General features: G+C 39.9%; 1 pseudogene; it reads left to right on the top strand.

The window, feature by feature from the left end:
- The first annotated feature begins 32,851 nt into the window (after positions 1–32,851).
- LOC122749736 lies at positions 32,852–80,724 on the top strand (annotated as a pseudogene).
- Positions 80,725–144,179: the final 63,455 nt, after the last annotated feature.

Below are 144,179 nucleotides of genomic sequence, written 5' to 3'. Positions count from 1 at the left end.
TATCATATTTATATAGATAATTCCCAGGTCCATATATCTGTTTAGCTCTAATCTCTCCTCTGAGGCTGCACTTCCATATCACCAGCTGCCTATTGGATATCTCCAACGGGAGACCTAGTAAACATCTCAAATTCAACGTGTCCAAAAAAGAACTCATCATTTATCCCCACACCCACCAAATGCCCAAATGTACTACAGGATATAAATTTCCTTTGGGGAACTGACCATTTTGCATTATGCTTTTATATTCTCAATAATTAGTAGCCATTTCATAAATGCTTACAGATTAGATTGGATTGGATTGGCTTGGCTTGGATTGGATTGAATTGGACTGGCAGATGATCCAGAGGCAACCTCCACATCTCACACCAGTGTCCCAATGTCTTGCTGTCTCCCCCAAATGCCCCCAGAAAAGGGCATCTTTCCTGAATCTTGCCACAGATACAAAAAATCCTAGTAATGGCTGTGACTCTAGAGACAACAGATTTCTTCAAAAGCTGTGTTCTAGTTTCCCTTTTTCCAGAACTCCATTCTAGAATTTTTAGTAATAATGGTTTGACCCTCACTTCCAAAACAAAGCGCAGAAAGTATAAGTAATTCTAATTCAAACCCAAGAGCAGATGAAGCCAGACTGATAAAAAATGATAATCTAATAATGACTCAACAATACTATAATAGGCCTGGATCCATGCATAAGCGTCATTAGGATTTAAGACTTCATGCATTCATTTTGGAAGAGAGACTGTAATGAGGAGACTTGTGAGATTCTAAAACCCTGTCTATGTTTTTGTTTAAGTCGGGCCAGCCCCAAGCATGTTTGAACACCACTGTTGTTCTTTAGGTGCCTGTAGGGTTTCACAAACAAGTGTGGGCAGAGATTTTTTGTTTTTAACCTAGAATGATGGTTGCCAAACTATGAAATCAACTACTAAATCTGTCTGCTCAGAAAAATCAAATGAAAAATAGAACTCTCCCCTGGAGAACCTGTACAAAAGTCTTACTTAAACTCAAGGCCTTACTGAGGACTACCAGGTGGGAAGGCTTCCAACCAATGAGTTCAGGGTTACACTTACAGCAGCTTTCAGTTGTTCTTCAGTTGTTTCAGTCATATCCAACTCTTCCTGACCCCATTTGGAGTTTTCTTGGCAAAGATACTGGAGTGGTTTTGCTACTTCCTGCTCCAGTTCATTTTACGGAAGAGGAAACTGAGGCAAACAGGGTTAAGTGACTTGCCCAGGGTCATACAGCTAGGAAACGTCCAAGGCTAGATTTTTTTGTTTGCTTTTGGTTTGGGGGCAAGGCTAGATTTTTAACTCAGAAGATGAATCGTTTTGACTCTAACCCCAAGATTTTATCTGCTGTACCACCTAGCTGCCCAACCTATAGCAGCAACATGAAGTAATTTCCTTCTTTTCATCTTCTTCTATTCGGGTATGCTCTAGGCAAATCAAAAATAGAGATTCCATATAGGAAAGTAGTTAAATGAATCTGTGAGTTTGGCAAGAAAAGATAGTAAATAAAGGTGAAATGTCTCCGAACATCTTTATGCTACATAAGAGGATTTCATCAAACAGGCTGTTTTTGTTGGGCAGAAGGGAGTTAAACAAAAAGTTAAGATCAAGGGTATCTATGTGATAATTGTTTCTATGACTGGCACTCTATCCTCTGATGCCTAAAGGTAAAAATCAGAGCTTCTAATCCATTTGCACTTTGTACATGGTTCTACACAGAGAAGTATGTGTATGTTTTTTTTAAATGTTTTTTAAAAGTTTAAAAAAACACACACAACTAATCCCAACCTACCCTCCTTACTGTTCTGTTAAAATAGAAGTCTTAAGAGACCATCAAGTGTTGAGATGCCCATCAGATCTCAGAAGAAAACTTAGAGGAGAAAGAATTATAATTTGGTTAAAAAATATGGGATTTTGAGCAACAGTCTTTTTTCCAAACCCAGAGACACATGGCCATAGAGTTAGTGCTTATAACACTAGAGGGGATGGATAGATGGGGCCTGTGCTGTACATGGTTCACTTGAAGGGATAATGAGGAGATTGGAACCAGATGGTGAGAGAGCTAGATCCGGAGTTAGGACTTTATTCAGTGGACAATAGGGAACCACTGAAAGGTTTTGAATAAAGGAGTGGCATGATCAAAACTCTGGAAGAAAGATAAGTCTGGCAATGATATGAAGCACAGATTGTAGAGAAAGAGATATTGAGTCAAGAACACCAATTAAGAGATAACTACAATAATCCAGATGAGAAATAATAAGGACCTGTTCTAGTATGATGGCTGTGGGAATAGAAAGGAAGCAAATGGTATTGTGGAAGTAGAAAAAATAGGACTTGCCAAATACTTATGTGAGGATTGTGAAGGAAAAGGAGCAAAGTCAACTACAAGACTCTAAACATAGATAATATATAAACAAATGGTAGAGTTCAAAAATACTTAGAGATCATCTGCTCTAGTCAATTCTTTTTTATTTTTTCTTGTGAGGCAATTGGGGTTAAGTGACCAGGGTCACACAGCTGGTAAGTGCCAAGTGTCTGAGGCCAGATTTGAACTCAGGGTCCCTCCTGACTCCTGGGCTGATGCTCTATCCACTGCACCACCTAGCTGCTCCAATTCATTTTTAAAATTAAGGAAATAGACAACAAGGGAAATTGCTGTGCCATTAATAGGAATAAAGAAGTCAGAAAAAGAACAGGCATGTAGAAAGATGAGTGCAATCATGGACATAGTGAGTTTAAGATGCTTGTGGGTACCCCTAGTTGGAGATAGTCAGTAGGCCACTGGAAACATGGGCCTATAGCTTTGGAGAGACTTTGAGCTGAATATCAACATAGCTATAAGAGCATATGAGATTGATTGCCAAGGTGGAAAACCTAGAGAAAAACAAAACCATGAAGATGAAGGATAGTGGATTGGAAAAGACTTCTAAAGAGAGGAGAATGAGGAGGAAAAGGAACTCATGAAGCAGAGAAAGAAGTGATCATCAATATAGATATATAAAGGATCATAGAGGTCATCTAAGACAACTTCCTAATTTTACAGCTGAGGAAACTGAGGCCTGTAGAGATTGAGTGGTTTGCTCAAGGTCACCAAGATGTTAAGTGGCAGGGATATCATGTTTTGTGATTCTTAATTGAGTATTCTTTGCACTACATCACCTTGCTCCCCAAAGAGAGCCACAACTCTGAGTTTTCACCTTATACCCACTGCATCGGTAACGATGCTAAGACAGAACATCCAAACATAGAGAGACTATGGGAATTCAGGCAGAGGGGTTGGACTTTTTCAGGGATGGGGTGGGCAGTAACTTCAGGAGTTAATGAGAAGCCAAGGAGGATGAAGAAAAGGCCATTGGTGATATTGGAACAGTTTGGGTAGAGAAGTAGGGAGGGAAGCCAGATGACAAGCACTGGGTTGAGTAATGAGTGAGTGATGACAAGTTTGCTAATAAAAAGGAGAAGAGTAGAATGGTAGTTTGAAATAGTAGAAGGGCAGTAGAGAAAATAGATTTCATTTTCAGGAGAGAAAGGAGGGAGCAGGATTTTAGAGGAAGGATGTCAATAATAACAACTCACAATTTAAACATTTTCTCCTCAAAACACTTCTGCATGAGTTTTATTATCCCTATTCTAGGAGTGAAGAAACTGAGGCACAGGAAGAGAAAGTAACTTGCCAAATGGAAACCAAGATGGTTAAATGTTATAGCTATGATTGGAACCCAGAATTTCTGATTCCAAGTCCTAGATTCTTTCCACCATATTATATATAGAATAGTTCACTTAATAAGGATAAGGGAAGCTCTTTTTAAAATGTTTTATTCATGTCAGTTATTTTTATACCACTGTCAATTCAGAATAATCCTCCCTTCATGGAATCCACTTTTATGACAAATAAAAATGTTCAAAATTAATCAGTGCAGGGGGGCAGCTAGGTGGCATAGTGGATAAAGCACTGGTCCTGGATTCAGAAGGACCTAAGTTCAAATCCAGTCTCAGACACTTGACACTTACTAGCTGTGTGACCTTGGGCAAGTCACTTAAACCATGTGAAATATTTTTGATGACTAGCCTAATTTTGGGGGTTGAAGCCGACTGGAGGACTAATCTGGGGACTTTTGACTATTTGGCTATCTGACTTCGTTAATTTAATGTGGGCCGTTTATAAAGTTCCACCACACTGCTCCCAAACTGATAGACTAAAGATTAAGAAGCCTCTTAACCAAATAATCAAAGCAGAGTTTATGAGATACTATTTAAAATTAGGAATACAGGGAAATAAAGTGTACAACCTGACTGCTTTCCTGTCTCTTTCGTCTCTCTTTCGCACCTGCTGAGCTTCAAACTCCTTGAATACAATAAGGGCCTTAGCCGCCTCCGGCCTCAGGGCACGTTACACTTTCCCTGGTTTGTATTAAGGCCTGTAACCTTGTCAGCCCTGGCTCTCCTTTTCTGAACCGAACTCTCCTCTGTCCTTGTCCCGGCTCCCCTCTAGTTAGCTTCTCTCCTAGTCCGTCTCCGTCCTTTTTTTAGTCCATCTCCTTCCAGTCTCCTCCCTACCCTAGTCAGCCGAACTCTCCTTGATCTTGTCTATCTAGTCCGTCCTCGCTCCTTCTTTTTCTAGTCCATCTCCCTCTAGTCTGCCCCTAGTCTGTCTCCAAGTCTCCCCCCCCCCATTTTCTATCTAACTCCCAGGTCTATATATACCTTTTCTTCTCTCCACTCAAATCTCGGGGCTTCCTTCACTCCCACAGACCAAGCTAATCCGCTAGCCAGGGCTGCGGCTGTTGGGGGGGGCGGGGTGCGCTCCAAGTTTCACGTGCCTCAGCACAGGCTATCCAGATCCTTCAGATAGCTCCGCTCAGGTCGGAGCTGGGGGCTTTTTTTCCCCCTAGCTGTCTGACCTGGCGTCTTGTATAGCCCACGGGGCTTTTTCCGCTCAGCTAAAGCTGAGGAGGAGGGGGAGAGACCCTGAGGGCCTAAGGCTTTCTAATCTCAGCCTAAAGGTAGGGTCCCCAAATCAAAATAAATTTCCACACCCATATTGCCCCAGAAAAAATATTAATCAGTACAAAGACATAGATGGAAGAGAGAGCACCATGATGTATAGCAAGGTAGCCAATGAAGCTGGATAATGGAATGTGTGGAAGAGAATATGTAAATTGGAAAGAGTGGAGTAAAATGGAAGATTTTGCATTTGATCCTGAAGGCAAGAAGGAACCATCAGAGGTAATTGAGCAAAGGGTGACATGAGTAGACCTAGGCACTAGGAAAAACACTGGCAGCTAAGTCCAGGATAGATTAAAGTCAGAAGAGATGTGAGGAAGGGAGGCCAATCAAAAGATTATTCCAATATTACCCTTTCAGGAGGTGATGAGTGGTTAAACTAGGGTGGTGGCTGTGTCTGTGGAGATAAGGAGATATATAAAAGAGATGATAAGATTTAACAACAATTTGGTATGTGGAGTAAGTGAGAGTGATCAAATAAAGATGATACCAATGTTGTGATACAGGAGGATCAAAGGATAACAGTGCCTTAATACAATAAGAGAAAAGTTCAAAAAAGGGTAGATTTGAGAGAAAAGAATAAATTCTGTTTGGGATCTGTTAAGTTTGAGGTCTTGACATCCAATTTGAAATGTGCATTAGGTGGAACTGGGATCTCAAGAATGGATGTGGGAATAATAATGTGGGAATGGATCTCAAGAAAGATAAAATTGGAACATATAGATCTGGGACTCCTGTGCACGGAGAAAATCACCAAATCCAAGGGAGCTGATAAGGTCACCAGATGTTAGAATGTTGAGAGAAAAGAGAAAATTAATTTCCAGAAGAGATGATCAATTCTCAGTCCCACAAGTAATATTCAAGTGCCTGACTTCCCATAGGCACCCCTCCAACTTTGGACATTGCTGTCTTATCTTTACGAATGTGATTGGCATATAGTGAAACCTCAGAGATATTTTAATTCACATTTTTCTTGTTTTTAGGAATTTTTGCCATTATTTTATATGGTTACTGGCAGCTTGCATTTTTTCTTTTAAAAACTGTTCATGTCTTTTGCTCACTTATTTATTGGGGAATGGCTTTTTATCTTATATTTTCTTATCATTTCTCTATATCTAGTAGATATAAAACTTTAATCAGAGAAGTACTTGGTACACAGTTTTTTTTTCTCACTTGATAGAATCTCTTCTTATTCTAACTGTGTTGATTTTGTTCATGCAAGCACTTTTAAGTTTTATATAATCCATATTGTCTTTTATAGTTTCCTTCATGGAAAGGACACTTTTTCCTCTGTGAAAGAAAAAGAAGAAAGAATTGAGGGGTTGGACTAGATGGCATTTCTATACCTTCTAGCTATAAAATTATATGATTTGAAGTTTACAGGTGAGAACTTGGAAGATAAATAATAGTATGCCCCAAGACTTTAGCTAATTTGGGGGTCACTTTGGAAGACTAACCAAAATCGTACTGCACCTTCCCCTCCATAGGGTCTTCAGTCCAAGAACAAAAACCCTCCTAAGCCTTTGCCCCTACCCCTACACTAGGGAAAATAATTCCTTCAACATGGGAACAAATCCTGGGGCAGGGCTGCCCTGACCGAGGATGAGTAGTATCTCAAATATGCCTCCCCCCTCTATAACCAGTCTGGCCCCAGAACTCCATGGATTGCTATCTTGACTGTCAGACAGGATCAGGAACTGGACATTTGCCCTGGCAATGTATGACACACATCTTCATACTCCCACATTTCTTTCTCAGGAATTAAAAATCAACATAACCTTTTTGACTGTGAAGGGCATGACAATCAGCAGTCTTATGGCTTCACTTAAAATCCCTGTGATTATCAGTTGTAAGCTGCCTAAGCCAAAAGTCTATTCTCTGACCATCATTTCTTCCTTTCTAACATCCATCTGTGTCATCCCCATTCCTTTGGTGTCTCTCCCTCTTCCCTACCCTTCAGTTTTGTCCACTGGAAACTGTTCTATTGCTAACAAACTGCTCTTCATGTTACATATGAACCCTCTCCCCAGAAATTAATTTGTAGGTATTTTCATTAACTTATTTATATATGAACATTTTGCTTTGCTTCAGTAAAATGTAAGATCCTTGGGGGCAGCTAGGTGGTGCAGTGGATAAAGCACCAGCCCTGGATTCAGGAGGACCTGAGTTCAAATCTAGCCTCAGACACTTACTAGCTGTGTGATCCTGGGCAAGTCACTTAACCATTGCCCTAAATAAAAAGTCACTTAACCCTAATTACCCTGCAAAAAAAAACCAAAAAAAAACAAAAATACAAGCTCCTCAAGGGCAGAAGCTCCCCAGGTTGTCATCTTTGTTGGTTGGTTGTTGTCCTTCATTCTCAAAGAGGACCAAAAGAACATCACTCTATTAGAGTCAAGTTACAGTGTGTCTGACTGTGGCTGATCAGACCAATAGGAGCTCGGAATGCTTGACCATAGGTTGGGCACAAATAGTCCATGTGAACATTTGGGTTGGATTCTCTAAATCTGCACATCTTGTATTTCTTTTGAATTCTTTGGTCTTTGTATCCCCAGCACTGAGCATAGTATCTGGTACATATCAGCCACTTAATAAATGCTAGTTGAATTGAATTGAATCAAATTGAAACATGGTTGAAATATTTCTAAAAAGAACCTACATTTCCATCTGCCTGTAGTTCTGCGTTCTACCTGTAAATGGGGGTATGCAATGAGTCACCTCTGAAAATCCTTTCTGTTCCTATGACTGGGCCAAGTTTAAAGCATCCAAGACAGACTGAAAAAAAAAGGATTTTTAAAAATCACTGGAAAACCAACTCTCCCATACCATCAGCTTGTCCTCCAGGAACTGAGCCCTCCTTCAAAATCAGTGGTAACAGGCACTCAATAGAAACAGTGTTGCCACCCAAAAGGATGCTGCTTCTAAACTAAGAAGCGAAGCCACCTTACTGCCAAGAGGCCAGGACAGTATTCCAGAGAACAGCTGTACTAGCCTCCATCTGCAGCCTTCTGACAGAATGCCCTCAGAGTCTCCTGGAATTTTGGAAAGGTGACAATTAGAGAGGTTTTGCATGGCCTTGCACCAAAAATAACTTTTCAAACTATTTCTAAGTATTGTCTTTACAAGTAACAATGCAGGAAAATGCCTGATGGCCTGGTGTTAGTAGCCAGATAACAACCCAAGACCCTGGGACACTGGGACATTACATGGTTGAGACCAGAAGTCCATGAGGGAACTCTGACACAGCTGATGAGAGATGATTTCACTGGACTGTTAAGCAATCATAAGATCAACTAAAGCGTTCCAGAATGGGAAAGCGACAATTGCAAGACAGCCACAAGCCTGGGAGCATTTCCGAACACCGCTGGCATAGGACGATGAAACTGGCCAATACTAGATAAGAAAACTCCCAAGGGCTCATCAAAGACAGCTGAGCTCCCACGAATTTCAAACCAGAGAAGCATGGAAGTGGGTGCAGCCTGTGGGGCTCCTTCTCCTCCCCTAGGGGACTCCACAAGCACCCCAGTATAATTCTGAGCAAGACTTAACTTTTCAAAGCACCAAATCCTCACTTTGGCCAAATGCCCTTGCTCTGTGCTCTCTCCTTGAAATAGGCTTGGGAGCAGGTCTCTGGGGTGGGGGATTGCAGAGCCCTACCAAACTCCTGACAAGCTCAGTTATTAAGGCATTAAACAAAGCTGCTGAGAAATGAGCAAGGGATCTTCTCAGGCACTACGCCATCCCTTTGTTTCTCTTAGTCCACTTAGGTTCTCACACTGATGGAGGCTCTTACATCTACTGTACAATAAAAACATACTGTGGGAGCAACTGAAATTGCATCTTGTGTAGGGAAAGAAGGGAACATTATCTCCTGTTACCCAACTCTATGCCTATCTAGCCAATCTCTCAGGTACTTGGAATAAAATCACATGTGGCCAGGGTAGGTGACCAGCCTCCAAAGCACTAATTTATTCATTCTAAGCAGGTATCTGAGTTAGGGGGTAAGGAGAAACTCATGCAAATGAGGAGCTCTGATCACAGACCTGCAAAGGGGCTACAGGGAAACCCAGATCTAGGTGAAATCCCTCATTAGCTATGATTTCTAAGGTTGGCCCAAGCTCACAAATGTAACTTGAACCCAAGGTTCAGTGATGGGCAGACATCCTGGTGATTTAAGGGTGCCAAAGAGGAATTGATAGGTCTGGGCTGGAAACTATGTAAGCTCACAAAGCTCTGATGTGTCTAAAACACCTAAGTAGGAATCAGAATTAAACTAACAGAGTTCTAAGGCTCCTCAATTTTACAAGACTTCCTGGACAAGGACCTTTTCTATAGCATACTCAAAAATGGTCATCCTGTTTATGCTTGAGCAGGAGCTCACTACCCCTAAAAGGCAGCCCATATGACTTGGGGGATAGTTCTATTTTTAGTCAATTCAACAAGTATTTATTAAGCACCTACTTTGTGACAGGCATTCTGCTAAGTTCTGGGGATACAAAGAGAAGCAAAAAAATCTCTCTCAAGGAGTTCACAGATTAAAGCCAAGTAGGGATCTCTGGGACACAGCTGGATGTCTTTTCTCAAGTTTGCATTAAGCCATTAGCAACTACTTTTCATGTCTGACCATCCAACCCCTTTCCAATCCACCTAACTGTCCTATCATGTAGCCTCTATCTTAGAAACTTTTCCATAAGAATAGCATAGAAAATTTTGCTCAGATCTAGAAGAAACTTGGGCAGCTATGTGGCACAGTGGATAAAATGCTGGGTCTGGAGTCAGGAAGATCTTCCTGAGTTTGAATCTGGACTCAGACACTTCCTAGTTGTGTGACCCTGAACAAGTCACTGAATCCTGTTTGCTTCATCTGTAAAATAAGCTGAAGAAGGAGGAGATGGCAAATGGCTCCAGTATCTTTGTCAAGAAAACCCTAAATGGGGTCACAAAGAGTCAGACACAACTGAAAAATGACTTACCAATAGGAGAAACTTAGACCTTCCAAACTTGCAAAGTTGTGATATTTAAGAATATTTAATAAACCAGTAACTTCCAGTCTTTTCTTTCAGTGCAACTAAATTAGGTGCCAGTGAAGCTTTCTAACCCTGAGACTAAAATAAGAAACTAAAATATGGAGTCCCTTTAGAGAAGTGTGCCATAGTAAATAGATCCCTGGATTTTGGTCAGGAGGGGCCTGAGTCCATATTGTTCTTGTGATACCTACTAGCCAAGACACTCTCCCTGCATCATGGAGCTTACATACCTGCAACATAGCAGAGAAAAAGGCAGGAATACATATCCATAATACAACACAATAAATGTATCAGAGAGGGCAAAATAATGTACTATATGAGTTTCAAAGGAAAGGAGGCTGGGGGTGTGGGGGAGTTACCAACAACTGAAGGGGCCCAAGAAGAAAAGGAAGGTGGAAAGGCAATGGAGTTGGGTTTTAAAAGAATGAGTAGGAATTCAATAAGCCAGAAGGAAAGGGAGTTCATTCAAAAGTAGAGAGCACTCAGCAAAAGGTAGCAATGGGGGTGTTTCCCTATAGTGTTGTATGTATGGAGGGGAGACAAACAACAAGCAGGCTTCTATGGCTGTCTGATAGGATAACAGCGGATCTCTGAGGAAACTTTCTCTGCATCGTTGCCTTTTCTCCCACAGGGGAAAGCTGACGTTACATTAACCAATTGCAATTAATTTATCTTTGTGATAGATAAATCAAGCATTTGTGAAGTGCCAAGCATATGTGCCAGACACCATGGTTGGGCACTAGAGATGCAAAAAGTGAAGCAGTGACTGACCTCAAGAAACTTATTCTTCAGACTGATATGAATGAAATTTGTCTATGCTTCACACCAGCTAAAGACACAATTGCATAGTTTCTACTCTCCATGCCCACAGGAAATGTGGCTTAGTGGATGGAGCTCTGGCCTTGGAGTCAGGAGAGGCCTGTGTTCAAATCCTGCCATTAACAATTCACATCACCTCTCTGAATCTCAGTTTCCTCATCTGTAAAATGAGCATAATAACAACATCCACAGTATCTGCCTCATAGAATTGTTAGGAGGCTTAATTGAGATGATGGATGCTAAGGATTTTGCCAACCTTAAAGTTCTATATAAATGCCAGCTGTTTTTATTTATGGTACATTTCTGTCATCGTAATTATAATGGAGTCAGCTAATGTGCTTATAACCCGTTGTTTCATCTGTTGTTATTAGTAAAATAGCAAACAACAACAACAACAAAAACTAGCCATTGGAAAATGTTTTTGTTTACACAAGTAAGTATATGCCATTCAGCATAACTGAGGCTGGCTCACTTTTTTCTTTCCAGCTACTCATTAAGAGTGATTTCCAAGGGCTCTGTTCTGCTTTTATTGACTTTCTCTTCCAATCAGCAGTCTCATCTTCCTTAGTTCCTGAAATCCAACACACCAGAGAATTGTTCTGGAGTCCTTGTCCCAATCGCTGCATCCCCCGTTCAAGCAGGACAGTCTGGCTTCCTTTGTTCAGGTCATATACATCACCTTCACTCCCTCTTCTAGGAACCAGGAGAGCCAATGATTACCATGCTCTGTTCTGTTTGGGTTGCTTGCCATCACAGAGCTTGGGTGGCTGACAGGGAATCTTGGAATAAAAACATGGTGAATCATCCTTTATTTTTCCTGTTTCTTCCTAGAAAATTATTCTTTTTGCTTCCTTTTTAGAAACCATCCTACTGCTGGGACAAATCATGGGTCAGGATGAAAGAGCCCAGCTACATCTGGGAAATACACAGAACATGCTTTTCATCTGAGGGCCAGACCTTTGGCCTCATTTTTGTCCACCAGAATCCACTTCCCTTAAGTCATAGAATGATTAAGACTGTGTTGACATGATGACAAAGGAACCCCTGAATACTGGGGGAAATACAATCACAGTTAAGTTATAAAACAGCCCAGTTTTTTCTAAGAGAGACCCAACTCTTGAGAGATGTCCTGTGTGGTCCCAACAGAGAGAAACATTTGCATATACCTAAAGATAACCAGTGACTTTCAATAGGAAGATAGTCCCTGCCCCTCAGAGGCATGCAGATTGTCTTACTATATTAGATATTGTCATATCTAAATGAAGTAGTGAGACTACTTTTTGAATTACCTAAAATAAGCTGGTTGCCAAGTTGTAAAGCAGATAAAGTGAGCCTAGAGTCAGGAAGTCCAAAGTTCAAATCCAGTCTCAGAAACTTAATTAGCTGTGTGACCTATTAGCCTCAGTGCCTCTTCTGCAAAATGGGGACACAGTGCCTTCTAGTTAAGTTATTTTCTTTTCTTTTTTTTTTTTTTAGTGAGGCAATTGGGGTTAAGTGACTTGCCCAGGGTCACACAGCTAGTAAGTGTTAAGTGTCTGAGGCCGGATTTGAACTCAGGTACTCCTGACTCCACGGCCGGTGCTCTATCCACTGTGCCATCTAGCTGCCCCATAGTTAAGTTATTTTCTAATGAGGAAACCCCAAGGTTAAGGAGACCTTCCAAGCCAGAATTTTCTGGGAGTTCTTTGTGATGAACGTCTTCTTTATATGTATTATTCCAGATGCTTTTTGATACAAACTTGAATCACCTTATGTATAGATTTCCTATTTATTGACTTTCTGGATTTAGTGAATTTCTCTTTTTGATTGAGAACAGACACCAGACAGGGGATTTCTGTGATATAAGGCAGACTTGGCTGAGGAAGCTCCATCCACCAATGCAGATTGACTTACAGTTTTCAGTAATTGCCTAGAGCATCAAGAGGTTACTTGATTTGCCCAGGGTCACAGAGCCAGCATGAGTCAAAGGTAACACTTAAAACCAGCTTTTCCTCACTCCAAGGCCAGCCTTCTATCCAGTAGCTCAACTATCTCACAGTAAAAATAAATTCATGGGGGCACCTGGGTGGCACAGTGGATAAAGCATCGGCCTAGGATTCAGGACAACCTGAGTTCAAGTCCGGCCTCAGACACTTGACACCTACTGGCTGTGTGACCCTGGGCAAGTCACTTAACCTTTACTGCACCCCCCAAAAAACAATAAAAAGTAAATTCATACGGTGGGGCGGGCAGGGCCGCTAGATGGAGCAGTGGATAGAGCACCAGCCTTGGAGTTAGGAGGACCTGAGTTAAAATCCAGCCTCAGACACTTGACTTACTAGCTGTGTGACCCTGGGCAAGTCACTTAACCCCCATTGCCCCACCAAAAAAAATGTAAATTCATAATGGTAAAACCATCAACTGGTGTGACTTATCAACTGGATTCAGATTCTATCCTCTTACAAAGGTTTATACACTAGTTTTAAATTATCTACCAGAATAATTTACATAGATGAACCATTTAAGAAGTACTAGTTTCTGGGCACCTAGGTGGCGCAGTGGATAGAGCACCGGCCCTGGAATCAGGAGTACCTGAGTTCAAATCCGGCCTCAGACACATGACACTTACTAGCTGTGTGACCCTGGGCAAGTCACTTAACCCCAATTGCCTCACTAAAAAAAAAAAAAAAGAAGTACTAGTTTCTGATGATGATGATGAGGTTAACTTGAAGGAAGTTACACAATACAGAAAAAAATTTAGACCTTTATATCCATGGCATAACAGAGGCATTATTGAAATTAAAATGTTTACCTGCATAGAGTTGATACTGGTATAACAATGGCCTCACTCTTCTCTGGAACTCTTTTGCTGCCCCAAATTCAGTGTAGCGAATCAGAGTTAATCAAACACATTTTCTGCTATTTTTATTAGTCTGCACCATATCCTGTTGACAGACAAAAACAACACTCAAGTAACTATCAAGACTTTGCTTGTATAACACCTCTTCCCACCAGGAGAATTTTCCTGCAGAGATAGGTATGATTCCTTATCAACTGAGCAAACAGGAGAAAATATTTTTCTTTAGGTGATTAAAATTTTTTTTAAAGTAATGTTTTATTTTCTCCCCAGTTACATGCTGTTGGAAGATTTTGAGGGAGGTTATTGAGAGAGGCAAGAATTGAAATCTCCCTGGAGTCACAGACACATAGAGTGCCAACACCTAAAACATCTCTTGATTTACAGAACTTGAAACCTTAGAGATTGCTAAGAGGGATCCTCTAGTGAGATTGTTCCCTTCTTTATTTATTTATTTTTTTTTTAGTGAGGCAATTGGGGTTAAGTGACTTGCCCAGGGTCACACAGCTAGTAAGTGTTAAGTGTCTGAGGCCGGATTTGAACCCAGGTACTCCTGACTCCAGGGCTGGTGCTCTATCTACTGCGCCACCTAGCTGCCCCTGTTCTCTCCTTTATTGAGCTAAAGTGTTTTTTTAAAAATTTTATTCAAAAGCCAAAGAGCCCAGTTACTTTTACCTTTAGTCTATGCTAATCCACCTAATTTCCTAGACATGTATTTACTGCCTTGTTAAAGATATATCCTACCTATTTTCATTAATGTTTAGTGGGAGGGAGCTAAGCTGGCAAAAGTAAGCTAAGCATTACCCTCCCCTTGAGATAAATCAGGGAAAATGGCATTTATCTTGGGTCCCAAGGTATTATGCTCATAGACTACCAATATTTGAGGTGTGATAGATAAATACAATTCAAATACAATATTCCTCTTAGAGACAGTCAAGAGAAGGAGTTAGTACCTTGACATAGCTCTCTTTCTACTGCTCACAAAAGCAAAAACCCAGGTCTCCTGTGGAGAGAGGTTGATATCCCAGCTTAACTATCTATCCATGACATGTCATCTGAGCTATCTTGCTATTTAGACCTCACCTGCACATAGAGTTTGACATATTCCTTCTCCATCCCTTGCATAGAAAGGTCTCCTGTACTTCCTTCTAGTTTGTTCAGGGCCCATGAAGTCTTCTATAGCCCAGAGTTCAAGTTGTGCTCCTCAAAACCAAAGTAGTCCATACCTTCCAAGGAGTCTTTCTGATCCCGAGGATAAACAAAAGTATCACTTTTCCTTTATCCTTTTAATACCTGTCTTGTCCCTGGCAACTAGAGCCTAGGTCATGCAAATGACCTTGAAACTTGAAGTATCAAGGGAATTCAGTGGAGGAGGAGGTTCAAAATTGTCATCTCTTGCTTTACATTCCTGACACTATGGAACTAAGTTCCTGTTCCCCTTACACTCCTCCCCCTAGTAATAAATCTGCAGTCCCTGCAAATTCCAGAGGAACAGTTCATAGATGCATATCAAAACATCCATTAATTTGCACATTTTCTATTCACAGGTAATTGTCATTAATACAACTGCCATAACAGGAATACAGTAGATAGCATCTAATCATTAGAGTTTCATGCACGATACTGAATATGTAAGCCACATGCAGAAATGAAATGCATGGTATTACACAGCAAAGTTTTATATAGCAGACCAGGTATATGGATGTCATATAAACATAGAGCACAATACAGAGTTGCACAAGGTGTACCAAAACAAAGATTATATGCCACATTACACTCCGCACTGTGGTAAGTGCTTTACCAAGTACTGTCTCATTTGATCTTCACAACAACCCTGGGAGGTAGGAGCTATTATTATCCTCATTTTATAGTTAAGGAAAATGAGATAAATAGGGTTGTAAGGATTGCCCATGGTCACACAGCTAGTGAATGTCTGAGGTAAAATTTGAATTCAGTTTCTCCTGATTCCAGGACCAGAGCTCTATCCACTGTGCCACCCAGCTGCCCCTACCTTCATCTTTCTTATCCAAATAGTGATCCAAATTCTCTCCATGTCAGCCACTGTCAGGTTCTTTGTGAAGCCTGCTTTCTTTTGTTATTGTTAGAATACAAATTTAATTTTTCAATTAACGAGTATTTATTTTCTCTTCCTCCCCTCCCCCCACCCCATTGGAAAGAAAAAGAAAAACAAAACCCCGGTAGCAAAAGTCAAGCAAAGCAAATACCCACATTGGCCATGTGCAAAAATATACATCTCATTTTGCATCTTGAGTCCATCACCTCTTTGTCAGGAGATGGGCAGCATGCTCCATCATTAATTCTCTGGAATTATGCTTGGCCATTGCACTGATAAGAGTTCTTAAGTCTTTTAAAATTTTTTGTCTTTAAAATGTTGTTTTGGTATAAATTGTTATTCAGATTATGCTCACTTAACTCTACATGAATTCATTCAAATCTTTCCAAATTTCCCTGAAACCATCCCTAGTTAGGCAATGCAGTGAAGAGAGTAGTTACTGGGCCTGGAGTCAGAAAGACCTGACTTCAAATCTAGCCCCAGATATTTACTAGCTGTGTGATCCTGGGCAAGTCACTTAACCTCTGGTTCCTTAGTTTTCCTCAACTATAAAATAGGGATGATAACAGCACCTCCCCCCTCAAGCATTTTATTATTTCCATAAATTTTAGAAGGTTCATTGATGAATTGGGAGAAAGTATTCCTGTCCAACAGTTTCCTTCATAATCCTGCTTAATTTCTGGATCTTAGTTCTTACAGAGATAGTATATTTCTCTCTTTATCAAACAATGGTCTCTGCTATGATTAAAGGATCAGGTTTTTTGTGTATTTTTTGTTTGATTTTTGTTTTTTTAGTGAGGCAATTGGGGTTAAGTGACTTGCCCAGGGTCACACAGCTAGTAAGTGTTAAGTGTCTGAGGTCGAATTTTAACTCAGGTCCTCCTGACTCCAGGGCCGGTGCTCTATCCACTGTGCCACCTAGCTGCCCCAAGGATCAGTTTTAACATCCATTTTTAGGACTTGGTCTTTACTTAGGAAGCTGTTCAGGACTATTTTTAATTCTGAAAGAGCTGCCCCATCTGGGGTAACCTTATGTAATCTCACAGGGTTGTCTTGAAGATCAAATGAGATATTTGCAAAGTGCTCAGCACAATGCCTGGCATATAGTAGGTTCTATATGAATGCTTGCTCCCTTCCTTTTTGTCATTTCTTATAGCATAGTAATATTTTATTGCATTCATGTAACTAATTTCTCCAGGCCCTCCCCAACTGATGAGAGCCTGCCTTCTTGTCTCTTCATAGAGACTTGCTCCCTTACACTGGGAGAATCCTTAGGCCATGGTAAAGTAATCTGTGTACTCTACATGGTTAGCCTGAGTGGTGATTCTGATAGCTCATAGAGGAGGGGACAGAGAAGATGGGGCTGACATTCCATAGTGTTAGCCATAAAGCAATTTCCTCTGAAGAATTGTGTAGTAATGGTGAGAGTGGCTATTGGTAAAGACACCAATTTGTCATTCTCACATTGGACTCTTCCCTGCCCTAACAGAACAGGTCTCCTTTTGACTCTAAAAGATTCAAAAATTCCCTAATTAATCTACTGGCCTGTATTGCCAAACCTGGTGCACAATTCCAAGTTGACAAGCAACCTCCAAAGGACCAGAGTCCTGTGAACATCTTTTCGGGCTAGTCTATAGCTATCAGGCATGCTGCCAGAGACCAGGGATCCCAGAGAAGAGACTAAAGAGGCAAGTAGGAGGTATCCAGAGCTAGGGTTAGACTGAGTGTCAGCAACAGAATGGTCTCCAGACCAGGGCACACATAAGGAGGGCAGTCAGAGTGATTGGTGGGTTGGGAGCACTTAGGGAAAGAGAAATGCGGAAAACTGTATGTATTTCCTGTTGCATCATAGGAGCAGAGACTCAGCCACAGATTAGAAGCTTGAAAGAATGGAAGAACCAAGAAATCAAAAGGGTAGCACACCCCAGAATTGAGGCAGGAGATGGGAACCAACCTCTCCAAACTAAGACAGGCCCTCCACCCCCTTGATCGTGGTGGGTCCAGGACTGACACTTCCAAACCAGAGTAGCCCACCTCTCACTGGGGTAGAGACGAACAACAACCAGCACCTGCGGGTCGAGATTGGGAAGAGTCAGGGAAGGAATATAACCGGGTGTATCGCTGGGGAGCTTAAAGCATCTGGTCTTCAGTAAGACAGGAAGATGAAGAGGTCTAGGACTCCAGGATCAGTGTTTCAGAGTAGCTCTGAGGTCAGAACCTCTCCTGGATCAGCTCTGATGTCATGGCAAATTCTGGGCCAGAACTGCTCCAGTGTTTATAGCGAGGACAGAAGAGGAGCCTTGCAGAGGAGAGTCTAATTGGTTTCCTACCCTATCATCAGGGAACCCTAGATCTGCAAGGAAACTAGAAGTTTTTAGTTTATAATATTATATATATAAGGCAGCTAGATGGCGCAGTGGATAGAGTACCAGCCCTGGATTCAGGAGGACCTGAGTTCAAATCCAGCCTCAGACACTTAACTCTTACTAGCTGTGTGACACTGGGTAAGTCACTTAACCCCAATTGCCTCACACAGAAAAAAGAATATTATATATATGAAAGTTTCTAGAAGATAGGAAGGAGAGCACCAGAAAACAGGAAGGGCAGAGGGAAGGGGATACCAGACAGAAGGAGGGGGAGCTGACAGCTCATTGGACAAGGAACACTAGGCCAGAAAAACTTCTGGATTATCTGGGCTACAATAACAGCTCTGACTAATTCCTTTGTAAAAAATATGAAGGATGGTTGTGTGCTGTAGATTAGCCATTCTCAACCTTTTCGTTCTCAGGACCCCTTTCCACTCTTAAAAATTATTAAGGATTCCCAAAGAACTTTCTTGCTAGGGATTATAACTATCAATGTTTGCCTTGATAGAGATTATTTTAGTATTATTATGAAGAGTTTGTATCTTGCAGACTTCCTGAAAGTCCCTTGGGAACTTAAAGGGTCCTTGGACTGCACTTCTATAACTGCTGCTATGGACTGTTATTATCCCCTGATAGATTGTAAGCTTTTCAAGGTCAGGAGTTTTCACTTTTTTCATCCTATCTCTAGCACCTTGCCCAAAGCCTGAAACATAATAAGCACTTAATAAATCCTAACAAAATAATTGTTTAATTGATTAAGTTTCAGGTGCTGTGGATAAAGCACTGGCCCTGGATTCAGGAGGACCTGAATTCAAATCCAGGCTCAGACACTTGCCACTTACTAGCTGTGTGACTCTGGGCAAGTCACTTAACCCTCATTGCCCCACTCACCACCCCCCAAAAAGGACAAATTACTATTTATTAAGTCTTCATGATAAACTGGTCATTGTGCAAAACATTCAGAGAATAAGCCCTCTATGGTCATGCCCTTGAGGTCAGGGGTTGGTCATCTATAACTCACAGGTCCAGACACATCAAGTCCTGCTGAGAATAGCCTTAGGCTGACTTCTGAGGAGAGGAAAAGAAGATGGAGACCCTGTTACTCACTGTCTTGGGCCAGTTCCTCTGTCTCAGAGTGAGAAAGGGGAGGAAGGGAAAGGAAAGCTAATTTCCTCCTGCTCTTCCTTGCTCAGGAGTGCTATCTCAGGGCAGATACTGTAGTCCCAGTCACACCCCTGAACATCCAGTTTAACTAGAAGTTCAGGGCCACGTGTTGGGGCAAGGAAGTGGGTGGAGGGTCTAAGGTTCCCTTTTGTCCCACTTGCCCTCTTTCTCAAGGGCCTAGTCTAGCTATACAACTGAGTGGTATTATCCACTCCCAGGTCAAATGGTTGCCAATTCCTGTTCTAAGGACTTAAAGTCATTGAGAATCATTTACTTTGCATTGAGTTTGGCTGTTTGTGCATTTAGAAAAGACAGGTGATATCAAATAAGGTAGGATAGGAATGGGACTTTTGATGTCATTGATACTAGGGAACTCCAGATAAAGAAACTTTCTCTATTAATACAAGTCAACACTTTCTCTGCAAGTTATAATCTTAAGAGAGTTGCTTGGCACATTAGAAAGTTAAGTGACTGCCTAGAGGTATAGAAATGATAATTAGAGGTCAGATGGGAAATCAGGTTCAGGAACACAGAACAGGCTCTCTGTTCACCAAACCATATGGCCTCTCAAGATAGCACATACAATTGTTGGTGGAGTTGTGAACTGATCCAACCATTCTGAAGAACAATTTGGAACTATGCCCAAAGGGCTATGGGGCTGTGCATACCCTTTGACCCAGTACTACCACTATTAGGTCTGTATCCCAAAGAGATCGTAGAAAAGGGAAAAGGACCCATGTGTACAAAAATATTTATAGCTGTTCTCTTTGTGGTGGCAAAGAATTGGAAACTGGGGGGGATGCTCATCAATTGGGAAATGGCTAAACAAGTTGTAGTATATGAATGTAATGGAATACTATTGTGCTGTAAGAAATGATGAGCAGGCGGATTTCAGAAAAACTTGGAAAGACTTAAGTGAACTGTTGCTGAGGGAGATGAGCAGAACCAGGAGAACATTGTACACATTAACAGCAACATTGTGTAATGATCAACTGTGATAGACTTAACTCTTCTCAGCAGTGCAATGATCCAAGACAACTACAAAGGATTCATGATGGAAAATGTTCTCCACATCCAGAAAAAAGAACTGTGGATTCTGAATACAGATTGAACTGATACTGTTTCTACTTTTTGGTTGTTGTTTTTTTCTTTTTTTTAGATTTTTCCCCTTTTGTTCTGATTCTCCTTTCACAACATGATTAATGCAGAAATATGTGTAATGTGATTGCACACATATAACCTATATCAGATTGCTTTCCGTCTTGGGGAGTGGGGAGGGAAGGAAGGGTGGGAGAAAAATTTGGAAATAAAAATCCTATGGAGATAAATGTTGAAAACCATCTTTACATGGAACTAGAAAATAATAAAAATACTTTTATGATTAAATAAAGAGCAGATGCAAAAGACTAAAGGATGGTTGGGGTACCATACTGACTCCCATATACAGAAAGGGATCCTTCTGCTCTGGACCCCTGCATACATGCTGAATCTGATTCATTCTTGGCGAAACCTGGCTTCTAATAAGAGGGGCCCCTTTCCTCCCACATAATAGCTCTTAAACCCCACCCTAGAAGCACAGGGACAAATTATTTAAAGATTAGGTTTTAACTCACATCCAGCTTTCCATTTTGGGCAGGGGCTTCCTCCATCCCTTTCTTAAGATCTCTGAACTTCCACAAAATGCCTCAGCTTCCCCCCTGGAATTTCCCTCTACCCCTGCAGCCCCCTTCTCCCATTGGTGGGTTCTTCCATTGGTGGGGTATCTCCATTTTGAGGAAGGATTTATGCTGGCCTTCTTTCCTTCCTTATCTGTTCTACTTCTGACTCTCTGCATGTATCTTCTCTCCCTGCTCCAAAGCCCTTGTCAACTTCTTTTTATGCATTATCTTCCCTTGTTAGACTGTAACCTCCACGGGGGCAAGAACTGTCTTCTTTTTTTCTAGTATTTGTATCCCAATAAATGTTTCTTGACTGACTGACACAAAAGAAATTCTAAAAGACTCAAAAGACACCGTGAATGGTGACAGATCAACAAAACAGGATTTGGTTACAATTTATTATTATTATTGTTATTGTTGTCAGTATTATTATTATTATTATTATTCACTGCTGGGAGGCCAATACTTCATCAGAACACAAAGCAATTTGTAGGATTGCTGAAGAGATATTTTACATTTCCCATCTGGACAGGGCTCTGTTTAAATAATTCTAGGTCCATGTTTTCTCATAAAATTCTGTTTTTTCTTAATTTCTGTTCCTACTGGTAAAAATGGGCCAAGCATGGACTTATCCTCTTGTTGGTGGCTATCTTCTCCAAGACTGCTAGAATATTTGCCAAGGACTTCTTGCATTGTGGCAAACCAGCTCTGATCACAAGGACCAAAGACCTGTGGATCTCTTAAACTCATAGGGTTGCCTACAGACCTGGGCACATTCACCTAGAAAATGACTTTCAGCTGCCCATTCACAAATAGAGGTGTGAATTAAAAGGCCAGCCAATGGCACAGGCATGAATCCATGCTCCGTGTGGGATCAGCAGTGGGGTACAAGGAAAGAATACATCTCATTCCCCCCAAGTGTCAGAGGAATTTTATTGACAGAGCACACAACTTGCTACATGGAAATCAAACAAGAGCTTGAGCCAAAATATAATAATAATTACAATGTATATAGTACTTACTATGTCTCTGATAATGTGCTGAGCACTTAACAGATGTTATCTCATTTAATCCTCACAACAACCCCGGGGAGGTAGGTGCTATTATTACTCCCATTTTATAGTTTAGGAAACTGAGGCAAATAGGGATAAGTGACATGTCCAGGGTCACACAGCTAGTAGGTGTCTGAGACCACATTTGAACTCAGGTCTTCCTGACTCCAGGCCTGGCACTCTATCCACTGCACTGCCTCCCCATTGCTCATCTACCTCTCCTTTTATTGTTTGTTTGTTTGTTTGTTTTGGTTTTTGCACAGGGCAATGAAGGTTAAGTGACTTGCCCAAGGTCACACAGCTAGTAAGTGTCAAGTGTCTGAGGCCGGATTTGAACTCAGGTCCTCCTGAATCCAGGGCCAGTGCTTTATCCACTGTGCCACCTAGCTGCCCCCTCTACCTCTCCTTTTAAAGCTGACTCTCCACTAAGTTACTGACTTCTCTGGCTCAGCAGCCAGTGAGAATATTGCTTTGTCACTTGAAAGCCCCCATGTCCTTCAGATCTGACCCTACCGCTTGGCCAGAAGCAGTCAGGAAATTCATCATCCCCAAAGGGCTCAAGTGTGCATTCTCCATTACAAATCAGGCTTTGTAACCAGAAAGTGCTAACATGAGTTAGGATCATTAGGTTTTGGGGAGTTGGGGGGGCCAAAAGTAGACATAGGTGAAAGACAAGGAGGAGGCTGGCAGATACAGCAGAGGAGGCTACAGCAGGCTAGGAGCATCCTGTCACGTGAGAGAGCAAGGACCTGGGAATATTCTTCAGGAGTGGTGACACTCCAGGGGTAAGTAAGGAGTGCCCTGTTCTGAAGAAATGCCCTCTCTCATCTGGTGGCTAAGAGCCTTTCTGAGAGAGAACGCTGGAGACAGACACACACTTCTATGCTAAAGAACCATTTGGGAGCCAGGGTGAATACGGTATATCGACAGAGGATTGGGATTTACCATTCCTAAAGTAGGGCAACACTGGGAGGGGGGATTTTGTAGGATACCCAAAATTCAGGTAGAGGAAAACGAAGTAATTTCTAAAAGCATAATGGATCTAAACATCTGCTCCCTACATTCAGTCTCAGATACACTGAGACCTTTCTGCTGTGGTTGTTCAGTTGTTTATAGTCATGTCCAACTCTTTGTGACCCTTTTGGGGGTTTTCTTGGCAAAGATACTGGAGTGTTTTGCCATTTCCTTCTCCAGCTCATTTTACACATGAGGAAACTGAGGGCAACAGGGTGGAGTGACTTGTCCAGGGTCACACAGCTAAGAAGTGTCTGAGGCCAGATTTGAACTTGGGAAGATGAGTCTTTACAGCTGCAGGCCCAGCACTCTGTCCCTGTACCACCTAACTGCCCTGCAAAACTCCCAACCTAACACTAAGAAATTCTTCCAGGCCGTTAAAGCAATGCCTGTAGTGGAGAGAAAGCTAGGCCCCAAAGTCACGAAGATCTACAATGAAAATGTTACTACTGAGTACATACAAACAAGTGTGCCATGGGCTATAAAGGCAATCCTAAAGAGGAACTCCAGGAATGCTCCACCTAACAGCAGCACCATGAGGATAAATGCACAGCCTTCTGAGGAGACTACTTTGAAAGGGTCCAGGTTCATCTATGTTGGGTAAGTTCTGTTGGTCAAAAAGTTATTACTTGGGGGCAGCTAGATGGCACCGGCCCTGGATTCAGGAGACTTACCAGCTGTATGACCCTGGGAAAGTCACTTAACCCTCATTGCCCCCCCCAAAAAAAAAGTATCACTCTAGCTGATTAGACCACAAGTAGAGGATTATATTTTTACTTCTAGGAACCATATTTTGAAGGGATATTAGCAAAATGAGATGCATTCAAAGAAGGGTAACCAGAATGATGAAAAAAACTTGAAACTATATACTATGAAGAATAGTTAAACAATTTGGGACAAAGTCTAGGGAAGGCAGGATTGGATGAGGGAAAGATATGATCACTGTATCCAAATATTTGAAGGCCTATTATGTAAAAGAAGGATTAGACGTCTTCTAGTGACTCCCAAGGACCAAATAAAGGATAGATGTTACAGAGAGGCTCGTGTCATTTCAATATAAGAAAGAACTTCTAATAATTACAACTGCCCTGCCTCGAGAAACCGTGAGCACTGGAGGCTAGGTGAGAACCTGTCCAAGGTGCAGAAAAGAGGTTATATTAAATAAGTCAGGTTACTGGACTAGATAATTCCTAACACACTTTCCAACATGAAGATTCTATGATCATATATAGTCACACATCATATATCTCTGTGTATCCACATGGAAATGTTTCTGTGTATCATAGTCTCACTGTCTCTGAGTATGACATTTTTTAAAGGGAATTTTTCATTTTCCCAAAAGAATGAATGGACTGAAATAGTGATCACCAAGCCCTATATGGAATGGCATTCAGAAAAATCCTACAGAGTTCAATGACTAAGGTTTGGTGTTTGTCTCAAAGAACCGAAAGCCAAAAGAATTCAGATCTGGCCTCCAGTATAATGTTGGTCAAAGTGGGGGCCGGCCTCCTAGCAAGCCCAAGGGGTACATGATCAACCAATTATGGGATGGGAAGCTGGGTAGTGCCTGACCCTCCATATAAAAGCCAACTGGGTGGCTCAGCTCCGACATGATCACAACTACCCTTATCCCCCATTACTCCCTCAGTCTGCCTCCTCCTTCTGCTCCCAACTTTTCTCCTGAGCTGGGTCACAGCCTCTCTGGGCTGTTATAATCTAATCTCTACCTAGGTGCCCACAGCAGCAGCTGTTCAGGTACCACTGAGAAAACTCCTTCCCAGCCCACAGCATATCTATCCCTGTCTCCTGTATCATCTCCTGATTGAGGCAGCTCCCCAGAGTTATGCTGGACTCAGTTTAGAGAGCCCATTGTTACATTATCATTATAAGCACTTTTACCTTGGAAATCAGCAAATGGTACACATCAGGGCTTGAATTATTACTGATTGCCTAGATTTAAGAAAGTGGTGGAGAAAATATGAATAATGCAGATTGCTCTCAAAAGTGTTCTGGGCCTTTTCAGAGAGCCAGTCTTTAAACAGGTACCAGCAAATCCCTGCAGATACTCTTTGGAGGGTGGGCTCTGTGCTTCAGAGAATTAATTGCTGAATAAAAGCCCTATTCCCCCTTTTCATTTTGGATGGTATAGAGTGAGTCACACAAGATAAACAGGTATGGATAAATTATGAGCCACACTGATAACCTCATGCCATTCTCTTTTCTCCCAAACACACTCTTTTCCAAACTTCCCTGATACTGTTTTTTATTTTATTTTTTACTTTTTTTTGTGGGGCAATGAGGGTTAAGTGACTTGCCCAGGATCACACAGCTAGTAAGTGTTAAATGTCTGAGGTCAAATTTGAACTCAGGTCCTCCTGAATCCAGGGCCGATACTTTATCCACTGCACCACCTAGCTGCCCCTTCCCTATTACTGTTGAGGGCATAATTATCCTTCCAAGGACCAAGGGTTAAGAATCTTGGTGTTCTCATCAGCTCTTCCCTCTCACTCACCACACATGTTCAATCAGTTGTCAAATGTTGACATTTCTCCCTCTACAATACTTCCTGCATTCATTTCCTTCTCTCTATTCACATAGTCACCCCCATCATCCTATTTGAGAATCCCAACAGCTGTTTCCTAGACTCTTTTAGTAGATTCTTAGGTGGCACCCCTCTGCTTCAAGTCTCTTCTCTCTCCAGTCTAATCCCACAGAAATGTGAAAGTGATTTTCCTAAAGTGCAGCTCTGACTGTGTCACTCCCCTGCTCAATAAACTTAAAGGGCTCCCTACTGACTCTAGGATCGAATTTTAAATTTTATCTTTGCCCCCTCCTTTTCAAAAAGTTTTATTTTTAATTTATGGAATAAAATAAGCATTTCCATAGTATGGTACAATTAAAAAGCTGGTTATACATAAAACTTCATATCTACTTGTACAACTTGCTATTCCTTTCAAATAGATAACAAAATTATCATGTGAATTTTGTTTTCCTTTTCTTCTTCCCTTCTTCATCACTAGCCCTAGAGATGGCTACCATTAGACATAAATAGGTGTGTGTGTGTGTGTGTATGTGTATGTATATGTTAATGTATATGTATATATGTGTGTATGTTTCTGTGTATGTCTGTGTGTGTATATATATATATATATAAAATTATTCCATACATACTTCTATTTATCAATTCTTTCTCTGGATGAAGAAAGCGTCACTACCTCCTTTTAAAAATGTATATTTTATGTTTTTTAATGCACATTGGTTTTTTGTACATTGTTATTAATACAGTAGCATGTGTATATAATTTTAGTTTTAATTTTATCATTTCAATTTATGACTTTATATAGTGCCCACTCTGTGCCAGGCACTGTGCTAAATGCTTTTAAAAAAAACACACATCACCTTATTTGATCCACACAACAAACCTGTAAAATAGATGATAGGAAACTGAGGCAAACAGAGATTAAGTAACTTGCCCAGGGTCACACAGTTAGTAGGAGTCTGAAGTTGGATTTAAACCTAGGACTTACTTTGGGTGTAGTGCTCTATACATAGTAAAACAATACATATAAGCACTCTGGTAGCATATGCTCAAAATTTCTTTTTTATAAGGGTGAATACTTTTAAATTCTCAGAGATCACTGATCTAGTCTTCAAGACTTACCTATCAAATCTATCTCAAATAGGCAATTACCTATGACTTCTCTCATAGAAAGGGAGTGTGGTGTTGTTAATAGAGTGTTGGACCTGGAATCAGCAAGGTCTGGAATAAAATCTCTTAATTTGATATTTGCTAACTGTATGACTGTGAGCAAGTCATTTAACTCCTGTGGGTCACAATTTCCTCATCTACAAATTGAGGGGGTTATGTTAAATGGCCTCTAAGGTCCCTTCTAGTTCCAGATGTATAACCCTGTGATTTACAGTTCTCTCTCTGTCTCTCTCTGTCTCTATCTTCTCTGTCTCTCTGTGACTCTCTGTCTTTCTGTGTGTGTGTGTGTGTGTGTGTGTGTGTGTGTATCTCCCCAGCTAATTAGCTCTTTTTCTTCTCTTTTGGCAGAAATAAAAATGAGTTAGTCTAAAGAGGCCCAGGAAGCTGGCCTTCCAGGTGATGAATTCTTTGGCCATAGCAGCTTCCCTTCTCTGGCTATTTGGTAGAGAAGGGACCATTTGTGGCTCCTTTTACTGTAAGACTGAGATATGGGTTTTAATGTGACAGTATCTAAAAAAAACTATCATTGAGCTAACAGTCAGAGGTAGAACCTTGCTAGCCCAGACAGAACCTTACAAATTCTTTACCACCACCAAAAAATGGGTGTGGGGGGGATTTCCATTGAAAGTTCTTTCTGGGGAAAATAGTCTGGAATAACGTCCTGCCTTGTTGCAAAATAATACATAGCTAAAAATGTAGAAATAAGCCATTACTAGCCACCTACCTTCTGTTTATGTGTGTGTATGTCTATGTAGAAACCTCCACAGCAAGGAACCTCTACAACTCTTACCAAAAATCTATGTATGTTGAGGAAGAATGAGAATAGATGTAGTGTACAGGTGGTCCACCAAGGAGGATTCTTTCTCAACCCTGACTGTGTACTCAATACACCATCCTATACTACTTCTATAACTTCTTATATAGTGAAGAACCATAAGTTTGAAAGCTGGGTCAGTGGGTCTAGCAGTAGTAGGGAAGATCAAATTGTGATTCCTAGTTTTGAATCACTTGGGTTGAAGGTTATTCTAAACCACAAAAGGGCAGCTAGGTGGCACAGTGGATGGAAGGCTGGACCAGGAGTCAGGAAGACCCATCTTCCTGAATTAAAATCTGGCCTCAGACACTTACTAGCTGTGTGACCCTGGGCAAGTCATTTAACCCTGTTTGCCTCAGTTTCCTCATCTGTAAAATGAGATGGAGAAGGAAATATCAAATCACTGTGAGATCTTTGCCAAGAAAACCCCAAATGGGGTCATAAAGAGTCACGCATGTCTCCAAAAAATGACTAAACGACAAACTACAGAGTCCAGGAGCACATACAGCAGGTGGGAAACATGAGCAGAGCTCCATCAAACCCAAACCCCAAGACATTAGGTGACAGAATCTAGGGAAGACTTAGGAACACCTTGACAGGCAGGAAAAAAGGAAGAATGTCAACTTCAGCTAGGGTGAAGGATGCCCAACTGAAGGGGTCTCAGTCGATTCACAAAGCTACAGAAAAGGGAAGCTGAAGGCCGGAAAGTCAGTTGATGTGATGCAAAAAAAAAGTCTCGGTCATGGTCATGGCAGGATAAGAAAGGGTGAGGAATTCTGCAATAAATGCAAGTTTATTGGCTTCTAAATTAAGTCTTGCAAGAAGAATGGGAATTCCGAGTGTGATTTAATCTTGAGAATGATTCACTTCACAACATTAACATCATATTGACAGATCTTTCCCTACAACGATCACAAATGTTTCCCCAAATGTTTTTGGTCTCTGTCTTATGAAAATTTCTATTTATTTTCTCACAATCAACGTTTATCTTCCCAGAAACTTTGCAGGTCCTTGAAGTACATAAATAAGAGAATGACTTGTCCAGAAAAATATTTTTGATGGAAAGAATAAATTGTAATCTAGAGGAAACATTCACTGTCTGCATTCCAACCAATCTGCTCTATGATATTATTTAGTTCTCCCACTCCACACTGAGCTGAGGGATGTGCCACTAATGGAAATAATGAGGAATCCTCAACCCAAAACTTTTTTTCCAATTTAAATGCAACTTTATCCTCTGATAATTGGGAAGAAAGGCAGAAAATCTTTTGGGAGGGAATGAGAGGACATACTTATAGCTTTTGTTTAGTCTAAAGAAAGCCAGACTACATAACTCTTTGCCCTCTGCTCTTTTTCACGTGGTTTTTGTTGTATATATGATGTGCAGCAAATAACTGTCAAAATACAAAATTCATTTCTAGAGCAATTTAAACTAAGTGGATTATTTTGTCTTCTCTGGATAAACAATGAATTGCAATAGTGCCTTGCTCCCTTGTAGGTCCTTTTATCCTTCCCATTAAAACTCTTGGCACTTTAAGTAATTTGCTTCATTTCTCTAAGATAGACAGTTATTGTCCCATGTTCCAGAACAGCGAGATTCAAAGCTATTACATTTAGCATTTATGTAGCAGACTGGTTGTCCTCGTTTGTTTTTCCTCCCTCCCTGTTGATATAAGAGTGAGAGAGTATAGACTAGAGCTACAAGGAGAAATGGGACTACATTGTTCTTTAGGTCCTAACCATAAGCATAGGCTTCCTTGAAGTTCCCAGAACTCCAATTCCTATGAGAACATATCATAAAGGGTAGACTCTGATTGGTGGGAGAGGATTTCTGGGACAACAGAGCTTTAAAATGCCTTTTATGTAAGGAATTTGGAGAATGATACATGGAACATTTAGGACTCTCATGGCAGTGTCCAGGAGCCCAGGACTCCAATCATGCCTGAGACCCCACCTCCCCCCATAGCACAAGGAGAGAAGACCTCTGATAGCAGAGGAACTTGGAGGTCAGATGAGGCTGGCTTCAAGCCCACACTGAAAGCTTCAGTAGACCCTCATTCAAACTCACCATTTGGAAACCTAAATTCAAACCACAGGTTAAGTCTAAGAGGAAATTATTTCCCAAAAGATGGGGAGTTGGGAGTAGGGAGACTTGGGTATTTGGGAGTTCCTAGAAACTGTTGGGGAACAGAGAAGCTAAAATAACTTGCCCGGCCAGTTGACATCATAATAGACATGTAGTCAGAAAAGACCCCTAAGGGAAAATGTGTTGGACTCCAATAGTTGGAGAAGAGAATCCCCTCTTCCTATACAAGGAATCTGCAGCTTACCTGGAAATATATAGGGGGAATAGATGTAGCTGGTATGCTCATGCCCAGGACGTCTCTGACATCCCTGGTAATAAGCATCTCCAAGTAGATACCTGAAGAGGTTACTGATCTTTCATTCATATATGAGTGATTGCAGAGGCCTGGGGACAATTTCAGGACTGATTTCCATGATGATATGGAAATCTGGGCTTTCATAGACAATTTGAGAAGTCTGGAAGCCCAAAGAAACATTAACCAGTTGGGAGTTTTCTGCTGGACATACACAACCAAGCCAATGTCACTTCCTTTTCCTGGACCACAGACACAGGTACCTCCTCAGCCTGTGTTGTACCATGAGGTTTTATACCAAAGGTCCTTCTCTCTACGGTTTTGCCTGATCTGCATTGCCTAGGACTCCCTGTCTCTTTTATTGTTAAGAATTATTGCTAGGGGCAGCTAGGTGGCTCAATGGATAAAGCACCGGCCTTGGATTCGGGAAGACCTGAGTTCAAATCCAGCCTCAGACACTTGACACTTACTAGCTGTGTGACCTTGGGCAAGTCACTTAACCCTCATTGCCCTGCAAAAGACAAAACAAAACAAAAAAAAGAATTATTGCTTAGCTCCCTAGTAACTTGTGTAAAGAAGCTAAGCCTATCGTTTATTAATGTTTGTTTATTCCTTCATTAATTCAGCAAGCATTTATTATGCATTTGCTGTATGCCCAACTGTGTGCTAAACATTAGAGATATTTTAAAAACACACATGCATGCAGATGCACACACATACACACACAGAAATAGTGCTTGTCCTCAAGGAATATATACGCTACTAGAGGGAACCAGTTTGTACACAGGCAAACAAAAGCAAAGTATGTACAAAAGACCCTACCAATTTGGCATTGGGGATGGGGTTGAGGAAAGGCCTCAAGATCCTGGAGTGTAGACATAGGCAAACCAAAGCAAGGTATGGATAGTGCTTTTCAATTAATGAACTTACCTGTGAATGGACTTAAGTTGAATTGACAGACTTACAGAATGTCCATGACAGAAGACAGAGGACACAGAGAAAGAAAGAGAGAGAGAGAGACAGAGACAGACAAACAGAGAGACAGTGAGGGGAATAGAGACAGAGACAGAGAGACAGTGAGAGACAGAGAAACAGTGAGAGAGAGACAAACAGAAACAGAGAGACAGAGACTGAAAGGAGAGGAGAGAGAAGTAAGAGAGAAAGAGAGACAAGGAGAACAATCTTCCACCATTGAGGATTCAGGAAACAACACCCTGCTCTGCTAGCCTGCAGGAGAGGACTGACTTGATTTAGATTCCGGAATGAGGAACTGAGGTAGGTGTCATGAAAAGATGAAAAAACATGAGGCCACCCTGAAGAAAGCAACTTGGTAGGAACTGGCTCATGAAAACCAACACATGCTCTTCTACCAACCCAGAGAAGGCAATTGCACAACTTTTCAAGGTTTTCATAGTTAGACCTATGGAAGTAGTGAGGTGGTACAGTGGATAAAGCACTGGAGTCAGGAAGACCCAAGTTCAATCTGGCTTCAGATATTTATTAGCTGTGTGACCTTGGGCAAGTCACTAAAACTCTATTTGCCTCAGTTTTCTCAACTGTAAAATGAGTATGATAATAGTATCTGACTCCCAAGAATGTTGTAAAGTATCAAGTGGAATTATATTGGTGAAGTATTCAGCACAGCACCAGGAGCACAGTAGGCACCATATAAATGCTATTATTTTTATTATCATCATTATTATTTAAAATAATAAACATTTTTATTCAACTCTTTGAGTTCCAAATTTTATCCCTCATTTCTTCCCTCCTTCCCCTTCCCCCTTCATAAGCAATCAGATATGGGCTATACATATGCAAATATGGAAAACATGACCATATGGGTCACTTTGTACAAGAAAACTTGAATAAAAGAAAAACTGAAAGAAAGTAAAAACTAGCATGCTTCAGTCTGTGTTCCATCTATATCAGTTCTGTCTTTGAAGGTGGTAAGTACACTTCATCATTAGTCCTTTCAGATTGCCTTGGATCATTGTATTGCTGAAAATTAAGTTATTCACAGTTCTTCATCAAATAATATTGCTGTCTCTGTGCACAATGTTCTCCTGGTTCTGTTCACTTCACTATACATCAGTTCATATAAATCTTTCCAGGCCTTTCTGAAGTCATCCTGCTTGTCATTTCTTATAGCAAAATAATATTCCATCACCATCATAATATACAACAGATTATTTAGCCATTCCCCAATGGATGGGCATTCCTTTGATTTCCAATTCTTAGCCACCACAAAAGAGCTGCTATAAATATTTTTGTACAAATAGGTCTTTTTCTCTTTGGGGGGCATCATTATTTTTATTGCTATTATAATTTAAAGCTATAAAACCTCTTCACTAGCATGAATAACGATTATAATCTCTCAATCCTAGGATTTTCAAGATGGGAATTTTATTAATAAATGAACTTGCTGATTGACTCTTGTCCAAAAAGGGGAGGCTGAAGAGGGAGAAAATGGACTCGTACCTAAAAAGGGGCTTGGAGTGAGGAAATACAGGCTTCTGGATTTCACTGTGCCTTTACTAATTTAATTGAAATATTTAACATGACCTTGAAGATAAAATGATTTGGGAACCACAAGCTACAACTGGAAGGAAATGGGAGGTGGTTTGTTTTGTTTGTTTTGTTTTGTTTTTTTTGGGAGGGGGGTAAGATAAAGGCACCCAAAAGAGAGCCTGAGAGTAAAAGGCCTGACTTCTCTACTGCATTTGTAAAAGGGTCACCTGCTGTGCCTGGAGAAAGTGCTTTGTGTTCTTTAGGCTTGTGGCTGAGTCTGCCAGGGAGCCACCCATTTACAGCCTAGTATCAGACGGGATTTCAGGGTAGCTAGAAAGAAGGCTAGTCTGAGAAGGAGAAGGGTTTCCTTCACTTCTTCCTAGGACACCTGATAATATGTGAGCTTCAGTTTAGGCCATGACTGAGAAATCACCCCTTCCTTGCCACATTTGGTACCCAGGTTTCTACTCTATGACCTCTGGTCTTATTGTGGACACATCATCTCTGGGGGCGGCAGCAGCGGTAGCCCTCACCTGGGAGCCCAACCCTCGGTGTCAAGGCACAGGTCTGAACAGGCTGTATTCAGCAAAGCACCTATTATGGTATCCAGCTGGAGTTTGGCATTCCCTTAATGTTTACTTCTTGCCTTAATTACAGGGTGGGGGAAACAGCTCCAGGAGCTGGGCCGAACTCTGTCCTGTCTCTTTTACTTGCTCCTCTCTCTGTCTCTCTTTATCTTCCCTGTCTCTGTTTCTTTTCTCTCTTCCTCTCTCTGTCTCTCTCTGTGTCTGTCTTCTGTCTCTGTGTCTCTGTGTCTCTCTCTCCTCTCCTGCCTCTCCCTCCCTTTTTCCTTCCTTTTTTTCCTTTCCATTTGCCACTGGGGAAGTTAATAGGGATGTTTTGATTCCGGAGCTCACTGCTGAGTTGGTTGCTGGGAGGTTAGAGATCTCTGTAAAGGTCATATTTTTCCCCTATGAAAACCAGGAGAGAGTGTGCCAAAGCAGGGAAGCCTCTGAGCAGCCAAATGTCCTGTGTCCTATTCACCTGTTCTTCCTGCCCAAGGAAGGATGTGGGGTCATCTCAGGAGGATAGCTATCATCTCTGGTTTTGTTCTTTTCTTGTCCTGAAATCAGCTGCTCGACCCGAGTAAAGCACAGGATGACTAACTGGGCTTTGTGTAGGGGCGCAGCTACCTCCTAGTATGTCTCAGGCCAGCAGCTGCGTGGTGTTTCCCCAGCAAGATAAGCAATGTGACATTTGTGGCCATTCACACGCATTGATGTTAGTTTATTGTGCTCTCAACAGAATTTCTTAGTGGCTTGCCCCTGGCCCAGAGCCTGAAGAATATCTAAAAGATGAAAATACAGAGAGGGGTGGGGACCCGACTGGAGAGGGGGAGGTTGCTGGAGAGGAAGGGGTGGGCACAATCACATAAACAAACTCTGGGTTAATAGTTCTTCAGTTAAGTGGCTTTGCTGACAAGAGAATTAGGGCAAGATGATTTTGGCAAGTCCCATGTTATGTTAGCTGCATCCATTTTTTTTCTTTCCTCTTAATAATGGGGTGGGAGCTTCTTTTCACGTTCCACAGAGATACTGAGTTCTGGGTTCCTTGGTGGATTATTTTTTCTTCAGAAATGACAACATATTATGTTTTGAAAATACAGAATTCCTTTGATTATTCAAATTTGAAAAATGAGAAATGACAGCTTTTCTTCCATGAGAAGCACTGCACCCCTTTTGCCGATTTCTCACAATTTGCTGATTGAACTGGGTATGATGGGATCTTCCATCTGCCTTAAAGAACGCCACAGAGTAGACAGTGAGACCAATGCGTCATCTTCGGTCAAGCTAAAGCCTCATTGCCCTCCCCCCCCACCGAAAGATAATATTTTAAAGTGTTTCTCATCATGACCACCTGTGTACAGTGCCTTAAGTAACTGCCTATATTAATTACCCCTGGCTTCACCCACCATGCAGATTTTATTTGGGGAGGGGGGGACAGGGCAATGAGGGTTAAGTGACTTGCCCCAGGTCACACAGCTAGTAAGTGTCAAGTGTCTGAGGCTAGATTTGAACTTGGGTCCTCCTGAATCCAAGGTTGGTGCTTTATCCACTGGGCCACCTAGCTGCCCCCTACCATGCAGATTTTAAAAATTATCATGTGCATATGACAATGTCAGGGATCTCAATTTAAAGTCTGGCATCATGCCCAAGAAAATTTTGCAGTGGGAACTCTCATTAGTGCGCTGCCTTCAAAAATGATTTTAACATGAAGGAAGAGAAGGGAAGAAAGGAAGCCCTATTCTTAATTTTCCACCCTCCTATCCCCTTCCCACCACTTCAAGGGTGATTTTCAGCATAGCTTTATCTAAGGATGCTTTGCTGGTTACTATACCAAATTTCTCTCTAAAGAACCATCCCTGGAGAAAGCTGAAGTAAGGTTACACAAATATCCAGAGAAATTTCCACTGAATGTAAAACATTAACATCTTGACTTCTTCCTTATTCCTTCTCCTCTTCAGAAAAATACTGCCTTTTAGCCCTAGAAATCCAAAGCACAGGACCTTGGGGGTGAGGAAAGAGGCTAAGTTCTTTCCATACAAAGAAAACAGCAGACTCAGGCTAGCTCATTAAATTCTAAAAGGAAGAGAGGAGGGACAGACCAGAAATCTAATGGCTTGAGAAATCTGGTTGTTAGAGATAAGAGGTTGTGTGGTTTGTGAGAGCACAGTAAAGTGATTTACTCCATGACCGAAATGAGGAAGAGGAGGAATGAAGTTGGGATGGACTTCCCACTGGCCTCCTAAAGTCCCCAGGGCTGATACTTTACATCAGACTTTCAAGGAAGAGCTAGAAGTTCAGATGGAGGAGACATCACACAGTTCAGCATTTTGGGAAGGAACCAGGGAATGGAAGGAGGAGTCGGGGCGGGGACGGGGGGGGGGGGGGGGAGGGGAGAGTTAGGGAAAGGACAAGTGCTAAATGAAGGAGGGGGGTGATACCATGTAAGGCTCAGATTTGGGGTTCCTATAGACTCAGAGCCTTTCAGCCTGTCGGTATACAGGACTCTAAACTGGCCATCCTATGGAAGAGACCTGAGGTCACTCTGTCTCTGTGCTGTCCAGTTTCTGCTTCACAATCCCAGAGGAAAAATAATGGAGACATTTGCACCTGCACTGGGCGTAAGTATTTCTCCTTTGGTCGTCTGAGCAACGGGAATAACAGTGGCTGATGAAACTCATTTCACTCTATAAACCCAGGGCTGGGAATAAGGGATCAAGGCCAGCTGCAGGGCTCTCCATTTTCCTGATTCTTCCCATAAACCTAAAGACAAGAGCTCACAGAGCAACCCATTCAACCCCCTCCCCAACCCCTCCTCAGTCAGCAGAAGCAGCTCACTGGTCATATATGACCATTTAAGCTCCTCTTGGCATAGCTTGGGTTTCTCTCGTTGAACAAGGAGCTGATGTCAGCCGGATCTTTGAACACCAAAGGGAGAGGGTGGGACCCCTGGATCCAGACTCCAAGCCAAATGGGTGTCCTGGAGCGGGATCTAAGCAGGGGATGATGTTCTCTCTCTCTCTCTCTCTCTCTCTCTCTCTCTCTCTCTCTCTCTCTCTCTCTCTCTCTCTCTCCCTCTATCTCCCTGTCTCTCTCTGTGTGTCTCTGTATCTCTGTGTGTCTCTCTCTGTCTGTGTCTCTGTCTCTCTTTCTCTCTCTGTCTCTGCCTCTCTCTGTCGTCTCTCTCTCTCTCTCTCTCTGAACCTGCAGCCTAAGAAAAAGGAGCCTCTTCCACCAAAATATTCTAATAACTCTGGGCTGCCTCCCAAGGTGCTGCTCCCTGTGGCTGCTGGCCCCAGAGCTCTGGTTTCCAAGCACTCATGGGTTTGACCACTTCCCTTTCATCTTATTCATAAATTCCATCTCGTGAGAATCATGGGGGCCGTGGGCCACAGTCCAGTTGTGAGGAGATTACAGCTTTCCCCAGTCTATGTGGTGAAAGTCACTCACTGAGAGGACAATTTAATAGATGGTCAGGGAAGTAACCCCAGAAATGTACTTCTTGTCCCATCTCAACCCACCAAAGTACCTGGACAGCTAAGACTAATTGATTACACTACAGGGTACATCACCTGACCATAACTGTTGAGGAGGGAGTTTAAACTTGGTTATGTTTCCATTTTAAATCTGGCCAGAGGCAGGGAGCCCTGAGAGCCCCAGTCTGGGAGGTTCCCAATTCTTCGCTCTGCTTTCCTTTCCTTAGCAGTGAGGGAGATCCTGGGACTCAGGGCCCTATTAAACTACAGGCTGCCTATTCCCATAATTCTAAAATGAAAAGGACAAGTTTACAAAACCCAAGAAAAGGGGAAAGACCCTGAATATGGACAGGTCCCAGCAGGGCTGTTCTTGCTCCCATCATTGACATTTTATAGATACCAAGATAGGAAATTCTGTTACTTATCTCTAGATACCTCCCAAATTACTTTGTATTTATTTTATCTGTGTACATGTTGTATGCACACCCTCCTCTGAGTAAGTCATTTGAGGGCATGGGCATACACACACACACACACACACACACACACACACACACACACACACTGGACATATGATTTCACTGGCAAAGAGAACTCCCATAAGGAGATTGCCTCTACCAATATAGTTGAACAACTGACCTTGTGTGAGTACACTCCTTTCTTGGTATCTTTTAATTTATCATTTCAGAGAATTGCCTAGGGCACTGAGAAAATAAGGGACTTGCCCAAGATCTCATAATCATTATTAATGAATTTATTCATTTATCTATGTATCTATCTATTGGTTGTTTTGTTTATTTATTTGTTTGTTTTGGGGGCAGCAAAATGAAGGTTAAGTGGCTTGCGCAGGGTCACACAGCTATAAATGTCAAGTGTCCTCCTGAATCCAGGGCTGGTGCTTTATCCACTGTGACACCTAGCTACCACTCCTTTAAAAAAAATCTTAATAGTATCTTATTTTTTTCCAGTTACATGTAAAGTTCCTTTGTCCTCTGGAAGATCATATTCCATGCCTTCTGGTCCTTTAATGTAGATGCTGCTAGATGTTGCTTTAACCTTATTGGAGCTCCACAGTATTTGAATTCCTTTTTTCTAGCTGCTTGCAATAATTTCTCCTTGACTTGGGAACTCTGGAATTTGGCTATGATATTCCTGGAGGTTTTCCTTTTGGGATTTCTTTCAGGAGGTGATCGGTGGATTCTTTCAATTTCTATTTTGCCTTCTGCTTCTAGAATATCAGGGCAATTTCCCCTGACAATTTCTTGGAGGATGGTTTCTAAGCTCTTATTTTGGTCAAGGTTTTCAGGTAGTCCAATGATTTTCAAATTGTCTCTCCTGGATCTGTTTTCCAGGTCAGCTGTTTTTCCAAGGAGATATTTCATATTGCCCTCTATTTTTTTATTCAGTTGTATTTGCTTTACTGTGTCTTGATTTCTCACTAGCTTCCATTTGTTCAATCCTAATTCTTAGGCAATTATTTTCTTGAGAGAGTTTTTTTCTATTTCTTTTCCCATTTGGCTTTTCAAACTGTTGACTTTTTTCTCATGACTTTCTTGCATCGCTCTCATTTCTCTTTCCATTCTTTCTTCCATCTCTCTAAATCTTCCTTCTATCTCTCCTACTTTCTCTTCAAAGTCCCTTTTGAGTACTTCCATGGCCTGAGACCAATTCATATTTTTCTTGGAAGCTTTGAATGTTGGAGCTTTGACCCTGTTATTATCTTCTTCTTCTGAGGGTGTATTGTAGTCTACCTTTTCCCCAAAGAAATTTTTGATGGTCTGCTTCTTTCTCTGCCTGCTCATCTTGGCCAGCTATTTTTTGGCTTTTAACTTCTTCTTCTTCTTCTTTTTTTTTTTTTTTTTAGTGAGGCAATTGGGGTTAAGTGACTTGCCCAGGGCCACACAGCTAGTAAGTGTTAAGCGTCTGAGGCCGGATTTGAACTCAGGCACTCCTGACTCCAGGGCCGGTTCTCTATCCACTTCGCCATCTAGCTGCCCCTTTTAACTTCTTCTTAAAATATATCGCTGCTTCCAGGATACACTGTTCGAGCTACAGCATGGCCCAGGGGGTGATTGGGCTTCTTCTTAGCCTGCCTGGCCTGTGAGTAACCACAGTCACTTTCTCTTTGACCCAGAAACAGAAGTCTGATTGAACTCTGATTCTCTATGGTCAGAAGCTTGGTCTGCCTGTGCGCCTCCCCCACCAGGCCACCACCACTCGATTCAGCCCACTGGTTCAGAACCAGAGTGCTTTGCCCCAACTCCAGTAGAGACTGCCTCCACTTCACCCCAGCCTATCGCTGAACCCCCTCACCAGTCTGTGATGAGAGTCTCAGAAGCTGCTGGCGCTGAAGACTTTGACAGGCACTGGAAGCACTGTCTGTTCCTGGCTGGGTCCAAACTGCGTGCTGAGCTGTTCAGCCTGATCAGTAGGTGATTGTAATTGCCCTCTTTTGCTGAAAAATAGTCTCACTCTGTTCTTATGTGCATTAAGGTGCTCTGGGTTTTATTTTTACCACATTATTTGGGAGTGAGTGGATGGGTTTATCTGGAGCTTGTGGGAGTCACAGCCTCTCCTCCCCCATCTTGGCTCTGCCCCTCCCCCCCATCAGTTTTGAATAAAGGAAAAAGGTATCTTGATAAATAAGCACACTGCTCCCCAAAAGAGTGATAGAGCTAGGAATGCAAGAATTTAAATAGTTTATCTGACCGGATTTTGTGGAAGAAAGTAATAGTAATAACAACAACGACTAAGTTTTTATAACACCTATTATTTGCCAAGCATTATGCTTAAGCCCTTTATGTTATTTCTCTTAATATTATTTCAATTGGGGGCAGCTAGATGGTGCAGTGGATAGAGCACCGGCCCTGGAGTCAGGAGTACCTGAGTTCAAATCCAGCCTCAGACACTTAACACTTACTAGCTGTGTGACCCTGGGCAAGTCACTTAACCCCGATTGCCTCACTAAAACACACACACACACACACACACACACAAAATATTATTTCAATTGATCTTCATAATAACCCTGGGAGGTAGGTGCTATTATCATCTCCATTTTATGGATCAGAAAACTGAGGCAAACAGAGGTTAAGTTACATGCCCATGGTCACACAGCTAGGAAGTGTCTCAGGCTGGAATTGAACTCAATTCTTCCTGACTCCAGGTTCAGTGTCATATGAAAAGAACACTGGACTATATTGATCAGGAGACCTCGGTTAAAATCCTAGCTCCAACACTTCAGAGGTGTGTGACCACGAGCAAGGTGATTAGTTCTTCTAAGCCTTCATTTCCTCATTTCTAAAATATGGATAATAAACAATTGAATACATTTCATACAGAATCAGGGACTTTAAGCTGAAGGAACCTCTGATGTCATCTCCTCTTTTTATTATTGAGGAAAGTCAAGACCGGAGAAGTGAAGTGACTTTTCAATTCAATTCAATAAACATTGATTAAGTACTTACCATGGGCCAGGTTTTCAAGAGGGTGACACAGAGAATAAGGGGCTGTCGCTCTCCTCTCTCCAGTTCTCAACAACTCTGACTCACTCCTTACACAGGGGCAGGGCATTGATCTCCACCAATGAGAAGAGAGTCTCACACCAGAGAGCTTTGGGACTGGGTTTACATTCTAATTTAGCAAGAAGTTTTTCTACTGTACCATACTCCCACCATGGTTAATCTTAGGGAGATTATTCTATAAACTTTAAAGAAATATGAATTATTATTAGAAGTTATTATTCTAATATATTGCCATGGAGTAGAGATGCCACTAGATTCCCAAAGTCTATGCCAGGCAAGCTAGAGAATCTTTGAGTATGGGTCTGGTGATGGGTTGTATATGTGTCCTCAGAGGACCAGTCAAGCCAAGTCCAATGCGGCCTATCACCATTGTTAACCACAGGGGAATGAATCTGGGGGCCATGACAACTCTCAGAGGCCATTTACTAAGTTGCATAAGGGTTAAGTTCTGCAATAGTGAAGGGACTCCCAATGTGGCCAAAATTACAGACCCTTGAAATATTAAGTAGGAGAAATAGGATAGGGAGCCATGAAGTGAGCTGAACCATGACCACACTGGAATGAAAGCCCAGTCCCAAAGCCCTCTGGTGTGAGACTCTCTCCTCATTGGTGGAGATCAATATCCTGCACCTGTGTAAGAAGTAGGGCAGAGTTGTTGAGAACTGGAGAGAGGAGAGCTAGAGTTCTCCTCAAACTCTGAGTCACACTGGGGGCTTCTGGCTTAAAGCTTTGAGAGGGAAGATGGACAAGATCACCAACTTCAGGGAAGACATGACAGGAGCTGGCAATATCCATCATGTCCCTGTCTACAGCTAATGGCACTAGAGACTTTGGGTAGTTTCACCTTGGGTCCAAGTTTCTCTTTCTCTCTCTCTCTCTCTCTCTCTCTCTCTCTCTCTCTCTCTCTCTCTCTCTCTCTCTCTCTCTCCCTCCCTCCCTCCCTCCCCCCCACTGAAAGAGAGTTCCTTCCCTCTGCATTGTCTAACATATATTTTCATTCTCTCTCTGTTACACACACACACACACACACACACACACACACACACACACACACACTGCTGTGGTTGAGTCATTTCAGTCATGTACAATTCTTTTGTTACCCAATTTGGAATTTTCTTGGCAAAGATACTGGAGTAGTTTGCCATTTCCTTCTCTAGCTCATTTTAGAGATGAGGAAACTCAGACAAATAAGGTTAAGTGACTTGCCCAGAGTCATACAGCTAGCAAGCATCTGAAGCCAGATTTGAACTTAGAAAGATGAGTCTTCCTGACTCCAGGAGTAGCACTCTATCCACTGTGCCACCTAGCTGCCCTATACATACATGCATACCTACCTATCTACCTACATACATACATACATATACATACTGTAAAGAATTGTTATTTGAGGTTTTTATGACCCCATCTTTTGGCTAGAATTTAAAAAAAAAACCTCGGCCCACGCACTGGCCTCTGGGGCTCAACAAACAGCATGGTGCTCCACCCACTGGTTGCAGCCGTCGCCATGGTGCTGGCACCTCACGTCACCACTTGACGATGCCTACATGGGCCTGGCAAAATTATAATGATTGGAAGCCCAGTGAGGGCAGTCATGTGACTGCCAGAATGGCCAGCCAATTGGCTGGGGACTGTGTGTGGTCAGCCTGGGGTCTGCTGGGAAGAAGGGAGGTTTTTCGCCATTCTAGCTTGAAGCTGGAAGGTGACAGGAAGCTGCTGTGTGTCCTCAGCTGATTCCTGGGTGGTGGTGTTGTTCAGGTTGTACCATTTTCCCTTTCCCCATTTTATTTACTTTACCTTAATCTTACTGATCCTGATTTTTTTTTAAGTTCGTTCTTGTTAAATAAATAAATCCTTCTTTGTTTTGAGGGAGGCTGCTGGTTTCCTTCCTTGCCCCAATATTGTGGCGAGCTGCTTACCTAACACTCCCCAATTAAAAATTGGTCCACACAATATATATACATGCATATCTATGTGTATATATACATTCTTTCTTTGCTTTCTGTTTTGCTACTTATTTGTATAAATGAGTTTTCTTAGCTATATATGTATACAGCTAAGAAAACTCATATATATGTATATATGTGTATATATATGTATATGTGTGTGTATATATGCATGCATATATATATATACACACACACACACACACACACACATATATTCATTGTGGAACCTAGAATTTGGTAGAAAAGGGTCAAGCCTTGTAGAGCTTGGGGATCCTGCTTCCACCAGTAAAAAATAAAGCAAAAAAAAAAAAACAAAACAGCAACCAGAAATTCACTTGAATCTGATCACATTCCCTAGACCAACAATATTTAAGAGCAGATAGATATACTTCTAGCCTGGTATCCCCTCTCTCTGAGGAGAGCAGAATGACCTCTGGTCCCAATTGCCTCCTTGCCCTCCTAGCAGAAATTAAAGTCTCCCTTAGAGAAGGATTTAGAGAGAAGAAACTGGAGATACCTGCTCTGCTTCCCTTCAGTCTACACATGGGTCCTCACTACATATACAACCAATTTTGAATGACTTAATGACTATGGTCAATGCAATGACCAATCAGGTCAAATCAACAAGTGTTTACTAAGTGCCTATCATGTGCCAGACAATGTGCTGAGTGCTAGAGACACAGAGGCACAAAACAGTTCCCACTTTCTAGGAATTCCCAGTCTAATGAGGGAGGGAACGTGGAAACCACTGTGTACAGACAGGATCAGTTGGAGATCATCTCAGAGGGAAGACATTAGCATGAAGAGGGACTGGGAAAGAATTCTTGCAGAAGATTTTATCTGGGACTTGGAGGAAGTCAGGGAAGCCAGGAGATTCTCAGATGTAGGGGACAGCTGATGAAAATGCACAGAGTTGGGAAATGGAGTTTCCTGTGTGAGGAACAGTAAGGAGGTCAGTATCTCTGGTTTGAAGATTATGTGGAGGGGAGGAAAGATGCAAGAAACTGGAAAGGTAGGAGAGGGTTAGGTTATGAGAGGTTTTAAAAGTCAAATAGAGAGGGGCAGCTAGGTGGTGCAGTAGATAAAGTACTAGCCCTGGATTCAGGAGGACCTGAGTTCAAATCTGGCCTCAGACACTTGACACTTACTAGCTGTGTGACCCTGGGCAAGTCACTTAACCCCAATTGCCTCACCAAAAAAAAAAAAGTCAAATAGAGGATTTCCTATTTTATCCTAGAGGATATGAGAAGCCACTAAAGTTTACTGAATGGAGTTGGGTTGAGGGGCATGGTTAGATCTGTGCTTTAGGAAGATCATTTTGGCATTTGCATAGAGGATGAGCTGGAGTGAGAGACTGATACCAGAAAACTAACCAGAGGTTATTACATGATTGCAGAGGACTGATGATGAACTAGATTATTCACTCCTGAAAAAAAGGTGATGGACTTGGGGTATAGACATACTTAGTACACACCTCCCTTGTCAACCCACTATCTAACTCCTTATTGCATCTTCCAAATCTTTCATCTCTCCTCAGATCTCCCATGTCTCTCCCTCCTTCCATCCTCTCAGCTAAGAACCTTGCTTCTATATTTTACTGAAAAAAATTGAGATCATTCACTGAAAGCTCCCTCTTCTCCCTTTTCTCATCTCTTAACACTCAGATATCTTCTGCCACCATGTCCTTCTTCACCCATACTTCACACAAGAAGTGGTCCTCCTTGCCAAAGCAAAAACTTCTATCCTATTCCATCCCGTCTCCTCCAGCAGATTGGCCCCTCTATAATCTCTACTCTTTCACTTATCTTCAGTCTCTCCTCATTTACTAGCTGCTTCCCTACTGCCTACAAACATGCCTATTTCCTGTTCATCCTCAAAAAAAACATTCATTTGATCCTTCCATCTCCACTATCATTACATAGCTCTCTGCCCTTTGTGGCTAAACTTCTAGAGACAGCTACCTACAGTAGGTGCCCCATTTCCTCTCTCTCTCACTCACTTCTTAAATCTCTCTCTATATAGTCTGGATTTGAACATCAAAATTCAACCAAAATTGTTCTGTCTGAGATTATCAACAATCTCTTGCTTGCCAATCCAATGTCCTTATCTCAATCTTCATCTATCTTGAACTCTTTACTGTCAATCATCTTCTTGATACTCACTTATCTCTAGGATTTGGGGATACCACTTTCTCCTGATTCACCACCTACTTATCTGACTACTCTTTCTCAAACTGTTTCACCGGGTTTTTATCCAGATCACATGCACTAATCATGGGTGTCCCATAGGGCTCTGTTCTTGACCTTTTTCTCTTCTTCTATACTATTTCACTTGGTGATCTCATCAGCTCTCAGGAATTTAAATATCATCTCTATGCTAATAATACTCAAATCTGCTTATCCTGTCTTTAACTTTCTATTGACCTCTGGTCTCCTATCTCGAATTACCTTTTAGACATTTCAAACTGGATGTTCAGTAGACATCTTAAAATCAACTTAGAGAAAATGGAACTCATCATCTTTCTCCTAAACCCTCCCCGCCCTCATCCCCCACCCCACCATACCACACCCCATTCCAAACTTCCTTTTTACTGCTGAGGGCAACACCATCCTCCCAATCTCCTAGACTCAAGATATAGATGTCATTCTTGGTTCCTTGCCCTACTTCCCCTATATCCAATTTGTTGCCAAGGCCTGTTAAATCTCTCATATATACCCCCTTCCCTTTTCTGATATGGTCACCTTCCTGGTATAGGCCCTCATCGTTTCACACCTACACTATTTCCTACCACGTCCTTCCCCACTCCAAATCAACTTCCATTCAGTCAACAAAGTGATTTTCTTAAAGTGCAGGTCCAAACACGATGCACAAACGTGCACATGTGCACACACACACACAAACATACTAACATAAACATACAACACCACAAACATACAATAGACATTTGCCTATTGCATCCAAGATCAAATACAAAATCCCCTTGGTATTCAAAGTCCCTCATAACCCTACCTTTCCACTCTTACACATTACATCTATCCCCCACCATGTACTCTTCAATCCAGTGACACTGGTGTCCATGATGTTCCCCTAATAAGACACGACATCACTCCAGGCATTTCCTCTGGCTGTCCCAAATGGCTGGAATGTTCTCCTTTGTTTTTATTTCCTAGCTTCTCTGGCTACCTTAAAAAAATTCTCACCTCCTACAGAAACCTTCCCCAACCCCTCTTAACTTTAGTGCCTTTTGTCTGTTGATTATTTCCTATTTATCCTGTATATAAATTGTTTGTACATATTTGTTTATGTGTTGTCTCCTCCATAAGATTGTGAGCTGCTGGAAGACAGAGAGTGTCATTTGCATTTCTTTGAATCCTTGGTGCTTACTTAGCTCAGAGTAGATGCTTAATAAATGCTTATCAATTAGACTGATTAACGGCTTTTCTTTCTTTTCAATGGTGGGAGAGGTAGAAGGGAGAAAAAATAGATTCTTGTTCATTGAAAAAGTTTTCAAATTAAAAAATATATGATACAGTCAATTAGAAAACAGCAGTAGGATCTAGAGAAATAATTAGAGGATGAAAGGGAATGATCACACATGCAGGCAGTGATTTAAGGAGTCACAAGTTCTGAGAAAGAGATGCTGGACATATATATATATATATATATATATGTGTGTGTGTGTGTGTGTGTGTGTATGTATGTGTGTATATGTGTGTATACATACATACATACACATACATATATACATACACATACATATATGTATACATATCTGAAGATCCAAAGAAATAAGTCATTTGAACAGAGCTAGAGCAATCCTGATAGACAAAAGAGATTTGTGATCAGGAGAGAAAACAAAACACAGAGCTTAGACTTTTGATGGAGGAAACAAACATTGGGTTTTGGCAACTATTTGGATGTGGGAAGAAAGAAAAAGAGTAGGAAGTCAGTGGAAAACCCCAGAATTTATATTTGGTGGGAAAAAGAGAGCCATCTCCAGGGAAAGGAGCTGAACTTTAGCTAAGCTATGAAATAGAATTAGTAAAGAAAAGTAGAGAAAACTATGCTTATATTTCATTTCCTAAAGTAACAGGAGAAAGGAATTACCCTTCAAATAGACAAATATACTTTCCTAAGAGTAGTACTGGTTGATCATAGTCATACACCTAGGTAAGACTGAGTTTAGAGGAATCTCAAGGATGCAAGAGCTGTAGACTGAGGAGCTATAAGGAATTTCAATTCCCCATGGGTGTGCATATGGTTTGGATAACCAGAAACAAAAGGTATGGATATTTCCTCTTTTCACATCCACTTACTAGAAAGTATTATAAGTATATTTGTTATCTTTCAGCTTTTTAATTTAATTCAACAAATTCTGTCTTCCCTCAGTTATTCCCAATTTATCCTACACATGGATTGTTTGTATATAGGTATCCTTTCCACATTGCAACCTTCCCCATCGCGGTTTCAATATATTACAGGTCAGCATAAAAAATTAAATGGGAATTTGGGGGGAGTTTTGCAGAAGCCGCAGACAACAAAGAAAAAGTTTAGAAACTCAGAAATGCATTAAATATATTATATCATTATAATAGCAACATATGTTATCTTTTAATACCATAATAATTCAGAATTCTCTTATGAAGGGAGAGCCAAAAAAAATTTATTCGGATTTTCCAGATTGTGGGGTTCTGGTGCCCTTAACGCCCACAATGTGGAAAGGATAACTGCAGTTCTTTTCATATTGTCTTTCCCATTAGACTGTAAGAGCCAGAACTGCCTTATGCCTTTCTTTGTATCCCCAGTGTTAAATACAGTGACTGTTATATAGTAGGCACTTAATAAATGTTTCTTGACTGACTTACTGATTACCAGAGTGGAAATGCTATGGCTGGTCCTAGGAGATATATGAAGATAAGATGATACTGGACTCCTACCATCATCAATCAACGAGCATTTATTAAACACCTATTATGTACCTCTAACTAGGTACTGGAGATACAAAACCAAAAGGTTTTTGCCCTCAAAGAGCTTATATTCTAAGGAGAGATAATATATGTATAAATAAGTTTATATATTGTAAATACAAGGTAATTTTTTTTGGAAGAGAGAGGTAGTAGAAGAAAAGGAGAGATCTAGAAAGTATTCATATAGAAGGTGTAGCTTGAGTAGAATTTTGAGGGAAATGAGCTAGTAGGAAGATAGAATATAATAGAAAACATTGCCTAATGAGTTCACTAAGAAGACACAACCAAAATTATTTTTGAGGAGGAAGGGATGAGAGATCTTTATTGACAGGAGAGGAAGTGAGAGGGAAATATGATTTGGGTTTGGCATTTAAAGGTTGGCTTAGGACTCTAATAGAAGGAGAGGAGAGGAAGGGCATTCCCCACATAGGGAATGAATAGCTTAATCCAATAAAGGGCAAAGTGGGTGGCCCAATATGATTAGAGCACATAGTACAGGGAAAGGAATAATATAAATAAGGTGGGATGATTAGGGTGGTGCCAGATAATGAAGGGCTTTGGATCCCACACTATACTCAGTAAGCAGTAAGAACTATTTTCAAATTTTAAGCAGAATATTCACATGACCATCATATATATGCTTAAGGAAGATTAGTCTGACATCCATGGGAAATATGGATATTTTAATGAAATTTCATATTTCACTCAAAAGACCTGAATTCAAAGCCTTCTTCAGATACATACTTTTCTATATGACCCTGAGCAAATAATTTAATCTATTTTGTCTCAGTTTCCTCTTCTGTAAAACAGAGATAATAATAGTATCTACCTCCAAGGGTTGTTGTGAGGATTAAATGAAATAGTATATGCAAAACCCTTTGTAAACCTTAAAGCACTATATAAATTAGCTATTATTAATCTTACATGCCAGTGCCAAATTGGGGTTCCTCTGTGCATAAGTCAGATCTTGTTATTGCATTAGTTAAAAAATAAAAACCTTAAATCACTCTGCAGCACCAATTAAACAAAGACCAAACCCCTTATTCTGTCATTCAAGGCCCTCTACAATATAATTCTAAGCTCCCCCTGTAGCTTTATCCCACACTACTACCCATCTTGTATTCTAGGCTCCAGACAAAGTGTATTAGAGTAGGGCAGCTAGGTGGTGCAGTGGATAAAGCACCGGCCCTGGATTTAGGAGGACTTGAGTTCAAATCCAGCCTCAGACACTTGACATTTACTAGCTGTGTGACCCTGGGCAAGTCACTTAACCCTCATTGCCCCACACCAAAAACAAAAACAAAAATAAAACAAAACAAAAATCTGTATTAGACACTGTTCTCCAAACTATTCTATTCTTTCCACTTCTGTGTATTTCCTCAAGCTCTTACCTACTCCTTGATACTCCTGCCCATTGACCTGTCCTTTGAGATCAAATGAGTCCTTCCCTATGTATCTTATCTTGATAAGCTCAGCTGATCCAGCTAGCACATGGGAGGCATGAAACGGTAGAATGACAAGAGATAGATTCAGAGCCAGAGGATCTTGGTTCAAATGCTGGCTTTGATCTCATGCCATTTATCTAATGCCTTTGTTTCCTTGGTTTTAAAATGAAAAAAAAAAAAGTATGGACTAGATGATGCTGAAAGTCTGTCTCTAAATCTATGATCCCAAGGCACTTTCTGTCCTGTTTATGAACTTATAGAATATAGGTAAATCAAGTATGCTCCCTGTTCAATATGATGAAAACTTGAATAAAGAGTCTGGACATTCTCATTAACATTTTCTTGAAAATACTCTTTAGGGGGCAGCTAGGTGGCACAGTGGATAAAATACCGGCCCTGGATTCAGGAAGATGTGAGTTCAAATCTGGCCTCAGACACTTGACATTTACTAGCTGTGTGACCTTTGGCAAGTCACTTAATCCTCACTGCCCCACAAAAAAAAAAGAAAAGAAAAGAAAAAGAAGAAAATACTCTACTCCTTTCTGATTAGGTCAAAATGAATTGTTTGTATGACCAGCCTCAGTTCCAAAGGACTTGTGATAAAACACGCTATTCACCTATCTGGAGATAGAGAGCTGAGGGACTCAGAGTACAGACTAAAGCATATTTTCTTTTCTTTCTTTTTTTCTTGGCAGGGGGAGAACTTCGCTAATCTGTAAATGTGTTTTGCATAACTCTATCTATTTATAAATGGTTTTGTTTTTCTTGCCTTCTCAATAGGTTGGAAATGGGGATGAAATTGAACTGAAATCGAACTAAAACTGAAAATAAAATAAAATTTCAAATTTCAAAAAGTTGAATTGTTTTGTTTTAAGCAATCCCTTGATGCTTCTTGAAAGGTAGGTTTCATTCATGAGGGGTATTCCCAAAGAGAATTGATTAGATACCACTGTTGTGGGATGAATTGTTTCAGCCAAACCCTTCACAAAAGGGAGATGACAGACCTGCTGGGACATTTTCACATTTTTTTCTCTTCAGCCTTCATTCCAGAGAGATCCTGAGAATGTAATAATTTCAAAGGGGGAGCCATTAACAATAGCTTTGAAGAAATAAGGAAGACATGATTTTGCCCTTGTGGTCTGCACATTGTGAATTCCTGAATTACAGCTTCCTGGGGCAGTACCTGGGTGTTCCTAAGGGTTGTTTCTGTTTCAATTCCATGTTCTAGCATCCCAGTATCCCATCTTCTAGACATAAAAATGAGTAGGATATGACCATATTTTTCTAACCAGATAAACAGAAATTTCCTCAACAACACTAGTTTCAATGGCTACCTTCCCAGTAATCCCAAGTTCAAGAGCAGTGAAATCTGGCCTCTCTATGGGGAATTCCTGAACAAAGTGCACCTTGGACAAAGAAGAGGCTCACTCAGGATGGTTCCTTATGCAGGGAGGAAGACAGCACAGAACTAAAGTCACAACAACAAAAAAAAAACATTCCAAAGGAAAAGAAGAGCCAGAGAACAGAATGACTGTCTGATGAGGCTTTACAAATAGCTAAGGTGAGATGAAAGGGAAAAGGAAAGGAGAAAAGGAAAGCTAACCCTAACCGAATGTAGAATTCCAGAGAACAGCAAAGGGAGATTAGGAGGTTTTCATAAATGAGCAATGCAAAGAAATAGAAGAAAACAACAGATTGGGAAAGACAAGAGATCTCTTTAAGAAAATTAGAGATATCAAGGGAACATTTCATGCAAAAATGGTAAGGGCTTAACAGAAGTAGAAGAGATTAAGAAGAGCTGGCAAGAATATACAGAACTATGTAAGAAAGATCTTAACATCACTGATAACTACAATTGTGTGGTTACTGATCTAGTGCCAAACGTCCTGGAGAATGAAGTCAACTGGGCCTTAGGAAGCATTGGTAACAATAAAGCTAGTGGAGGGGATGGAATTCCAGCTAAGCTATTTAACATCGTAAAAGATGATGGTGTTAAAGTGCTGCACTTAATATGTCAGCAAATTGGGAAAACTCAACAGTGGCCCCTGGACTGGGGAAAGATCAGTTTATGTCCCAATGTTAAAGAAGGCCTATGCCAAGCAATGTTCAAATTACCAAAAAGAATTGCACTCATTTCACATGCCAGCAAAGTGATGCTTAAGATTCTTTAAGGTAGGGTTTAGCAATATGTAACTGAGAGTAATCAGAAAAAACAGACTGGTTTTCTTTCTTTCTTTTTTTAAAAATAATAAAAGCATTATTTTCCAGTTACATGTAAAGATTGTTTTCAACATTTGTTTTCAAAAGATTTTTAGTTCAAAATTTTTCTCCCTCCCCCCCCTTCCCTCCTCCCTCCCCAAGACAGAAAGCAATCTGATATGGGTTATATATGGACAATCACATTAAACCTATTTCTGCATTAGTCACGTTGTGAAAGAATCACAACAAAAGGGAAAAATCTCAAAAAAAGAAAAGTAGAAACACTATGGTTCAATCTGCATTGAGAATCCACAGTTCTTTTTTTCTGGATGTGGAGAACATGAGTCCTTTGGAGTTGTCTTGGATCATTGTATTGCAGAGAAAAGTTAAGTCTATCACAATTGATCATCACACAATGTTTCTGTTGCTGTGTACAATGTTCTCCTGGTTCTGCTCACTTCACTCAGCATCCATCCACTTAAGTCTTTTCAGGTTTTTCTGAAATCTGAAAACAGGCTGGTTTTCAAAGGCAGAGAGGAACTAGGGACCAAATTGCCAACATTCACTGGATTATGGAGAAAGCAAAGGAATTCCAGAAAAAGAAACATCTCCTTCTGCTTCATTGACTTCACTAAAGCCTTTGACTATGGATCATAACAAAATGTAGCAAGTCCTCAAAGAGATGGGGGTACCAAATCATGTTACTTGTCTCCCGAGGAACCCGTATGCGGGGCAAGAAGCAACATTTAGAACTGAACATGAAACAACTGATTGGTTTAAGATTAGAAAAGGAGCACGACAAGGCTGTATATTGCCACCTTATTTATTAAACTTTCATGCAGGGGCAGCTAGGTGGTGCAGTGGATAGAGCACCAGCCCTGGATTCAAGAAGACCCAAGTTCAAATCCGACCTCAGATACTTAACACTTACTAGCTGCGTGACCCTTGGCAAGTCACTTAACCCCAATTGCCTTGTAAAAAAAACCAAACAAACAAACAAACTTTTATGCAGAGCACATAATATGAAATGCCAAGATGGGTGAATGTTAAGGTTACCAGGAGAAATATCAACAATCTCAGACAGATAGGTGATACCACTCAGATGGCAGAAAGTGAAGAAGAATTAAGAATCTTCTTGATGAGGGTAAAAGAGGAGAGTGTAAAAGTTAGGTTGGGGGCCACCTAGGTGGCGCAGTGGTAAAGCACTGGCCCTGGACTCAGGAGTACCTGAGTTCAAATCCAGCCTCAGACACTTGACACTTACTAGCTGTGTGATCCTGGGCAAGTCACTTAACCCCCATTGCCCAGCAAAAAAAAAAAAAAAAGATAGCTTGGAGCTTACCATTAAAAAAACAAAGATCATGGCAACTGGTCCCATCACTTCCTGGCAAATAGAGTGAGAAGAAATGAAAGCAGTGTCAGATTTTATATCTCAGGCTCAAAGGTCACTGTAGATGGCTTGCTCTTTGGAAGAAAAGCTATGGCAAATATGGACAGCATACTAAAAAGCAGAAACATCACCTCATTAACAAAGGTCTATATAATCAAAGCTATTGTCTTTTAGGGGCAGCTATGTGGCACATGGAGAGCCAAGCATTGACAGCAAAGACTTGAGATCAAATCCAGAAATCAGTTACTAGCTGCATCACCCTGGGCAAGTCACTTAACCCTGTTTGCCCCAGTTTCCTCATCTGTAAAATGAGCTGAAGAAGGAGATGACAAACTGCTCCAGTATCCTCATCAAGAAAACCCCAAATGAGGTCAAGAATAGTGTGAAACAACTGAAGTTAAATGAATGAACCAACTGAACAACAAAAAAATGTCCTTTTCTATAGCAAGGTATGGCTGTGAGAACTGGACTATAAGGAAATCTGAGCACTACAAAATCAACACCTTCAAACTCCTTCAAACTGTGGTGCTAGAGAAGACTTTTAAGGGTCTCTTGGACAGCAAGGAAATCAAATCGGTCAATACTTAAAGAAATTAATTCAGACTATCCACTAGAAGGGCAAACACTAAAGCTGAAGCTTAAATAATGAAAAACAGGACTCATTGGGAACGATCCTGATGTTGGAAAAGATTGAATACAAAAGGAGAAGAAGTTGGTAGAAGATGAGATGGATAGATTTAGTGTCATAGAAGCAATGAACATGAACTCGGACAGATTTCAGGAGATAGTGGAGGATAAAAGTTTGCTATGGTCATGAAGAGTCAGACACAACTGAATGAATGAAAAACAACAATATATGCCCTTGTTAAAGAATTTCAGAGTTGGATAGGATCTCGGAGGTTATTTAGGCAATGAAGGAAGGGAGGAAGATGGAAGGAGGGGCTTATTAAGCACCTACTATGTGCCAGGTGTTTTGTAACTATTACCTCATTTAATCCTCACAACCCTGGAAAGTAGGTGTTAATTTTTTCCCTTCATATTTTAAGTTAGGCAAACTGAAGCAGAATGACTTGTCCAGAGAAAGACAGCTTGTCCAGAGAAAGACAGGGTCTGAGGTCAGATTTGAATCAGGTCTTCCTGATTCTAGGCCTTTTACTCCAGCTATTTTACCACCTAATTGCCTCAGCAGCTTTTCTACATAGTGGTCATTCAAATACTAAAACTCCTACACTTTTTCCAGGCAAATGACTGTCTAGTTACTTCTCCTCTATCTTATATTTATAAAGTTGATTTAGGAAATCCAAATTATAAGACTCTATATTCATCCATATTACATTTCTTCTTATTAGAATGGGCCTAATGTTCCAGTTTATTGATATTTTTTTGTTTTGTTTTGTTTTGTTTTTTGTTTTTTTGAGTGAGGCAATTGGGGTTAAGTGACTTGCCCAGGGTCACACAGCTAGTTAAGTGTTAAGTGTCTGAGGCCGGATTTGAACTCAGGTACTCCTAACTCCAGGGCCGGTGCTCTATCCACTGCACCACCTAGCTGCCCCTTGATATTTGTTTTTTGGTTTTTTTTTTTTTTTTTGTGGGGGGGAGACCCTGACTGTATTATTCAGTGTTAGCTATTCCTTCCAGCTTTGAGTCATTTGCAGAGTTGATAAGCAAGCTATCTTACATTACAGCATGAATTTATCAAAATCATTGTTAGAACATTAAGCAACACAGACCCAAGCACAGATCCACTGGGCCTCATGAGCACAGCTCTTTGTCAGTCATTTAAATAATTTTATAAGACCATTAAGAAATCTCAGGATATAAAACATAAACCATAAATCATAATGTAAGTTAAAAGTACATAGTCTTCATAAATAATCCAGTAATGAAATCAGTCTGGAAGGACTGATTAATTAATCAGGCTCTGAGCAGGCTATAACTTTGGGTTTTGTTGCCATGTCTTTATTCCTAACCTTTGAGTTATTCTACCCTCCCTTGATCTGAGCCTCTTAGTTCCAATTCTGTTCTGAACCCCAATTTAGTGGTTCTTTTTTCCCCTGGATTTCACTTAAAATCAACTTATCGAGTCTCTTTACCAGGCCCTTTCTTCTATTCAAAAACAGACCTTCCCTGAATTAAAAAAAAATAACTGATACGGTTCTAATCAATTAATGCACTGAGAATGCTAAAATTGGAAAGAAAATTAGAGATCATATTGTCATAGGATGAAGGGCTAGAAGGGACTTCAGATGTCATCTAGTCCAACTTTCCCCTTCCATTTTACAGATGGGGAACTTGAAACCCACCGGGGTTAATTAACTTACCCAAGGTCACAGAGCTAGAAAATAGCATAGCCAGGATTTAAACTCAAGTCCTCTGACTCCAAAAGCAACACTCTTTCCACAATACCACCACCCCATTTTACAGATGAGGAAAATGAGTTTCAAAGAGGTCAAATCACTTGTGTATGACCATATGATGGTTACTGTCAAGGCTTGTGATAGAATACAGGACTTCTGACCCCCGGGGGTCCAGTATTCTTTCTAGTTAAGTACTACTAGCTGTGCGACTTTGGGCAAGTCACTTAACTTCTGTTTACCTTATCTTCCTCATCTGTAAAATGGGGATTTTACCCCCCTTCCAGGGTCACTGTGAGGATCAAATGAGACAATAATTGTGAAGTGCTTAGCACAGGACATGGCACATAGTAAGTGGTATATAAATATTAACTATAATAAAGTAGTAGTAGTAGTAGTAGTAGTAGTAGTAGTAGTAGTAGTAGTAGTAGTAGTAGTAGTAGTAGTAGTAGTAGTAGTAGTAGTAGCAGTAGCAGCAGCAGCCCAGCACCAGGTATCCTATTTTGTCTATTCACTAGGGCTTGCTGATCTTCTAGTTTCTCTAAACAACCTCTTTTTCTTCAGGGTCCCTCATCTGGGTTTTCCTTCTGCATATACTCTAGGTGGTTCACATTTAGCTAATTTGACCTTAGTACAAATATTTGAATTTTAAAATACAATTTACATCATGATGACTGCTATCCTATCCAGACTTGAGGAGCCAGTTCACCAATAATTTGGAGCAGGATTTGTGGTTGTTGAGTTTTGGGGGTGCCTTTTTGTTTTTTGGTTTGGGGGTTTGGGGGTATTGGACTCTTAAGACTAGTACTTGGGGCAACTAGGTGGTGCAATGGATAGAATGCCAGGCCTGGAGTCAGGAAGACATGAGTTCAGATCTGGCCTCAAACACTTAATAGCCTTGTGACTCTGGGCAAATCACTTAACCCTGTTTGCCTCAGTTTGTCTCATCTATAAAATAAGCTGGAGAAGGAAATGGCAAACCACTCCAAAATCTACCAAGAAAACCTCAAATGGGGTCATGAAGAGTCAGACAGAACTTAAAGGACTTAACAACAAGACTACCACTCAGCTACACCTTATATTTTGTCCCAGGTGTCAAGAGTTCTCAAGTGTTCTTGAAAAGTCTGGGAAGATTTCTCCAGGTTTCAAAAGAAACCAAGATGATCTTTTTGACACTAGGGACAAAAAAGAGAGAAACTATTGCATAGATAATGCAGTTAACTACACACACACACACAAAAAAAATCCAGAAACACCCATTCAGAGTTCTGAAGAATCCTGCCCAATACACTCTGGCTTTAAGTGGATAAATCTGCCTACAGCCCCAGGGGTTTGATTCTGCCTTCCTGATCCCACTGAGCTCAGCACTATGTGACTGGGTGGGCTGACACTAACTATTCTGTATTTCCTGGTTTTTAATGAACCCACAGAGTCTTGTGGTTTCGTGAGGAGGAAACAGTGATATTATTTTTTAAAAGACTAATCTTCTACTGTACTGAGGGGTGGTCCCTTCTATGCCGGTATAGGTATCAGGCACAGCTGCCAAGGGGTGGCTGCCCAGGTTGCTTTTAGAAACCCCAGCTTTTCTGTCCGTGGAAAAGACAGCTAAGCTACAAAATGAAACTCAAGGTGCTGTCTTAAAAAACCTGTTTCCTCTCAACTATCAGCTGAATCTTGTTAACCCAAACTGGTGGTTTTAAAAATAATGTGCCATGTAAACAAAACCAGCCTGAACACCAATGAGGGTTCCCAGCATTGTTCCCAGCATCTATTGTAGGGAGGCTGTAACGGGCTTTCCTAGTGCCCTGTGAAGCCATGCCATATGGCAAAGTTTATGGACAATGAGTTTCAGAAAATGGATGACTTTTCCATGTGGTGTTCCCAGGGGGTTCGCTTGATGGAATAGGGAAAAGACAAAGCTCAAAATATTCTGCTACTACTACTACTACTAATGCATCCAATGTGTACTGAATGCCTACTGGGTGTAAGATATTTTGCTAGGCACTATAGAAAATACAAAGAAGACTACTACCTACCCTCAAGGACTTCTAGTCAGTCAGTCAATCGACAATTAAAGGATTATCACATAGCAGGTACTGTGCTAAGTGCTGGAGATACAAAAAGAAGCAAAACACGGTTCCTGCCTTCAAAGAGCTAACTTAATGGGGGAGAAAATAAATAAATGAATATGTACAAATAAGTTACATACAGGACAAAAAGACAAATAATTAAAAGAAGGAAGGTATTAGAATTGAGAGGTTGGAAAAAGCTTTCTATAGAGATGGCATTTTGGTTAGGACTTACAGTAAGCCAAGGCAGGCAGTAGGCAGAGATGAAGAGGGAGAACCTTCAGAGCATGGAAGACAGCTGGAAAAAATGTCTGGAGTAGAGAGATGAGTGTCTTGTTCTGGGAACTGTGTGGAGGTCAGGATAACTGGATCAAAGAGTATATGGTAGGGAGTGAGATATAAGATTGGCAAGGGAGGGGGCAGGTTATGAAGGGCTTTGAACACCAAACAAAGGATTTTGTATTTGATCCTCGAAACTATAGGCAGCCACTGGTCAAGGATATATTTGAATATATGGGAATTGCAGGCAAGGACACATTTGGATACCTGGAGAGGAAAAGACACACTGGCCTTAGCCAATGAATGAATGATCCATTGCTGAAAATATTTTCAAGCAAGGGAAGGAAAAAGAGGTCATCTTGGTCATTCAGGAATGTTCACTGATGTAGAAGAGGGCCCAATATTTTATAGGAAGGAGTGGGGTCTCACTAAGGCACCTCTGATTGGTTTCCCACCTCTGGTGTCACAGAGAGGGAGGTACTAATTATAGAGGAAGTAAAAAGTTTTCATCACAAATGGTTATAAATATTGAAGGATGGAGAAACAAAAGGGGTGGGAGTACCAGGAAGAAGCTGAGAAAGTATGAGCATAGACCACCTATTGCAGGAAAAGCCAGTCCTCCAAAACTAAGGGAGGTAAAGAGTCATTTGGATTACCCCACCCTGGGACTACTTTCTCAGAGGTCTTCATGTGCATGTATGTGTTATCAGGCTACCACAGCCAGTGCTACTAGGCAGAGGGGCTAACCTGATTCTTCTCAGAACTTCTTAACACTTTCTCCCACATAGCCTACAATATGTCATGTGATTGAATTCAGTGTTTTAAAAATATTCATTAAGGGGGTAATTCATTAAATCCAACTCAATTCATTTAAGCTTTTAATTTAATTAATTAATTTAATTCATTTGAGGCTTTTAAAATTCCAGTTCTTCCATTCGTCATATAACCCATCCCTTCCAACCTTGTCTAATCCAAAATTTTGATAATCATGATATCAATTTCTTCAACTGTCATTTTTTATGAATTTTTATTCATTTTAAACTTACTATACTAGCTATGTGACCCTGGGCAAGTCACTTAACCCCAATTGCCTCACCAAAAAACAAACAAACAAAAAAAACCCCTTAAATACAAAATGAGAAAAGGAAAAAAAGAACATTTCCACATATACAGCAGAACATAAGAGAAGATTCAATATAAAACCATAATTTCCATTTCAAGAAAACCTGTATAATTAATATTCCACATTGATTTCAAAGCTACCCAGCTTTTCTTTGCTTCCTTATAGGTTTTCTTTTGTTCTCTGCTATGCGCTTTTTACTTTATTTTTTTCTCCCTTCTTCTCTATCCCCTGTCCTACAGAAGGCAACAATTAAATATGGACAAATATACATATACATAGATATCTATAAACATACATATACACATATATACATATATATGATCATACAATGCATATTTCCTTTTGTCATCTCTTTCTCTGGAGATAGATGGCATCTTCCTTCATAGGTCCAAGTCTTCATGTTTTTCTAAATCAACCAGCTCATCATTTCTTAAACAGCAGTATTCCAATACAATCCTATTTGAGAACCATAATTTTTAAAAAATGTTGAACAGGTCAGGAATAAGGATAACATTTTGTGACATTCTACTAGATTGATCAATCTTCACCCAGACTGATATTTGTCGATTTAATTACTCTCTGGCTTGAATCTTTCCCATAATCATAAATTCATAAAATTTTGAGTGTTGGAAGAGATGTTAGAAGCCATCTTGTCCAACCCCTGGTTGGATAACTAAGATGCCTGCTAGTCCTGGTTTCTGGCTGCTCTCTCCCAGAAACCTCCAAAAACCCAGTCCCAAAGATTTCACTAGCTGGTGAACTCTGCATAACATCTTGAGTTTCTCATCTCTATAACAGAGCTCCCTGGATTGAGTGCACAGGAACTGGGGCTAGTTAAATGTTTTGTTTCTTCATTACAATTTCAATCTCAAGATAACAGAAGTCTGTTATACAAACCCAGACACCAACAAGTCCAGAATATTTTAAAAGGAAGGTCATCTGTTATCAGTCCCAAGAAAAAGAGCTACAAGGGAACCAAGTACACATACAGATGTCATAATTTCACATAAAGTGAATGGATGATATTATATTCACTAGAACAGAAATGCTGCTCTAAGTAAGGTATAGGAACACAGATTTAGAGCTAAAAGGGAACTCAGGGGTCATATAGGCCAATCTTCTCATTTTGCAGGTGAGGGACTAAGAGCCAGAGAAGTTATGACTTATCTAAGGTCTCACAGTTAATGAAAGAACCAAGAATTGACTTCAAATTTGACTCCAAATGGGAGACAATATTGTGTGCTACCACTATGAACAATAAAGTGGCAATAGCTCACACAAATTCTGCTTTAATGAGTGTAAAGCATTTTCCCTGCTGCACACTTGTGAGGGAGAAAGGGCAATTATATAGATGGGGAAACTGCAGTTCATAGAGGTGATCTACCTTGTTTGTGGCTAGTAGGAGAGGCAGCCAGGTGGCTCAGTGAATAGAGTACTGGGCCTGGAGTCAGAAAGATCTGAATTCAAATCTATCCTCAGATACTAACTGTGTGGGCCTGGGCAAGTCATTTAACCTCTGCTGACCTTTAGTTGACCCTTCTATAAAATGGGGATAATAATATGACCTACCTTACATGGTTATTTTCCAGGTTAAAATGAGAGAATATTGATAAAGTGTTTTATAATCCTTAAAGTGTTATATAAAGGTTTGGTTTTATTATTTTTGCATTTTAAATACTATTTTATTTTTTCTAATTACATGTAAAGACAATTTTAAACATTCATTTAAAAAAAATTGAGTTCCAAATGTTCGGCCTCCTTCCCCTCCCCACTTTTTTCTTCCTCTCCCCTCTCCCTAAGATGGTAAGCAATTTGATACAGCTTATATATGTGCAATCATGAAAAACATATTTCCTTATTAGTCTTGTTGTGAAAGAAGAAACAGAACAAAAAGAAAATTAAAAAGTGAAAATAGTATGCAGACTACATCAGTTCTTTCTCTGGATATGAATAAGGGTTAGCTATCATCGTTGTTGTCGTCACTACCATCATCATCATAAGTGAAACCTGAGCCCAGGTCTCTCCTTATAGACATTAAGTCCAGTATTGTTTCCACTACATAGGGTTATAGCTCTAGAACTAGACAGGATCTCAGAGGTCATTTAGTCCAACCTTCTTATTTTACACATGAGAAAAACTGAGGTAAAGGAGGTAAAGTAACTTCCCCAACGTCATGCAGCTAGTAAGTACAATCTGAACCCAGGCCTTCTGACTTCAAATCTTGTAGCATGCACCATCCTGAAGCAAAAGAATCATATCTACCTGATTAACCCCCAAAGCAATAATGAATAGGAAGGGGGAAGGCCAAAAGAAAATAGTTCACTAGCTGGCAGCCCAGAATACAAAAGAAAAGAGAACCTCAACTAGTATCAGGCCTTTCAAATAAATCATGAAGATGTCTGTGACTGTGAGGACATATCCAGCAGGTCTTACACTCAGTTTGGTAAAACTACATTTTCCTAAGTCATCTTTTCCTTCCCCTTAGTTGACCAAAGTCCTAGCACCCTGAACAGTGTGTCTTTGAAGAAGAAATAAACACCCCCCTGCCCAGAGTCTGGCAAACAGACACTTGCCCGGATTGAATAAGAGTGACTTCTAATAAGATAGTAAAGATTGACTTTGGTTGTTTTGTTTCATTATTGGTGGGGGGAGACAACAGAGGCAGAAAGAGGAGTGTGATATCACATTTAGCTCTGCAGCTGAATTGACATTCGCCATATGTGGATTATCCATTTTGCAGTTTATCTGTGGCAAATTTAAAATCCCATGCTGGCTTCTCCCTGCAACTCAGTAAATTTCTGGCTTGCATGTGGGAAAGGAACTCAAACACATTTTAATATTAAAGAAACAAAATGAGGGAGATAAACCTATGGGAAAAGTCTATACACAATAACTCATCCTAGGGAATGGATGGGAAAAACACAATCCCAGCGGCTCTCCACCCAGTAATACAAATTGCCAGGAAATAGACGTATACTATACGTGGGGCCGAATTAGCCTCCAAACAATGCGAGAAGGTCAGGCCACAGAGAGGTCTTGACATTCAAAACTGATGTTCTTGGACATCTCTGTTTTCCATGCCCCAATTACTGCTGTTGGCAGCAGCTGTACTTATTAATGGGGATGATGAGAGATCTAACACTGGCTGTTCAAATACAAACTGCAGCCTGAGTCGAACCATCAAATATTGAAAACAACTGAGCTATCCCACATGTTGATTCCTCTTTCCCTTGGCAAGAAATGGCCTAGATTTCCCTAGATAAGTGGGAAGAATACCGATCAGGTTTGGTGCCTGGAGAATCTGCTGGGGGATTAAGAAAGGAGAAAAATGTCATTTTCCAACATCAGGCCTTCAGGTGCACTCTTCTGGTAAGCACCCAGTTTTCTTAGAATATCTGGGTGAGGGAAAGACTGCATGAAGAGCTAGGATGATAAAAGCCCCCCTTTCAACTTTCCTTACCACCTTCATGCCCCATCTTGCCACTAAAGCCCAATCTTGGTCCTAAATTAAAACTGCTTGGGTTGCTAGGAGGACTGAGATGAGGTGTCATTTAGTGGTATAGGGGAAGTTAGGGGGTGCAGAGGATAGAGTGCTGGGCTGGAAGTCAGGATAGACCTGAGTTCAAATCTGGCCTCGGATACATAACTTGCTATGTGACCCATGGCAAGTCATTTAACCTTGTTTGCCTTGGTTTCTTCATCTGTAAAATAAGCTGGAGAAAGAAATGACAAACCACTCCAGTATCTTTGCTAAAAAAAAAACCCCAAATGACATCATAAAGAGTCCAACATGACTGAACAAAAACAATAAAAGTGGTATATTATGGTATAGTGTGGTTCAGTAGAAAGAGTTCCATGATGGTTTTAGGGCATCGGTGTGCTGGTGAATGTTTAACAACCAGATCTGGGGGGAGGGAAGGAAATATATGCACAACACACTTTCAAGTTTAATCTTCAATATTAACATTTTCTCTACTTTCTTAAGTCTAGATTATCAACAAAACAGTAAATCAAATCTCAACTTTGTAGCATTTGTTAATTTCCCAAGCTTAAATGCATGTAATAACCAACACTCTAGAGCCTGTCTGAACTGACACCAGGTACATACCACTGATTTAGAGTCAGAAAACCTGTGTCCAAATCCTGGTTCTTCCACTCACTACCTATGTGAACTTGGGCAAGGATTTTGACCTGTGTAGGCTTCAGTTTCCTCATCTCTAAAAGTAGGCATATGGCCTAAGATTTCCTTAAGCTCTTACTATTATGATGAAATTATTTTATTTTATTTTTGTGGGGCAATGAGGGTTAAGTGACTTGCTCAGGGTCACACAGCTAGTAAGTGTTAAGTGTCTGAGGCTGGATTTGAACTCAGGTACTCCTGAATCCAGGGCCGGTGCTTTATTCACTGTGCCACCTAGCTGCCCTGATGAAATAGTTTTAACTAAAAACTTTCTATACTGGAACACATTTACCAGATTCCTGAAAATGTGCCCCAAATTTATTTTGATATAAGTATCAAAATAAATCTACATTTACAATATGAAAGTAAAGTAATTCAGTTCTAGCCTCTCACTACCCCTTTTCCCTGCTTCTCAGAAGGAAATCGTGGACTATACAACTTTCAACTGAATTTGCTTAAAATCCATCAGGAAAGTGGATTCTCAAAGAAAAACAGTGGAAAAGACCTGATATGACTTCCTACCTTGAAAATAGTTTTATATATGGATGATTTTATGGGCTTCAGTTCTCTGGAGACTCCAGGTTATTTATGCAAATTTTTCTAACATATTTATTTGAATGATTGCCCCTCAAAAATGCCACCAGCACTCATTTGAATACACAAGTTCACCTCCATCCCCTTCCTGCCACATTTCCAGAAACTGAAGGCTGGAGATGCTGGCTTGGTTGGATTGGACAGGAGGTGTGAATGATATTTAACAGAAGCCTGTGGGTGAAAAGTTAATTGAAAGGCTGAGGAAAGAAAGACCTATTCACACCTCTACCTCTTCTCTAGACTTGGACATTTCCCTCTCAAAAGGCTGGAGGGTGAGGGGTTAATTATGTCTCAGCAAAAAGTTTCCTGTACTATCTGAAAGCAATTATCACCAAATAAATGTCCTCTCCCTTCTTGTTAACTGGCACAATAAGAAGGAAGATCTTTTGAGAACTCAAATTCCACAGAAATATGTCTATATAGTCTTTTTTAAATGGAAAATAACTGTAATGGCCTCTTTTCAAATTTATTTTTAACTTTTAAAATTTTGAATTCCAAATTCTCTCCTTCCCTTCAGTCCTTCCATCACCCATTGAGAAGGCAAGCAATATATCAATTATATTTGTGAAATCATGCAAAATATATTTAAAGGGGGCAGCTAGGTGGCACAGTGGATAAAGCACTAGCCCTGGATTCAGGAAGACCTGAGTTCAAATCCGGCCTCAGACACTTGACATTTACTTGGCTGTGTGACCCTGGGCAAGTCACTTAACCCTCATTGCCCTGCAAAAAAGAAAAGAAAAGAAAAGAAAAAAGAATATATTAACCATGTTGCAAAAAAAAAGAAAAGAAAAAAATGCAAAATTACATTTCAGTTTCACTCAGGGTTCATCAGTTCTCTCTGGATGTGGATAGCATTTTTCCTCATGACTCCTTTGAAATTTTTTTGGATCATTGTCTTGATCAGATTAGCTATATCTTTCACAGTGGATAATTATTACAATATTGCTGGTATTATATACAATGTTCTCCTGGTTTTGCTCACTTCACTTTGGATCCATTCATATAGGTCTTCCCAGGTTTTTCTGAAACCATTCTGTTCATCATTTCTTTCTCTTTTTTTTATCATTTCTTATAGTATAATAGTATTCTATTTCAATCATATGCCACAACTGTTCCACCATTCCCCCAATTGATAAGCATCTCCTTAATTTCCAATTCTTTGCCACCACAAAAAGAGCTAATTTCCTTGATCTCTCTGGGATATAGACCTAGTAGTGGGTCAGGGGGTATGCATAGTTTTATAGCCCTTTGACATAGTTCCAAATTGCTCTTCAGAATGGTTGGATCAGTTCACCACTTCACGAACAATACATTAGTGTCCCTATTTTTCCATATCCCCTCCAACATTTGTCATTTTCCTTTCCTGTCATGTTAGCCAATCTGATAGGTGTGACATGGTAAATCAGAGTTTTTATTTGAATTTCTCTAATCAATAGTGATTTAAAACATTTTTATATGACCATAGATAGCTTTGACTTCTTCTGAAGACTTCCTGTTCATATCCTTTAACAATTTATCAACTGGGGAATAGCACTTATTATAAATTTGACTCAGTACCCTATATATTTGAGAAAGGAGGCCTTTATCAGAGAAACTCAATGCAAAAAAATTTTAATGTTACTTCATTATCTATAGAAAAGCTTTTTCAACTATGGTTCATGACCCCATGAGTGGTCACATAACTGAATGTGGGAATTATAAGAAATTCTTAAAAAACAGAATTGCCCAAATGGTAAAAGAGGCACAAAAATTCATTCAAGAAAACAAATTCTTAAAAAGTAGAATTGGCCAAATGGAAAAAGAGGTACAAATGCTCACTGAAGAAAAGAATTCCTTTAAAATTAGAATTGGACAAGTGGGAGCTTGACTCCATGTGACATCAGAAACAATAAAAACAAAGTAAAAATTTTAATTCTCTTTTCATATTTCTTTTGCATTACTCTCATTTCTTTTCCTAATTTTTTCTCTACCATTCTTATCTCTTTAAACTCTTCCAAGAATTATTGTTGCCCTTGTGTCCAATGTGCATTTTTCTTTGAGGTTTTGCTTATAGCTGTTTTCACATTGTTTTCTTCTTCTGAATTTATGTCTTTATCTTCCCTGTCACCATAGTAGCTTTTTAAGGGTTTGTTTTTGTTGTCTGATCCTTTTTCCAGACTATTTCTTGACTTTGAACTTTATGCTAAAGTTGGGCTCTGCTCCTGGGGTAAGACACTGTCCCAAATTTTAGGCTTTTTTATGTTGCTGTTTTCAGAGCTACTTATAGGGGTCGAGTTTCTTATTCTCCCAAGGTGGGGGTTATCCTATGGTCAGTGCTCTCCTAGCCTGTGCTCTGGTCTTTACCTAGGAAGAGCCCTTAGCCCCCTGCAGTCACAAGCACTGACATTCCTCTTGACCCTAGAACTGTGACCAGGTCCCCTGCTCCCCTGCAGCCACAAGTGCTAGTACACCCACCCCTCTTCCCTGAATCTGTGATCAAGGACCCTTCTGCCTTGTGACTGACTACAAGTACTCCTCTCCTTTATGAAACTGAGACTCAGAACTCTGTATAGGCAATGGAGTTTGCAGACAGTGCACAGTGTCAGTTCAGGGTCCCCTGTAATGTCTTTCTGACAAATTATCTGACACTCCCCCCCTTATGTCACTAGGTTGTGAGATCACAAAACTATTGCCGCCATTCTTGAGGCCACCTCCAAGCCCCACTGCTGGTGTTGCCGTAAAGGCTCCAGAACAACCCCACTCTGATGGCAGAGACCTCTCCTGCTGACCTAAGTTGTCTTGGGCTGGAAAACTGTCTCACCCCAGCCTTCTATCGGCTCTGCCACTCCAGAATTTGAATTGATGTGTTATTTTAAAGTTGTCTTGAAGGGAATTTGGGGAGAGTTTAGCTGGGTTGCTTCCTCTACTCTGTCATTTTGCCATCTATCCATATGACTTTTATTTCCTGAGATCAAGTCAGTCAGAAAGTTCAGCTAAGTGTGTGTCTCCTGAGATAATAGATTATGAGAGCTGGCGAATGAAGCACTGGGATACAGTGACAAGCACATTGGATTAAGAGTTAGGAGACCTGGGGGCAGCTAGCTGGCACAGTGGATAGAGCACTGGCCCTGGATTCAGGAGGATCTGAGTTCAAATCCAGCCTCAGACACTTAACACTTACTAGCTGTGTGACCCTGGGCAAGTCACTTAACCCCAATTGCCCTGCCAAAAAAAAAGTTAGGACACCTGGATTGGAGTCCCCTCTTTGTCACTATCAAACGATCAACAAGGATTTATTTATTGTCTCCTGTGACCAAGGCTCTAGAGATATCAATGAAACAGTCCATTTCTTATTCCAGTTAAATGACCCTGGGTAAGTTACTTTTCTGCTCTGGATCTCAGTTTCCTCATCTGTAAAGGGGGATGTTTGGACTGGATGATCTCTAAGGTAATGCCTTTCAGCACTAAATCTGGTGGCTGAATGGACATTGTTGGGCCTAGAGTGAGGAACAGACCTGAATTCAAATCTGGCCTTGGACACTTACTAGCTGCATGATCCTGGAGAAGTCATTTAATCTCTGTCCATCTCATTTTACTTGACTGTAAATCATAATATCACCTGCCTCCCAGGGTTGTTGTAAGGATCAAATGAGATATTTATAAAACACCTGGAACACAGAGGGTACTTAATAAATTATTATACTTCCACCTGCCCCCGCCCATGTCTGAATCTTGATCTCTTCTTCCCAGAAGACATCTCCTGGTATGCCCTAAAACCTAGCGAACTTTCTCCTGAATAGACTATCTCTTAGCACCCTCCAACGTAGGCCATGCCTTTTCATACACTCCACACACAAGGCAAAGAGAAGCAAGCATAATCCTTGCTTCCCTCTGCTTCCTGTAGGCCCTCCCTGTGCCATTATCACTCAGTTATCCCTTTCTCTGTTAAAGTTCCCTCTGGATCCTTGTTGCTGCCCTCTATGGACCTCTATAACTGTACATAAGAGAGATTTCTGGTTTCATGCACAATCTTCTTTTTCTGTTCTTCTATGCAATACAGAAATATTCAAGTTTGATGATATTTGTCAAAGAAACAATTTACAACTTTCTTCTTCCCTATCCCTCTCTTTTCTTCCCCTATCGAAAAAAAAAGATAGGATCTTGTCCAACATGGGGGAATACAATGACAACCTCCTTGATACTGAATATATGTTCTTTCTCCTGCAACATGCAGCAACACAACTTGGAACTATAGGTATTCCAGCTGACAGGAGCTCTAAAGACCAAACTGCCCTCATCTCCTCATTTAACAATTAAGGAAAAGGAAACCCAGAGATATTAAATCAGTAGTACTAGGTCACACAGCTAATTTATAGTACAGTCACAATGAAAACGTGGGTTTCCTGTCTCCAAATACAAGCTCTTTCTCCCTCATCTCATGGCCTCTTTGTCGGTGTATATAGACAAAGTGAAGGGAAATCTTTTGCTTGGATGTTTGGTTGTTTTAAAATTGTCAGGCATTGTGAATCTGTCCTCAATTTTCAAGGAACAAGTCTGGCAGCTTTTCTGAAACACCAAATACACAGGAGATAATTGCTGTTGTCTTGAAAGTCTCTTGATCCATTTTTGTCACAGTCTTTTGTACAGAATTGTCGTTCAAGAAACATGTGATTCCGAACCCTGATCTCTGCTGCCTCTTTCGATGATAACTAGCTTTAGAGCTAAAATGTGCTACCATCACCACCCAGTGTAATAATTATGTGTAATGGAAATGCTTTAGAGAGTCCTTGGAGCATCCGTAGTCCTTCCGTAACTGGTTCAGGTCTGCTAGCTACCTGGTGATTGGCTGTAACTGAAGAACTATAATTGGGACTGCCATCAAAAGGCCTTAGTCAGCCTCTCTCTTCTCTCTTAATATGATTCCTTCACCAACAGAATCTAATAAAAGACAATACTAAAAGGGGAGAAACCTTCAGCTCTCTCCTCTCCAGGGTTACCATGCGGTCAATTGAAAATGGACCTCAGTTCTCTGTCTAGGGTCTTTGTTCATTTTAGGTGAGGTTAGAATCTATGACCTTGTGAGTTTTGGAAGATGGGGGTTTCAAAGTCATCTGGAAGTCTGAGTGGAAGCCATGCCAGGTTTTGCAGCCAATTCAGCACTGATGTCCCAAGAAAGAGGAGAGAAGACTCATCCAGCAGGGCCACCCCATTTGAAAGTGATCTTGGTGTGACCAATGACATGTGGAAACTGTGTTAAGTCTAAGCCCACTTATTCCCAGAGAATAAGGCAGTAGAAGAGAGACTGTGCTCCTGAGCAGTTGGGGAGAGATATCTGTAATTCTTTTTCTTTGTATATCTTCAAAGTAATTATGCCTTTGTAAAAGCTAACTATTATTAATTGGCAAAATAGAACTAGACTCTAATCACCAGCACCTAAGGGTGGAGGGTGGAGAAGGGGAGAGCCTCATGATATTAGGGGTTTGAGTCAATGGCATTAAAGAAGAAACACCCAATCCCTCAGGGACACTGCCTATGACTCAGAAGGGGAGATATAGCAGTCTGGCTCAGGGATAATGAAGCCAGAGAGATAACTTGTTATCGGTCCCTAGGGTAGTTAGGCATCTCTGGAGGCTAATTCACGTTGAAAGGAAGAGGTTATGAGTTTGGAAACTCATAGGGACATATGTGTGGATGTAACTGGTATATCCTTTCATATAAATTCGAGGGAACAATTTTGAATTAGATCTATGGAGATCAGATTTTATGCCAGGGTAAGGCAGGGTATGCATCCTTGCCACTCAGAAGAAAGCAAAGAACAAGTGGGTCCTAGAACTAATCCCCATGAAGTGATCTCAAAATTTGGGGGGAAATGTAACATTGTAGATTTAGAGACAGAAAACATCTAATCTAACCCCTTCTTTAAACAGGTGAGAAAACTGATGTACAACTCTAATGAATTCATAAGAACTCATTAACAAATATTTTTTAAAATACAAATCAATTACTTAACTTAGCACACCCATCGTATTTCTCATAAAAGTCAAATGACATTCCCAAGGTCACACTGGTAGTAAATGCTAGGGACAGCATTTGAACCCAGGTCATCTGGCTCCAAATCCAGTGCTCTTTTCATTGTATACCAGTCTTGAGCTCTCTGATGCACTAAAAAATACCTTCTCAGCTCTCCACAGTCTCTTCAGAAAATTAAAAGAATTATCAGGAAGGAGCCAAGGGACCCAGAGCAATGGATGGATGATCTTATGAGTGTCTGGGTCCCTAAGCATCTTCAAATATCTGAATAGAGTGATCATGCACACCTCAGCAAATCTCTTCTCCTCCAGGATAAACCTTCCCATTTTCTTTAATTCTATGTCACGATTTTGAGTCCCCTTCACCGTCTTAATCACTTTCCTTTGAATGTTGGGCAATGCCATGCCTCAACCATGGCTCCCAGCACTCAGTACATTCAACGTGGTTTGAAAGTACCAGACAGACTATAGCCTACCTTGTTCTAGACACTATCCTTCTATTGAGGTAGGCTAAGTGCATTTTTTCAGGGTGTGTTGTTCTGCTCTACAGTCTAGCCTTCCCCAGGTTTCCCATCAAGGAGAGTTTTTCTTTCAAGTTACTACTTTTGACAGCTAGCTTTAGAACGGGGTCCTTGATGACCTCAGCAGTCTACAGACTCCAGCTGCAAAAAAAGGATCAATTCTGCATGAAGGGGCAAGGTGTGCCAGACACCAGCTGGAGGGAAGAAAGAGAGATGGATGGATGAGTCAGGCAACTTTCAGGGAAACCTTAGACTGTTTGTTGGGAGTATCTCAAACTTTCATTTTGTCTGGTTTGAGAGGTTTAATTCGCAGCCTACTAACCAAGCTTGTAAACTGTAATCACAAATGTTATTTCACAACTAGTTCCTTAGATATGAACGGGTTTCTGTTAATCAACCTTCAATGGTATTTCCACTTAGGACAAGACAAGCTGGTATGGGGAAACTGCTACAATCATGACCCTGGCAATGGGAGGCTCATGGGTAATAGGGAGAGGAAAGTGGATGACAGGGGCCTGTGGCTCAGACTAGATGCTTTCATTAAAATTTCTTCTGTCGAGGGCTTAAAGTGATTATGGGCAGGAGGGAAGAGAGAAAGAAATATACTTCTTGGACTGTGAAAACCCCCCTACAAATCCTTACCCATACAGATGTCCTTTATATCTATTTGTAGTGACTCAACAACAACCTCAGACACAGTTCAAACAAAGACTGAGTGTGTTTGTATTGTGGCAGTCACTGGGCTGACTATGGGCAGGAAGATTTCTATTAGAATAAACTACAGTTTGTATGGGAAGACAAGTTACAGGCATCATAAAATTATGTAGTTCAGCCTTGTCCAGGTTAAGAAGTTGTTATGTCTCATGTATAAATTTTTCAGTGCCAAAGGTCTTTGGTGTCCAGACCCCTGGGGCCACCCCTTTCCTAGCTAAAGTCCTTCTTTCCTCTTGAGAGAAGCCTATTTATTCTTTCTTCATTCTTCTAGACTTTAACATACTGGTACCCCATGCCACCTGCCCAGTTCCATGTCAATAACAGAGAACTCTCTCTCAACTCTCCTAAAAAATGAAGAAATGAGGTTACTTCTCTATGTTTTATTAGGTCCAATCCAATTTGGTTCCAGTCTGTAATTTACATAGACCCCAATAGCCTGATAACCCTACTCTGCTATTCCTCATCCATAGAAGTCCCCTTCACTTCCTCCATATTCTTTTACTTCCCCAAACTTGCTTTCTATGTTTTTCTCTGTCCACTTCAATCAATTCAATTAAACATAGAGTTAATAAGCACAAAACACTGTGTTAGGTGGCTAGAAATATAAAGATAAGAAATAATTCAACCTCTACCCTCCAAGAGCTTACACTCAAGGATGAGGCATAAAACATGAACACAAATCAGTATGATGCAACATGGAATGATATCATATAAAGGTTTACAGTAGAATATTATATACATTGTAAGATCCAATTCTTCAAGAAAACCTGAAGTCATAATCTGAAGGATATAAAAATAAGCTAAGAACAGATGATTTTAATAAGATCAAGTTTCTCATGTTATCCTCCTAATCATAAATCCCTAGAAAGTGGAATTTCTGTGGAACGAGGTTCAGGTTAAAGTATCAGAAGATAGAAAAATCTAAGCTTATTATAAAGGAGAAAGGAAGCATGTGGGTGACTTGGAGGAATTTAGATTAGTGAAGTAGGTAAGAGGTTGAATTTGCAGAAGAGAAATTTGGTGAAATTTGGAAGAAGTTAAGAAAAATGCGACAGAGAACAATGTCCATAATAATCAGTTACTGGTACAGAATCTACATCACAGTTGAAAGGGGAATGGGACCAAGGATAATTAAGACAAAAGGTCCAAGGAGTGATGAGGAAACTCAAGGAGGATTAGGAAGTAGAAGCTGAAAAGGATACTCAAGAAGGAGAAGAAGTTAGTTTGCAAGACAAATGAAAGTAGATGACACTGCTGGGCCATTATTAGTTATATTCGAAATATCATGGAAAACAGGAGAGGTACCACAAAAATGGAGAAAGGCAAATATTAACTTAATTTTTTAAAAGGCAAGAGAACATTTTTCAAACTGCAAGCCAGTTTGACTTTGATTCCCATGAAAACTCTAGAACAGATCATTAAATAAATAGTTTTCAAACATCTAGGAAGGAAGGGCATCTTTGTGATTACAAAATACTATTGTGGATTCATCAAAAGAACATATCATGCCAGATTAACTTCATTGCTTTTCTTGAACAAGAGGACTAAAAAAGTAGATGAGAAGATATCAGTGTACCTCTTTCAGATTTTAGACACTCTAAAAACAAAAAAAGAAAGAGAAACTAAGAACCTGAAAGAATTTCAGAAAATTAAGTTATGCTAGGTCTCTGTAGATTACTGAATAGGAATAGAAAGGAATATACATATTACTCAGTTGTGCAGGGAACTATTAAAAATTGGCCACGTTTTTGGGCATAATTCTTTGCAAGCAAAGGCAGAAAAGAAGAAATATTAAGCACACCATTTATTAAACACAATGTAATAAAAAGTATATATAGCAAAAGTCATATTTGATAAAGTCATTGAAGAACAGACTAAAAATATATTAGAAAAGACTTATGGTGGAAAATGTTCTCCACACTCAGAAAAAGAACCATGGAGTCTGAATGCAGACTGAAGCATAGTATTTTCACTTTTGTTGTTGCTTTTTTGTTATTGTTCCTGTTTATTCTTTCTTGAATTTTTTTCCTTTTGTTTTGATTAATGTGGAAATATGTTTAACATGATAGTAATGTATAATTTGTATCAAATTGTTTGCTGGCCTTGGGAAGAGGGTGGGAGAAAAATTTGGAACTCAAAAAATATCTTTACATGTAATTGAAAAAATTAAAAATAAAACAAAAACAAAAAATATATATTAGCAACTAAATGACTTAATCTTAAAGAAGTATTGGGTTAAATAATAAATCACAAAAACAATAGATTATTTCATCAAATAAAATGGCAATGAAATAGCATACAAAAATTTGTGGGATGCAAACAAAGCAATCTTGGAAGAAACTTTATATCTCTAAAAACTTTAATCAACAAAAGAAAGAAAGAATAGATCAACAAATCAGGAACACAATTAAAAGCTACTGAACAAATTAAAATTTTCAAACCCAATTAAATGAAAAAAATAGAAGTTCTGGAAATCAAAAACATTAACAATATTTAAAACAAAAAAAGAGTTACAAAATAAATCTAAGAGCTAACTTCACCCTAAAAAAAATTAATAAAATAGATGAGCCACTAGCTAATTTTATTACAAAAAAGAAAGGGAAAAGCCAAATTGTGAATATCAAAAAAATGAACAAAAAGAATTACATTAACAAAATATTTTTAAAACCTTTTAAAAACTTATAAATTCAAATTAATGTAATGACTAATTGCAATATTAGAGTACTACATCAGAGTGCTACAGACCTCCTAACAGAATCTGTAGGGTGAAATCAATGAAAAAATAAGAAGAAAGTGATTCAAGAGTAGAAGACATTGAATTATTGGCTCTATAGGATCAAGACTATTAAAGGAGAGAACTGAAGCCAGAACAGGGATGTTCAATTGAGGGAACAAGTAAGAGATTCATGAACTGTAATGATAGTGAAAGAAGAGGCTCGAGAGGAGTAAGACAGGAAAAAGAGTTAGAGGAACATGAAACTGTCATCAGAGAGGACAACCAGAGTTTAGGATCTTAGAAGTAGAGCAGGGGTGGAGCCAAGATGGAGAAGGAAAAGCTGTGACATCCCCAAGCTCCTGATAAATAATCCAAACACTCCATAAATAATATCATAAGACAACTCCCTGAGTAGCCTAACCCACATAAGAACAGAGTGAGACTATTTTCCAGCCAAAGACAGCAACTGGGATCACCTGATGATCAGGCTGAGAGAGGAGCTCAGTGTGGGACCCAGCCTGGAACAGATTGCACCTCCAGGGCCTCAGAGTCTTCAGGGCCAGCTGCTTCTTCTGACACTTGGCTCACTGACTAGTGAGGGGGTTTGGCCAGAGTGAATTGGCTTTGGCCTCTGCTGGAGTTGGGGCAAAGCACCCTGGTTCTGAATCGAGTGGTGGCAGCCCAGTGCAGGAGGGGCACAGGCACACCAAGCTTCCGACCAGAGGGAATCAGATTTCAATCAGACATCTGCTTCTGGGTTGAGATGAGTAGGTTAAGAAAATAGCAGACAATAGACAGCTTCTTTGAGGGCAAGACAGACCAGAATACACCATCAGAAGAAGATAATAACAAAGTCAAAGCTCCAACATCCAAAACTTCCAAGAAAAATATGAATTGGTCTCAGGCCATTGAAGCACTCAAAAGGGACTTTGAAGAAAAATAGGAGATATAGAAGGAAGATTTAGAGAGGTGGAGAAAAGAATGGAAAGGGAAATGAGAGTGATGCAGGAGAGTCATGAGAAAAAAGGTCAACAGCTTGAAAAGCCAAATGGAAAAGGAGATACAAAAGCTCTCTGAAGAAAATAATTGCCTAAGAATTAGGATTGAATAAATGGAAGCTAGTAACTTTATGAGAAACCAAGACACAGTAAAGCAAATCCAAATGAATTAAAAATAGAGGGCAATATAAAATATCTCCTTGCAAAAACAGCTCATCTGGAAAATAGATCCAGGAGGGATAATTTGAAAATCATTGGGCTACCTGGAAACCATGACCAAAACAAGAGTTTAGATACCATCTTTCAAGAAATTGTCAGGGAGGGGCAGCTAGGTAGGACAGTGGATAAAGCACTGGCCCTGGATTCAGGAGGACCTGAGTTCAAATCTGGCCTCAGACACTTAACACTTACTAGCTGTGTGACCTGGGGCAAGTCAATTAACCCTTATTTCCCTGCAAAAAAGAAAAAAAGAAATTATCAGGGAAAATTGCCTTGATATTCTAGAAGCAGAAGGTAAAATAGAAATTGAAAGAATCCACTGATCACCTCCTGAAAGAGATCCCAAAAGGAAAACTTCCAGGAATATTACAGCCAAATTCCAGAAATCCCAGGTCAAGGAGAAAATATTGTAAGCAGCTAGGGAAAAGGAATTCAAATACTGTGGAGCTACAGTAAGGATAACACAAGATCTAGCAGCATCTACATTAAAGGACCAGAGGGCATGGAATATGATATTCTGGAGGGCAAAGGAACTGGGACTACAGCCAAAAATCACCTACCCAGCAAAACTGAGTGTAATCTTTCAGGGGAAAAATGGGACTTCAATGAAAAAGAGGACTTTTAGGCATGAAAAATGCAAACCAACAACAAAGGAAGAACTGATGGTATCTGAATACAGATTGAAGTATAAGTTTTTTCATTAGCTCCTCTTTCTAACCTAATGTAAAGCTGTTTTGCATAACTGCAGAAATATGACTTATATTGAATTGCTTCATTTCATAAGGAGGGTCAAGGAGAGAGGGAGGAAGAAAATTTAGAACACAAAGTTTTAAAAAAATCAGTGTGAAAAGAAATGATGAGCAGGAGTTCAGAGAAACCTGGAAGGACTTACATGAACTGATGCTGACTGAGAGGAGCAGAACCAGGAGAACACCGTATACAGTAACAGCAACATTGTGTGATGAACAATGGTGATAGACTTGACTCTTTTTAACAGTGCAACAATCCAATCAAAGAACTTCATTATAAAAAATGTTCTCAACATCCAGAAAAAAGAACTGTGGACTATGAATGCAGATTAAACCATACTGTTTCTACTTTTGGGCTGTTTTTTCCCTTCTTTTTTGAAGTTCTTCCCTTGTGCTCTGATTCTTCTTTCACAATATGACTAATGCAGAAATATGTTTAATGTGATGATACATATATAATATATATCATATTGATTTATGTCTTGGGAAGGAGGGAGAAAAATTTGGAACTAAAAATCCTATGGAAACAAATGTTGAAAACTATCCTTATATGTAACTGGAAAATAATAAAATACTTTTATTAATTAAAAAATAAATAAAGAAAATAGGTAATAAAAGTAATGTATTCCAAAGACAAAAAAGTATAGCAGGTTTGACTAATTATGACAAATATAATTTGATATATGACCAACCCTGAGGTGGGTTGGATATAAGAGTTGAGGAGCAGGACCAGATTAGCACATGCAGAGACCCCAAACATAAAGACATGATGGGAAGAATATTGACTTTGAACATAAGTTTTCAAACTCTATACTTTATTACTTGTCTTCTCTTAAGGAAGTTGCTTAATCTTTTTGGGATTAAGCAATTAACACTTATCTGAAAAAGGATGAACTAGATGACATCTAAAATCCTTTCCAGGTCTAAAATCTACTGACCTTACTTTATCAATTTAACGCTATACCAATCAAACAAAGATATAGTTTATAGAATAGACACTTCCTCATATCCAGTCTGTTGCCAAATCTTGTCAATTCTAACTCCCCAATATCTCTTAAATATAGGTTCCCTTCTCTTCTCTAACACTGCCACCACCCTAATGCAGACCCTCATCACATAATACCTGTACTACTGCGATAGCCATCTGGTTTACCTCCCTGCCTCACTTCAGTCCATCCTTTCATCAGCTATCAAAATAATATTTCTAAAGCACATATCTGACCATGTCACTCCCCTCCCTCTATCCAGTGGCTCCTTATTACCTCCAATGTCAAATGTAAAGTCCTCTAATTGGTTTTTTAAACCCTTTATAATTGGTTCCCTTCCTACTTTTCAAGTATTCTTACCCCTTACAATGACATTGGACTCCTTGATGTTCCTCAAGCACCATAACATCCCATCTCCCAACTTTGCTTTTTACTGACTCTCCTTCCATGCTTGGCATTCTCTCCCTCTTCTTCTCTTCATAAATGCTTATTAACTTGAAATAAAACAATAACAAAAACAGCTGAGATATTAACAGACCTCATATTTTATTATAAAGTAGTAACCATCCAGACTACTAGGGACTGGTTAAAAGTAGAAAAGATCTATGGAATAAACTAGATAAATGAAAATAAAAAATAATTTTAAACAAGCAGTAGCCCAGCCACTGATGACCTCAAGAATAGAAATTACTGACATATAGAATCCCAATATGACTGTAACTGCTAGGAGACTGGAAATGAGTAAGATAGAAAACAGATTTAAAGCAGCATCTAATGCCATATACAATCATAAACTATAAAATAGATATAAGATTTGGTTACTAAAAATCATAGTCTTGGGGCAGCTAGGTGGCGCAGTGGATAGAGCACTGGCCCTGGATTCAGGAGTACCTGAGTTCAAATCTGGCCTCAAAAACTTAACCCTTACTAGCTGTGTGACCCTGGGCAAGTCACTTAACCCCAATTGCCTCACTAAACAAAACAAAATAAAACAAAAAAACCCCAAAAACAAAAAACAAAAATCATAGTCTTAAAAGGTGGAAGGGGAAGCAAAACAGAAAAGTGTACATTTAATAAGTTTGGCTAAGATAATTTTTTATCCATAAAAAGGGCAGAATTGACCATGAGGTAAAATAAACAATATTTACTAAATATAATTTTTACATTTTTACATTAACAAAATCAATACAGCTAGATTAAAAATAGAAGCCATTGAGTAGAGAAAATATTTGCATCAACTATCACTGATAAATGTCTATTAGTCAATAAATATAGAGGATTAAGGCAAATATATAAGACCAAGAGCCATTCCATAGTTGATAAATTTTCAAAAGAAGAATTTTAAACAATAGCCATATGAAAACAGGGTGTCAAGAAGGACTAGTATCTCTGGTGTGAGGGCTGGCTAAGGCTTTTTAGTGCCGATCCTCCACCTTTGGTATCCACCTGGTACTCACCTCTCACTTGTGGCTCTAAGAAGCTGTAGCATGTGTAGCAGCCACACCCTGGTAAAACCATCTTGACAGAAAGACTAAACTGGGTTAAGGGTAACCAACAGAACTCAAACCCATCGGTGAGTTAGGGCATCGTCTACCCCCAAAATGTGAAAATTTCCTCATCAGAATGGGTGGATGAGAACATTTTGTCTCACTGGCCATGAAAGTAGCTGAAGCTGGAGCAGGAACTGTGGAGTGCTCCAAAGATGCCAAAGTCATCCAGTGCATCCCAGGCATGGACAGTTTTCTTGACTTTTGTCTTGAGTGACTCTAAAAGAGAGTGTGAGGCTTATGACTTTCTGAAGTTCTGCTTCACTTAAATCCAATTTATACAGGAGTCAAGATAAATGAAAGACAAACAAGAAAAATACAAATAAAATAAATAAGGTTGTATTTAATACCCAGAAAATTAGCAAAGATGATAAAAATGAAAATTGTTTATAATGAAAAGGCTATGGCAAGACAGGCCTATCAATACAGTGTTGGTAGAGCAATGAATTGTTTCAGAAATATCCAGAAATAAGTGTGGTATAAAAACAAATAGCACTGATAAAACTTATTTACAATAAAATAAAGTTTATGGCCCTATGTCAAGATTTAAAGCTCTATATCATTGTCTCTAACATCCTTAAAGATCTCTCATAATATAATTCCCTAAGGTATAGTTTACTTAGCTTATGCCTAAATCCAGTATTGTTGAGAGAATTGATGAACTGAGAGCCCAAGGTGTTAGGATGCGAATGCTGAGGTCAATAAGTACAAGGAAAAGTAGTAGGGGGAAATATTTCATTTAGGTATACAAGGATTTATAAGTAAGAGATTTTAAGAATAAAAGGTTGAGATTTGCCAGCTATAGCTGCAAAAATATTTAGGTTTGTAAAATAAAAGTAACCCTAAGGTTGGTGTGAGTCTCAAAATATCCCATCTGCATCTTTTCCCCAGGGAAGAGCTGGTGCTAAATGTCAATGAGCATCCTTGGATCCTTTCTCCCAAGGAAATCCAACAGGCTTTGTGGTAAAGGTCAATCATCAAGTAACCAACAATGATTTATTAAGCACCCACATCTCTATTCCAGCCAGTCTGGTCTATTTACCACCTCATAGACTTGCCTTATCATCTCAGGAACTTATTCCTATCCTTGCCTTTGTTAATGATATTCGTCCTACCTGAAACACTTTCTATCCTACTCTCTACTTTTCTAATTCCTAACTAACGTTTAAGGTACAGATGATATACTATTTCTTATGTGAAAACTGCTCATTCTAGCCTCTTTCCTCTTACATTTAACACTGCTTATTCTTTGTATCACTCATTTCGTACCTTGTATACATCATCTCACAACATCCTTTGCTAATATGTCTGTCTCTTGTTTCCCCACCCATACTATTGTGCTCCTTAAAGACAGGGACCTTGTCTTACCTTCTTGGCATCTGCCCTACCACCACAATCCCCAGCCCAAGAGCCTTTGTACATCCTGGTGCTTAAAGCTGATTATTTCCCCATTCTAATGAATAGGGGAATTCTTTCTCCCCTTTCAATCTATATACAGGTTACTTTTAAAAAATAATAATAATAGCTAAAATCTATAATTTGTAAAACACTTTTTGTTTGTTTGTTTTGTGGGGCAATGAGAGTTAAGTGACTTGCCCAAGGTCACACAGCTAGTAAGTGTCAAGTGTCTGAGGCCAGATTTGAACTCAGGTCCTCCTGAATTCATGGCCAGTGCTTTATCCACTGTGCCACCTAGCTGCCCCAAAACACTTTATTTTCAATACTCAAAACAACCTTGGGAGGTAGGTGCTATCATTACTCCCCTTTTACAGTTGAGGAAACTGAAGCAAATGGAAGTTAAGTGACTTAACCACCCGGGGCCATCTCCAGTCTATTTAAATATATATTTAAATACATATACATACATATATATATATAGACATATAGACATATATGTATATGTATATATGTGTGTATGTATATATATATGTGTGTGTGTGTGTGTGTGTATATATATGTATATATATATATATATATATATATATATATATATATATATATATATATATATTGACACTGGATTCACACTGCTCTGGAGGAGAGAGTGAGGTTGGTGGCCTTGCACAGCCCTCCCTCACTTAAATCCTCAAGTCAAGACATAACCCTATGTCATGATCCTCCTTCCAGAAGGAAGGACAAAACAACAGTGTTGACTATTACTGACCATTCCCTTTAAAAAAAAAATGCTCTCAGATCCAGGCTACCCCCCCAAAAAAAGGCTTATGACATCCTGTCCAGTATCCAATGCCTTTTTCCCCTTTAACTTCCCAAATGTGGGCCTTTTGGAAAGATTTCAGATGTTGGCTCTCTGTTCTCTCTACATACTCTCTGGCTTTCACCCCAGGCACTGTACAAAAGTTTCCTAAATTTTTATCTGTAGTCTTTTTGTGTCTAAGCTCTCATCTCATCTTCCTGCTGTATATATCCCCTTCAATGTGCCACCACTACCTCAGAAAACACACTCGTCAGTTCTTTTTTCCCCCCATCGGGGTAATGAGGGTTAAGTGACTTGCCCAAGGTCACACAGCCAGTAAGTGTCAAGTGCCTGAGGCTGGATTTGAACTCAGGTTCTCCGGAATCCAGGGCCGGTGCTTTATCCACACATTCATCAGTTTTACCAACGAACAAAAATGTCTAGTGGCCCTTTTCCACCTTCTCCAGCGCCTTTGATAGTTCCTGCAACCTTAATCTTATACCCAACTGGCCACAAAATGTTATCAATGATTCTTCATTCTGTCTCTTCCATTCAACTTCTCTTTTTAAATATCACTGCCACGACTATCCTTGAGTCCTTATCATTTCACATTTGGCTTACTACAATAACCTCCATATAGTTCTTGCTCCCGGTCCATTTTCTCACTTCCAATCCATGCTGCACAGATACATCTTGCTAAAATACTACTTTAGCTGGCTCTTGAGCTCCAAGGGTAGTGAGAGCAAACGCAAAATGAGAGGCGGGGGTAGAGAGCCGAGGCTGGGGGAGGGGAGGGGGAGTTGTGGTGGTGGGTTTCCTGTGTGAATGTCTACTGGAGGGGGCGGGGCTTGAGTGAAACCAAGGCAACAGAAGGGGCGGAGCAACAGGGGTTTAATTGCGGCCTCTGTAGCTTGGAGACTCAGTGTCTGCGCGTTAGCCTTCAGGAGCGGAGGAGGCTTGGCCGGTAACATCCAGAAGCCAAACCCAAGCCCCACCCGCCCCCGCAACGAAAAAGATGGACTCCAAACTTGAACTCACAGAGGACCAGAAACAAGACATTCGAGAAGTATTTGATCTCTTTGATGCGGATGAAACCGGGACAATGGATGTTAAGGAGCTCGCGGGGGCCATGAGAGCGTTGGGCTTCGAATCACAGAAAGAAGAGATCGATAAAATAATATCTGACATTGAGGAGGACGGAACGGAAAAAATAAATTTCGATGACTTCTTGGCTGTGGTGATTCAAAAAATGGCTGAAACGATACCAAAGAAGAAATTATGAAGGCTTACAGTCTTTTGCATGATGATACCGGAAAAAAAGAAAATCTCCATCAAGAACTTAACAAGGGTGAACAGAGAGCCAAGGGAAAAACCTCACTGATAAGCAACTGCAGGACATGATTGGTGAAGCTGATCGAGATGGAATGGAGAAGTAAACGAACAAGGAGTTCCTGCGGATCATAGGGAAAAAAAACCAACAGTCTCTTTGCTCTTCCCCTTTTGCAGACATATATATATACAAATAGATTTGCTGGTTATTAAGGTTCCTTATGTCTTCATTCTTTGAGGCATCCTACAGTTCAGAGGATGATTTGTCCCTTCCACTAATGTATGTAGATCAAAGTTTCTTAAGCACTGGGTCTTGAACCCACATGTGGTCCAGTAATTGACTGTAGGGGTCGGGAAAAATTTGGCAACAGTAAAAGAGTACATATATCTATTTTATATACCTATATGCCCAGGGTCACATAAAAATTTCTAGGTTGAAAAGGGGTCTCTAGTGGAAAAAAGTTTAAGAAGGCCTGTCTAGATAATTATATTGGCAGACATGATTTAATCATGTTTTCTAAAGAATTCTTAAAAAAAAAAAAACAACTATAGTCCTAGCTAAACACCTTGTTAATGGATTCTCCAATTCAGAGCCCACTAGACTTAAGGATGGGGGCCTGAAACTGCCCTCTCACCACCCTTTTGCTTGGCATCTCATCTTTCATTTATTAATCTTACACCAAACTCCAGAGCAAAATTCAAGTGTTATGACCAGTGAAGTAGAAACAAAGAATGGCTCCTTTAAGGTACTGGTTCCCTGATCACCTTGCTTCCATCTTCTATTCCCCTTGCCATACTCAGGTGTATGATACAACAGGACTATGTAATTGGTTTGCAGGTTCCCCATTCCAGGCCATTTTCCCCCTCCCTCTTCCATTCACTCCCTTTGATTTTCAGTGGCTTAGTTCTTTTCTTTTCTTTTCGTGAAGCAATTGGGGTTAAGTGACTTGCCCAGGGTCACACAGCTAGTAAGTGTTAAGTGTCTGAGGCCAGATTTGAACTTGGGTATTCCTGACTCCAGGGCCAGTGCTCTATCCACTGTGCCACCTAGCTGCCCCGGCTTAGTTCTTTTAAGAAGAAACTAACTTACCAACTTCTTTGCTGTGCCTGAAAACACACTGACATATCTACTGTCTTATGGAGGGCTTGGAATATCCATGGCATCATCTTCTCCGGTCATTTCTGGGGGTAGATGCATCTAGTTCATCCACTTTGTATGCCATCAAATGCTCTTTCCTTTTCTCAGGCAAAGCCACCAAATGAAAAAAACAAAACAAAACAATGTAATATTAGCCTAAGAAAATCAAATAGCAGAGGTTGGCTTAATATTAATATTTTAAAAACATACACAAGAATTTCCTGAGTTTATAAGCTTTAAGAGCTTAGTTGCTTTGAAAATGGAGGTAGATAGGGGCACGTAGATGGTGCATTGGATAAAGCACCGGCCCTGGATTCAGGAGGACCTGAGTTCAAATCTGACCTCAGACACTTGACACTTACTAGCTGTGTGATCCTGGGCAAGTCACTTACCACTCATTGTCCCACAAAAAAAAAAAAATTGAGGTAGATGACAGATTCTGTTTCAAATATTTAGCAAAGCCCTTTTACCTGCTTGGAAGAAAGGAACTGGCTACTATTTTCATTAGAAATCTAATGTAACCATGGCCATTTACTATTGATTTTGTCACAAATTCCTCTTTACTGGTTAGCTCTAAGAACTTTGTTGGTTCTTACTGGTCTGTGACTTTCTCCTTTGATGGATGGGCACTGACCATCAAGTGTCCCACATGGGAAATTTGACACATTGCTTTGTAACTTTCAGGGGTCCATCCTATGTTGATGCTATTTATTTTCTGTGAATAATGTCTTCTTAGATAGATGATTGATAGATAGATACATAGATAAACAGATGAAATAACTGCTTTAGTCATGTTATTCTCTAGTCATTCTATGTCACTCTCCAAACTTCCATGACTATAGGGTCAATTCCAAACTCCCTACTCTTTCTTTCTTTCTTTCTTTCTTTCTTTCTTTCTTTCTTTCTTTCTTTTGCAGGACAATTGGGGTTAAGTGACTTGCCCAGGGTCACACAGCTAGTAAGTGTTAAATGTCTGAGGTTGGATTTGAACTCAGGTCCTCCTGAATCCAGGGCTGGTGCTCTATCCACTGCACCACCTAGCTGCCTCCTCCCTACTCTTTCATAGTAACTCCATGCTGCATTTCCCTAGTGATACACTATTCTCTCTCCACCCCAGACCAGACTCTCTACAATCCTTGCACCATAAGGACAGCTGCTTCTTGGGTGAGCTTAGTGCTCAGATGTGGAATGCTATGCAGTCCAGTAATGCCATCTGATCGGAGATTACTTGTTCTTCTAACATTTTCAGTCTCAATCACAAAATGACTTAAGAATTTAAAGTAGTTACAATTTAAAAAAATAGAATTGACAGTGGTATCCTAAGGTATTCTTCAGGCCCAAATATTTTGGCCAGAAATGTGTATTTGCCAAGGCCTTTTTTTTTTCTTTTACTTGTCTTTTTTACCTACTTATTCACACACCTTAAGCATCAGCATGCCATTTAAATCTAAAATACACTTTTAAAAAATCAAGAATATATGCTGAATTATGATTAATGCTAAAATGAAAACTGGAATGAAAATGAATAATCTACCATTGTAGAGTGTAGAATTAATCTCCCTGCCTTTAATTTCTCCACTCTCTAATCTTCCATACAGCTGCCAAATCTGAGATTCAAGAAGCTTCAGGGGCTCAATATAGCCTCTAGGCTAAAATAAAAATGATTTTACTTATCATTTAAAGTGTTCCATAATCTGACCCCAACCTCTATTTCTAAACTGACTTTGCTTTTCTTCTGGACTTCACCTTGGTCTCCCTCATACACTCTAATATTCTTGCCAAACTAGCCACATTTGATATTTCATCTCCCACCTCTTTGCCTTTGTCCTCCATGCCTGGAATGCTCTCCTCCTTCAGTTCTGCCTCTTGGACCATTTCATAATTTAGTTCTTTCCTGAGCTTGTCTGATGGAAGCAGCTAGGTGTCAAGAGTCAGTTTCATTTTTCTTTGTAATGTCAATGCTTATCACCTCTAGCATATCCCAACTCTTCCTGATTAAAGCACTAATGATAGACAGGTGTGAAGAGTCTGAATCATTTCCAAAACTTAGGTCTCTTTTGTTTCTTAATTCCAACTAATGTTTTTTTTAATAACTTTTGCAAATTCCCTTTGTGCCCACATTTACCCTGAAGTCACTGAGTATCAAGGTATATTTTGAATTCCTTTGAATGATCTTCTCAAGTTTTTATACAGTTTTTCTATTTCTTATTTTTCTCCAATAGATATTGGCAAATAAGCTTAAATTGTCATCCAGGTACCCTCTTTGCTTATGCTTATCTTGAGTACTGCAGGGCAGTATGACCAGAAGTCAGTGTCCCATGAAACCAACTAAGTTATTTTTGAGTTACCTAAAATTCTATAATTCTATGAACTTCTCCATTCACCTCTCTAAGACAAACTGCAATCTATCCTTCTATTCAGTTATCATTTCTTTATGTTCTCTGGTTTCATTTATGTTGAGAATATTAAGGGGATTTAGATACCCCCAGAATTTTGGCAGGTAAGTGGAAGCAGTTTGTCTCAGTGGATAAGAGAGCTGGACCTGGAGTCAAGAAGACTGAGTTCAAATTGGGCCTTGGATACTTATTATCATTGTGACCCTGAGCAAGTCCCTTAATCTCTAGTTGTCTTAACTGCTTCAATGGTAAAATGGAGATAATCATAGATTTTACCTTACAGGGTTGTTGTGAAGATGAAATAAGATATTTGTAATGCACTTAGCACAGTGTCTGGCATATAGTAAGCACTATAGAAATGCTTATTCCCTCCCAATACCATATCAGTATATTGGACATCAGACATGACTACATATGGAAGATTAGAGAGTGGAGAAATTAAAGGCATATGGCCTGGATGAAAAAGAATTTTGATTTTAAAGTTAGGAAACTTTAGTGAGTTCAAAGACTTCCTCAGGCACTTACAAGCTGTATGACCACTGATCGATCAGTCAACTTAACCTCTGTAAAGTTGCTATCTAGCTATACTGTCTAAAAATATCTAATGAGTTGTCTCCAATAAATTAGAAGCTTTAGCAAGAGTTTAGGCTTTTAAATATGTATTAAAAAGAATTACTATCTAATGATCAGAGATAAAGGTAAAAGACCCCATCATCTAACCTGCCATGCTGAGGTCAGGAACAAAAAGGGCCCAATGCTTCCTTTTTCTTCCCAGAAGCCGCCTGTGAAACTGGGAACATCCCATCCACATGCACACACAGCTCCAAGCTAATTGGCTGGTAGCTTTAATAGACAGTACCCACGAACAAACGTCACTTCCTGAGGCCAAGGAACTGACCTTCCAAACCACATGGCTTGCCCTGAGATGCCTTCTCCTCATGGCGGAGCTTTCCTACAGTAACTCTCCAGAAGGTTGTGTCACTCCAATTGTTACACCTGTCAAATCCCCAATAACTTCATCTGTAAAAATGGGGTCATAATTCTGCTGCCCAATTCATGGAGTTGTGTGAGAGAAGTATCTCATAAACCTTGAAGCATAATGCATGGAGATAATTATTAATAATAAGTAATTATTCTTTATTTTTTAGTAGAAAGTATTTATTTTCTCTCCCTCCCTCTTCTTCTTCAATAGAACAGTAAAATAATAATACATTTATTAAAAATATGATTAGTCAAAGAAAACAAATTCTGCCCAGTGGCCATGGTCAAAACTATCTGTCTCATTCTGCATTTTAGATCCATCATCCTTCTGTCAGGAAGTGAGTACAGCATGTTCACCTTCAGTCCCCCAAAACTGTGGTTGGTCATTCCATTAACTAGAGTTCTAAAGTCATTCAAAATTGTATTTCTTTCTAATGTTGTTACTGTATAAAATATTCTGACTCTGCTCACTTTACTCTGTGTGAATACATAAAGATCTCCCTATTTTCTTGTGGAACTGTCCACTTTCTCTTTTCTTATTATGCAATAATATTCCATTGCATTCATATCTCATAATTTGTTGACATTTCCCAATATGTAGATGCTCCTCTAGATTCAGTCTTTGATAATAATAAAAGAGCTATTATAAATTGTATTGCTATATAATAATATTGTTCTTCTTTCTCTGTTCTCTTTTGCAGTATTTGATGAATTTTGAGGCACAGTCTCAAATTGCTTTCCAGAATGGCTAGACTAATTCATAGCTCCACTCACAGTGTATTAATATGCCTGCTTCCCCATAACCCTTCTCTTATTTTCCTCTTTTGTCTTCTTTGCCAATCTGGTGGATATGAAGTAGAGTTTCAGAATTGTGTTAATTTGCATTTATCAACTTCTTGATCATTTGGACCAACAGTTAATTTAGTGTTTGTGGTCAATCTAGAAACTGGGCTATTCAAAACCTTCAACTCTTATATTGCTTTGCCACCATCACTAAAGAAGTGGAAAGGGCCACATATAGACCTGAGAGTCCTTTTGTGGGTTGTTGGGGTTTTTTTTTTTTCAGTTTCATGGTCTTTCATGGTCTAAAAAATAATTACCTTGAAAGCCCAATTTTCTGATGGTAAGCCCTTCCACACTTATGTAAACCAAACCCCTAAGCCCATTAGAATTGGACTTTCTTCTTATTAGTGGAGATCAATGCCCTGTGCCTAGGGGAGGGGGGAGGGGAGAAAGGGAGTAGTAAGGGGATGGAGGACAAGGCACAGTTGGAAAGAGTGTAAGAGAAGAGAGATTCATCCCTTTAGTCTCTTTGGGTTCTTCTGGCTTCCAGCTTCAAGGGAGAAGATGGGCATTCCAACCTCTCTTCAGGTCAGATCACCAAAGAGAAAATAAGACTCTGTGAAGAAACCAACATGTAGGGGCAGCTAGGTGGCTCAGTGGATAGAGCACCGGCCCTGGATTCAGGAGAACCCGAGTTCAAATCCAGCCTCAGACACTTAACACTTACTAGCTGTGTGACCTTGGGCAAGTAACTTAATCCCAATTGCCCTGCTAAAAAAAAAAAGAAAAGAAAAGAAAACAACATGTAGAACTTGGATCATACCCTTATTCCCAATTTACTACACTAGAGACCTTGGGGGATTCCCCCTTGGCTAAGATCTAGGACTCTCTCTCAGTTGAACTGAGTTACCTCACTCCCAAAGGGAGACCTCATTCAATCCAAATCTGGCATATATTCTCAAATGCATATTTTCTCTTATTTCTGTTTTGCTATTCATGAATAAGTGGGTTTCTTTGCTACGTACTGTGTATCCACATTGTGGCACTGGTATCTGGTGGGAAAGGGGTCAAGTCTTGGATATAGAGCTTAGTGCCATTTTTTCCCTATTAATGAACAGAGATTAGGAGTTTAGTTTGAACCTAAAGTTATTTCCCCTACACTAATAATATTTGAGGGGGCAGATATAATTCTAGCACAGTGTTCCCTCTTTCTGGACAAAGTATAGTACCCTGCCTCTGACCCCAACCTCTTGTTTCTTAAAGTCTCTCTTAGAGAAAGGTAGGGGGAGTTGACGCTGGAGATGTTTATTCCTCTTTCCAACACATCAAGACAGTCCTGTGCTATATTTAACTAACTAGACTGGTCCTTGGACAGTAGGCCCAGTTAATTACCATGTCCATCCTGAAGGCCTTGTCAGCTAGGTAGGACCTGTCAGCGCATGTGTTCCACCAGTTTAGCCTTCAAGAAGCCAGGATCACCTCCACACCTTACTTAAGCACAAGATTAGGATTTCTGTGGGGTTAGAAGTTCATTGATGAAGGGGGGGGGGAAGAGCCTTGAGGCAATTATTTAAGAGGAAACTGGGTTTTCTCTCTAATTTCTCAGAGTAATTTGTTTATATTTCTAAACAAGATCAAAGAGGATAATATAGTGCTTTGTAAACCTTAAAGAACTATATAAGGGCTAGCTATTTATTCGTTTTTGTCTTAATTTTATTGGCAGAAAATGAAAGTGAAGTTTCTTTGTATAGAATTCTGGTTCAATTCAATAAGCATTTAAGTACCTACTCTGTCGCATTTACCTGGCCGATGGGTATACAAAAACCAAAATGACATATTCCCTGCCCTCAAGGAGCTTATAGTCTATTGAGGAAAACAACATGTACACAGGCAAGTAAATATAAAATATATAAAAATATAAAGTGATTATAAGGATGAGAAATGGGATTAAACAACTAGGAGATCAGGTCCTAGGTCACCCCAATGCTTCATCCCACCCAGGATTCACAATCTGATAATGCAACCAAGGGACATTTTGAGAGAGACCATGGTATACCATTTGGATGGTGCAACCAAAGAAACACCAGACTTGGGGGAAAGAGACCCAGCCAAGACCTCGCTCTGACAATAGCTCTTTTTGCCTTTTTGAGCCTCAGCTTTTTTGTATGTCCATCTATACCATACAACTTTCCTTAAGGCCTTATAAATTTCAGGCTAGGATGAAAAAAAGAACATTTTTTTTTTTTTTGGTGAATGTTGTCTCCCACAATAGAATGTAAACTCTTAGAGTTTCATTTTTGTCTTTGCATTCTCAGTGCCTGGCATAGACTTAGGAATATAGTAGAATTTTTTTTTTTTTTTGGCGGGGCAATGGGGGTTAAGTGACTTGCCCAGGGTCACACAGCTAGTAAGTGTCAAGTGACTGAGGCTGGATTTGAACTCAGGTACTCCTGAATCCAGGGCCAGTACTTTATCCACTGTGCCACCTAGCTACCCCAATATAGTAGAATCTTAAGAAATGGTTGTTGATTGATCAATTGATTGTTGATCAATTGATTGTTCAGTTATTGAAAATATGAATATACATGGTGGAAAAATCACAGTTCAAAACCAAATCACTAAAATGTTTACTATCTCGTTTTCAATTCCCCCTGGCTGGTAATAAACCCTTTGCTATGTTTGTTTGTTTTTTGATTTTAGAGAGACATTGGGACTGAGTACATGCTGTACTTTCCTGCCTGCCCTTCTCTAACCTGAGGTGGTTTCAGGTATACCTAGAAATGTCACATGGTTTCCTCTAAGCCTTCCTTCCCTTGCACCTAAGCTACTGATTGTGATGGCCTTCTTCTTTTTGGCCCTGCTTTTTTCCCCACACCTATCAATTTATCCCAGACTCAATAGCAAGAATTGTCTTGAAAGTGTCATTCCTTGGTGCACAAGCCTCCACTGCCTAGAAAACTGAAGGTCTGCTGACATCCAAATAAAGATTCCCCACACCCCTGCCCTGCACTGCAGACTTCCTGCGGTGGCCTCCAGCACCCTGGCTCCGGTCCAATAGCTTGCCACCCCCTCTGTGTCTCACCTGAACCACATGCCAGTCTTCCCACCTCCAGCGCCCTTCCCACCTCCTTTCTACCAAACCAAAGTCCCTCCCCTTCTTCAAAATTCTGTTTAACTCACTCTTCCAAGTCTTTCCAGAATAGCTCCAACTGTCTAAGGCATAGAAAGATGAAGGGTGTGGCCAGTGAGAATTTAATATAGCCTAGGTCCTCAGGCAAGCTAGTTAAGCATGTCAGTGTTAAGTAAGAGAGGATATGTGGTGTACCAGAAAAAGCACACCAGGGTGGGAATCCTGGATCAACCACCACCACCCTCTGCTACTACTGCCGGTTTGCATTTATAGAACACTTTAAGGTTTGCAAAACACTGTATGTATCTCATGTCATTTGATCCTCATAACAACCCCGGGAGGTAGGTGCTATTATTATGAGGCTGAGAGACATTAAGTGACATGCTCAGGGTCACAGAGCCTTTACTAGGCTTACTGCCTCTGATTGTTGTTGGTCAGTCATTTTCAGTCACCTTAAACTTTTTGGGATCCCTTTTGGGGTTTAGCTTGGGGGTTATCGTGGATCAGTTTGCCATTTCCTTCTCCAGCTCATTTTCCACATGAGGAAACTGAGGCAAACAGGGTTAAATGATTTGCCTGAGGTCACACAGCTAGTGAGTATCCAAGGCCAGATTAAAATCCCAGTCTTCCAGATTCAAAGTCCAGCTCTTTCTCTATTTATAGCATCCCATAGCAGCCTCTAAGTACAATTTACTACCTGAAACCTGGAGCAAGTCACTTAATCTAGGCCTCAGTTTCTTCATTTTTTTTTAAATAAAGGGCTAGGTGGTGCAGTGCATAAAGCACTGGTCCTGATTTCAGTAGGGCTTGAGTTCAAATCCAGCCTCAGACACTTGACACTTACTAGCTATGTGACCCTGGGCAAGTCACAACCCTCATTACCATGCAAAAAATACATTAATAATAATAATAAATAAATAAAGGGCTCTGACCAGATAATCTATTTTGTATCTTTTACATTTTCTAATGATAATCACAGATTGGGATTAAATGGGAATCTGGTTAGAAAGAAGTCGAATGCCCCATCATAGCCCTACTCCGGTGACTTCCATTGCTCCAACCATCCTCCCTATCTTTTAACTTTCCCACTTCCCAGGCTCCTACATGCTTATAAACCCCAGTTAGTCATGCTTTCTTCAGTTTACATCTGCTCCTTCTCTCCAGTTAGACGTATGCTACTTGAGGACAGAATCAGGTATTGTCTCTTTTCCTGCATGTTAGACTCAGGATCAGGATGAAATGCTTTAAAGAACATTGAGACATTTCACACTGCCTTGCTTGAGGTTTCACAAACCTGGAATATGAAGCCATAGTTTTCGCCCAAGCATCCCTCTTCTCTTTCTAATTGTATAGTTCCACAAGCCAAAAGATAGATGATGGGACCCCCCCCCCCAAAGGTGACATATATTGTTATTAGCTGACAGTTGCCTATTAAAGGCAGGTGTAGACCAGCCCTACCAAGCAAAACACAGCACCCTGAGTGCTCCCAATAAGGAGAGGGGAGGGAAAAAACCCATCCTAATCAGAAGGGGAGGACAAGAGCAAACTCTGAGTTCAGCACAGAGGGAACAGGCTGTGACTAACTCACAGGTATATTTAAAAGGCAATAATTGTTTCAGCAGCGAGTCATAGGGAAGCTAACCCAATCGTACAAATCTGCCACAATAATAATAAAAAAAAAGTGCTGTTAATGCATTTCACAACTGCTGAAAGCTGCAGACTAAATTGGTTGGCAAGGCAGAAGGCCATCAGTGCATTCAAAGGAATCTTCTCAGCAATTATCACTAATTAACCACCCCCCTAACAGTTGGGAGCCAGTTGGAGAAGCTTAAGCATGCATGTAAATGAGAGAGGAGGGACTAGCCGGAATGAGGAGGCTGTGTGGCATATTTGTTTTGTTTTGACTTCTTTCCAGACATATTTCAGTTTACATAAATATTTGAAGGTTGGATCAGACAGGATTTATAGCACAATGGCACTAGGAATGCCTTCATTTAAAAAAAAGCACACACAAACCCCCAAAACTTTGATACGGTCTAAATTAGCTTCCAGGAAAGAGAAAAGCAGCATGCAGAGGAAACCTTCATTCAGTTCTTAACCTGGTGCCCTGACCAACACCTCCTACCACTTAATCAATTATGGGTTATGAGGACTTTGAATATTCAAGCACTCCTCCCCCCCCCCACACACATACACAAGCCATTCAGACGGACAGACACCCTCTACCTCTGCATGGAGACAGGAGATGGCCAGATGTCTGAGCTTAGCCCCACATGTTACAGCATGTTTGAAAGTGACCTTTCCTTAACCTAGATTTTTTTGGACTTTGAGGGTTAAAGCTAACATTTGGTATTTGTGCCTTATCCTCTCTTGCTCCCCCCCCCCCAAGTGTTTAGAGAAATAAGAGAGGGCCCCACCCTCTACACTGGGCAAGCTGTTTCCTGTAGAAAGTGCAGTTAATGCCTCACGAAAAAGAACTGTTCAGGAGAATCTCTAAGGGTCTGTTTTCATTACTCTTTTTTCCAAATGGGGTAAAAACATTTATAGTGTTTGTTTTTCGCCAGCATGCAAGTAGACAGAACAACTGCACCATGGGAAACCCAGATGTCTGTGTGCTCCCAAGTCATGTCAGGTTGAATGAACCGCAAATCAGAGATATTCACCCCACCCCCAGCCTCAGTTTCCCCTGAACACAACCCTCCCTCCTCAGATCCCTTTCTCTGTGGAGAATGGCATTGTGGGAAAACTCAGGTCCACATAATCATCCCCTTAACGAAAACACTTTTTTTTTTCTAAATGAAACTTGGTTTTTTTTTTTTTAATAGAGCTGTTCACAGTGAGAATGTAGTCCTCTGTTTCTAAGTGAAGCAGGAAAGGCTTCATGGAGAGATTTTATTGTTTACGTTCAATGAAAGGAAAAGTCTGACTTGAAGTACTCAGATGTAATCTCTCTCTGGGTTTAAAATGGCTCTATTGTACTCAGGATCATTGGTGCTCTTTGGAAAGGTGAATTGAGGTTCTCCCCCAGCCACAGACTAGCCCTGGATAGGATTTATGTATGTGGCACACACCAGACACAGTAGCTTACTAGCAGATGCCCCCCCCCATTCCAGAAAAAGTTTATTTTCTTTGAGGATGCACAGTCTAACAATGTTCTGGTGCCCTGGAAATTTCATAACTTTCCATGTAATTAAGCAGTTGGCATGACCTCTAGCAGCAGCAGGGTAATCACAGAGCCAGCAGAGCAAGGGGTTGTGCAGAAAAACACGTTGATCTGCTTCTGCTCATGCACTGAGAGGCTTGCAATGGGTCCCAAACTCTTTCCCAAAGCAGAAAGGTTTCCAAACCATTTTCCCTGTAAGTTGTGATCCTCCCAACAAACAAATATGATGCAATTCCCTGTAAGTGAAGGGCTGAGAACTACAATTGGCAGGGGTTCCCATCCGGGCTGAAATTCCCCCTCCACCACCCATCATCTAAACTTAAGATCCCTCTAAATTCCCATCAGGTACTTTAAAAAATACCATCACTGCTTTAGGTAGGGGTGGGGGGAAAGTTGTCAAAAAGGGAAATTATGATAAAAGGCAAGGAATAAGCATGACACAAGTACACCAAACATAGTAAAATAACTTGCAAATCAAGACAGAATTCATATGTTTGAGCCAGCCTAATAGATTTGAGATGTTCATTTCTGGGCATCTGAAATATTAACTCAAATTAATTAAATCAATTAACTCAAAAAAGCAAGATCTTTATGGAAGTGGACTTTAGTTTTCCTTTATAAGCAGGGAAGTCTAGAGTGGGGAACAAACAGAAAATCCAAGTCCCACTGAAACCTCAGGTCTTGTGGTAAATTGCCAACTTCCTGTTTCCCCCCTCTCAATAGCGCCATGACACTGTGTGGACTGTAACTCATCTAGTCACAGGTGCTGAGCTTCAGAAGTCATAGCAATGGAAGGAGTCTCATCAGGAAAGGAAAAAGCAGGACTGTTAAGTGTGTTTTGTCAGCCCCCAATAGGCCAGGTGTCTTCCCACTCTGCTAGTTTACGGATTCTATGATCCATTACAATTAATGGGCATTCATTTTAAGCCCCATTTTATTTTGAGGATCATGGCTCCAATCTACTAAAAACCTTAACTGTAATTGTTTTAAGGGTTTAGTTTTCTCCTACATATCAATCCTAGTGTTATCTAACTGACCAAAAGAGAAGGGATTAAATGAAAGGCAGTCTGACTGGGAATCTGATTTCACATGCTCTGAAAGATGGCTATGTGCAAAGCAGCTGGCATGCTGAAACTTAACGAGACTGAAAAGACAACTGTCCAATTCAGTTCAAAAGCCACCAAGAGGGCAGCAGTTGGACCTATGTGAGTCTAATTGCATTCAGTTTTTTTTTTCCTGGAAATTATTGCTATAATTTCATCAAAAGCAGCAGCTGCAAACCTAATATTAATCTTCAAATCTTAATAGGAACTGCCTGTGCTTTAACAGATTCCAGAAATCATCCATACCTATTCTGATATACATCTTCAATTCCTCCATCTCCCTTGGTTACTTCTCATATGTGTTCAAGCTACCCCAATCCTAATGGCCTTTCTACCACCACCCAGTTCCTGCCCCATCTTACTCTCTGCCTCTTCTTTATGGACAAACCGCTTGGGAGAAAAAACCAAAACAAACCAAAACAACCACAAACAACTTCTATACCCAATGTTTCCACTTCTTTACCTTTTACATTTGAGGTTTTCATTTTTACCCCTTCAGTGAAGGCTTTCATTCATCATTGTACTTAAACTTCTCTCTCAAAGGTCACCCCCAATAACCTGCTAATCACTGAATCCAATGGCTCATTCATCCTCATTGATGTGAACTACTCCCTCCTTCTTGATAATCTCTCCTCAGGGCAGCTAGGTGGTGCAGTGGATAGAGCACTGGCCCTAGATTCAGGAGGACCTGAGTTCAAATCCAGCCTCAGACACTCGACACTTGCTAGCTGTATGACCCTGGGCAAGTTACTTAACCCCAATTGCCTCACAAAAAAAAAAAAAAAAAGATAATCTCTCCTCCTTGACTTCAGGAACTGCATATTCCCTGTACTCTTCTCCTTTTCTAATCTCTTTTCTTCTTTTCCTTTTCTTTTCTACTTATCCCCTAGCTAACTCCATAAGGGTCTGTCCTTGGCCATCTTCTCTATCTGTATGTACCCTTTCTTTTTGCAATCTCATTTATTCCCACAGCTCTAATTAGCATCTCTGTGTAGGTGATTTTCAGAAGTATATGATTAACCCTACTTTCTAGCTCTAGTCCCAACCTCTCTTAATTCCAGTGTATTCTTTCTATTTATTATTTCCTATTTATCCTGCATATAGCTTGTTCTCTATATATTTCTTCGCATATTGTCTCTCCCATTAGATTGTAAACTCCTTGAGGACAGAGATTGGGGGGATTTTTACCTCTTTTTGTATCCTTAGCACAGTGTCTGGAACAGAGTAGGTGCCTAATAAATGTTTTTTTGATTGATTGGTTGAACTCTCTAATTGCCTATAAGATGTTTGTGCCTGGATAGACCTCTAGTAACTCATAGTCAAAATATCCAAGACTAAGTTTATTATCTTATGGAAAAAAACCCAACAAAATAAAACAACAACAAAAACCAACTCTACCTCCTTCTGATTCCATCTTCTCTCAGGGGCACCACCTTTTATCCAGTTTTCTGTATTCAAATTCTTAGTGTTATCTTGGATTCATCTTCATTCTCCCTAACCTATGACCATAATAACCAATGAGTTATTAAGTTCTACTGATTCTGTTCTTTTTTCTTGTATCCCCAATGCCTAAACTAGGACTTTGAATGTATCAGAAACCTAATCAATGTTTGTTGAATTGAATTCTCCCTCCACAATATGTCTCCCATTCCCCTCTCTCTTTTCCCGCTGCTACCACCCTAGTTCAGTCCCTTAGTATGACCAACTTGGGCTACTGCAGTAACTTTCCAATAAGTCTTTCCCCTTTTAGTCATTCACCTGCTTTGATTCCTTTACTCTATCCCTCTGCTGCCTGAGTAATCTGCTTTAGGCATTGATTTAATCATGCTGCTGATCTATTCAAAGTTTTTCAGTAGTTCCCTATCATTTACCTGAGTAAATAAAGTTCTCAATTCTTTGCCTGGCATTCAAAGTCCTCCACCGTATGGAGGTCACCCTACCTTTCTAGCTTCATCACATACTCCTCCATATTCTCTGTTTTAGTTCTTAACTTTCTTTTTGTCATGGACCCCTTTTGCAGTGTGGCGCCTTCTCATAATATTGTTTTTAAATGCATAAAATAAAATATGTAAGATCACAAAGGAAGCCAATTATATTGGAATAAAATTAATTTTTTAATTAAAATTTTTTATTGATATAAATAGATTTTTTTCTTCCTAATTCATTTTGGGGCAAAATCCTTGTCATAAATATAGTCCAGCAAAAAAATTTCCTCATCAACTGAGTCCCCTCCCGCCTTAAAAAGTCTCATCCTGTGCCCTAAGTGTGTCACTTCTCTATCAGGAGGTGGATGGCATGCTTCATTACTGGTCCTCTGGAATCATGAGTACTTTCCAAAGGAAACCATGGACACAGGACCCCAAGTTAAGAACCCCTCCTCTACACTCTGCCCATTCACCATCCCTCCTCCCCCAATTCCAAACTTACCCTCCTCACTCCTGCATCTATTTTTGTTTACACTGTTTCCTAAGCCTGGAATATTCTTCACCACCACAACACCAACTCCCCTGCCCCCCCCACACACACACACACTATCTACTGAATTTCCTACTCATCCTTTAACCATGAAATTAAATTCTACTTCCTCTATGAACTCTTTCCTGATCCCTCCTCTCCCCATTGGCGAATGATGTTTCTTCCCTTGGATCTCACACAACATCATGTTTGCATTCACCTTATGCAGGAATCTTATTTACTTTTATACTATATTTATTCATGTATGTTATACATTATTAAGCTAAGCTCCCTGAGAGCAAGGACTATATCTTATCTAAATCCTATATCTCCCCAAGGGTCTAGCACAGTGTTCTTCAAACAATAGATACTTAATAATAACTGACATTTATATAGGCTTTAAGTTTAATACCGGCTGCCTTTTGTGTGTGTGTGTGTGTGTGTGTGTGTGTGTGTGTGTGTGTGTGTGTGTGAGGCAATTGGGGTTAAGTGACTTGCCCAGGGTCACACAGCTAGTGTCAAGTGTCTGAAGTCAGATTTTTACTCAGGTCCTCCTGACTCCAGGGCCTGTGCTCTATCCACTACACCACTTAGCTGCCCCACCAGCTGCCTCTTAATACATGCTTCTCAGGTTTGACTTCTAGCTCCTGACAACACTATTCCATCACTCCAAATTTGTGGTTTATTTGAGGAGAGAAAACAAACTATAAAATTTCCCCCCAGAAATGAGGAAGTGTTGAAGTGCCTTCCAATGTTCAGAGGACCATGGTGTGAGGTTACCTTGAGCCAAAAGTGTTCACCCCTCCCCTCAAAGAACACCCAAAGTGTCCAGAATCTACATAACCAATAAGTTCTCGTCTATTCTTATTTTAAATTTAAATCATAAAAGTATTTTATTATTTTCCAGTTACATGTAAAGATAGTTTTCAACATTTGTTTTCATAAGGAGTGCCTATCCATTAGGGAATGGCCAAACAAGTTGTGGTATATGAATGTAATGGAATACTATTGTGCTGGAAGAAATGATGAGCAGGAGGAGCTCAGAGAAACCTGGAAGGACTTAAGTGGACTGATGCTGAATAAAGTGAGCAGAACCAGGAGAACATTGTACACAGTAACAGCAACATTGTGTGATGATCAGCTGTGATGAACTTAACTCTTCTCAGAAATACAATGATCCAAGACAATTCCAAAGGAAAATGTTTTCCACATCCAGAAAAAAGAAATGTGGAATCAGGATGCAGATTGGATCATACTGTTTCTACTTTTTGTGTGTGTGATTTTTTTTTTCTTTTTTGAGGCTTTTCCCTTTTGTTCTGATTCTTCTTTCGCAACATGACTAATGCAGAAATATGTTTAATGTGATTGTATATATGTACAACCTATACCAGATTGCTTTCTTTCTTGGGGAGGGTGGAGGGAAGGGAGGGAGGGAGGGAGGGAGAAAAATTTGAAACTAAAAACCTTATGAATACTTTATGAAATGGTAGCTGAATAAGAACCCAAACTTTGCAGCTTCCATGTAGTTTTTAACATTCAAAGAAGGGACAATGAATGAGTAAGGAGACTTGGTGTCCTTAAGAGTAGGTGGAACTACTATTGCGGAACAGTCATTTTCATCAAAGGTAGATTGTGTGGGTAGCCTTCTTTACTTCTAAATAAATTAGAGCCACAAAGGAATTTGTTAATAAGCATCTGGTAGTAGGTGAGTCCAGTAGTCCTTCTCAGAACTCAGATTAGGTCCAGGCAAGTGTTTTATTAAAGCAGCTTTTCAAAATATAATACCCATGAGAGAAAGAGATGAGTAATGAAGAGTGTTTAACTCAGAAAGGAAAACACTCAATTATGACAGTGATTTTTGTAAATAGACGAAAGTTTGAATAGATTAAGTTGTCACATAGTAGGCTCCTAATAAATGGTTGTTGGATGAATAAAAGGCATTATCAGGTAGGGTGAGTAGTAACTGATTGTTCTGGATTGCCCAAAAAGTGGAAATGAAATTAGATGGTAGTAGGAATGTTTGGGCTAAAAGGAAAGCTTCAGAATGAATGAAGGAAAACTTTCCAAATGATAAAGTTTGGAAACATTCAAAGGGAATCATTTATCTCTCTTTTGCTTGTACCTGTCCTATTCTATTTACTTCATCCTGAAATTACCTACTACATATAAGCACAATGATAGGTACTGGAGACACAAAGATTTAAAAAACTACACAATCATGGAACTTCTATTTTGCTTTTTGCTATTCAGTCATTTTTCTTCATGACCTCTTTTCAGGCTTTCTTGGTAAAGATACTAGAGTACTTTGCCTTTTCCTTCTTCAGCTCATTTTACAGATGAAGAAACTGAGGCAAACAGGGTAAAATGACTTGTCACACACTCTCCTCCCCAACTTCAGGGGAGGGGCACATAGCTAATAAGTGTCTGAGGCCAGATTTGAACTTAGGAAGATGAATTTTCCTGACTTTAGGACTGGTACTCTATCCACTGAATTACCTAGCTGCCCTTCTGTTAGGAAGGATCTATGTGTATGTATATGTATATGTATGTGTATGTATATGTATATGTATGTGTATGGTATGTTTGTTGTGTATATATGTATATCATATGCATGTGTATTCCTATACATATATACACACATATACATGTATAAGTATACACACATAAGCATATATACATATGTGTATATTAGACTTATTGAAAGTCTCCTCATTGGTCTCCCTGCTACAAGTCTCTGCCCTCTCCAATCCATCCTCCCCATAGCTGCCAAAGTGATTTTCCTAAACTGTATGTGTGATCATGTCACTCCCCTAGTCAATATATTCATATGGCTCTCTGTTGCCCACAGGATCAAATCCAAAGTCATCTGTTTAACACATAAAGCCTCTTGCATCCTGGCTCTCACCTACCTTTCTAGACTTAGCATACATTTTCCTTTCACACCACAATACTACCAAACTGACTCTCTCACTGTTCCTTACACACAGCCCTCCATCTCCCATCTCTGGAACTTTGCCCAGGCTGCCTCCCATCTCTGGAATTAACCTCCCACCTCACCTCCATGTCTTAGAATCACTAGCTTCCTTCAAAGTTCAGCTGAAGGATTACTTTGAGATTTTTCCTGATTTTCCCAGATGCTATAGCAAAAAACAAACAAACAACAACAAAAACCCTCAGTGGTCTCTCAGTGTTTTGTTTTGTTTATTTCTTTGTTTCCTAGACTCTTGAGGGCACACATAGCCTCCGGCAACATCGAATTCCTTAGAGAGTTACCTGGGAATACTAATGAATTAAATGACATGGGTTAATGATGGGTTGTCCCCTCACACTAAGAGGCCCCAGTTCTGGGCACATAAGGACTAGTTTCAGTCCCTGAGGGGGCTTGACCTCTAAAGAAAGGGGTCAAGATTTTTTTCATTATCTTTGGATCATTACATACACTACTACTACCACCCCTTCACCCGACCCCCTCCCAAAAAAGAATAATCTTTTTAATAAATTTTAGGCCTGGCTCATATATAGGGTCTTCCCAAAAGGGATCAATGGAATACCTTTCATAAAGGCACTCAATGCACAAAATCAATCAGATATAGAATAGCTACTTACTTCTTCTATCCCAATATAAATAGCAATAATGGCAAGCATCTATGTAGCCTTTAAAGGTTTGCAAAGTAATTTACACATTATCTCATTTAATCTTCACAACAATCCTGGGAGGTAGGTGCTGTTATTGTCCCTTTTTACACATGAGGATATTGAAGCAGACAGAGGTCACACAGCTAATGAGTATCTGAGGCTGAATTTGAACTCAGATCTTCCTGAGTCCAAGTCCAGTATTCTTCCCACTGCCCAACCTAACTGCCTACTCAAAATACAAAGATTCATAATTACCTGTTGACAAATACTCAAAAAATGACTAAATTGTTCCTTGTTCCTATTATACTCTCTTGGAATCTAATGCTTAAAACATTACAATATGAAACATTTTGTGGTATTGTTGAAAAGGCATTTTACCATCATATCATCTGTAGTAAGCCACAACAGGACTTGAGCTCATCTTCCTTTAAGAAGTTATTTAAGGGCAGCTAGGTGGCGCAGTGGATAGAGCACTGGCCCTGGATTCAGGAGTACCTCAGTTCAAATTTGGCCTCAGACACTTGACACTTACTAGCTGTGTGACCCTGGGCAAGTAATTTAACCCTCATTGATCTCCCCCCCCCAAAAAAAATAAACCAACAACAACAAACAAATAGCAACAACAAGAAGTTATTTAAGAGGTCAGCCTTTGGACTCAGAAGCACTTGAATTCTAAGATGTATAGGATAGCCACCAAGGCTAGGCAATCCATCTCAGGATTGTTATTCAATCAGCTATACTTAAAAGAAGAACCTAGAAGCAGATAAAGCAGCCACATATTTTAGCTCTAGTCTCAGGCTCACCTGGATAAGTACTTGCCGTTAACTGCAGTTGAGAACAGGCATAATAACTGTTGAGAAGTTGGGGAGGGGAGAGAAAAAGACATCAGAGTCCCAATATGACTGATACTCAACAAGGGGACAAGAAAAGGGACAGGGGGTTGGACTTGGAGTCAGGAGAATCTGAATTAAAATCCTCCTTCAGTGTCACCCTGGGCAAGTTGGTTTCTTCATCTGTAAAATGGGATTAATTATAGCACCAGCTTCACAAGGCTGTTGTGAGGATCAAATGACATAACATGCAAAATACCTTTTTAAAACTTTTAAATATTATATAAATGTTAGATATTATTGATAAATGGAAGAGAGAGAAATGGTGAAAGAAAAATAATATTGTATGGTAGATAGAACATGACTTTGAAGTCAAGATGGACTTGGGGTCAACTCTCACTTTAGACACTTATTCGTTGTATAACTTGGGCAGATCATCTCATCTTTGTTTTTCAGTTTCCTTAATCTGTAAAATAAGAGGTTGGACTCAATGGTCTCTAAGTTCTATTCCAGTCCTAAATTTATTAAAATCCTCTAAGTTGTCTCCACTTTTAAAGTCTACTGAGCAGGCAACTCTCCCTTTTCAGACACCAATCATTTTGGATTCAGCCTTCAGTCATGGGGGAACCAACCATAGATCTCTAGTAGTCCATTTCCTTTAACAATGGGCCTGTTTACCAGAAGGGGCCTGGATGCATGCTTAGCTTTGGGCAAGAAATAGATTAGATGGGGTGGGGAGCAAGAGACCGAACTGATCACCCCTATTACTCATATGTGCATATTGTCTCAAAATGTAAGCTCTTTGAGGGCAGGGAATGCTTCTTATTAGGCACTTAAATGCTTGTTGTTTGCTTGAGAGATGAATGGATAAATAGACTATGTAGGAAGTCCTGATGGAAGCAGATAATGATCCAGATTAGACCCTCTAGAAATTTTAAAGAAGGGCAGAACACTCTCAGCTTGGGGAATGAAGGAAGACTTCACTAAGGAGATCTCTTCCCACCTACTCTGTACTGCTACAAAATCTATAACAAATGAGTATCCATCAATTGAGACATGAATGACCAAATAATGGTATATGGATTTAAAGGAAAATTATTGTGCCATAAGAATTGACAAAAGGGATCGTTTCAGGGAAACCTGGGAAGACTTGTACAAAGTGATGCAGAGTGAAGTGAGAAGAACCAGGATGTTAATTTGTAACAGTGTAAAAAGAAACAACTCTGAAGGGTTTAAGAACTCTCATTAATGCAACAACCAATCACAATTCTAGAGGCCTAAGGAATAAGCATGCTACCCACCGTCTGGCAGAGAGGTGATAGACTCAGGGTGAAGAACAAGACACATTCTTTTTTGGACATGGCCAATGTGGGCATTTGTTTTACTTGACTATGCACATTTGTTACAAGGGTTTTGTTTTCCTTTTTTTTTTTTAATGGAGACGATGAGACAGAGATAGAAATTATTTTTTCTAATTGAAAACATTTAAATTAGGTTTTTAAAAGATCTAGAGCAGGGGGCAGCTAGGTGGCACAATGGATAAAGCACCAGCCCTGGATTCAGGAGGACCTGAGTTCAAATTTGACTTCAGACACTTGGTACTTACTAGCTGTGTGACCCTGAGCAAGTCACATAACCCTCATTGCCCCACCAAAAAAAGAAAAAGAAAGGAAGGAAGGAAGGAAGGAAGGAAGGAAGGAAGGAAGGAAGGAAGGAAGGAAGGAAGGAAGGAAGGAAGAAAGAAAGAAAGAAAGAAAGAAAGAAAGAAAGAAAGAAAGAAAGAAAGAAAGAAAGAAAGAAAGAAAGAAAGAAAGAAAGAAAGAAAGAAAGAAAGAAAGAAAGAAAGTCACCTCTTAATTGAGACTTAACAACAACAGTTACATGTATGTGTTTAGCTTGGTTTGGAGTTTAATTACACAGAGAGGCTAGAATCAGTTAATGAGTCTCCTCATGGTGGTTTTCTAGTTCCCCAAGCTTAACAAAATCAGTTAAAAATTTCCACTTTGCCTTGCTTCTGGGGGTGTGGAGGTTTTGCCTGCTGTAGCCTGGTATGTTTCCCTGAGCCAATTGTTAATTTATAAACATGGCTTTGACTCCATAGGCAAATCTAGGATACATCTCTACCTGATGAGTGCCCCAGAGCACAGCCATCAGCTTACAGGGAGCCTTCTTTAAGGGGAAGTTCCAGAAAGTTCTCTGAAGATGGACATTTTTGTAGAGAGATGGAAAGCACATTCTAGCATCAGTTTCTAGTTCCTCTTCTAGTACAGCTGGATAAAATGAGATTCACACAGCTGGGGCAATGGCTCCTCCAATACATTCACGTGGGGGTGGGAGGAGGGAGGAAGTGCAAGGAAAGCAATTGCCTACTTGTTTGGCTGGCTACCAATTGCATGACTGCATTGCCTTAGTCAAGGGCACTTCCTTCTTAGACTCTCTGAGGTCTACTCATGCTTTTCTTGGAGATGCTTTGGATGGGGAAAAGCACCTATCTACTAAAAACAAACTCAAATGTTTCAGGCTGTCTTCCAGTCTACATCTCTACCTTCTTGCTTCTGCTCTCTATTTACCTATTTACCTTTCTAACTTACAAATCAGTGCTTCCATCTGAGTTCAGTGTTTGCCACAATCCATTGTCTAGCCAGGCCATAAACTCATTGCTTTGCTTGGTATTGCTCAAAAAAACCTCTGCCTCTCAGAATCAAAGGCCCTGTGTTCATGCCTCAGTTCTGTGACTTATTATCTCTGTGACCCTGGGTGAGTCATTTCACCTAGAAAATGAAGGGTTGGATCTCCAAGGTCACTTCTTAGTTTTCTAATTATATGTAAAGACAATTTTTAATATTCATTGAAAAAATTGTAATCCCAAATTCTTTTCCTCCCTCCCTTCTTCTCCTTCCCCATTCTTGGGAAGGCAAGCAATTTGATGCAGGTTATATGTATGCAGTCATGCAAAACTTATTTCCACATTAGTCACATTGCAAAAGAAAAAAAACAGACAAAAAAAGAAAGTTTTTAAAAGCATGCTTTGTGTTTATTACAAAAAAAGTATGCTTTGATCTGCTTTCAGACTCCAGTTCTTTCTATGAAGGTGAATAGCATGTTTCATCATAGAGCCTTCAAAATTGTCTTGGATCTTTATATTCCTGAGAATAGCTAAGTTATTCACAGTTGAACATTGTACAATATTGCTATTCCTGTGTACAATGTTCTACTGGTTATGCTCGCTTCACTCAGTTCATATGCTTTCTCTGAAAGCATCCTACTCCTCATTTCTTACAGCACAACAGTATTCCATCACATTCATATACTACAACTTGTTCAGCCATTCACCAATTGATGGACATACCCTTAATTTCCAATTCTTCACTACCACAGAAGGAGCTGCTATAAATATTTTTGTACATGTAGGTCCTTTTCCCTTCCTCCCTCCCTTTTTTTAATCTCTCTGGGATACAGACCTAGTAGTGGTGTTGCTGGGTCAAAGGGTATGCATAGTTTGATTGCCTTTTGGGCATACTTCCAAATTGCTCTCCAGAATGGTTGGATCAGATCATAACTCCACCAACAGTTCATTAGTGTCCCAGCGTTTCCACATCCCTTCCAACATTTGTCATTTTCCTTTTCTGTCATACTAGCCAATCTGATAGATGTGAGGTAGTACCTCAGAGATGTTACAATTTGCATTTCTCTGATCAGTAGTGACTTAGAGTATTTTTTCATATGACTATAGATAGCTTTGTTTTCTTCTTCTGAAAAATGGCTTATTCATATCCTTTGACCATTTATCAATTGAGTAATAACTCATATTCTTATAAATTTGACTCCGTTTTCTATGATATGAGAAATGAGACCATTAGCAGAGAAACTTGCTGTAAAAATTTTTTTCCAGTTTTCCTTCTAATCTCTCCATCGTCACTTCTTGATCAAATTCTATAATGATCTTTTCTGTGATCCCAGAGCTTCATTGGCAAGATATATATATATTATATATATATACACACATATATATATCTATATATATATATGTGTGTGTATAAATATAATTTAATATATATAATTTTTTACATATAAAAATTTCTTTATTTTTGTTGGGCAATGAGGGTTAAGTGATTTGCCCAGGGTCACACAACTAGTAAGTGACAAGTGTCTGAGGCCGGATTTGAACTCAGGTACACTTGAATCCAGGGCCAGTGCTTTATCCACTGTGCCACCTAGCTGCCCCTTGATATTTTTTATTGTTGCATCGTTTCAGTCATGTCTGACTCTGTAAATCCATTTGGAGTGGTTTGCCATTTTCTTCTTCAGTTTATTTTACATATGAGGAAACTGAGGCAAACAGGGACAAGTGACTTACCCACTGCACTTCCAGACTCTCCTTTTACCACAATCACTCAGCAAACTCTTTTCCTTTGAAGTTCACAGAATCAAAACTCTCTATCCAAGCCAAATTTTTATGGCTATTGTATGACAGCCCCCAGGTGATTCTCCCTCCTTAAGGAATTCAGCATCTAGTTTACTGCCTTCCTCTTCTACCCAACTCCTGCCCTTATTTTAGGGGATTTCAATATCCACATTGAGTCCCCCTCAATTTCCTTTACCCTCCAGTTATTCAGTGTCCTTCACCCTACCTCAGTCACACAATAATGATCATATGTGGGGCAGCTAGGTGGCTCAGTGGATAAAGCACAAGCCCTGGATTCAGGAGGACCTTAGTTCAAATCTGGCCACAGACACTTGACACTTACTAGCTGTGTGACCCTGGGCAAGTCACTTAACCCCAATTGCCTCACCAAAAAAAAAAAAAAAAAGATCACATGCTTATCCTCACCATTATCCACAAGTAATCTAATACACTATTTAAAATCTTTAACATTCCTGTATCTGAACATAATCTTCTTCTTCTTCTTCTTCTTCTTCTTCTTTTTTTGCGGGGCAATGGGGGTTAAGTGACTTGCCCAGGGTCACACAGTTAGTAAGTGTCAAGTGTCTGAGGCCGGATTTGAACTCAGGTACTCCTGAATCCAGGGCCGGTGCTTTATCCACTGAGCCACCTAGCCGCCCCCTAGCCGCCCCCTGAACATAATCTTCTAACATTTCACGTCTCCCTAGGCCTCACTCCTCCTAAACCCATTCCTCGTCTTCATTGTTCCCTCTACTCCCTCCATTCTTCAGTATTTATTCCTCGTCCCTCTCCCTATTAGACTATACTTCCCTCTCTTTCCAATCTTAACCCTACAATATATACCCAATTAAATTCTACATTGTTCTCTATTCTTGAATCCCATATTCTTTTGTCCTATCACTGCTCATTCCTTACAAAAACTCAGATCTGTTCTTCCATCTGCCTCTACCATTCCTACTTACATACTTCTGGACAAAGCTAAAGAAAGTCACAAAACTGATCTACCTGGGTATATTATAGATTCATGTAATCAAACTGCAACTGGGCTGTCACTGCAGCAAAGTAATCCCTTTATTCTTCCCTAATCGGTTTTCTCTTTCTCCCTGAAAAACATTTACAAAACTTCTCTTCTCTCCTCAAGCTTCGCACACCCTTCCCTTCTTTCTCTCAACTAAGAATGGTAACTTTCTGAGAAAATTGAAGCCATTCTGTATGAGTTCTATCATCCTTTTTTCTTCATTCCTTTAAGATCATACTCAATTTCTCCTCATTTCCCCCAGAATCCAAACTTGAGGTGACTCTTTTCCTTGCCAAGGCCAACCCCTCCACATATGTTCTTGATATTGTCTCCTTCTGCTTTCTACAATAATTTTGATTATTATCCCATCTCTCTCTAAACTTCAACCTTTTCCTATTTTCTAGTTCCTTTTCTACTGTCATCAAATATGCCCAAGTCTTCCTCCATGCTTAAAAAAAAAACACTTTACTAGATCCTACTGTTGAAGGAGCAATATCCTAACCTCTCCCCTTCATGCAATTTAGACTAGTATTCCCTTAAAAGGTATCGAGATGTTCCTTGAAACTTGGTTGTCTCAAGGAACTAAGGGTTCAGATTGGTGACATTGTTTTGCCAGAGTACAGAGTAGCTATGAGTTGCTAGAGGGGCCCACAGATGCTTGGCTGATGGATCATGTGTATTGGAAATTTCACTCGGCTGAATTAATTCAAGGTGTCCTCAATGCATATCCTTGTGGCTTGTCCTCCTGCTATGACCAAGTGAATCTTCTCTTAACTGTTTAATGACTGGTCTTATTTTGTTTCAGTATTGAGTCTAAACTACCAAAGAAGGGGCTTGAGTACAGAACATCTAATATCCCTTCAAAATACTGCCCCATATCTCTCCTTTCTCAGCCAAACTCCCTGAAAATGTTTACATTTGCTGACTCTATTTATTTTACTTCCTACTCTTTTGCAATCTGGCTTTTGATCTTATCACCCAACTAAAATGGCTTATCCCATAGTTACTAATGGCCTCTTAATTGCCAAATCTGGTGGTCTTTTTTTTTCCTTTTTAAAATTCTCAGGGCAGCTAGGTGGCACAGTGGATAGAGCACCGGCCCTGGAGTCAGGAGGACCTGAGTTCAGATCGGGCCTCAGACACTTAACACTTACTACCTATGTGACCCTGGGCAAGTCACTTAACCCCAATTGCCTCACTAAAAAAAAAAAAATTCTCATCCTTCTCACTCTTGCTAGCACCATTTTGCTTCTGATATTGTTGGCCACCTACATCTCCTCATTACTCTGTCCTCTGTGGGCTTACATAATACAACTTTCTCCTGGTTCTCCTCTTATGTGCCTAATCACTCCTCAATCTCTGATGATTTATCAGACTTATCATGTCACCTAACTGTGAATGTTCCTCAAACTTCTTTCATAGCTGCCTTCCTCTTCTGTCTCTACACACACTCTCTTGACCTCTTGCTGACTCTCACCTCCTCTCTCTCCATTTCTGTCTTTCTCTCTCTCTGCCTCTGTCTGTCCATATCTGTGTCTCTCTTTGTCTCTGTCTCTCTGTCTTTGTCTATCTGTTTTTCTGTCTCTCTCAGTGATCTCATCACCTGCCATGGTCTTCATTATCTTTCTGTTGATCTATATAGCTAGCCCTAGTCTCTCCCTGAGCTTTAATACTCATATCACCAATTGCCTATTGGATATTTCAAACTGGATGTCTTGGATCTAAAACTTAACATGTCCAAGAAAGAATTCATTATTTTTTCTTTGCTCCAAATCTAACCTATTTCTATCAAAGATACCACCATTATTTCATGATATTCATAACCATGGCATTATCTTTGTTTCCATACTTTCCCTCATCCCACATATCCAATCAGTTTTCAACTCTTGCTTTTTTTTTAATCTCCAAAATGGCCCTAGAACATGGCCTTAGTTTAGGCCTTCATCAGTTCATGCTTAGATATTTATAATACAATCCCTAATTACTCTCCCTGCTTCAAATCTTTCCCCAGTCCAATCCATCTCCTACACTGCTGCCAAAGTTATTTTCCTTAAATATAAATATTATTATATAATTCTTCTACTCAATCAACTCCAATAGTTTCTAGAATCGAATACAAACTCCTCTATTTTGCCACCAAAGTCCTTCAAACATGGCCTCAATGATTTTTCCAGTTTTATCATTGCATATTACAATCCTTTCCTACACTACACAATGCAGATAAATCAGTCTTCTCCCTGTTCCTCACACACAGCCATTTCCCGTTCCCCAAGCCTGGCATGCCCTCCTTCCTTACCTCTGTTTTACTGAATAACTTTCAAGCCAGAGCTCCAGCCCCATCTTCTATAGAAAATCTTCCCTGATACCCCCAGTTCTAGTGCCCTTTCTTCCAAACCACCTTGTATTTAACTACTTTGTAATTCTTTTTATTTATTTTGTATTTTTAGGTATGTTCTTTTTGTCTTTTCTATTGGAATATAAATTCCTTGAGAGTAGGGATTATTCATTCATTGTACTTGTAACCCGGGCCTGGTACATAGGAGGCACCTAATAAATACTTATCACTCCCTTTAGTTCTGTATACAGATATAGAGTTAGATAGATATATCCACACCTCCTTCTTAATCAAGGGAAGTGCTAGAATGAAAGGGCCAAAGACTTCATATGCTGAATAAAGAGGATGAGTCAATTGACCAAATAGGATTGGGAGAGTCATCCTTATTCAGATACTTACAAATTAACCTATTTTCATTCACAAATCTTCAAATTTGCCCCCCAAAATGGAATATTCATGACTAGGGCCCTTCCATGATGGGTATAAAAGAGAAGATCCCATCAGGAAAAAAGACTAAGAAAGACACTCTGCCTCCAAAGCAGTGTCTCAAAGGGATGCTTTTGGCCACTCCCTACCTAGGCTGATCCTGACCCATTTTCCAGCATTTGCTAGGCTCCTGGAGTGAGCCAGACAAGTATTTCGAATGGTCCTGCCCACAGGCAAGACTTTTAGGAAGTTCTTTCCTTAATGCTTTCTGACCCTTTTTTGGCTCTGAGAACCCTTCCAGGCTCTGCTTCTCAGGCCCCATCATAAGATTTCCTGGATCAGAAAAAAAACAACCCAGCAATATCCCTGGTTAAGTAAAGCTCCATTCTTGAATTAGAGCCAGAGGGAGAAACAGAGAGTGAGCAACAGGGAAGGGCTGAGGGCACTAATCTAGCACTTTGCGCATAGTAGGCACTCAGTACAGATAGCATTATTGATTTCTCATCCCAGTTCTGTTATTACTCTTCTTTCAACCTCTGATTTTGTTCCCTATGTCTGATGATGTGCTTCACAGAATCCAAATGCCAATATCATTTTATTAATAAATTATAACATTTTTAGTGAGAAAAGTGATACTTATTGATTCACCAACAGTAGGATCCTTACTTTCAATTGTTTCTCTAGTAGAGAGAGTTGACCCATCCATCCTCTCTCACCTAATCCACAGCAGTAATAGAGAGAAAAATGCACGGACTCTGGAATCAGATGACTCGGGTTCAAACCCTACATCTTTTACTACCTGTGTGACCTGGGGCAAGTCACTTAACCCCAGTTGCCTTAAAACATCTGGGGCCATCTCTAGTCGTCCTGGTATCTATCTTCCCACTGAACCCAGATGGCTCTGGAGGAGAGAGTGAGGTTGGTGACCTTGCACAGCCCTCCCTCACTTAAATCCAATTCAGTGCAAGTCATGACATCACCTCATGATGTCATTTTCCTATTTCCTGATAAAGGAAAGAATACCAAAAGCTCTTAGAACTTCCAGTACAATGGCTAAGACACAGAGCAAAGCCAAAGTTAAATTATAAATTTGTGTAATATACACATTTTGTTTTTTCAACTAAAATCCTCAAGGACTGGGACCACATCTTCTCCGCACGTGTCTTACCAAGCACAGTGCTAGGCAAAAAGTCTGTACTTCATAAAACCTTTTTTAATTAGAATAATTTGGCCTATCTGGGTATAGAACCATGTGAACATTTCCTTTTTAACCCCATGTTATGTCTAATCACAGTGAAAACCAACCAAAAGGCGGCAACTCATATAACTGGGCACAAACAGCATGGTGAGCACAGTGCAATTCAAATGAATGGTGCAGTAATAAAACAATAAACGAGTGAAATGGCAATAATAATGAGCCTTATCTCATACAGTTATTGTAAGGATCAAATGAGATGATATTATAAAGTGTTTTGCACAAATTAAAGTGCCATAGGAATGTTAGCTATTAATTCAACATCTTTCTCCAGTGTGGAGAAACATCAAAGAGTGTCAGAAAATGAGGCACAGAGTACAGTAGTCAAGTGACTTACCAATGCTCGAACAAGAGGAAAAGCCAAGGTTTGAACTCAGGTCCTCAGACTCTAACTGCAAATCCAGCAGTCTTTCCATTATGTCATTACAACAAATTAAAAGGTGATGGCAGCAATCCTTCTTCCTTCTTTGCATGAAGTTATGTTAACTTGGGGAAAGATAGAAGTAATATTTTGAGTTAAATTTTTAGAGATCTTCTTGAATCATTTGTTCATCTTGCACCCCCCTCCCTCCATGCCCCTCCAGCTGAAAACTATCTGTGTAGTATGATTTCAGGGCCAGGAATCATGATCTTAGGCATCTAAATTTTGGCATCCTGGGCCAAAGCCCTGGTTGTCCCTCCCTTGCTTTGAATCTGCTGGTACTCAAAACCCTGGAGGACCTACAAGAGTAGTGCTTCACATGAAGAGCTTTCAAGAACTAAAGGTCAATAATGTTCCATGATCAGCCAATGGAGAATGTGGATGGGTCAGTAATGTTTATGAATGTGTTTTGTCAGTGAAATCTAGTACTAGCTGCTCTCTGGTCTCACATTAAAGCAAGGGTTCTTAACTTGGGATCTGTAGCCATAATTGAGAGGTGGGAGGGAAGGTTGTGGTCTGTAAACTTGGAAAAAGAATAAATTACATCTTACTTTTCACTAATCTTTAACTGAAATTTAATATTTCTTTAATTATGAATATAGGTAACAAAACAGGTGTACTAGGTTTCACCAGGTTGCCAAAGGGGTCTATGACGCAGAAAAAGTCAAGAATTTCTACAGTAAAGGATTTTCCATTTTTTTTACAATGAGCAAGCCAGGTCTGTGATTCCTGATACCAAGTTGCTAAAGCTGGTGGATCACTTGAGTTTGGACCTTCTGAGTTGTGGTGGGCTTAAGCTGATTGAATGCACCAATATGGCAGACTAAGCAAGGTTGAAAACAGAGCAGGTTAAAGTCTCTTTGTCAATCCGTAGTGGATTCAGGTCATGGAGGTTGCTATACTTGCAACCTAGGTGAGAATAGGGAGAAACCTGATCTCAAAAACATACAAACAAAAAAAAGACAATGAGAGAGTATGGCATTAGTGGATAGAGAGAAGACCTTGAAGAGATCTCTCCTCCTAGGCTTAGGAAGATTTTAGTATGAGTCTTCCCTCAGACACATACATTTACCTCTCACTGACTCCAAACAACTCTCTGCAGAGATGTCACTGACTTATATTGGTAGAAGGAGTTTCCTCATTGGGAAGTCACATAGCAATGAAATCACATGTCCAGTCCCTATTCTCTATCCCATAATAAGACAGCCATTTATAGTTACATAAACCGAAAAGTAGAAGCAGAGATACTGAGGAAGTTATTTTCCCCTTAAGAAAACAAAGGCAAGTTAGAAAGGGAGGGGGGAGAAATGGGAGGTTATATTATTAGCCTTTAAGGTGCAGGTTAATATATAATTGACAAGCATAATTATTGCATTATGATTGCTCTGATTGTTTATATTTCTGGAATATGGCCAACCACCTTTTCTTCCTGCTGGCCAGTTTGGTTTGGGTTTCTAAAGGAATGCAGTCAGGGGCTGATGGGGCCTGTGCTGCCAGGTGTACCCCAGCTAAAGAAGACATCCAAGACAAACTGCAGAAAGACCTGGTGATGTTTACTTTGGTGGGGCATGACTCCACTGGGCTGCAGTAAATAGTTCCTCTTTGGAACTCAGCTCCTGTCTGCAAGTTGCTCAATATGGCAGAGACAGAGCAGGAGCACTCCAAACCGACAAGGTACAAGGGAGAGGGAGGAAAAGGGACCTGTGTACTGGGGTGTGTCTTACTGCTGCTCTGTCCAGACCATTTGATGAAACCCAGAGAGTTCCCCCCTTGGTCTTGTTTTTAAACTAGTTATTATGTTTTGTGTTCAGACTTGCAGAGGTGGGAAAGTACTTTCCCTTCTCCCTCCTCCTCCCTCCTGAAACCTTTACCCTCTCACCTCTCCCATTATCACAGGGGCAAATAGAAGAGAATTCTGTGGAAAAAAGGCACTGGTTTTAACAGCTTCCCTTCTAATCACGTCAGCTTGTCTCTCACACAAAGAGTAATTCATCTCTCTTATGGCTCTGTGTTTGTAATTATATATTAACATTTTGTGCATTGTGTTTCTCAAATGAAGAGTTCATCTCACTGATGGCTTCTTTTATTAATTTTTTTTTGTTTTAGAAGTGTTTATTTTCTTTCGCACAATGAAAAAAGAGAACAAAAGAACATTCGTAACAAACATGCATAGTTTAGCAAAATAAATTCCTACATTGGCTGTGTCTAAAATTGTATGTTTATTTTGCATTCATCACCTCTCTGGCAAGAGGTATGAAACATGCTTCATCACTGGTCCTTTGGAATTGTGGTTTGTTATTGCTTTGATCAGAGTTCTAAAGTCTTTCAAAGTTGCTTTTCTTTATAATGTTGTCATTGTATAAATTGACCTCCTAGCTCTGCTAACTTCACACTACATCAATTAATAGAAGTATTCCCAGTTTTCTCTTAAACTGTTCCTTTCATTGTTTTTTTGAGGTAATAATATTCTATTACATTAACATACCATAATATTTTTAACTATTCTCTAATAGGCAGAAACCCCCTTAGTTTCCAGGATCTTTAGTTACTAGCAATAGAACTACAAGAAATATTTTTTACATATGGGTCCTTTTCCTATTTCTTTTATTTCTTTGAATTTTTCATTTAGTAGTGGTATCTTTGAGTCAAAGGCTATTCCTGATTCAGTGATTTTCTGGGCATAGTTCCAAATTGCTTTCCAGAATGGCTATACCAATTCATATAGTTCCACCAACAATGTATTAGTGAGCCTGTTTCCCAAAGCCCCATATAATATCTGTCATTTTCCTTTTTTTGTCATCTTTTCCAATTTGACCACAATGAAGTGGAACCTCTACTGTGCATTTCTCTGATTATTAGTGATTTGAAATGCCTTTTCATGTGGTTTGGATAGCTTGGATTTTTTTCTTTAAAGACTACCTATTTATATTCTTTGAGCAGATATCCATTGGGGAATGGTTCTTAGAATGATTTGGACAATTCTCATGTGGCCTTATGCCATTCTGGGTCCCAAGCTTGATGACTGCCTACTTTCTTCTCTCCTTTAAAACTGAGTCCATTTCACTTTTCATGTCTGCTGTCCATATCACCATTCTAAACAAACGACTTCTTTTTCTTTTGGAAAAAATAATCTAAGCTTGTTATTTTAGAAAGGAAAGACAAAAGTCAAGATTCATAGAACTTTGGCAAGGCTAGCATGAAGTGATTCAGAGTGAAGAAAGCACCATCAATAAGAATATTAATAATGACTTGTGTTGCAATCAAGTTTGCTTACTTACTCTTCATTATCCATAATGTTCTCTTATCTCCATTCTTATGCACTTAGAGCTCCGCTCAGGTGTCACCTCCAAAATGTGTCCTTTCCCAATGTCCCCAGTTATTAGTGAACTCCCCTTAATGAAATTGATTTTATACATATTTTTGTTTATCTATATATATATATATATATGTTGCAAACCACTACCATCCACTCCCATTAGACTGTTAGAAGGTGACTTCACTCAGGCCAAACCTCAGCCCTTAGAGGTCATGTCTTTCCTGAAGTCCTCCCATGTTGTCTTAGGAGGATAGCTGATTTACCCCTTTATGTGTTCTATTCTGCATTCATTTTGTGGCAATGTTCTGTTTGTGAAGGAAATCTGGAGAGCCTGGGGATTTCTGACCTACTCTGCGATCTTCCCAGAATGCCCCAACTGTATGCTTCTTGAGAGCAGGGATATTACCTTTTTTCTTTTGCATTGCCAAACACAATTCTTTAAACATAGTAGACAATAAGTGATAGTCGAATTAAATTGAACAAAACTCAGATAAAAAATAGATTCTAACATAAAATAAAATATTCTTTCTTTTAACATAAAATAAACAATCAAATTGGAAAGTTGCATTTGATCATAATATGTTTTCCCCTTTCTTCAGTGGCTATAATTTGCAAGTGATCTCTGTGAGTATTTTAGAGTTTCTATGCTCTATCAAGACAAAATTTGTCATTAAAATATTTTAACAAGAAAAAACAAGGTGACATACTTTCATAGATTGAGATAAGTTAAATCATTTCCTAATAAAGACATCCCCAAATAGTGTCTTCATAGAAATAGTTCCTAAGGAAGCATAGTGGTCCTAGAATCCTATTCTCTAGTAGTTTCCTAAGAAAGGGATGTTACTGTATTTATTGGGTTTTTTTAAAAAAAAAAGTTTTTTGTGGGGCAATGAGGGTTAAGTGACTTGCCCAGGCTCACACAGCTAGTAAATTTAAAGTCTCTGAGGCCAGATTTGTACTCAGGTCCTCCTGAATCCAGGGCTGGTGCTCTATCCACTGTGCCACCTGGTTGCCCCTGCTCCTGTATTTATTGAACACATCTGTGGGTTACATTTCATTAAAATAGGTTCTGAGAGTCTGAATGAAAGATTTGATACCCCATTTGCCCTCAGAGAGCCTTACAATTTTTTTCAAGTCCACAGGGCAAACAAAAAGATATGCACAAAGACACAAAAATCACAGGAGCATAATAAAGAAGAATGTATAGGATCATGGATTCACTATCCAGTGGAAAGGAAATGGAGTCAATCTGGGAATACCTCCCAAGGCAGTGGTTGTAGACCTGCATTGAAAGAAAGGAAGGACTAAGTTATTGCAAGTGTGAAAAGAAGAGATCAGTTCAAGCACTTGGGTAATTGGAACAAAGATTGAGAGATGAGTTTAGGAAACCTTAGTGTGTCTGTCTGGGGAACAGGAAGAAGGAAGACAGCAAGAAGATAGACTTGAAAGGTAGAATGGATGGTGAACCTAGAACAGAAAACTAGGGCAGGAGCTATGAATGGAGAACTTAGGAGGCTATAAATGATTTAATATTTCATCTCAAAAGTGATGGGGAAGCATTTTGTGAGTGTGAGTGGAAAGACAAAATAACAGACATAGAAAATTTTTCTTCTACCAATATAAAAGTGAGTTTAGTGGGAAGGGTGATAGACTAGTACAATAATGTAGACATGAAGAAGCTAAGCCTTGGATAAACATTTATGAGGGGAGGCAAGTTGAGCCATGTGACATAGATAGACTCAATCACAGGCTGTGTACAAGAAGCAAAAGACAGAAAAGGTGTCAAAGATCATCCAGGAAGCTTCAGAAGGGCTAGGCAAGGTACTAGGGGCTGCTCAATGAATGCAACAGGGAGAAAGTCGTGAATGCTGGAGACAGGGAATCCTGTATTGAACCTAATGTGTTAGTGATAGGAAATTAATTCTGAGAAGTACCAATGGCAAATCTACTATCATTCAGAGAGGTCAGGGACTGGGAGAAACTAGAAGCAGACCTACAGGGAAAAGAATTGAGGGCAACAGGACAAAATCTTGGGAGAAGCCTACATTGAGGGGACGGAGGAGGAAACTGTAAAGAAAGGATGAGAAGGCTTGGAAGTATCATAGAAGCCAAAGTTGGGGACAGTGTCTGAGAGGCAAAGTCTGGAAAGCTGAGAGCATATGTTGTTGTGGAGGAGTTCTCAACCTGAAGCTGTCCTTGCATAAATTTCAGAAGAGGAGGAGGAGGAGGAGGAGTCTGTGAACTTGGATGAGAAAAAAAAAATTACACCTTTTCTTTTAGTAACCTCTTCCTGAAATTTGGCATTTCCTTTCACTATTTGAAAAACATTCTTTTACATGATGACTTTATTATATATTTAAAAGGAATAGCAAGTTATTTGTAATAAATACATCTGTAGTTTCATGCACAATCATCTTTTTTTCCTATTCTATTATGTTATGGAAATGCTTGTTTTATTTTTTAAGTTCAGAATAAAATAAATTTAACTTAATTTTAAAAATTTATTCTGAGAAGAGGTCCATAAGTTTTACCAGAAGGCCAAAGTGGGTCCAAGAAACAAAAAGTTCAGAACCTCAATTATAGTGGAAAGAACACTGAAAGTAGAGGTAGCAAGCTTGAGGATGAGTCTGTGCTCTGTTCCTTGTCATGTCATCTCTCTGAGCCTCAGTTTCATCTCCTGTAAAATAAAGGGGTTGGATTAGATGATCTCTAATGTCCCTTCCAACTCTAAATAAACCCTGGGATGTGGGGATGATGATCACAGAACCAGGGTTCTTCAGGTGGATGAGCAGACTCTGTTTTAACAAAGGACGGGGGCCTCTAAGGGGAGAACACTGAGCTAGCTCAGAGTCACTAAGGCAGAAAGGAGAACAGCAGGGAGGGACTTTCAGGACAGGTAGGAGTCTCTTGAAGCTAGAAGAGAGACCTCTACTTATCAGTAGCCAGAGTCCAGGAATAGAAGGATGTGAGCACTGGAGGTTTATTCTAAGTGCTGCCAATGGCGTATGACCTACTGACTTCACAGGCACCCTTGTCTGGCAGCCTCAAGTACTATTCAAATAAATCCATCTCACGGAACTCCTCCCCCCTCCATTTACTTGTGTGTACAGCTACAAAATAGGAACACAACCAAACTCTAGCAAAGTGTTTTGTAAGAGGTCAAGTTCCTTTTCTTTAAAAAAAAAATGACAACAAAAATGAGTTCTTAATTGTTTAATGTGGGAAAATGGTTTTATGGGAATCACATTTTTTTCTATGCCACTGCCAGGGTCATTTTTAGATGAACGAGAGCCCAGGAGAAACATTAATCTGAGGGGGTTGAGGGGTGCGGGGGAGGAGAGACTCATCATAATGACATCTTCCAGTCCTGGTATCTTTGTTTTTGTTTTTGCTTATTTTTGTTTTAACTGAATTGCCTGGGGAGATAAAAAGGGTGGGAAGATTTGTGACTTCCTTGGCTAGGGGTGAGGGTGAAGAGACAATCCAGGAATGCTCTTCACCTGTATCTTTTCCCAAGAAGGAGGTTCGAACTGAAAAAAATGTCTCCTGGCTCTATGCCTCCATAAACCCTGTTTATTGATTGTTTTTAAGTCATTATGGTATTTGGGTAAAAGATATAAAGGTGGGGAAAATGTATTATATACCCAAGGGGAATTTCATATTGATTAAGATCTGTTGGAGGGGAAGGGATACATTGGGGAATATGGGTGATATAAAAACAAAAGATAAAAAATGGTTTGGATTTTTTTTCTGGGTTTTTGTTTTTGTTTTTAAAGCATTACAGAGGTTTTGCTGCTGGTACGGCAAAGACAAAAATCTTTCCAATTAACACACATGCACACATACACTTGTACTTAGCTGATTTTAAGTCAGTGGACATGGATTTAGTTCACACCTTCATGTATGTTTTTTAGACCTCGTAACAATGTCATATGAGGTTAGAGAAGAAAGCTGCCTATGAGTGGGTGACATAATGAGCAAGGGTTTTCCTCCCTATTACCTTGTTAGCCAGGCTCTAATAGCCATACTTTCTGATTGCTTGCCTAAGCATCTTGGAGAAGCTCAAACAGTGGTGTGGTAATCACTAATACTAATCCTTCCTCATACTCAATTCTGGTTAGTCAGGAAGCCAAATTGTCCATCCCTGGGGCAGTCTTGGACTCTTCTGCATTCCTCTCCTTCAGTCTAATCAAGGGGAGACCGGCCCCTGATGTTCCAGAGAAACCAGGAAAGGAAAATCTCAGAACAACTTCCTGATGCTGTTCTCATATAGGCTTCTTCCTTAAATGGAAAAAGAAACATAGCTCCCATATTATCCACCGATCAATTGATCAGCCCACAAGAACTTATTCTGCTCTTACTCTGTGCTATACAAAGGCAAAAATAAACAAATCCCTGCCCTCAAGAGGCTTATATTTGATCAGTACAAAATAAACATAGAAGTATATCGATAGGGAAGAAAGTTTTAGCTTCTGTGAAGACCAGGAAAGGCCTCAAAGGATGACAGACCTAGAGCTGGAAGAAATCTCAGGAGCTTTTTATTCAGTCCAGGAACAGAAATTGCAATGGAACAGAGGTGGGAAATGTGTTGTGCATAAGAAACAGGAAAACAGTCAGGCAACAAGTATTTATTAATTGTTTTCTAAGGCACTAAGCTCTAGGGATATGAATACAAACAAAAAGAAAGACAACCTCTGCCTTTGAGAACTTTATATTCAAACAGGGAAAAGAACATACAAAACAGCTGAAAGGGGATGGGAGGAGAGTAGAAAGATATTCCCATGTTGGGGCATGGTAATAAAGAGTAGAATGTCAGAAGCATGGTCAGGAGGAGAATAAAGCATGACCAGGGGCAACTAGGTGGCACAGTGAGTGGATTGAGCACTGGCCTTGGAGTCAAAAGGACCTGAGTTCAAATCTTACTTCAGACACTTACTAGCTCTGTGACCCTGGGAAAGTCACTTAACCCCAATTGCCTCACCAAAAAAAAAAAAAAAAAAAAAAAGAATGGAGAATAAAGAGTGACTGACCTAGGCCCATCCACAAGATGGAACTCACTAACAGGAGAACGGGGCCCAACATGGCAGAAGGATGGCCCAGGATGACAAGGCCCTGGGTAATAAGGGAAGTATGAGCAGGTAAGTGGCCCAGTGTATAGAATACTGGGCTTGGAATCAGGAAGATTCATCTTCATGAGTTCAAATCCATCAGATACTTATTACGTACTAGTTGTGTGACCCTGGGCAAGTCACTTAACCCTGTTTGCCTGAGTTTCCTCATCTGTAAAATGAGCTAGAGAAGGAAATGGCAAATCACTCCAGTACCTTTGCCAAGAAAACCTCAAAATGGGGTCATGAAGAGTCAGACACGACCAAACAACAATAACAAGTAAGGGAAGTTCCATGGGTAGAAGCCAGCTGAATTACAGTGGATAAGTCCTGGGAATCCAAAGAAATAGCTCATGAGGGAACAGCAAAAATGTCAGTTTGGTTGGATCACAGCCTGCATGAGGGGAAGTGATGTATAACATCCAATTGGAGCACCTGAGAGCATTGGGTTTAATGATATCTAAATATCCTTGGCTGTTGATTCAAATGCACTGAGTCTTTCCTTGCTATGTGCTTACTTCCCTACCTATTTTGCACCTGGGTTGGTTAATCCAGGACATAAACCTCTGGCGAAATCAAGAGATAGGCGGCCTTTTTCTTCTGGCTCCTGTCTCTGAAACATATCATTTTTGTTCATGGATTTGTATGAATGGATATTACTATTTATAAACATAGATAATTAGTACTATTGATGACATTGATTTTTTTAGCAAGTATACTTGGCATCCTCAAAGAACAAACATGATATATGAGTGAGCTGCAAACAATATCAGATTTCCATTAGATTTTTAATGGCAACCCTGCACAAATCTAACACATCAATCAAATGCCATGTCAGGTTAAGTTCCTGTTTTTTTACATTTAAAACAAAAAGAATTAAAAGAATTGACTGATATATGGGGAGATTCAAGGTACAGTAATAGCTCAGGCATGCAGAGGACAGATATTCAGAGGTCAGGTGTCCAAAGGTCACTTATCTAGCCATCTCCGTTCTTCACTGTCTAGCAACCTCCATTCTTCAGGACCTAGACAAAAACCAGGAAGTGAAAATAAAGGAAGCCAAAAGGCTCATAAAAAGTGCTTCTGGCTGCACCAAAGTTCCTATGTTTGACTTCTAAGAGTCCCTCTACCCTCACTGAGAGCTTGTTCTATTGATTCTTACTTCATATGCAATTTTAATAAGCTTAGCCATGTAGTTTCCCAGTCTACAAAGGACCAAACACAACAAAATAGAATTGGGAATTGGGGAAGGAGATAGTCTTTACATGGACAACTGTAAATAAAAGCAGACAATCTACTAGGGAGGGAAGAGACAGAATAACTATAAAAAGCAGACAAAAGAACTCAAAAGGTACCAAAAGGTACAAGACTTTAGGGTCATTCTGTATAAAAGCAAGTAGCCTACCATACCTCAATAACTTCTAATGACATTACTGTAACATAGTACAGCATAATGATGACCCTAAAACACACAATTATTCATATATATAGATATATAATATGTGTATATATGTATATGTATGTATACACATACATATAATAGTATATATAATATGTTAAATATTCTGTCATGTTACACACATATATACATACCCTAAATAAAATTATGTTCAGGATAATCTGTTTAAGATCATAGAAATGTACACATTACATTTCAGAAAGGTTTCCATGGGAAACTAGGAACAGGAAAATTTGGGTACTAAAAACTGTCAATAAGCTTGGTATTGCTGGAAAATTAATTATTGTAGTTTTTGGTTGTTTGTTTTTTGTCAGTGTAAAAAGAATTAAAGAGTTTAATGAAACAATTCAGTTCATAACCTTTACATATATCTATCAACCATACAACAAATCATTTTTTTAAAATAATGACTATCTACCTAGCAAGGTACCAGCCATTATGAGGCTATAGAATGATTTAATTATAATAGTAGTAACTAATATTTATATATTAAAGATTTAATACATAATTAATATTATATATTTAATATATAATTAAGATTTGAAAGCACTTTACACATATCTCATTTTAAATGCACAAGCCCTTTGAGATGTATGTTATCATTATCACCATTTTTACAGATGAGGAAACTGAGGCTGAGAGAGATTAAGTGATTGTTTAGGGGTACAAAGCTAGTAGATGTCTGAGACAAGATTCAATCCCAAGTCTTCCTGATTCCAAGTCCAACATTCTATCCATTACACAAACTGTCTCGAGAGACAATTTAAACATACATGAAACATAGGTTAATTAAATACTAAATCATGTGTTATGACTACAAAATTAAAGTTCAAAAAAGGGAGACATCAGTATTAACACAAAAATATATTAAGAGATTTTATTGATAGGTACAGTCAGCCATACTTATAAATGCACAGATATTTTAATTACCAGTCTATTATATATTCAGAACACAGCTCCAGGGTACACAAAAACCAATGGGCCACCAGTTTCATTTCCAAAAATCTTATATAGGACAGGACAGGATGGATTCCATTGCAATTTTTGCAGAGGGCAAAAGGGAAGGTTAAGATTTCCACATCAAACAATCAATAGCAGAAGGAAAAGAACTATTTCAGGTAAAATAATAAACTGATCATCAAATACTGGGGGATTTAGTTTATATCTCAAGTTGGAATTGTGCAAATAGACAAGAACTCATCAGATTAAATACCAGGCTAAAGTGATATGCCTCAGCTATATTCTTCCAGCTAGAGGTATAACTTGCTGTCTCAGGCAATTAGCAGCAATACTAACATTCTCTTGTGACAATATATTTTTTAATAGTCCAAGAAGCCTGAAAGAGGTAATTTTTTTTCCAAATTATTGTTATACATTGGAGCAAGTCAGTTAATGACTTCTTGTCTTATGCATAGAAGAGTCACTTTGGTCACCTTGGGAACACCATGAAGTCTGGAAAATGATGCTATAAAGCAAGGGGCTCAACCTGGGTAGATAGATTTTCAGGGGGCTCCAGAACTTGAATGGAAAAAATTTTACATCTTTATTTTCACTAATATCTAACTGAACTTTAGTACTTCCTTCAATTATATCAAATCATTCTGTGAAAGGGTTTGTCTATAGGCTTCACCAGTCAGCCAAAGGGATCCAAGACGCAAAAATGTTAAGAATTCCTGCTATAAAATAACTGCATGTTACCTTTAATTTCTGCCCAAATATAATTTTTTTTCCTTTTTTTTTTTTTTTTTTTTTGGTGAGGCAATTGGGGTTAAGTGACTTGCCCAGGGTCACACAGCTATTAAGTGTTAAGTGTCTGCGGCCGGATTTGAACTCAGGTACTCCTGAATCCAGGGCCGGTGCTCTATCCACTGCGCCATCTAGCTGCCCCCCCAAATATAATTTTTTAAATTCAATTTTTTCCATCAGGCCTTTACCAGAGTACCTTGTTGAGTTCTGAAGGACAGCCAGAGACACATACAGAAGAACCACCAAAAAATGGTTTTAAGGTCCAGACTATACCACCTAAGAGGAAAAGATACAGGAAATGGGATTCATCAGAAAACAAGACTAAGGAGGACTTACCTACCAGTCATCAGATATATGAAGGGCTATTATATGGAGGGACACCTGTTTGTGTCCCTCAAGGAGAGAGTCAAGTCAATAAGCTGTTATTCAGCATTTACTATATGTCAGACACTTCGCTAGGCACCAAGAATATATATACAAGCAGAAAGAATGACAGGCCTACCCTCAAGGAACTTACATTCTAACAAGAAAATACAATACATAAAAGGAGGCTGAAGGGGGAGAAAAAAGAAGGTATCTCCTAGTGTGTGTCAAGTCCTGAAATAAACCAAACATGCAAGTGAAAGAGAAAAGAAATGTCTTTATTTGGGATAAAGAAGTTTGCAAACTGGGGTCACCCACAAGTGCAGAGCATCATGGACTTCCCCAAATAGAGGCCCATGGAAAAGTCTTTTCTACCCTTTGGAGGGGAGCAGGGAGGAGGCAGCATGAGGTAGCAAAGCCTGGCCATGAGATCCCAGCTGCCCCCAGCAATCTGAGCAAGGAGAGCTGCTTCATTCTGGCTGCTTTGCCCTTCGTGCTATGAATCCCAAAGGAAGGAGGGAAGGACGTCCACCTTGAGCCAGGTTCCCCCAAAAGGCAAAATCTCAGGATGAGACTTAAGGTCTGACTCAGCTCAACCTAACTGACACTATCTTGGTGGAAAGACTACTGACATCCTGACATTGCTAGAGTTGTTTAGGGAGTGGCAGGCAACATTACATTTGGTATTAACAATTTCTGTCATGGCATGGTGGAGAAAGAAATCCGGGGAGTCAGGAGCTTGCATACTTTCCTTTTGTAACCCCAGCTTCTCTGGGCATCCCCAATTCTCCTAATATGGAAGCAACATTAAGAGGCATGTCCAGAGAAGCCCAAGTTACACTTGAAATGGAGGTTCTGGGAGGAAATAATCAATCAGTGAAAAGGACTGCAGGGGCAGAATGAGTAAGCTGGACGGTGTGAAATGGCCAGGGGTAGAATGAACTTCTGCTCCATTGCCATAGGTTTAATGACTTTCCTTAGTAAGACACTCTTTCTCTTATCCCCACCAGCCACAGACTCTTAGACTTCCTTTACTGATGATTCACATAGATTGCAATAGCAATCACCAGCCATAAAGATTCCACATGAGAACCTCATGAACCACTTTGCTGGTGACCAGGTTGGGAATGAGTTATTTATGTGCAGAGCTGAATCAACACCTTACTAGTCATTGGGAGGGTGATGACTCACAACTCACAGGGCAAAAATATCAGTGGTGAAGATACCTAAGTAGGTAGGACAAGAGAGCAAAGCAAGTTTGTGCTGTGTATCTTACCAAAAGGCATAAAACTGATGAAGTGTAGTCTGAGAGCCCCCAAGTTCCCAGTTGCTGCTTAGATTGCCTGCGCATGGTGCCAATCTGTCTACCATTTGAGATTTACTCCTTTGGATTAAAAATGGTCCTCCTCCTGTCATACTCTGAAAATAAAAAAGTCACAAAAGAAGGAACATGTCAAGTCACCAAACCCTTGATAAAAAATACTGAATGTGAGAGAAAACATGGGTGGGGGGTAGGAATAGAGGGGGGAAAGGAAGTTGGAACACAACGTTTTTTTAAAAAATTGATGTTAAAATTTTGTTTTTACATATATTTTGGAAAAAAATAAAATTCTATTCAAAAAAATAAAAAAATAAATTCTACCAAGGAGAAAAAAATACTGAATGAAGTTATAAATCCTCTTTTTCTAAGCTGGCTTCCCTGGCTTACTTCAAGTCCCAGTAAAATCCCACTTTCTACAAGAAGTCTTGGGGGCAGTTAGGTGGCGCAGTGGATAGAGCACCAGCCCTGGAGTCAGGAGTACCTGGGTTCAAATCCAGCCTCAGACACTTAACACTTCCTAGCTGTGTGACCCTGGGCAAGTCACTTAACCCCAATTGCCTCATTTAAAAAAAAAAAGAAGAAGTCTTTCCTGGTCCACCTTAATTCTGATGCCTTCGTTCTATTATTTCTAATTTATCCTGTGCATAACTTGTCCAGACATGGTTGTTTTCTTCTTGTCTCCTCCATTAGACTGTGAGCTCTTTGAGAGCAAGGGCTGTCTTTTGCCTCTTTATATCCCCCATCCTTAGCACAATGCCTGTTAGATGGTAGGTACTTAATAAATGTTTATTGAGTGACTTTACTTGATTAGATAAATCCCCTTAGTCCCAGGACAAGCTGAGACAATACAAAGGCACACTGCACCCAGGAGTACAGGACTGGAAGTGTTGCTAGGGACAGAAGAGCTAGGAAGCATTAAAGGCTTTTGCTCTTTCTTTCCTCACCCAAAACTTCAGCCAGGGCTAGTAGCTCGCTATAATCACAATTGACATTAACAGAATGCTTTAAGGGCTTCCCTAAGTGTTTTCAATATATTGTCTCATCTGAACTTCACAACAACTTTGTGATGTATTATTATCCCCATTTCATAGATCAAGAAACTGAAGCTCAGAAAAGTGAGGTGATTGATCCATGACTACATAGCTAGTTACAAAAAATACTGGATGTGGGATTTGAATCATGGTCTCCCTAGGTCCAGCACTATACCACTTTTATGGTTCAGTTGTTTCAGTCATGTCCAACTCTTCATGACTCCATTTGAGGTTTCCTTGGCAGATGCTGGAGTTGTTTGTCATTTCCTTCTTCAGTTCATTTTACAGTTGAGGAAACTGAGGCAAACAGAGTTCAGTGACTTGCCCAGGTTTACACAGCTACTAAGTATCTGAGGCCAGATTTGAACTCAGGTCTTCCTGACTCCAGGCCAATGCTCTATCTGCTGAGTCACCTAACTGCCCACTACAACGCATTGCCTCTCCATTATTATGTAATAAAGTGATTGCTATATAGGTAAGTTATATTTGTCTCTGTAATTATGGAATCATAGTATGCAAAGCTGGAAGAGGCCTTAGAGACCCATGCAGGTAGTAAGTAGTAGGAAAGCTGGAATCTGAACTCAAATTTGACTCCAAATGTAGCCCCCACACTGCAGCTGCCTTCTCAGATGACAATATTGTTCTGAAGCTGCTCATAGGACGTCAGAAAGACCTCCAGTCCAAGCCTGAGGGCACCTGGCCCTGTCATTTACTATGTATGTCCTCTTAGAAAAGCCACTTTTCTTTTTTGTACCTCAGCTTCCTCATCTGTAAAGTGAGAAAGTTGGAAACAGATGATCTCTAAGATCCTTTCTAGCTTTCACATTAAGGAGATACTTGACTATCAGTTGAATATCATAGTCATTGACAGCTCAGTCATCTTCAGTCTTACAACAGGCCAGAGCAGCCTAAAGGTAGCTAGGAGTGCTGGAACTGGAATCGAGACAGACCTGAGTTCAAATTTGACCTCAGATACTTATTAGCTGTGTAAGTTAATGGGCAAGTCACTTTAAACCTCTGTTTGCCTCCATCTCCTCAACAGCAAAATTGTGATAAGAATATTACTTTCTCCCTAGGGTTGTTATGAGGTTCAAATAAACTAATAATTTGTAGTGTAATAGATAAAGTGCCCACCCTGGAGTCAGGAAGACTCATCTTTTTTTTTTCAGAAAAGGGTTTTTTTGGTTTTTTAAAGTTTTTATATTGATTTTTTTTGTGGGGCAATGGGGGTTAAGTGACTTGCCCAGGGTCACACAGCTAGTAAGTGTCAAGTATCTGAGGCTGGATTTGAACTCAGGTCCTCCTGAATCCAGGGCTGGTGCTTTATCCACTGTGCTACCTAGCTGCCCCCTATATTGATTTTTTTAAAACTTTGTGTTCCAAATTTTCTTCCTTCCTCCCTCCTTACCCCTCCCTAAGAAATCAAGCAATTCAATATAAGTCATAAACGTGCAGTCATGCAAAACACCTTCACATTAGTCAGGTTTTGAAAGAAAACAGACAAAGAGGAACTAACAAAAAAAATTATACTTCAATCTGTATTCATATACCATCAGTTCTTTCTCTGTAGATGGATTGCATTTTTCATATATCCTTCTATCCTTCTGCTCATCATTTGTTTTTGCTGGGCAATGAGGGTTAAGTGACTTGCCCAGGGTCACACAGCTACTAAGTGTCAAATGTCTGAGGCCAGATTTGAATTCAGATCCTCCTGAATCCAGGGCAGGTGCCTTATCCACTGCACCACCTACCTGCCCCCATCATTTCTTTCACAATTACTATTGCTAATTGTATTACCTTCCATCCTATTTCCTCCCCTTGATATTTACTCTATTTTCTATCTTCTTTCAACTTGTCCCTCCTCAAAAGTGTTTTGCTTTTTACTTGCCCCTCCCCCAATCTGCCCTCTCTTCCTTAGCCTCTCCCCCCCTTATCCCCTTCCCCTCCCACTTTCCCACAGGGCAAGATATGTTACTATACCCACTCTAGTGTGTATGTTATTCCCTCTTTGAGCCAATTCTGATGAGAGTAAGGCTCACTCATTCCCCCACTCCTTCCCCAACTTCCCCTCCACTCCATAACCTTTTTCTTGTTTCTTTTATGTGAGCTATTTTACCCCATTCCACCTCTCCCTTTCTCTTTCTTCCAGTGCCTTCCTCTTACTCCTTAACTTCATTTTTTTTTCTTTTTTTTTTTTTGTAGGGCAATGGGAGTTAAGTGCCTTGCCCAGGGTCACACAGCTAGTAAGTGTCAAGTGTCTGAGGCCGGATTTGAACTCAGGTCCTCCCGAATCCAGGGCTGGTTATCACCTAGCTGCCCCCCATGATGACATCTTTAAAATGAAGTTAAGGGGGGGCAGCTAGGTGATAACCAGCCCTGGATTCAGGAGGACCTGAGTTCAAATCCGGCCTCAGACACTTGACACTTACTAGCTGTGTGACCCTGGGCAAGGCACTTAACCCCCATTGCCCTACAAAAAAAAAAAAAAAACAAAGAACCAAAAAAAAGATGTCATCATGGGTCAGCTAGGTGACACAGTGGACAAAGCACCAGCCCTGGACCCAGGAAGCCCCAAACCTATATCCGGCCCTAGACATAAGCCACCCCACCCTGCCTGCCCCACAAAAAAGAAAAGATTAAAAATGCTTTACAGATATCATGCCTTCATATTCAATTCATACCTTTGCCCTTTGTCTAAGTATATTCTGTTCAGCTGCCCTAATACTGAAAAAGTTCTTATGAGTTAGAAGTACCTTTTTCCCATGTAGGAATGTAAACAGTTTAACCTTTTAACATCCTTCATGATTTCTTTTTCTTCTTTACCTTTTTATGCTTCTCTAGGGTCTTGTATTTGAAAGTCAAATTTTCTATTCAGTTCAGGTCTTTTCATCATGAATGCCTGAAAGTTCTCTTTTTCATTGAAGTCCCATTTTTCCCCCTGAAAGATTATATACAGTTTTGCTGGGTATATGATTCTTGGCTGAAGTCCCAGTTCCTTTGCCCTCTGGAATATCATATTCCATGCCCTCTAGTCTTTTAATGTAGAAGTTGTTAGATATTGTATTATCCTGACTATAGTTCCACAGTACTTGAATTCCTTTGTTCTAGCTGCTTGCAATATTTTCTCCTTGACCTGGGATCTCTGGAATTTGGCTATAATATTCCTGGAAGTTTTCCTTTTGGGATCTCTTTCAGGAGGTGATTGGAGGATTCTTTCAATTTCTATTTTACCTTCTGTGTCAAGAAATATCAGGGCAATTTTTGCTGATAATTTCTTGGAAGATGATGTCTATGCTCTTTTTTGGTCATGGTTTTCAGGTAGTCCAATGATTTTCAAATTGTCTCTCCTGGATCTATTTTCCAGGTAAGCTGTTTTTCCAAGAAGATATTTCATATTGCCCTCTTTTTTATTCATTTGGATTTGCTTTATTGTGTCTTGATTTCTCATAAAGTCATTAGCTTCTATTTGCTCTATTCTAATTCTTAAGCAAGGAAGACTCATCTTAATGAATACAAATCCAATTTCAGATACTTACTAGCTGGGTGAACTTGGGTAAGTTACTTAAACCTGTTTGCCTCAGTTTCCTCATCTGTAAAATGATCTGGAGGAGGAAATAGCAAATCATTCCACTCTCTTTGCCAAGAAAACCCCAAATGAGGTCATAAATAGTCAGATAAGACTGAAAATGACTGAGGAACAACAAAAGCATCTGGCATGTAGTAGGTGCTTAATAAATGCTTGTTTCCTTCCTTTTAACAACGGCACTATTATCGCAATTCATGTTCAGGAAAGTAAAGCACTACCATCCATAGTCAACTTCCTTCCTTCTTTCCATACCACTATGTTCTCTGGCCTCAGAATTTTCCAGCTCTCCTTTGTCTGAAAGCACCTCACTCACCTAGAGGTGATTTTTTCAACTTTATTAAAATTCTAGATCTTTCAGATCTGAATTTCCTCCAGGCTGTAGGTGTAAGTAGCAGTCACTGTAGACACCCACAGTTTACAGACACATTGGCTCCATTGTCAGCAGCCAACGTTTTCAAAGCAAATCCCCAAGTTTATTTTGTCAGCCTAGGAAGCAAAAGTGCCCTGGGGAGGACTGAGGAATTAAGTCCCATAGGGTAATCATGAGGCATGAAATTAACCCCTGGGAAAACCTGGGAGTCTTGACTGCCCGATATCAGAATTCAGAGGCTCACTCTAAATACCAGATCATACTGCTGTGATAGAATGATTATTCATACACAGATACTTAGGGACAAATCCAAAGGAAATCTGCTGTTACAGAACCCACCGTGGCAACAGAATAGAATACACAAAAAGGAGGAAATCCAAAAAGATTTGCCAGAAGTGCAAGAATTCTCACTGTGAGAAGACCTGTAGCCGGAATCCTTTCTCACTGTTTCTCTTGCCAACTACCATGGGAGCAATGCTACATATTTGTGGTTCTCTGAGTGTTTGTGGTATGCTCTCCCTGTTGAATACATATGGGTCAAAATAGGAAAAAGTGGGGATTATCATTCACTTTACAGATAGAAAGTCTGGGCACCCAGAAAATTAACCACATTTATTGAGAACTCCAAAGGTCAGAACATTGCCCTCAGGCTCTGTCCCCTGCCTGCAAGGAGTTTACTGTCTAACAAGTTCAGAAATGAACAATATAAAAATAAAAGTATATAACTATGCACATGAGGTAGAATGGCTGATGGGGGTAGGGGCAGGGGGATATAGCTAGAATGAAATGAAGTGATTAGAGCTACTGTGAATTTAGTCTGGGAAAGGGTAGGAAAGAAATTGAGTTCTCAACTGAGATATCGATGAGCAGAGGGAGGCTCAGACATAACTTTGGTAGAAGTAAATAGAGGGAGGCAGGGTGGGCAAAACAAGAAGAACAATGTATTCTTTAGCTTTGAGCCAGGAGTAAGCAAGCCATAAGTGAGGGACAGGATCTAAGACAGAGATTAAGTGACTCTCTGATATGCAGGGAAGTAACTGGGTAGCATGGACTTGACATAGAACACAGATGTCACTCACAGGGACTTGGGCACTTACATCTGAGTGTTGGTTTTCTCATCTGTAAAAGGAGGAGGCTGAACCCAGTCTCTAATTTTCTATGATTCCATACCCCTGGTGTTTTCATCTAACATTCATAAATGAGTACAATAGTCTGACTAACTCATCAAGATATTTCCACTGTCTCTCTCTTAGGAGTGACACAAGTAATCAAATCAATGAAATCTTTCCTATTTGCCTGGTATAATCTCATATTTAGACAAGGACTTGTTTGCAAATCTACCTTAAACCAGTGGGTTCTGAAATAGTTTTGTTTGGGAAAAAAATCTCCAAGGACAAAGACATTGCAGAACCCCTCCTCCACTTACTCCAATGATACATAGTTTAGGTACTTGTTAAATTTACTGTTTACTAGAACTAAGTTTATTGTCATTCGTTTTGTTTCTCTCTGTCTCTGTCTCTCCATGTGTGTGTGTGTGTGTGTGTGTGTGTGTGTGTGTGTGTGTGTGTGTGTGTGTGTGTGTGTGTGTATGGGAGAGAGACACTGGAATGGAAAGTCAGACCTCCATCAGAATTTCAGCTCTGACCCTTAACAATTTGTGTGACCCTGGGAAAGTCCTTTTACCTCTGAGCCTCTGGTTCCTCATTTGTCAAATGGGGATAATAATATACTATCCCCAGGGGCAGCTAGGTGGCACAGTGGATAAAGCACCAGCCCTAGATTCAGGAGGACCTGAGTTCAAATCTGACCTCAGACATTTGACACTTACTAGCTGTGTGACCCTGGACAAGTCATTTAACTCTCATTGCACCCCCCTCCCAAAAAATTTTTTTAAATTAAAAAAAATAATACACTACCCCCATCACAGAGTTTTTTGTGAGCATCTAGTGCTTTGGGTGATTAAAAAATATATATATATATATACAAGAGATAGACTAGTATAGAAAGGTATTGGATTTGAAATACAAAGAATTCCATATTTACTATTTACTAACTATATGTAGTGGGAATAGGGAGTAGACCTCAGATTTCACTAGCATGAGGAAACTCCCCCTACCAAAGCAGGACACCACCTTCTCTGCATTTTATTTAGAGAGTTGCCAAGGCATGAAGACTTTAAGTGACTTGCTCAGGCTCACGCAGCCAATACATGTCAGAGGTGGGATTTGAACCTGTGTTTCTGGCTCTGAGGTAGCTCTTTGCCCACTACACCATGCTGTCTCTCTGAGTATTGGTTTCCTCTTCTGTACATGCAGGGGGGCTGGGGTTGGGTAGTTAAACCCAGATGATCTTTAGAGGTCTCTATAAGTCTAAAATTATGATCCTATCAATGATACAAAATCACTGCTCTTCAGAGCTTTTCAGCCTAGGTGAGATGACGTGTCCAGAGCTATTTCCAACAATTTCTCTATGTGTAATATATCTTGTGGACCATAGGGAAAATAAATGCCATAGAACTAGCCCTAGGGGAGACAATGTAGCCCAGTGGATAGAGCCAGCCTTGGAGCTGAAAAGTTGGGTTTCAAGTTGGGCTTTGGGTGGGGTGACTGAGTAAGTTGATTACTCAAACTGCAGAGCAGATCCTGAGGAAGGACAGTGGTACTAATTTCCTTCACCTGAGAGTTGCTGATAGCAAAGAAAACCAAAATAATAACTGACATTTACATGGAGCTTTAAAGGTTTCAATGCACTTTCTGTTTATTAGCTCATTTGAGCTAATACAATTCTATAAGGATTATAGATATTATTATCTCAAATGAAGGAACTGAAATTCAGAGAGTGATTTGTCCATAGTCACACAGCCAGGAAGAAAGAAGCAAGATTGAGACCCAGGCCTTCCTGATTCCAAGGTCACCTTCTCCACTGATCATATCTAGCTGGAGTGAACAAGAAAGAGTTCATACAAACATCCCATTTTCTATAGGAAGCCTTTCCCAACCCTCCCATCTGTTAATTATTTCATGTTTACCCTGTATATAACTTGTTTGTACATATTTGTTTGCTTGTTATTTGTCCTATTAGACTGTAAGCTCCTTGAGGGCAGGGACTGTCTTTTGTCTCTTTTCGTATCCCATCTCCTAGCACTGTGCCTGGAACATGTTGACTAAGAAGGATTTGAGCTGAGCCTCGAAAGATGGGTAGGCAAAAAATGGAGAGAGAGCAGTCCAGGACATGGCAAAGTCAGAAATATGGGAAAGCTCACAGTGTGTTCTAGATGCTTGGAGTAGACTAAACAATTTTTCTTGATTTTATTTTGGTTTTGAGACTATGTCTTCCATCTTACCTGGGCTAGAAATGCAGCCATCACTCGTGAGCCTAAACATCACTGCTTATCAGCTTTGAAACCTTTCTTATTTCTTGCCTATACATGCTTGCCCCTCTTTCAGGCACCATATTGGTACAGGACTTGGTGCAGATACTCAACTGATTTTAGCCCTACTTGTAGCTCAGAGCCCCCAGCTCAATAGATCCATTAGCCTCCATCTCCCCAGTATCAGGGAATACAATCATGAACCACCATGCTTGGCCCATTTAACTAAGATGGAGAGTTCATAACCCCCACATCAGAGGTGTCAAACATACAGCTGCTTGGGCAACTAAGGAACCAGATTAAAATGAAAGTAGGTTATATTTATCAAAATAAATAAAAATACAATAGAATCTAGATAATGTTAATATGTGTTTTCTAAGTCAGTATGAGGCTAGCCATTATCCTTACATATGATTTAATGATTCTTTCCTTCTATTGGAGTTTGACATCACTGCCCTACAAAATTTAGCACAACACCTTACCTTACTCAAGCTGTTAGAGATTTAAATAATTGCATAAGCTTAGAAAGGTAACTAGAATCCACGTTGTAGAGAGGGCTTGAATGCCAGCCTAAGAAATCTGCACTCTAATCCATGGAGAATCCTTGACTGTTTTTGCCCAGGGAAGGGGAGTGAGTTATAACACACCGTTTTATGATGAGACACCTGGTAGCAATATATAGAAATTATTGGAGGGAAGAAGAGGGGAGAGATTTCTCCTGGGAGAGTAGACACTTGAAGGATCATTGTTGCCCATCTCTGCTCACCTTATCTGTCTAATCTCCACTTCTCTAAGCTCCCATGTAGAAGCTCCCAATATCCTCAACAACACCAAGTGTACCAGCAGATTGAAGCCTAATCTCTTAACTACACTACTCAGTTTGGCCCTTGGGCCCCCTTCCTTGGTAAAAGAAGTTTTTAGCTGGACATTAGCCTGGACATCTCCTACTATGGCCCCTTTAAATTTTGCTTCTCTGCCCCACCCCCACCTTCCCCATGCCCAGATGAAGAATGTTTAATCAGCTGAACAGAACCTGCCAGTCCCACAGGGCCTCCGTAGGATGCTGAGGATCTCAGAAGCTCTAACATCTATCTCTCAGGAGGCCTATCATCATATTATTACAAGACTGCACTGGGTGGAGTCCTCTGCTTTGGGAATGCCAGATGGGGCATTCCCACATCTGTTGCTGAAAAGGGCACATCTCCTTCCTACACAAAGAGCAACCTCCAGAAAAGCGAAAGCCAAGCCCAGGAAGCTTGTAAAGTTTCCACCCACCTCAGGCCAGAGCACGGTGCCCCTGCTGTCCCTGAGGCCTGAGGCCCTGGCAACCCCTGCAGCTGAACAAGAGCTTGATTCTGCTCAGTGTCTCCCACCTGACCCTTTGGATGCTTCCTCTCTGCACGCTAGTGTTGTGCGAACCTGTTTAAAGTGTTATTTGGAGTGAACTTGCTTCTCTGATCATTCCTTCACATTGTCTGCTTTGGGAAAGAAATCACAATAGTAGCAGGAAAGGAGTTGGGAGGGGAGCTCAGAGAGAGCTTGGGGAGAGTCCAGCAGTGTCCTACAGCCTGCAGCCTTGAAGCTGACTTCACTGTCCAAAGTAGGGATTTTCCCAGTAGTCAGCTGTAGTACAATCATTTTGTGTGAAAACTAGGGATAGGGGAGAAGGCAACAGAGGGGTGGAAATAAGAAGGAAATGAGTGGTAAAGGGTAAGAGGTGGGAGGAAGGGGGCACAAAGTATGCAGTTGGTCTAAAATGCTGTTTAATATACATTCTCTTCAGGGGGCAAGGGGTAAGCAGAACCCTTAGGGGCTTATATGCAGGTTTATTAAAAATCAGCAATTTCCCATAATTGGGTCTCATTACTAAATTCTTCAGCACTCTAGGAGACTCAGGAGATGTAAAACAAGGGGTTGGAGTATGTAGAGGAACAGGAGGCTGTAAGGATTCCGGATTAATTAATTCCATTTAATCAGCTCAGAGAAGGTCTGCATTCAGAATTGGGTCCCTATAATTCATAGAATACTCACTCCCTCAGATGGGCTGAGTGGTGTCTATCACCTGGGAGTCTGCCTTCCCTTACTTTTAACTCTCATTTCTTTTTGTTGTTGTTGTTGTTTTTTGTTTTGTTGTTTTGTTTTGTTTTTTGGCGGGGCAATGGGGGTTAAATGACTTGCCCAGGGTCACACAGCCAGTAAGTATCAAGTGTCTGAGGCCAGATTTGAACTCAGGAACTCCTGAATCCAGGGCTGGTGCTTTATCCACTGCGCCACCTAGCCGCCCCCTAACTCTCATTTCTAATAAGGAGAGTGGACCACCACCCCCCTGCCTTCCCCAGCAATCACTCCCTCCCGGGCAAATACTTCCCAGTTCTCAATGATCACTGTACTTTCTATTTTTCCAATATGTCCCTGAATATGAGGTAGGAACAAGGTCTGTCACCTCCAACTCTTGCTCAAATAACAAACCAATCCCTAGACATTAAGTCTGTGTTACTCCTCTCACTTACCACAATGATGACTCTTAGAATCTCTACCTTCCTTCAAAATCCAGCTCAAGCATCAGCTCCTGGTGGAATCTTTTCTAACTCTCCCTAACCAACCCCCCCCCCCCGCGCCCCACCTAATGGCTAGTGTCTCTCAACCCTTGGAAATTGTCTTGTATTTGCTTCTTATGTATTTTGTATCTACATGTATGCATACCCAGGGAAGATTTTCATTTTAGGAAAATCACTTTAGTAGCTGAATGGAGAATAGATTGGAGTGGGGAGAAACTTGAAGTGGGCAAACCCACCAGAAGACTATTGCATTAATCCAGCCATGAGGTGATATGGGCCTGCACTAGGGAGGTGGCAGTGTTAGGGGAGAGTAGGGAAGGGGGGGGGTGGAAGTTGACAGGCCTTGGCGATAGCTTGGATATGAGGGTGAGAGAGAGTGAAGAGTCCAGGATGACTCCTAAATTAAGAACCTGAGGGATTGGGAAGATAATGTTGCTCTCTACAGTAATAGGGAAGGCAGGGGGTGGGTACCATTTTGGACGTACCGAGTTTAAAATGTTACTGGACATCTAGTTCAAGATATCTGAAAGGCAGTTGGAGATGTGAGATTAGAAGTCAGCAGAGAGATTTGGGGCAGAAAAGGTAGATTTGAAAATCATCAGCATAAAAATGGTAATTAAATCCATGGGAGCTGATGAGATCACTGAGAGAAGGAGTATGGAGGGAGAAGAGAAGAGGACCCAGGACAGAAGCCAGAGGGACATTTAGGGTTAGAGGATGTGATCTGCAGGAAGATCCAGCAAAGGAGATAGAGAAGGAGTAAGCAGATATGTAGAAGAACCAGGAGAAAATAGTGTCCCAAAACCCTAGAGAGAAAAGAATATCAAGGAGGAGAGAGTGATCAACAGTGTCAAAGGCTGCAGAGAAGTCAAGGAGAATGAAAATTAATTTTGGAGAGAGTGGTTTTCATGGAATGATAAGGTCAGAAGCCAGATTGAAAGATGTTAAGAGAGTGAGAGGAGAGAAAGTGGGGGCACCTACTTTAGAGAGCCTTTGAATGAGTTTAGCTCTAAAGGGCAGAAGAGAAAGGAAAATAGCAGGGATAGAAGGATCACATACCAGTATTTTTCAGGATAGGGGAAGGCATGTGCATGTTTGCAGGCAATAGGAAATGGTCCAGTAAAAAGGGAAAAATTGAAATTGAAGATATGAAATGCTCAAAGCTTGTTTTAATCATTAGTTGTAGAACGTTGCCCCATCCAACCTTTAACTGAGACTGTTAGAATGAAAACCTTTCAAGATTGTTCCTGACTATGTTCCTTTACTTCTTCCAGTGGAAGTAACAAAATCACCAGAGGGCTAACACCTGGGGGAAAGGCAGGGCCTAGTGTATCCACAAACTAAATAGAATATAATAAATCAGAAGTGTCAAAATGGAAAGTGTGGCTGAAACAGATTAAAATGTAATTGGGAAATGTTTAACAAAGTAAATAAAAATACAATACAACGCAGAATAATGTTAATTTGTGGTTCTCACAATTCAATTAGAATCCAATTCTTTTTTGTTTGTTTTTTCTCTTTTTCTTTCTTTTTTTTTGTGGTGATGCAATTGGGGATAAGTGACTTGCCCAGGGTCACACGGCTAGTAAGTGTCAAGTGTCTGAGGCCGAATTTGAACTCGGGTTCTCCTGAATCCAGGGCCGGTGTTCTATCCACTGCTCACCTAGCTGCCCCTGGAATCCTTTTCTATTTGGGTTTGATACTATTGAGCTAAATGATAATCCTTTAACTATGTGAAGAGCCCATTTTACCCCCACTTTCAAGTCATAGATAGTACAAGATTTAGAGGAGGGTTCTTAGAAGTCATTTGTCCTATCACCTCATTTTGCAGAGGAGGAAATATTAAGGCCCAAAAAGTCTGAGTGACTTGGCCCCAGGTCCCACAAAATTGGGATCTGAATCCAGGTCTTTTGATTTTAAATCTATCCTGATGTCTCAGAATACTGCAGTAAGCAATCAATCCTTCAGCAATCATTTATTAAGTGCCTACAGGGTGCCAGACAATGTGCCTGGTGTTGGGAATGCAAAGACAAAAAGGATGTTGACCCTGCCCTTGTATTCCACAAAGGGAGGCAATCTGTATGTAAGTGTAGCCATTTTTTTACTCTCTGGCCAAGTTGCCACAGAGATTTAAGGATGCTGTGACTATTTTTAATCCAGATATTTTTACCCAGAGTTCCCACACACCTGTGATGATGAACTAAGCAGAGTTCCACAAAAGAGAAAAGCCACATAAGGTGGTGAAAAAAGAGAAGGCCCAACAGTTATGCTGGAGAGGCTGAGTTCAGAGCTGTATCCTACCCTGTCCAAACTGGAAACTGGGTAATAATTGGGACCTTACCAACCATGAGGTTGCCCAGTGAGAGCAGGCAGGATTCCTGGGTCCCAAGTCATGATGGGAGCAGATGCATGAACAGTGGGAATCAGAGAAGATCAGCCACCAGTGGAAGCAGCAGATGGCAGAGTTGGCTGATGAGACATTCGCACATGAAGTCCCCTGATGCCTTCTTTTCCCCTTCTCCATTAATTACACAACTATTCACCTTCTGGTTCTTCTCCCTCCCAAAACAGGACTGGAGTAAAGATGGGTAAAACCTGACCTGGGCTTCATTGACTAAAACCCCAAACAGTCTGCATTTCAATTTTCAAACAAACCCCACCCTGATTTCCTACTCTCTTTTCATTGCTTTATTAGTTTATACCTATTAAAAAAAAAAAAACTGCTGGCCACCAACCCAGACATGTGGTGGGTGACAGTGACGAGGCACATGGGGCATGCATCTTATACTGAGATGCATTCTACACCCCAGGAAAGGTTTCCAATGATGTTATGGGCCTTGTAGCTAATGGTTATACATTGAAAGTGTGTTTGAGATCAGGGGAACAGGTCCCAAAAAAAGGCTTTTAAATTTCATTCTCCTATCTAAGGCCTCTCCTCAACTGCCATCAGATGCTTCCTACTCTATTGGTAAAATAGAGGCCATCTGATATGAGCACCCTCCTTTCCCCCAAACCCCTCTACATCTTCACCTACTTTTTCCTCCTTACCCCTGTTTTTGAGGAAGAAAGGGGCCATGGCCTTGCCAAGGTCAACCTCGCTATATCTGCCCACAGACTTGCCTAATGTTTGTCTGTCTCTGTGTGTCCACACACACACACATACACACACACACACACACACACACACACACACACACACACACACACACACACACACACACACACACACACCCCTTGGGTCTCTCACTATCTACTCTCTCTTTACCAGGTACCTATAAAAGTGTTCCAGTCACCGTGATCTTAAAAAACTTTCATTCACCCTGATAATTCCCTCAAACTGTTATCCTTTATAATTTCTCCCTTTCACTGCCAAACTCCTAAAAAATCATCTATACACACATCTTCTACTTCCTCACAACTCACTTTCTCTTCTTAACCCTTTGCACACTCGCTTCTTATCCCACTCTTGAATGGAAATGCCCAGGTTATCAATGATCCCTCATTGCTAAATCAAATGGTGTCTTCTTACTCCTCATCCACCTTAATTTCTCTATAACTTTTAATACCATTTAACACACTTTCCTCTTGGACTCTCTCCTTCCCCTTTGCTTTCATACACTGGTTATCTAGTCTGCAAATTTCTAGCAAAATGTCTATTAGAGCATCGTGTATCTTTTGCACCCTTAGTTTGGGGGTTGCCCATGTCTCTGTCCAGGGCTTTTAAAATCTCTTCTTTCTGTGCTTTCCCTTCAAGTGCATTCTGTCCTTCAAGATCTCACCAGTTTCCATGCGTTCAAGTAGCATCCTTATATAAAAGTATACCAAATCTATCTAGCCAGTTGTAATATCTCTCTTGAATTCCAGTCATGCATTGTTAACATGTCTGCTATCTGGTTCCTCCTGTATATCTCAAGGGCATTTCAAACTCAACATATGCAAAATGGAATCCATTATGCACTGACCACCTCTTCCAAAAATTCATATTTCTTTTAAGGGCACAATCCTCTTTCTGGTCACCCATGTTCATAATCTCTGAATGCACCAACAATGAAGATGAAATTAAAGTAATTGTTAGGAACTATTTTGTGCAATTATATGCCAATAAATCTGTCAATTCAAATGAAATGAATGTATATTTACAAAAATGCAAATTGCCCAGATTAACACGAAAGAAAATAGAATATCTAAATAATCCTATTTTTGAACAAGCCATTAATGAATTCCTTGAGAAAAAAAAATCACCAGGATCAGATGGATTTGCAAGTGAATTCTACCAAACATTTAAAAAAGAATTAACCATAAGCAAACATTATCTGTAATAGGGAAAAGCTAGAAGCCTTCACAATAAGATCGGGGTGAAGCAAGGATGCCTGCTATCACAACTATTATTCAAGATTGTACTAGAAAGGCTAGCTATAGCAATAAGAGAAGAAAAAGAAATTGAAGAAATTAGAATAGGCAATGAGGAAATAAAACAATCACTTTTTGCAAATAGTAGGATGGTATATCTGAGGAATCCTAGAGAATCGACTAAAAAAACTAGTTGAAACAATTAGCAACTTCAGCAAAGTTTCAGGATATGAAATAAACCTATACAAATCATCAGTATTTCTATATATTACCAACAAAGTCCAGCAGGAAGAGATAGAAAGAGAAATTCCATTTAAAATAATTGCAGATAATATAAAACACCTGGGAGTCTAACTCCTAAGACAAACTCAGGGAAAACTAAGAAGGAATTTGACAGAAACTAGGTATAGAACAACATCTCACATCATATACCCAGATAAGGTCAAGATTGTTACATGATTTAGACATAAAGGGTGATATCATGGGCAAATTAGGGAAGCAGGGAATAGTTTACTTGTCAGATCTGTGGATAAGGGAAGAATTTATGACCAAACAAGAGAGAGGGAGGAACACAGGATGTAAAATACATAATTTTGATGACATTAAATTAAATAGGTTTGCACAAATACAATCAATGTCATCAAGACTAGAAGGAAAACAGGAAAATGAACCAGGGGGGAGGGGGAATTATAGCAAGTTTCTCTAGTAAAGGCCTCATTTTTCAAATATATAGAGAACTGAAACAAGTTTATAAGAATACAAGTCATTCCCCCGTTAACAAATGGCCAAAAGATATGAAAAGGCAGTTTTCAGACAAAGAAATCAAGGTTACCTATAGTCATATGAAGAAATGCTATAAATCACTATTGATTAGAGAAATACAAATTAACTCTAAGGTACTGGGACAGCTAGGTGGCACAGTCAATAAAGCACCTCCCCTTGATTCAGGAAGACCTGAGTTCAAATCTGTTCTCAGACACTTAACACTTACTAGTAGTGTGACCCTGGACAAGTCACTTAACCCTTATTGCCCCTCAAAAAAAAAAGATAAAGAAAAGAAACAACCCTCTAAGGTACCATCTCACACCTATCAGATTGGCTAATATGACAGAAAATAAAAATAATAAATGTTGGAGGGGATTGGGAAAACTGGGACACTAATGCACTGTTGGTGAAGTTGTGAACTGATCCAATCATACAAGAGAACAATTTGGAACTATGCCATAAAAGTGTATATACCCTTTGATCCAGCAATACCACTACTAGCTCTATAGCCCAAGAGATTGATTTTAAAAAAAGAGGAAAAGGACCTACTTGTACAAAGATATTTATAGCAACTCGTTTTGTGGTAGCAAATTGGAAATTGAGGGAATGCCCGTCAATTGTGGAATGGCTGAACAAGTTGTGGTATTTGATTATAATAGAATATTATTGTACTATAAGAAATGAAAAGCATGATGATTTCAGAAAAACTTGAAAAGAATTACATGAACTGATGCTAACTGAAGTAAGCAGAATCAGGAGAGCATTAAACACAGTATGAACAATTGTGAATGCTTAGTTGTTCTCAGCAATACAATGATCTAAGACAATCCCAAAGGACTCATGATGAAAAATGCTATCTGCCTCCAGAGAAAGAACTGATGGCCTCTGAATATAGACCAAAGATTTTTTTGGTCATTTTTTTTTTCATTTCTGTCCTTCTTTCTTTTTTTGGTCTAACGTTTCTTCCACAAAATGACTAGTGTGGAAAATGTTTTACATGATTGCACATGTATAACCTCTATCAGACAGCTTACTGTCTCAGGGAGGAGGGAGGGAAGGAAGAGAACTATAGAATTTGGAACTCAAAACTTTTTAAATCTAATGTAAAAATCTGATAATGGTCTCATTTCTCAAATATATATAGGACTGAGTCAAATTTATAAGAACATGAGTCATTCCGCAACTGATAAATAGTCAAAGGATATGAAAAGGAATATTTCAGAAGAAGAAATAAAAAATGTTCTAAATAACTATTGATTTAAATGTAAACCATAAATGTGTATTTAGATTATTAAATATAAATCACAAATTTATATTTAAGTGTATTAAATATAAATTATAAATACAAATTAAAACAATTCTGAGGTACCTCCTCTTACCTATTAGATTGTCTAATATGACAAAAAAGGAAAATGACAAATGGATGTGGAAAAAATAGGACACTAATGCATTGTTGGTGGAGTTGTGAACTGATCCAACCATTCTGAAAAGCAATTTGGAACCATGCCTAAAAGGACTATAAAACTATATATACCCTTTTACCCAGCAATCACTACTAGGTTTATATCCCAAAGAGATCAAACAAAAAGGAAAAGGACCTATATGTACAAAAATATTCATGGCAGCTCTTTTTGTGCTTGCCAAAGAATTGGAAATTGAGAGGATGCCCATAAATTGCTTGAACAAGTTGTGGTATATGATTGTGATGAAATAATATTGTGCTGTAAGAAATGATGAAGGGAGTGGTTTCAGAAAAACTCAGTAAGACAAATAAACTGATGCAACATGAAGTGAGCAGAATCAGCAGAACATTGTACACAGTAATAGTCATGTTATATGATGAGCAATTATGAATGATTTAGGTACTGTGATCAACACAGTAATCCAAGACAGTTCCAAATGATTTATGATGAAAATGCTATCCACTTTTAGAGAAAGAACTGTGGAGTCTGAATGCAATTTGAAGCATAATTTTTTAAAACTTTATTTTTCTTGCTTTTTATGAAAAATAGTTAATATGGAAATATTTTGCATGGTTTCACATGTATAATTGATATTGCATTTCTTGTCTTCATGACAGGTGGGTAAGGGATGGGAAGAAGAGAATTCAGAACTCAAAAAAATTTAAAGAATGATAAAAATAAATAACCATTTTAAAAGCTGAAAAATAAAGACAAAAAAAAGAAAAGAGAAAAAAAGAAAATTATAAAGTACTATAGAAATGAAATGTATCATTGTTATTAACTTTTTTTTTTTATAATAGCATTTGCCTTGCCCCTTCTCATGGCTTTCTGGCTTATTCTAAGTGGGTTTTAGGAGGTCAAAGTTCTCCTGTTTCAACACCATGTTAACATCACTTTGCTTCCAAATTACTAATAGATCATGATGTAACTAATGCTTTTTCTGGGTGTTTTGGAATGGCCTTTGGCCAAAATTAGTAACTGTCTGACCTACATCACTAAGTTACCAAAAGTTCCACTGTCTTAAACATATCTGGTTTGCTTCCTTCTGTGGTTCTCAGAGCAGTAAGCTCTCCTAAAACCCACCCTACAGCCCATAATATCTCTTCTAGTTCTCTGGAGGTCTGAGCTTTTAATTTGCAATCCATGTGGGAGGCTTGCAGCCTTTACCCTGTTACATCTAGTAAGGTCCCCTTATAACCCATTTGCATCAATGACTCCTCAGCTCAATCGTTTAAGTTGTTTGATAGACAATCCACAAATGTTAAATATGGTTAGTTGTTGTTCAGTTGTTTTGGTCATGCCCAACTCCTCATGACCCTGTTTGGTATTTGGTATTTTCCTGGCAAAGATGCTGGAGTGGAAGACGGCAGAGAGAAGCCAGAGAGTTGCTTGAGCTCTCCTTCTGTTACCTCAAAAAGAACATTAAATCAAGCCTCTGGATGGATTCTGAAACTACAGAACCTGCAAAGAGACAGAGAGACACAGTCTTCCAACCAGAGATAATTTAAAAGACTTCAGGAAAGGTTGGTCTCACTCAGGCAAAAGGGAGGTGCAACGCGCCGCACTGCAGCACAGCTTGGAGGGGGTCGGGGCAAGTCAGCAGGAAGCTGTGGGCCACAGCCAAGCAACTGAGGCCCCTGGATCCTGGCTCAACAAGCTGGTGGCGCAGCAGGACAGTGTCAAAACCCACCTGTACTAGCCGAGAGGGCAGGTTGCCAGCTAAAGGGCCACCCACAGGACAGGCATGACCAGGCCTAGTGATTCCAACGTGCGCCGCCAGCAAGCCCGGAGTGGTGAAAAATCCACAAGCCATAGAGGCCTCAGTGTAGAAAGCCAGTGATACAGCCCCTATATCCCAGCACAAGAAGCTTGAAACAGGGACCCTAGTGCCCCCAAAGCAAATCTCAACTTTAAAAAAAAAATAAGCTGCAATATGAGTAAGAAACAAAAAAGAGCTCTTACCATTGAGAGCTTCTATGTGGACAGGGAAGAGGCAAACACAAACTCAGATGAGGACAATACTCTCAAAGTACCTACATGTGAAGCCTCAAGAGGGAAGATGAATTGGTCTCAAGAACAAAAAGCCTTCTTGGAAGAGCTCAAAAAGGACTGTAAAAATCAATTGAGAGAAATGGGGAGAGAAATGAAAGCAACACAGAAAATTATGAAAAAAGAATCAGTAGCTTAGAAAAGGAAACACAAAAATTGACTGAAGAAAACAATTCCTTAAAAAATTCATTTGGCCAAATGGAAAAAAAGGTACATAATCTCACTGAAGAAAACAATGCCTTAAAAATTAAAATTGGACAGGTGAAGATAATGACTCAATGAAACACCAGGAATCAGTCAAGTAGAATCAAAAGAATGAAAAAATAGGAAAAAAAAAAGTGAAATACCTCATTGGAAAGGCAACTGACCTTGTAAACAGATATAGGAGAGAAAATCTGAGAATCATTGGACTGCCTGAAAGGCATGATCAGAAAAAAAGAGTCTAGATACCATATTCCAGGAAATTATTAAGGAGAACTGCCCTGATATTATAAAATCAGAGGATAAAATCGTCATTGAAAGAGACCCCAAAAGGAAAACTCCAAGGAATATTGTAGCCAAATCAATTGGAAACTAAATAATTTCATTTTAAAGAATGAGTGGGAGGACAGCTAGGTGGCACAGTGGATAGAGCACCGGCCCTGGAGTCAGGAGTACCTGAGTTCAAATCCGGCCTCAGACACTTAACACTTACTAGCTGTGTGACCCTGGGCAAGTCACTTAACCCCCGTTGCCTCACCAAAAAAAAAAAAAAAATGAGTGGGTCAAACAACAAATCATAGAAACAATCAATAACTTTATCCAAGAGAATGACAATAATGAGACAACATACCAAAATCTATGGGATGCAGCCAAAGCAGTGCTTAGGGGAAATTTTATAGCTCTAACTGTTTACGTGAATAAAAAAGAGAAAGAGGAGATCACTGAATTGGGCATGGAACTTAAAAAGCTAGAAAAAGAACAAATTAAAAATCCCCAATTAAATACTAAATTAGAAATCCTGAAAATTAAAGGAGAAATTAATAAAATTGAAAGCAAGAAAACTACAGAATTAATCAATAAAACTAAGAGCTAGTTTTATGAAAAAAAAACAATAAAATAAATAAACCATTTACTTAATTTGATTTAAAAAAAAGAAAGAAGAAAACCAAATTACCAGTATCAAAAATAAAAGGGGTGATTTTACCACCAATGAAGTGGAAAGTAAAGCAATAATTAGGAACTATTTTGCCCAACTGTATGCCAATAAATTTGACAATCTAAATGAAATGGATAAATATCTACGAAAATACAAACTGCCCAGGTTAACTGAAAAGTAAATAA

The sequence above is a fragment of the Dromiciops gliroides genome, chromosome 1 (assembly GCF_019393635.1).
Source record: "Dromiciops gliroides isolate mDroGli1 chromosome 1, mDroGli1.pri, whole genome shotgun sequence".
NCBI lineage: Eukaryota > Metazoa > Chordata > Mammalia > Microbiotheria > Microbiotheriidae > Dromiciops > Dromiciops gliroides.
This window is presented reverse-complemented; position numbering and strand designations above follow the sequence as displayed.